The sequence below is a fragment of the Manihot esculenta genome, chromosome 4, assembly GCF_001659605.2.
Source record: "Manihot esculenta cultivar AM560-2 chromosome 4, M.esculenta_v8, whole genome shotgun sequence".
NCBI lineage: Eukaryota > Viridiplantae > Streptophyta > Magnoliopsida > Malpighiales > Euphorbiaceae > Manihot > Manihot esculenta.
In genome coordinates, this window is record NC_035164.2 from 31,000,293 (window position 1) to 31,142,450 (window position 142,158).

General features: G+C 31.4%; 14 protein-coding genes across 17 annotated transcripts in view; 8 read left to right on the forward strand and 6 right to left on the reverse strand.

Annotated features, from left to right (window-relative positions):
• The first annotated feature begins 3,119 nt into the window (after window positions 1-3,119).
• On the forward strand, window positions 3,120-12,873 carry LOC110612832 (protein RAE1). The gene is made up of 12 exons (XM_021753650.2): window positions 3,120-3,335; window positions 3,437-3,498; window positions 3,763-3,849; window positions 4,039-4,116; window positions 4,227-4,420; window positions 5,061-5,202; window positions 5,599-5,679; window positions 6,258-6,386; window positions 8,333-8,410; window positions 11,934-12,005; window positions 12,481-12,561; window positions 12,650-12,873. The coding sequence occupies exons 2-12, from the start codon at window positions 3,442-3,444 to the stop codon at window positions 12,698-12,700; spliced, it is 1,050 nt and encodes a 349-aa protein (XP_021609342.1). The 5' UTR covers window positions 3,120-3,335; window positions 3,437-3,441; the 3' UTR covers window positions 12,701-12,873.
• Window positions 12,874-18,194: 5,321 nt separating this feature from the next.
• LOC110614049 (ethylene-responsive transcription factor ERF003) lies at window positions 18,195-19,180 on the forward strand. Its single transcript, XM_021755496.1, has 2 exons — window positions 18,195-18,355; window positions 18,634-19,180. Exons 1-2 carry the CDS (start codon window positions 18,273-18,275, stop codon window positions 19,088-19,090), a joined length of 540 nt encoding a protein of 179 aa, XP_021611188.1. The 5' UTR covers window positions 18,195-18,272; the 3' UTR covers window positions 19,091-19,180.
• A 6,246-nt stretch (window positions 19,181-25,426) lies between these two features.
• Window positions 25,427-29,873, forward strand: LOC110613169 (ATPase 9, plasma membrane-type). The gene is made up of 14 exons (XM_021754172.2): window positions 25,427-25,664; window positions 25,754-25,873; window positions 25,973-26,071; window positions 26,166-26,303; window positions 26,409-27,050; window positions 27,139-27,258; window positions 27,377-27,499; window positions 27,599-27,703; window positions 27,786-28,095; window positions 28,171-28,685; window positions 28,780-28,953; window positions 29,043-29,225; window positions 29,312-29,490; window positions 29,585-29,873. Exons 1-14 carry the CDS (start codon window positions 25,611-25,613, stop codon window positions 29,679-29,681), a joined length of 2,859 nt encoding a protein of 952 aa, XP_021609864.1. The 5' UTR covers window positions 25,427-25,610; the 3' UTR covers window positions 29,682-29,873.
• A 5,742-nt stretch (window positions 29,874-35,615) lies between these two features.
• Window positions 35,616-40,189, reverse strand: LOC110613065 (ATPase 9, plasma membrane-type). The gene is made up of 14 exons (XM_021753989.2): window positions 39,881-40,189; window positions 39,672-39,791; window positions 39,469-39,567; window positions 39,237-39,374; window positions 38,490-39,131; window positions 38,282-38,401; window positions 38,045-38,167; window positions 37,847-37,951; window positions 37,455-37,764; window positions 36,865-37,379; window positions 36,597-36,770; window positions 36,325-36,507; window positions 36,060-36,238; window positions 35,616-35,965 (listed from the first exon to the last, which is right to left on the reverse strand). Exons 1-14 carry the CDS (start codon window positions 39,932-39,934, stop codon window positions 35,869-35,871), a joined length of 2,859 nt encoding a protein of 952 aa, XP_021609681.1. The 5' UTR covers window positions 39,935-40,189; the 3' UTR covers window positions 35,616-35,868.
• A 1,888-nt stretch (window positions 40,190-42,077) lies between these two features.
• On the reverse strand, window positions 42,078-43,727 carry LOC110613153 (ribonuclease 3-like protein 1). The gene is made up of 4 exons (XM_021754132.2): window positions 43,571-43,727; window positions 43,191-43,488; window positions 42,468-42,582; window positions 42,078-42,296 (listed from the first exon to the last, which is right to left on the reverse strand). The coding sequence occupies exons 1-4, from the start codon at window positions 43,655-43,657 to the stop codon at window positions 42,110-42,112; spliced, it is 687 nt and encodes a 228-aa protein (XP_021609824.1). The 5' UTR covers window positions 43,658-43,727; the 3' UTR covers window positions 42,078-42,109.
• Window positions 43,728-48,866: 5,139 nt separating this feature from the next.
• LOC110613243 (probable receptor-like protein kinase At1g80640) lies at window positions 48,867-52,126 on the reverse strand. The gene is made up of 10 exons (XM_021754280.2): window positions 51,700-52,126; window positions 51,132-51,311; window positions 50,766-51,016; window positions 50,547-50,679; window positions 50,400-50,463; window positions 50,195-50,291; window positions 49,996-50,095; window positions 49,510-49,628; window positions 49,317-49,406; window positions 48,867-49,223 (listed from the first exon to the last, which is right to left on the reverse strand). The coding sequence occupies exons 1-10, from the start codon at window positions 51,869-51,871 to the stop codon at window positions 49,062-49,064; spliced, it is 1,368 nt and encodes a 455-aa protein (XP_021609972.1). The 5' UTR covers window positions 51,872-52,126; the 3' UTR covers window positions 48,867-49,061.
• A 5,335-nt stretch (window positions 52,127-57,461) lies between these two features.
• Window positions 57,462-58,672, reverse strand: LOC110612644 (glycine-rich cell wall structural protein 1.0-like). Its single transcript, XM_021753421.1, has 2 exons — window positions 58,617-58,672; window positions 57,462-58,563 (listed from the first exon to the last, which is right to left on the reverse strand). The coding sequence occupies exons 1-2, from the start codon at window positions 58,670-58,672 to the stop codon at window positions 57,462-57,464; spliced, it is 1,158 nt and encodes a 385-aa protein (XP_021609113.1).
• A 4,794-nt stretch (window positions 58,673-63,466) lies between these two features.
• Window positions 63,467-65,590, forward strand: LOC110613495 (F-box/LRR-repeat protein 2). The gene has a single exon (XM_021754652.2). It carries the CDS (start codon window positions 63,583-63,585, stop codon window positions 65,314-65,316), a length of 1,734 nt encoding a protein of 577 aa, XP_021610344.1. The 5' UTR covers window positions 63,467-63,582; the 3' UTR covers window positions 65,317-65,590.
• Window positions 65,591-69,865: 4,275 nt separating this feature from the next.
• Window positions 69,866-77,435, forward strand: LOC110613493 (pleiotropic drug resistance protein 1). Its single transcript, XM_021754651.2, has 24 exons — window positions 69,866-70,372; window positions 70,620-70,740; window positions 70,824-70,906; window positions 71,007-71,091; window positions 71,200-71,359; window positions 71,479-71,555; window positions 71,781-71,834; window positions 71,938-72,028; window positions 72,131-72,432; window positions 72,525-72,806; window positions 72,898-73,214; window positions 73,303-73,463; window positions 73,550-73,653; window positions 73,741-73,903; window positions 73,990-74,097; window positions 74,189-74,307; window positions 74,401-74,733; window positions 75,053-75,343; window positions 75,441-75,524; window positions 75,631-75,764; window positions 75,923-76,150; window positions 76,259-76,430; window positions 76,516-76,770; window positions 76,882-77,435. Exons 1-24 carry the CDS (start codon window positions 70,047-70,049, stop codon window positions 77,140-77,142), a joined length of 4,311 nt encoding a protein of 1,436 aa, XP_021610343.1. The 5' UTR covers window positions 69,866-70,046; the 3' UTR covers window positions 77,143-77,435.
• Window positions 77,436-80,151: 2,716 nt separating this feature from the next.
• LOC110612645 (RING-H2 finger protein ATL77) lies at window positions 80,152-80,775 on the forward strand. Its single transcript, XM_021753422.1, has one exon. It carries the CDS (start codon window positions 80,152-80,154, stop codon window positions 80,773-80,775), a length of 624 nt encoding a protein of 207 aa, XP_021609114.1.
• Window positions 80,776-87,361: 6,586 nt separating this feature from the next.
• Window positions 87,362-95,303, forward strand: LOC110613496 (pleiotropic drug resistance protein 1). Its single transcript, XM_021754653.2, has 24 exons — window positions 87,362-88,014; window positions 88,305-88,425; window positions 88,511-88,599; window positions 88,694-88,778; window positions 88,890-89,049; window positions 89,168-89,244; window positions 89,604-89,657; window positions 89,738-89,828; window positions 89,923-90,224; window positions 90,328-90,609; window positions 90,704-91,020; window positions 91,124-91,284; window positions 91,373-91,476; window positions 91,563-91,719; window positions 91,799-91,915; window positions 92,003-92,118; window positions 92,219-92,551; window positions 92,846-93,136; window positions 93,215-93,298; window positions 93,409-93,542; window positions 93,783-94,010; window positions 94,111-94,282; window positions 94,356-94,610; window positions 94,783-95,303. Exons 1-24 carry the CDS (start codon window positions 87,686-87,688, stop codon window positions 95,038-95,040), a joined length of 4,317 nt encoding a protein of 1,438 aa, XP_021610345.1. The 5' UTR covers window positions 87,362-87,685; the 3' UTR covers window positions 95,041-95,303.
• Window positions 95,304-113,003: 17,700 nt separating this feature from the next.
• Window positions 113,004-120,154, forward strand: LOC110613013 (pleiotropic drug resistance protein 1). Its single transcript, XM_021753914.2, has 24 exons — window positions 113,004-113,526; window positions 113,674-113,794; window positions 113,880-113,968; window positions 114,082-114,166; window positions 114,250-114,409; window positions 114,502-114,578; window positions 114,680-114,733; window positions 114,825-114,915; window positions 115,023-115,324; window positions 115,410-115,691; window positions 115,783-116,099; window positions 116,211-116,371; window positions 116,468-116,571; window positions 116,659-116,815; window positions 116,893-116,973; window positions 117,060-117,178; window positions 117,293-117,625; window positions 117,954-118,244; window positions 118,336-118,419; window positions 118,503-118,636; window positions 118,771-118,998; window positions 119,098-119,269; window positions 119,357-119,611; window positions 119,709-120,154. The coding sequence occupies exons 1-24, from the start codon at window positions 113,201-113,203 to the stop codon at window positions 119,964-119,966; spliced, it is 4,281 nt and encodes a 1,426-aa protein (XP_021609606.1). The 5' UTR covers window positions 113,004-113,200; the 3' UTR covers window positions 119,967-120,154.
• A 1,419-nt stretch (window positions 120,155-121,573) lies between these two features.
• On the reverse strand, window positions 121,574-129,220 carry LOC110613014 (lupeol synthase). 2 transcript variants are annotated; one of them, XM_021753916.2, is made up of 19 exons: window positions 129,202-129,220; window positions 127,717-127,920; window positions 126,103-126,288; window positions 125,935-126,024; window positions 125,664-125,861; window positions 125,461-125,545; window positions 125,159-125,325; window positions 124,824-125,012; window positions 124,618-124,731; window positions 124,385-124,504; window positions 124,124-124,246; window positions 123,931-124,029; window positions 123,636-123,692; window positions 123,258-123,304; window positions 123,002-123,145; window positions 122,750-122,927; window positions 122,472-122,552; window positions 122,307-122,390; window positions 121,574-122,083 (listed from the first exon to the last, which is right to left on the reverse strand). In XM_021753916.2, exons 2-19 carry the CDS (start codon window positions 127,915-127,917, stop codon window positions 121,961-121,963), a joined length of 2,286 nt encoding a protein of 761 aa, XP_021609608.1. In that variant the 5' UTR covers window positions 127,918-127,920; window positions 129,202-129,220; the 3' UTR covers window positions 121,574-121,960. The 2 variants fall into 2 exon arrangements, with proteins under 2 accessions (XP_021609608.1, XP_021609607.1); XM_021753915.2 differs by lacking the exons at window positions 127,717-127,920; window positions 129,202-129,220 and adding an exon at window positions 128,996-129,196.
• Window positions 129,221-140,389: 11,169 nt separating this feature from the next.
• LOC110613016 (lupeol synthase) overlaps window positions 140,390-142,158 on the reverse strand; it is a 4,995-nt gene continuing 3,226 nt past the window's right edge. For 2 of the 3 annotated variants that reach the window (XM_021753917.2, XM_043956152.1), the window contains exons 14-18: window positions 141,942-142,085; window positions 141,192-141,369; window positions 140,986-141,066; window positions 140,819-140,902; window positions 140,390-140,726 (exon numbers count right to left, since the gene is read on the reverse strand). In XM_021753917.2, the coding sequence (XP_021609609.1) occupies window positions 140,616-140,726; window positions 140,819-140,902; window positions 140,986-141,066; window positions 141,192-141,369; window positions 141,942-142,085 (598 nt within the window). In that variant the 3' untranslated portion in view covers window positions 140,390-140,615. The remainder of the gene's footprint in view (window positions 140,727-140,818; window positions 140,903-140,985; window positions 141,067-141,191; window positions 141,370-141,941; window positions 142,086-142,158) is intronic. The other variant, XR_006350527.1, reaches the window with a different exon arrangement.

Genomic DNA, 142,158 nt, shown 5'->3' on the forward strand with positions numbered 1-142,158 from the left:
ATCATCCTATTGCATAATCATGATGCATGAAACATGATAAAACATTTAATTTAAAAGATTAAGTTTAGTTCCACTCACCTCTGGCTGACTCTGACAACACCGAAGCAGCTGAACTCACTGCTGGGGTCCTCGGTTCCTCGGGTCCAAACCTACACAGGTGGACTCAAATGAGGGACCAAACAAACCTGAACATAACTATAAACTACTCCCCAAAAACCCCCTAAAACATCATGAAACAACCATACAAAATCATGCAAAGGAGGCCTGGACAGGGCACTTTCGGCGGCAGGTTCGGCGGCCGAAAGTCCCTCCAGAGCCGAAAGTCAGGCAGGTTCGGCGGCACCTTCGGCGGCCGAAACTGCCAGACAGAGACGAAAGTCTCCCTTTCGGGGGCAAGCTTCGGCAGCCGAAAGGCTGCCTCCCCAGCCATGTTCGGCGGCCGAAAGTCCTTCGGCTGCCGAACCTGGTTTCTGCCAAAGGGCAGAAACTTGGCTCCCTTTGCATATTTCGCCTCCAAACCTTTTCAACATGCAACAAACCTATTCTACAACACACAACCACAAGCATACATGTTCCTAGGGGCCTCAAACCAACATAAACCCCATCTACAACACATCAAGCATCTACATTGATCAAAAACATACATTTATACCCATAAACATAATCATAACCTAAATATGCATACTACCCCATAGATCTACTTAAAACTTATCTAAAACATACAATGAGCTTAAGATCGGCTCTTACCTCTTGAAGATAGAGAGAGAGGCGACCTAAACTCGAAGTTGGGAGAGATTGGGTTCTTGAACCACCAAGCTCCAAAACTTTGTTCAAATCTTCAAAACAAAGTGAAAACAAGTGAAAATCTTGAGAGATTTAGAGGAAAACATCAAAGATTTTGAGAGGGACGGTGGAGAGCTCACCTTGGCCGAAAATGGGGAAAAGCTCGCCCGTTTTCGGCTAGGGGACCCTTTTATAGTGGCTGGCCAGGCCACGTTCGGGGGCCGAATGTGCCTCCGCATGCATGCCATGTTCGGCGGCCGAACTTGGGGTTCGGCGGCCGAACCTGGACTTTCCTCACTTATGCTTTCGGGGGCCTAAAGCACACCCGCAACGCATGCATGTTCGGCGGCCGAACTTGAGGTTCGGCGGCCGAACCTGAGTTTTCCTCCAAAGCTATTTTCATGCAAAAACTCATCTTCTTTCATGCTTAAAACATAAAACACATTAAAACATTTCATAAAAACATGGTTCTACCCTTCTAGAGGTCTCCGACATCCGAATTTTCACCGGACGGTAGGAATTCCGATACCGGAGTCTAGCCGGGTATTACAGATTCGGACATACGAGAATATCGGATCCCTGCTCCACGCGTAACGGCTTCTGATTCTCCTCAGGCGCTCATGCGGATGGACCCACAAGACGGATGGGTTGGTCTCCTTCCTGGTTTCGAACTGGGCCGGAAGATAAGACTGAGACTAAGCCCAGAAGGGGTCTGTTTGTTAGGCCAAAAGAGCTAGGCCAGCCTAATTGAGAAAACTAACTGGAGCCCGGTCTTAAAGCTGAGTGGACCGGACCTGATTCACATGGGATACTTGAAGGCCTCTAAATAATGGGCTGGTATCGTGAGTCTGGCCCCAGATCAGGGTGGAGAAATCCAGCGGTCATCACCAACCAAAGAAGTCAATATACCCGATAGATTATAGTCAAAGTATAAGCAGTTAGAGTAATATTATGACGTATAATCATTTAAAATTAAATCTCTGTATAAGATAAATCGGCAAAAACACTCCTCAAATGTCTGTCTAAACCCCTGCATAAGATAATTTGATAAAAATACTCCTCATTCTGTCTCATTTCTCGAGTATAAATCATTAAAGTCTCCCGAACAAAGCCATGGAATAGAGCTTCTACGAGATAAAACTCGAATAAGATTTCAAGACTGACGTCGTTGTTGCGATTCCGGACACCCATAATAACTAGTAAACCTGCATTGAACATTACCATCCTAAACAATCGAATCAATAAAATTTGAAAAAAAGTCAATCACGTAAATAGACCCATGACTCTTCCATATTAACGAAATGCCTCCTCCTAATCATTGTCTATTGACTATTGACTGAGATGCAATAATCAAAATGTAAAAAATTATGAAAAAATTTCAAATTAGAACTAAGAGTTTTTGTTTTCATAAAAAATAAAATATCCGACTTATAACTAAAAATCAAATCCTTCAATGTAATAACTGTATGAGAATTATCCTTCAATGCAATAACTGTATAATGCAATAACTGTATGAGAATTATCGCCATAAATATGCCAATCAGGTTTATGTATTATGAAAATTAATAGGATTGTATGTGAGAAATATCCTCACCATACAGAAATTATAAGTGACGATTGAAATATCTCTGGAGTTCTTAATAGAGATAATAACATCTTTTTTTTCATCGATAGTCAATTGATACAGATCGTCTTTTATAGAAAGACGATCGCCCTTCCATGGAAGACAACGTCCTCCATAGAAAGATGATCGTCCTCCATAGAAATTAAGTTTAAGAAAAAGAAAAATGCGATAGTATCGAATTACAAAGGGTGATGAGGAAACTTGTATAGAAAGTAATAGGGGTAAATGGAACTTTAAATTAGAACTTTGAAATTTATATTTTTTTAATGAAAAATTAAATGTATTCAATTGAATATATCCTGTACAAACAAAAGCGAGGAGTCTTTAGGTATTTACTGATAAATTAAAAATCATATATAAATTTTATCAAACACATTATATAATAAACTTACAATTTTTATGATAATGTATACTATTCTTTCTATTATTAAATTCAAACTTAATAACTAATTAAAAAAATAAAATTTATGTTATTTTATCTCATATCCTACGAGTTTATATTTATTTAAAAAGGTATATATTTTACTTAAGACTAAATTCAACACTAAAACAAAAATTTGTTAATACATTTAAAAAAAAATATTGTTTTATTTAAATTGAAATATTTGTCGGTTTAATTTCATTATTTTTTTAAAAAATATCATTATGATTTTATTTGAATTTCAAATTAGAGTATTTACAAATATTAAATAAATAAGCTGTCTCTGCTCTCTAGTTTTCAAGGGTAAAAAAAGAGAGCAGCCGTCTCTTCCTCTCGAAACGACCTGGCGTTCTAACGACGCTACTCGAAGAAGACAGGAAGGAAGAAACACTCCTATATAAACCCCACGCCAGTCTTCTGCGCAGATTGTCTTCGTTCATTTCCCTCGCTACTTTTAAATAGAGTTCTTCTTCGCTTCCTTCGTTACTATTCATTTTGTTTTCACAGGTACATTGTTCCCTTTCGTCATCTCTCAGTTTTTCATTTTTACTGTCCGTTGTATTTGTTCATTTCAGTTTCTAATTGATTTCAATCTTTTATTTTGCCAGCTTCAATGGCCACTTTTGGTGCTGCCACGACAGCGAATCCAAACCCTAACAAATCTATTGAGGTAATTTTCTTGTTTCTTTTTAGTGTTTCTTTTAATTCATAGTTTAATCTGGAATTTAATGGTTCAACTGTTGTGATTTTTTAAAAAGATTTTGTTTAAGGATTGGGAAGAACTTTTGATTGGACATATTGGATTATTTTGAGTTGTTAGCCAAATTAAGTTAATGAAGATGTAGCTCATTGTTATTTGCGGTTGGGTTTACTTGGATTTTGTGATTATTTATTAATTGGAAAATTGGGTTGACGTGAAACCTTGTACTTGTAGGTTGCACAACCTCCTAGTGACTCAGTTTCGAGTCTCTGTTTCAGTCCCAAGGCCAACTTCTTGGTTGCTACTTCCTGGGACAACCAGGTTTGTTCTATTCTTTCTTTCTTCTTCTTCCTGTTCTTCTTTTGCTTGTGAAAGCTTAAATTTAGCTTTATTTTAGTTTTTGAAGTTGTTTTTGTCACTCTAATACATGATATTTAGTTCTTAGTTTCATTATTTGCTTCATGGGTAATATTAGCATTCATTTACATGTTTTTTAAATAATTTTTTTAGGTAAGGTGTTGGGAAATCACGCGGAATGGAGCCACTGCAGGAAGTGTGCCCAAGGCATCAATATCGCATGACCAACCGGTATTGAATTCAAGAAGTGTTTATAAATCTGCTTGTTAGTCATGAATTTGTGACAACAAGAATTCTAACGCTTTCACCTTTTCTGTTCCATCATTTCGTTCACTTTTAAGGTTTTATGCTCCACTTGGAAGGATGATGGGACGACTGTCTTTTCTGGAGGGTGTGACAAACAAGTGAAGATGTGGCCTCTACTATCTGGTGGTCAACCAGTAACTGTTGCAATGCATGATGCACCAATCAAAGAGGTTGCATGGATTCCAGAGATGAATATGTTGGCCACAGGAAGTTGGGACAAGACCTTGAAGTAACTTCTCTCTGTAATTGATGTTTTCATTGTTCTATTCCTTTCTTTTCATTTGACATGTTGGTTAAATGGGTCATCACATGGTCAGTTGTACGTTTCAAATGTTGTTCTCTACGTGTGCCTTGTTGTTGTATTACTACTAGTTATTATTGAATAGCATAAATCTCTTCAAAACTAAAATGCAATGTGTTGGTTGTACAATAGAGTACTCTAGAAGAAACAAAAGGTAAAACAAATTCTTTCAAGATGAAGTAAGAACCTTTGATTTGTGAAGCCCATAAAAGTCAATATTAGTAAGATTAAATGAATATAGATTTTATTTTAATTTTCTTAAATTTATTGTAGTCTAAATGAAGCAGACATTTTAAACATTGGTTTAACTAAGTAAAAAGGTTAAAAGCAATGCAAGTATCTAATTTCAATTTGTTTGCTTATTGCTTGGCATAAGAGTAAGTTTTATATTTGATCCTTAGCAGTCTTAGGATTGGAAACCAGTTGACCTGTCACAGCGTGTTGCAGTTTTTGTTATATCCCTTTTTTTTTTGGTTTCATAAACTCATCAATTACTTGCAATGCCTCTGGTGATATTTTGCACCATCACTTTTTGTCTCAAGTATATATGTTTTTTGTCTATATTTAGGTACTGGGATTTGAGGCAGCCAAATCCAGTGCACACTCAACAGCTCCCTGATCGTTGTTATGCAATGACTGTGCGGCATCCCTTGATGGTTGTTGGCACTGCAGATAGAAATCTCATAGTCTTTAACCTGCAACAGCCTCAGGTAATGTTTGCTAAGGTTACAAGATGATTAAATTATCTTTCTAGTAATTGTAAGTTTGTCTGATAATGCTCTCTGTGTAATCATAATATGAAACAAGAAATCTAATTATTGAGGAAAATTGATAATATAAATTTTAATTGGCATCTATCTATATTCTCTGAAAATGAAAGGGATTGAGAATTGTTTATTGCAAGTTCTCCACTAGACATATTCCTTTTACCTCATAGGCCATAATATAAATTAGGCACATACTTGTAGATTTAAAGGACTGATATGATACTAGTCAAATAAGACTACTCATTATTACAGAACAAATTGAATGTTAAAAATTTCTAATTACTAGTTTTTTCTTCCTTTCTACTGTTCCATTTTATCATTTTTTTTGAATGGTCACAGAATGAGTACAAGAGAATCACTTCGCCCTTGAAGTATCAGACAAGATGTGTTGCAGCCTTTCCTGATCAGCAAGGCTTCTTGGTATGTACTTGATTTCGTTTACATATATTTTCTTGACTGTGTAGTTTAAAAATATATTTTATAGTAACTCAATTTTGATGGGCTTTTTTCACTTGCTGAGTTCCTGGCCTCCATTGTATCTCTTGCTCAGTAAAATAACAGATGTACTATTGCAAGGTACATTTTGTAGAAGCAAGAACAGACAGAGCATAGTGTTTGTTCTGTATAATGGTGATTTTCCCCTTTCTTAGGTGCATATATATTTAAAAAATGATGATTACATATTTTACACACAAGGAAAACAGGATAGGATTTGCACCATGTCCTATTGTATATGCATGCATAAGTTCTTTACTTATTCTTTTACTGAATTATTTCCTACGTTGTGGAGTTGGTAAAACTTCCTCAAGATCGGTGTTCCAACAGAACTTGTGGACAGATATGAAGTTAATGATGTAATCCTTCAACATTATTGATAGAATTTATTTGGTTTTAGCCACTCCTTATTTCTTTTTTTTGGGTTCATAATCATATACTCTGTTCTTTTGTCATTATTTATGAATTTTCTTACAGTAGATTTTGTGTTGTGTTGGGCATAGGTTGGTTCAATCGAGGGAAGGGTTGGTGTACATCATCTAGATGATGCACAACAGAATAAGAACTTCACTTTTAAATGCCATAGGGATGGCAATGAGATATACTCAGTCAACTCCTTGAACTTCCATCCAGTAAGTTCTATTATTTCAGAAGAGCTTAATGTTAGCATTAGTAGCTTTAAAGAACTTAATGCTTGTCATATTTGATTGACCAGATTAGTGAATTGTTAATAGTATAAATTTTGTTTAATTGCTTGAGATATGAACATATATGACGTTCAGAAGAACACAATCAGTTTTGTATTCATAAAATTACTGTTATGATTTTTCGTGTGCAATATCTTATTCATGTCACTTTCCTCGATGTTGGAATACCTGATCAATTTCTGGAGGATTGTCTCACTGCTGGTTTCAGTTCTCCTTGAAGCAAAGCTTATTTAATTCATTCTAGCTTTGGGGTTGAGCAGTCATAAGTTATAACTGCTGAACTGAACCCTTCTAGTTCGATTTTTATTTGGTTGGTTCAGTTGAGAAGGTTCAGTTTTCAGCTCAGTTTGGTTATTTTTGCTTAAAGAAAAAAAAGAACAGACTGATTTCTGAGTAATTTATGGGGCTTTCTAGACTAGCCGTGAGGCCAGGAGCCCACTTTTGCCTTCAAGTCCAGCCCACATTTTCCAGGAACTGCTGCCTGCACCACCCTTTGCCTGCTTCAGCCCTTCTCTTCCTTTCCAGTTTCCTTGAAGACACAAATTTATCCTTTTCACCCCTTTTCTTTCTTTTGTAGCGCTGTTCTCAAAGACAAACACTGAGTCTTGAAGTCTAAGAAACGCTGCTGACCCTTTGTTTCTTTTCCTCTATTTGGTTTTTTGTTGTTTTGTTTCTCTCTTCGACCTTTTCTTTTCACCTATGTAATTTCTCTCACATCTGGATCTTAGCCTCCTCTCCTCCATTTGATCTAACATTGCCTCGCCCTTGAGTTTGGTTCCTCCCTCATGGCCTGGCCCCTCTCTGGTTGACTCCATGTCCTTTTGGTTTTTTCTTGATAAGATTAGATATGATTGTTGCCTCTCTAATATCACTGCTCATGAGCTTATTAGAGCATGTTTGACATTAAGTTTAGAGGCCAAAAAAGTGCCTTTAGAAAAAGTACCATTTTAGATGTTGAGAAAAGTTGTTCTTTTATTTTAGTGTTCTTATGACTAAATTATTTCCAAAATAATTTTAAATAATATTAAATATTTTCTAAATAATATATTTAAGAAAGTTTTTTTCTCAATGACAATTCTAACAACAATGCTAAAAATTTTAGTAGGCCTTTAATGTCATCAATTAGGTTTGCTCTGGCTCTTCCCGTTTCATTCTGCAAACTATTGCTCTAGTGGGCCATGGTGCTGGGTTTTGTTGCTGATCCCTTCTCCTCAATTATTTTTGCTATTGTGGTATTCATTGCATTCCTTATTCTATAATTTTTTCTTTTAATTGTGGATTGGGTTTGTTTGCTCTAAGATAAGGATTGTTGCTTAGGTTTTGATTTTTTTGCACTGATATTTTTGAATTTGTTAGGAAAAAGAAGAGTTTATTTAACTGTTGAAAATTTAAGTTTGGATGTTGGGATTCAATCTGAATAGAGGGCCAAACATTGAGAAGTGAGAAGAAGAATGAGGGGTTGCTGTTGGAAAGAAAATGATTGATAGAACCGATTTATTTTGGTTCGATTTGGTTTCATTTAAAATGCAATTCGGTTTTTCTGAGAAAATTGAAGCGATAAATTACACCCCCCAAAATTTTGGTACTTAATCAAAGGATAGGATTTGTTGCCTATCAATCTAAGAGTTGCATGCTCACTCCTGTAGGGTTCAGTGCCCTGGAAAATTGGAAATTTTCAATAACGTAGTAGATATTCCCTGCCACATATTTCGGAGTACATGGCATTGATATAGAACTTCACTGTTTGGGAATTTCTAGGATTATTTGTATATATATTTTTTTCCTTTTCTGATTTGTTAACTTCTCTATTAGGCTTTTTAACTAGTTTGGTCGTGCCTATATTTTAACTAGTAGCTGCCTTTTTGAATCAGGTGCATCACACATTTGCAACTGCTGGATCTGATGGTGCTTTTAATTTTTGGGACAAGGATAGCAAACAGAGACTCAAGGTTTGTCCAGATCTTTTTTCATATCATCACTTATGCTTATTTTCTGCTGAGATTAGATTAGTTATGTTTTCTGTCTTCTGCTTCTGGAAAAAGTGCGCATATGTATATATATATGTGTGTGTGTGTTGTGTGTGTTGTGTGTGTATGTATTTGTAGTCTACATCCTTTTGTTGCAAGGATATTTTGTTCAGAAAGCAAAAGCATGTCCGATGACTTGTTAAGTGCCCAGGAATAGGATCTCGTCACGGGTCAATGAACTGGAAAATCCTCCTCTCGCCAAACCGATTTTCCTTTATTGACGTTCCTGTTTTTCCTTGAGGAATCTATTGTGAAAATAAATGGGAACTCGTTAGAGAGAGTTCCCAAATCTCATGAGTTACTGATAATATTTTTTCTGAATGCTTTATTCCATGAATCAATGCGTTATATAATGAAGGCTACATTCAGATTTACATCAAGAATTTGAATTTCAAGCACTTACCTAGAAATTTGAAAACTGAAAAAACAACCAATCTCAACAGATTTAGTAGCTAAGTAAATCTTGCTGATAATAACAAATAAATTTAAACAAAGTTTTGCTTATAAGATGCCAATTGCTTGAAATTTAAAATTTGAATTTATCAATCATACTCTGTTTCAGCAGCAACCTGTCCAGTCAGCCTGCTTAGTACGACGTCTATACGCTCTACCCACAAAAGCATCCATAACACTACCCTCGCCTTGGACAAAAAGCTTGTCCTCAAGCTGATAATCTGATAAGCATTCTGAAAAGGGGGACTGGTTCCAGGTGGCATCACTAAGAGGTAAACCTTGTCATTGGACGAGAATTTTTCAAGTGCCACAATTTAATCTAGAGCGAAGGACTGAGTGAGGAATTGGAAGAACCTGGCCATCCAAGATAGGAGGCAGCAAGGGCATTTCAGCAGGGATAGCACCATTAAATTTACGAAGCAAGGAGACATGAAACACATTATGGATTTTACTATCCAATGGTAGCTCTAATTCATAAGCAACATTCCCAACCGACTTTATAATCTTAAAAGGACCACAAAAGTGAGGCCCCAATTTATTGGAATGCTTGCCTAAAATAGAAAGCTGCCGATGAGGATGCAATCAAAGCCACACAAAGTCTCCCGGGACAAAGGACACATCACGATGACTTTGATCATGAAATTGTTTCATACGATGCTGAGTTGTTGGAGCCAAAGACGAATATTACATAAGACCTCATCCCTGAGTTGTTGGAGCCAAAGACGAATATTACATAAGACCTCATCCCTATCAATCAAAGTTTTATCCAGAGCATTCACCCGAGAAGAGCCTGGCACATAAGATAATAGCTGGGAGGTTCCCGCCCATATACCACTTGAAATGGGGTGGTATGTAGAGAAGAATGAAAAGAAGTGTTGTAACAATATTCCGCCCAAGGCACCCAATCCACCCATTTCCTTGGGCGATTTCCAACAAAACATCTGAGATATATTTCAATGGTGCGATTTACGACTTCAATTTGCCCATCTGTTTGTGGATGATAAGCAAAAGATAAAGCAAGTCGAGCATCACATAAACAAAATAGCTCTTTCCAAAAATGACTAGTAAAAACAGGATCACGGTCAGAAACAATAGATGTAGACAGGCCATGTAAATGAAATATTCTATCAAAAAACACATGTGCCACAGTAGTAGCTGTATAAGGATGTGCCATAGGTGTGAAGTGAGCCATTTTGGAGAAACAATCCACCACAACAAATAAAATTGATTTACCCGATGATTTAGGCAGGCCATCAATGAAGCCATGCCTGCCCCTTCTACCCCTATTCTGTTTCTTCTCAAAGGTGTGGGCTAAATTCATTGTAGTGGCCAAATTTTGGAGATTCTGTAACTCTACCTCCAAGCGTACTGACTCAGTCAATCCGAAAGTGAAGAAATCAACTTGCTGGTCATTTCATACCAGCAAAGCCCTTGCTAACATGGCTTGAAACTTTTTCTGGTACTCTTCTACTATTGTCGTCTGTTTGAGGTTGATCAACTCACCCAAAGAATTGTTGCGTAAAGGGGGCCCAAAATGCAAATTGCAAAATTCTTTGAACTGCGTCCATGTCATTCGTGGCTCCTCTTTCTCCGGCCCCAAAATTGGTCCTCTCCTGTCGTGTGAAAGGCTGCTAGGCTAACCTTGTCTTCCTCTGCAGTTTGCTGGTTGAGAAAGAATTGCTCACAACGATTAATCCACCCCAATGGATCTTCAGACCCATCGAAAGACGGCAAATCCAGCTTCGCATATCTGGGCATTGTCTGCCCTTCATTTTGTTGACTACTACTTGTGCCATCCTGGTTTGTTCCTCCGTTGACAATTCGCACAAGCTCAGATATTTGTCAGGCCAATTAACCGAATCGAGCTTCAGTGTTTTGTACGTAAGTGTTCAATTTTTCCACTAAATTGGTTGGTTCTCCCATGATGTCAGGCTCTGATACCAAATTGTTAAGTGCCCAGGAATAGGATCTTGTCACGGGTCTATGAACCGGAAAATTCTCCCTTCGCCAAACTGATTTTCCTTTGTTGACATTTCTGTTCTTTCTTGAGGAACCTATTGTGAAAATAAATGAGAACTCGTTGGAGAGAGTTCTCGAATCTCATGAGTTATTGGTAATATTTTTTCTGAATGATTTATTCCATGAATCAATGCCTTATACAGTGAAGGCTACATTTATATTTACATCAAGAATTTGAATTTCAAGCACTTATCCAGAAATTTGAAAACTGAAAAATAATAACCAATCTCAACAGATTCAGTAATAAACTAAATCTTGCTGATAATAACAAATAAATTTAAACAAACTAAGTCTTGCTGATAAAATGCCAATTGCTTGAAATTTGAATTCATCAATCATACTCTGTTTCAACAGCAACCTGTCCAGTTTCAACACCTGCAGCCACAAAAACATCCATAACATCACTTGTGCCAAGATAATTATAATTATGATGTTTGTTGATGCCTAGCATTTGTCTCTATGAATCTGCACGTTTGTTAAAATGCTATATTTGGTAAATGGGAATCTAAATAGTCTCTGTGTACATGGGCATGCATGTGCACAGAAATGCATTTATTTCATGAGTGCTTGTGCATCACTTAAGGTTGATTCTCTTGCAGCGATAAGTCACTATATTCTTGTTTCAGCTGGCTGCCTACTTTTTCATTCTGATTGAGCCCCAGGGGCTATTCTGGCACAATGCATTAGTATTTTTGAGGTTTAGTTCAGTGCCATAAGGTATTCTAATTGTTGCCATGCAACGTGAATACTTGTTTCATTAAATTCATTCTTTGTATTACACTATCACAGAGTTTTTGGCTTTCTTGGGGGGACTAAGACATCAGATTGATTATTGCTTATTTCATCAATAATGTTTCAATAGTGGTGTATTAAGGAAAAAGTGCCTTAATTTAACTGTGTGGCTTTTTATTTATTTATTGTGATTTTAGGGATCTAATGTTGTGAAGGTAATATTTTCTTAATGTGATTTCAGGCCATGTCACGGTGCTCTCTTCCAATACCCTGCAGTACTTTCAACAATGATGGCTCAATATTTGCGTATTCGGTAATGCATAATTTTCTCTTACACTGGGGTGACTATTGGAATATCCCCCTCCCCTCTCTCCCTTTTCTTCCTCCCCTTTCCTTTCTCTCTCTCTCTCTCTCTCTCTCTCTCTCTCTCTCCCTAGCTCAAAACATGGATCCTGATAGTGAAACCAATGGAGTATTATCCACTAGAAATGAGTGAAAGCATCCTATGCCCATGATAAGCAACACTTAAAAGCACCTAAATCGCAGTGATGGACCTTGTTTCTTTCTGTTGGGGTGTTGTGTTAAAGTGCATGTATAATCTAATCGTAATAGAAAATGAAAATCTTCCAATTTCTTGTCACCACTGTTTTACCTTTGACTTATGTTGAACTCATAATAATTGATAGCAACAATTTGACCATTTAATTGTATATTGATGATGCTTATATTCAGATACCAAGTATTGCTTGACAAAATTGATACTAAATTCTTGAACTGATTTTCTTTAGGTGTGTTATGACTGGAGCAAGGGTGCAGAAAATCACAACCCACAAACAGCAAAGACCTACATCTTTCTTCATTTGCCGCAGGTATTTTTTTATTTTATTTTATTTTATTTTTTGCAGAAGTCTTGCAGGTAGTTTAAATGATTTTTGACAATCCTTTTCTTCTTTGCAGGATTCCGAGGTTAAAGGCAAACCACGAGTTGGAACAAGTGGTAGAAAGTAGAACTGCTATTTTTGTGAATGTAGACGTATCTGTTAGTAGAGTTGGAACAGATCCTCAGAGGAAATATAGCCTTTTTTTTTTTGTCAATGCAAGATTTTGACATAGGTGTTTCTGTGAGTGTAGACGTATCTGTTAGTAAAGTTGGCAATATATAGGTGCATGTTTTTCTCGCCTAGGTTTGGATCCCAATACGATTGGCCTTGCCTTACTGTCGCATAAAGCTTGGCAATTCATTATGACATGTATGGTGAATTTTCGACGGTAGTTGCTGGCTAGTGTTGTTCTGTCCTTTGAAACAAGATTCTGGAGTGAGTTAGGAAAAATTTATGGCAATTCCTTTATCAGAAGAAAATCCATTCGAGGATCTTAAAAATTTCTAGCTCAGAACAGACAGTGAAGCACTCCTAGTATTGATATACGAGAAATGGTGATTTGCATGAACTTTAATCTGTTCTGAGAAGTTGAAAGACGAGCATTTGCTTATCCATCGTGCAGGGTTTTGTCTTTGGCTTGCTAGATTAAAAGATATGAAACGCTTGTACTCCCAATAAAAACAAATTCGTGGGAATGTTTGTATAGTACATGCCATTATAAAAAGAACTACACAGATAAAGGTCGTTTAAAAAAGAATAAAAAAATCGGGTAAAACCTTGAGAACTGATTGGATGAAAAATTCAACGACAAAAAATTCTTTAAATTTTGGAGGGCTGCTGATTAACTGATTACTAGCCATCTTTAGCAGGCAGATAGGGGTTAGCTCCAAGATGATAGTCTAATTGTAACCCCACTGGTGATAGGGTCCACGTCATCCGACAGCTTTTCTCTAAGCTATTGCATGCAATTACATATTACATAATAACTCTCTCTCTCTCTCTCTCTCTCTCTCTCCACTCCATTACTTGATTACTTTGAGTAAATGTCAAGAAAGGAACACAACACAGCAAATAAATGATAAAAATGACATGAAACAGGGAATATATTTCCTCTCATAGAAAAAATATTATTTAGCTCTCAGAAACATTTTTGGACTTATGTATGATTATGATAGCACGCCTTATCTTTCTTTTCTTTTTCCTCTTTTTTTTTTTTTTTTCCCCTCTCAAAGTACCCTTCTGAAATTCCAAATCTTTTGGTAGAAAATTGTTGCTATTCCATGTTGAAAATTGTAATCAAATTCCATCTCATTTTTTGCTTTTAGAGATTTTCATGTTGGATTTTTCTTTGTTTTTTTTTGCAATGCTTCCAACAAAATGAAGACACCTGTTACATCATGCTTATTTACTCATTTCTTTAAGTAGGGCTATTGTCATTACAAAGATGTCTTTTTCTACCAAAACAAAAACCATATATAGTCTTATATGTGTTTCCAGCTTAATTGAGGGAAATTTTGTCTAGTGTTTGCTTCAAAACAGTTGTTGGGTTATGAAAAATGTTACACTTTTTAAGATTATGAAACGTATATCTCATTATAAAACCGAAGAAAACATTATATTAAAACCATCATAAAAGATAAGTAGTTAGAAAATCTAGGAAAACCGACTAAGAAAATCGAAAAAATAAAGAAGCTTTTGGCACTTATTGTTATGATTTTCAATACCTTAAAATACTGTATTAAATTATAAATGTGCTTGCTTCAACCATTCTAACTTGATATAAAGAAGAGTGTGATCTGGTCAATGAAATATTAAATAAGTCAATTATTCACCTTATTAATATAAATCGATAAAAAGTCTATATCAAATATATAATTATTTCACTTAAAGAAATATTTTAAAAATGTGAAATTTTAAATTCGAATCTACTATATCAAAAATAAATAACATAGTTTTATTTATTTTTTAATAAAAATATAAAATATTGAGGAATTGAATTTAAGATCTCCTAAAATGCAAACTGTACTTACAGTGTTAATTATATAAGTATTAAAGAATTACCTTAATTAAGTGATTATAATCAATGTTCTTTGAAAAAGAAGCAATGCTTATGTACTTATTAAAGGAAATGTTAGTTACCACTCATTCTCATCATCCCACACACGTAGACTATGAAATGACCAAATCATATATATTGTTATTTTTAATTAGAATTATCATTTTCTTTTGCTATAGTACTATTAAATGCCTTCTTAATTTTATTACTAATTATTAAAAATTCGTTATTAAAAATATTTTGTAACGGATTTGTAACAGAGCAAATCACGTTGCTAATATATTAGTAATAAATTATAAAATTCGTTACTAATTTTATAATAATTTCTTTAATAATAGATATTTTCGTTACATATATATCGCTTTTTAAAGAAATAACAATTTAATCCATTATTATTTATAAAATTATAAAAAATACTACAAATTATATATTCTAACTACACAATTTAACCTGAAAATACACTCAACTATCACCACTCTTCTCAATAACAAATGTGAAAAAAACTAATCTCATATATATCATGAATGAACTCAAATCCAATATCATATATAATATAAATCAATCTCATATACTTTCAATTATCCATCTTCCAAATTCGTTTATATAAATAATTAATTTAATATAAAAATATATTTTTATAATAATATTTATATTTTATTTATTTATTTATATTTAAAAATTTAAAATTAAATATTTTTTAAAAATATTAAAATGTTAAATGAAAATTATTAATAAAAAATATTTTTTATATAAATTATTGATTAAAATATATGAAACTAAATGATTTCGGATTGTATTCAGATAGTAATAACCATGTTTGGATAGTCTCAAATAATTTTAATCGGGTTTGAAACAAATTTAAATATTAAAAATATATATCGAACTCGAAATTGGGTATATTTATTTTTATAGGTGTTTGTATCCCTACACTTATCTATCTTACTAAACCCTAATAAGATAAATTTATATAATTATAGTCAGATTTGATATAAATTTAAGTTTTATATATAAGATATAATTACTGAACTCATTTATATAAATAATTATTTTAATATAAAAATATATTTTTATAATAATATTTATAAATTTTTTATATGTTTTTATTTAAAAATTAACATTTAAATATTTATTAGAAATAATAATTTTTAAATGAAGAATATTTTTTACATAAATTATTAATTATATATAAAATCAAACTGTTCAGATTTTTTTATTAGTAATTCGGATTTAGGACGGAAATGATTTATAATAGTTTAAATTAATTTTTAATTGAATTTATAATAAATTTAAATATTAATAAAATAATATCCACTTACATCTCTATTTATATAATACAAGTTGTTTAACTAAGAACTCCCTATATGTCTAGGGCAACAATTTCTCATCAATCCAGAGCATGAGCTTCTCAAGTAATAAAATACTCCAAGTTGTTTAACTAAGAACTCCCTAGATGTCTAGGGCAACAATATCTCATCAATCAAGAGCCTGAGCTTAGCTTCTGCAAAATTCCATCATCAATCTTGTGGAGGTTCTGCAAGGGAAAGGCATGATGCAAGGTTACGATCCCATAAATGAATTAAAATTCATTCAAAATATGAATTGGGATACATAGTGCATGTGGGTTGACCTAACCCTAAATTTTGCTGATGTCAATTTCTAGCATTTGCAAGGTTTAGAAGATGTAAATATATGTAACGGTCGCCTAACGCAACAAAAGAAAACTACTCTAGTCAAATATAGCAGCCACTAGCCTACAAGCCAGTGGTGGTAAGAGCCTGAAGAGATAAAAGAAACGGCTGTAGGCTTGAAAATTGCAACAAACAGTGCATTGTTTCTCTCACTTTTCACCTATCAATATGGCTTATGGATAGGCTTCCTATGTTTAGTATATATGATGTGGCTATAGGCTTCCTATGTTTAGTATATATGATGTGAGCCACGTACCAATGTCTTCTAACCGCCCCGATTTCATTTAATTTTGTCGCCCTTAATGTGACCGTCGTTATCTAGATCATTACAGCTAATATATTTAAAGCGAGATAACATATGTGTCTGAACTTAAGGATATATCTATTTATAACCGTCGGATCTTATATGCTCTGAGCGAGTTCGGACCCAAGAAAATAACGCTGACCCAAAATCCATAAAACCTTCCTTCAGTTAATTGGTTTAATGTCTTAAGTTTCGGTCCAGATGCGCGGGGCAGACCGGGTCGGTCGTAAGCTCAAGATTAGAGGGAAATGATTCAGTTCAGTGATGGGACACGAAGGAGAGCAGCTGGCTCAGTCACTTTACAGCCCTGTCCACATACACGCCGAGAGAAATTAAATGACCGCTTGGCGTGGAGAGGGGTCTAACATTTCCGTACATATAGATCTAAATGACAAAGACAGGTAGCACTGTAGTAGAGAGACCGTTAGACGTCACTAACACACAAAAGGAAAAGGGATGGTGGAACGTTTTCATTTCCATCTAAACTTACACTTATACTATAAACCATATTTTCTGAATCTCAGAACATCATCTATTATATATGATATGTATGCATTATCATCCATTTAAGGCGAAAGATTATGTATCTTAACTCATCTACAATATATCTAATGTACGTATATGTATTGCAGTCTATTTAGAGCGATAGAAATAGCCTTAATCATATACAATATAATTGATATATAACATGTATTTACCGTCTCTTCATGGTACGTCTTAACTCATTTCCGATATATTTAGAGTATGATATGTATATATTATAGTTTTTATTTGAATCATGAAAAACAAGGTTCATTATTTCCTAATCAAAGAGCACATATATATCAGAAGCACTCAATAATTCACTTTATATAAGATTTATTCTCATTATTTATGAAATACATACATACATTAGCGATATGCTTTATATAGGTTAGAGATATGAACGGGTAGGATATTCGTGAAAAGTAACCTATTCAAAACCGAACTCGATTCATATCAGCAATATTTGAATCCGTCCAAACCTAATTATTATTATTCAAATAAAATTCTAAATTGTTTAGTCTCATATATTTTAATTAATAATTTATATAAAAAATAATTTTCATTTAAAAATTTTAATATTTTTAAAAATATTTAAAATTTAATTTTATATAAAAATATACAAAAAATTTTATAAATATTATTATAAAATATAAATTTTTATATTAAATTAATTCAGTCGGAATATTTTATAAATAAAAAATTTAAACTCAATTTGAATATGCTATAAATAATTTTTTTTCAAACTCAATTCTCCCATAAACCCGATTATAAATAACGTAATCCAAAGTTTTCAACAATATTATATAATGTCCAATATTTAAAAATTGAATTATATAACAGGCTAGGCACCGCCTATCATCTATAACAGCACATTTACTACTAACCATGTGAAAGAGAATTTAACTATTTATAACCAAAGGTAACAAAACAATAGAAGGACCAAGACCTTATTAGTGGGCCCCTTGTCTTCAATTGACCGCCATAAGGCCGCAAAGGAGGCCTATATAAACCTTTGTGGCTTTCTCATTCCAAAACCCATCCACCCTCTCTCTCCTTTGCTTCTCTGGGGACATTTCACAAACACATTGATATTTAAGGCAATACAGAAACAGTTTCCTTCTCCACCATGACTAGACAGCAACAACGATACCGCGGTGTCCGGCAAAGGCATTGGGGCTCTTGGGTGTCTGAAATTCGCCATCCTGTGCTGTAATTCACTGTCTTATGATATGCTTCTGTGTTGTTCTTGCACTTGGCTTCTTTAAGAACGTTTTTTTGCCATGTTTGTATCAACATGAAGAAACGTTTCTTTGTTTTGTTCATCGATAGAATCACTAGCTCCCTTCCAAGATTTCTCGGCAGGAACAAGGACGTTTTAATAAAATACACCTCACACACTTACTTATAAACACTAAAGAAAAGGTTTTAGTGCAAAAATTATGTGTTTCTTGTACTAAGAAACGTTTCATGTTTTCTTGGGACTACAGGAAGACTAGAATATGGCTAGGCACATTCGAATCGGCGGAGCACGCGGCTAAAGCCTACGACGAGGCAGCTAGACTAATGTGCGGTCCAAAAGCACGCACAAATTTTCCATACAACCCAAACGAGCCACAATCAACTTCTTCAAAGCATTTTTCAGCGACACTGGCAGCTAAATTACATAAATGTCATTTAGCATCTCTACAAGCCACCAACAAAAATGTCATTAAACAAACACATGAACAACCACAACCTAACCCATTTGCCACTAGCAATGGCATTGCCGGAAAAAGTGCAGAATCCGGCAGTACTTGGCAGGAAGGGAAATGGGTTGGTGAGGAAAGTGAAGTTGGGAATAGCCAGCAGCAAGAAAAGGCACTTGAAGATCATCATATAGAGCAAATGATAGAGGAGTTGCTTGACTATGGTTCCATGGAGTTTTGTTCTGTTTCTTCTACATAGATTAATTAGTACTCTTAATTAGAAAGATTTAGAAATTGTAGCAACCTTCATCAATTTGGTAATGCAATTTACAGTTACCTTTTTTCTTTCTTTTTTTTTTTTTGCATTTTCTTAATTAAATCTAGCTAATTCTGCTTAATGTGAACTTGGAATTCTGGATTCAAACACAAAGCAGTGAAGAAATGCAACAGAAAAGGACAGTGATCAAAGAGAGAAAAAGAAGATGAGATAATAGTTGGCATCATATAGATTCCTTCATTTTCTTTCTTTCTTTCTTTTTTTTTTTTTTTTTTTTTTTCTTTTTACTACTTTCATGAGTTTCATTTATGAAATAACCCAAATCCCAAAGAAAGTTGCAAAAGTGAGAAATTAGAAGTTTCATTGTATATTATATACACATTTTTTTTTTTGACTGTTGGGTTGGAGTTTGAAAGTGCATCCATTTTGCTTCACCCAAGACCAGACAAGAAATGGATGGAACCCTGAAAAGAAGTGCTGAGAAGAGACTATTTATGTTCTGAATTTTCAATTTACTATGTCCACAATTAAATTAAAGCTCATTAATTTACATTTACCTCCACATCATTTATAAAATTGTTTGATTCTAAGATATGAATCCTAAATATAAGCTATTACTTACTGTAAATATCTCCAAATAATTAGGGTTTTAATTTTCCTTTTTTATCTCTAAATATTTAGCAATCGCGAGTGGATATGTATTTTAATTTATTTATAATATATTTAAAATATTACGTATATATATTATAGTTTAAAGTGAAAGGATATACTTCTTAATTTATCTACGATATATTTAGTGTAACGACAGTGTATATTATAATTGTATATTATAATTAAAAATGATATGATACATATTTTAATTTATCTATAATATATCTAATATATTACGTACATACGTATTTTAGTTTATCTATAATATATTTAATATATTATGTATATATACTATAGTTTAAAGTGAAAAAATATATTTTTTAATTTATCTATGATATATTTAATGTATCGATAGTGTGTATATTATAATTAAAAGTGAAATGATACATATATTAATTTATCTGTAATATATTTAATACATTACATAGATGCGTATTTTAATTTATCTATAATATATTTAATATATTACGTATATATATTATAGTTTAAGACGAGAAGATATGCATTTTAATCTATTTACTGTATGTATAAAATGTACGGCATTCATGTATTATAGTTTTAGGTGAAAGAATATATATTTTAATTTATTTCAAACGCATCATAATTTAAAATGAGAAAATATACATTTTAATTTATCTATAATATATTTATTATGTATTATAATTTTTACTGTGTTTCAGGATTAATACTATACATAATCCCTAGTGTAAATATTCTCTTTTTTATTTTTGTTTTTATTTATTATTAATATTATTATATGTTGGATAAGAGACTTGACAGGTTTATTATCCTTCCAGCTTAGCTATATCCCTTGATTTCCTCAAAAGGCATTACTTTTGACCAAAACAAGCATTACTTGTTCACACAAAAGCCCTTATCTATGTTAATTCATTTTAAGCTAGAAAAATTAAGAGGAAAAGGAAAATGAGAGAGGAAAACTAAATTATTTTCCATCTATCACTTGTTTGGATAGAAGAAAAATAAGGAGAATGGAAAAATAAATAGAAAAAATAGATTGTGAGACTCATAAATAACTTTATTTCCAAATTAGGAAGTGTGAATAGTAAATAATTTATTTCAATTACACGTAAAGGGTAAATTAGGTATTTTATTATTTAAAATAATATATTTCTATCCTTATTTTTCTTCCTATCTTACAAACAAAGGAGGAAAAAAATTTAATTCTTTTTAATACAAAATTTTTCTTTTAAAAAAAGTATAAATCTTATATCATTTTGTAAAAATTTCATTTAATTTTTTTTTCTTGTTATATAATTGGTTGGAATTTTCTTTTTAATTTTTTTTCTTCTTTAAAATAATCCAATCTCCCAAAATTCTTCAAAAGAATAATTTTTCATCAAGTAAAGCATTTTCTTTATGGAAAATAAACACTGACTATCACATAAATACACTTTGTCTCTAACCTTTGAGGACTAAATCTCACAACTTTATGGTATGCAATGGGAATTTAGACATCAGAGTCTTGTTTTATATACAAACATGAGATGGTGTGCATGTCAATTACTACAAGACATGTTTTCATATTGGTCCACATATATGTGAATTCCTAATGTTATTTTCATTGCATTGGACCCTACATGTCATGTTGTTGGAGAGTCTTACATCATCCACATGGCTGTGGCAAATATCATCACCTACTCATTTTGGACATTTATGTTTTTAACTGTGTTTCATTACATCTCTTTCTGCTGTGATAAATATTTTCTTAAATATTTTTTTTTCCCAAAGATAATGATATGGATATTAAAGGATAAAGCATTACAGCCCACACATAAGCAAGGTCAAGGTCTAAGAGATCTGGATATCATGTATAGAAGGATTTTCAAGGTTAAGGAAAGTAACAACTCAAACAAGAGAAGGCCCTAAAATCCACTCAATTGATCTGCATTCTGATTTGAAAAAAGCTAATATAAGCATCACTCTTCAGCCGAAGAACTTTAGCTATCACCGGACCTCTATCGAAAAAGCTCGCTCCTACAACAGTCAGCCAAATGCTACATCATGTATATTGAGGAACAAGGAAGGAAGTTTAAAACAATCACACGCAACAACCAACACTTCTTTTGCTAGAGAAAAGATGCTGGTTTGACATGGAAGCTCAAGAAATCCAAAGAAGGCATTAAATTCGTCATCACTGCAAAGCCAACAAAAAGCTATCTCCAAAAAAAGAACCCAATGAGAGGAGGGAGGGCACTTGTCGACAGCTTAGAAGTGTAAATCACTACAAGGAAATGGGTCTATTGTGGAAAGATTTTTTTCCACTAAAAAAGAAAATTTCGCCATTGATAATGCGACACAAAAGTTTTTAGTGGCGAATTTCGATTTTGCCACAAAAGAGTATTTTTTTAAAAATTCAAGTTTCCCGCAAAGTATCATACTGTGACGAATATTTTCACCACTAAAGAATTACGGAAAACACTCCCTATTAGAAAGTCAAGTATTAGTGGCAAAATTATTTTCCACAAAAAATGTGACTAAGTGGCAAAAGTATTTCCCACAAGAGGTGAGCATTCGATCGGTTCGGTTCAAAATCGAACCGAACCGAATAAACCGAAAACTGAAATTTTAGTGTTTATGAAAACCGAACTGAACCGATTTTGGTAAAAAACCGAATCGAACCGAACCAGTTTAATTCAGTTCGATTTGGTTCGATTTGATCGGTTTCAATTTTTAATAATTTTTTTATTTTTTACACTTTATTTTTAATATTTTAAAATTTAATTAAAATATTTTAATATTAATATGATTTAATTTCTCTATGTTATTGAAAAAACATATTATTATTACTAATCGGTTCGGTTCGGTTTTTTCAGTTTTTTTCTGATCAAAATCGAACCGAACCAAAATAACCGAAATTTTTGAAAATAAAAACCGAACCGAACCAAAATGTATAAAAAACCGAACTAAATTTTCAAATCGGTTCGGTTCGGTCGGTTTTTCGGTTTGAACCGAATACTGCTCACCCCTATTTCCCGCTAAAAATTGGATTAGTAGCGAAAGTATTCCCCACTAAAAGTATAATTATTAGTAGCGAAAATATTCCCTACTAAAAGGATAATTATTAATGCTGAAATATTCCCACTAAAAACTTACATACTAATTGCAAAATATTTAATTACCATTATTTTGTCAATTTATTGAAAACTACTCCCTGGTAAATTATTATTACATATTTATACTTTAATAATTATTTATTTATTAGTACTCATCTTACAAAAACACCAAAATTGAATTGAGAAATAATATAAAAACTCCAAAGCATATAACTTTATTATGATAAAAAGTATATAATACAAGAATTAAGGAAAAAATTATGGACAAGATGGAAGTGCATATAATCTTACAAACATTAGAATAATATACTGACCTAAAATCATAATCTAATCAAAAAGTATTTTCTATACTTTAAAATAGAAAGTCATAACTAAAGTTAAATAATCGAACACAAAGTTAAAATGATTTATCACAAAAATTTATTTGTCCAGAGTTAATTGGAAAAACATATCTGTTAAACCTGTCAAAATAAAATAATATCAACCATGATGAATTCATTAAAGATGAAAAATAAATGTATATTTTTTCACTCCATGTGTATTAATAATGTTCAATTTACACCGTATTCACCGACTTACCTTGATGCATGTGCAAATGCATGCCATAGAACTAGAGTTGCAAGAAGACAAGATGAGAAAAATAGCTGCAAAAACTGCAAAAGGCAACAATTTCTGCCTTGTTTTTTTTTTTTTCTTTTCTTCCATCATCACTTCATCTATGCTTTAACTAATTTGTAGAAATAGTGGTGGGATCCATTCTTCTAATCTAAGATCCCCATGCTTCATCATTAATCTTCCATTTGGGGATTGATTTTGTCCCCCACAAGCAGCTTTCTTTCCGTTTCTGCAATTCTTTTCTTAAAATCTACAAAAACACACTCTTCATTTGGGATTGTAGTGAGGTAATGATAGATGTAAACTATGCATGGAAATAGGTTTACACAAAAATAAAATGACAAAATCATTACACATATCATGGCATATTTACTTTCCTTAAAAAGGTTAAAAACAAAAAAGCAGTCAAAAATTGGTAGTTGTAGCCTTGTAGGTGGAATCTCATGTCCAAATCATCAAGGCAAACAATCATCATGTGGCATATATGGCCTGATTAAACCTTAATCATACCCTTTTCAATCCCATGTTTCAACTTTCGATCTATTCTATGATTGGATTTTGATACTTGGAATTGAGTCAGCTATGCATTCCAACAAATTAATGGCTTTATATTTGGGTAATTTACTATTTAGTTATTTATTTGATTTTGAAAAATATATTAAAAATAATTAATTATTAATTAATTTTAAATATTAAGTGTGTTTTTATTTATTTTTTATATTATAAAAAAATTTAACTTTAAAGTAGTAAAATAACTTCTTAAATCTTGTATAAGAAATGTATATTATATTAGTAAAATATATTAAATTAAATAGTAAGCATTTTGTGTCATTTTTCTTTATTAAAATGTCCAGAAAATATGTAAATTAATTGAGAAAGTGGCAATTCGTTTTCTAAGAGAAAATCTCCGTGTCTTTAACCATTTAAACTCAACCAGCAGAAATGCAAAGAGAGATTAACACAGCTTAATTAGATTTATGCCCACAGGAAATATTTACACATTTTAATATTTAGAATATATTAATTAACGAAAAATATTTTTTAAATTAAAATATTAATTTTTTTTATATTTTAATAATCTTATTATATATAAATTTATTAATATATTTTATTTTTTAAATTAAAATTAAGAGATGAAAAATGATTAATTCGGTTGAAAAATATTTTTTTAAAAATTTAAATATAATTATTTTCATAAATAAATGAAGGTTTAAATTCATTATAATTACTTTTAAATTAATTTTAACTAAAATCTCCATTAATATTGCATAATTTGTCACTTGTTAAATTTTTTTATTAATAATTTATTTCTATGTGTTGATGATTGATGGCTTTGATTAAAATAAATTTAATGTTATAAAAAAATAAAAAATAAAAAATAATATTAAAATTTATCAATTAAATTAATTATAAAAAAATTAGTTAATAAATGAAATACAATTATTAAATTATGATGGCTTAACAATGGAATGTCGTAATTTGTTTTAATTTGTTATAGTGTAAATATTTAATTAATTATAATAAAATTAAAAAAAAGTTTATTGTCTAAAATTTTAGAAAAAAAGCGTTTTATAAAATTTTAGACTTTTAATCTAATAACTTAATAAGAAAAATTATTCATAGCTTTTTAATTAAAAAAAATTATCTAAAAACGACACAAATCATTATCAACCCTAAAATATCTCTAACCGGTAGAAGAGAACTCTCCTCAGCGAGTCCCTTGTAGGCTTCTAAATAGAAATCACCAATTCCCCACGTGTAAACCATGTTTTTTCCAAAGTTTGTGCTAAAATTCAACTCACCTCCACGTGTCAAAAACACTCCCACCGTTCTACTCGGAAAAATAGTCCTAACATCTATTGAGCTGTAAGAGTGAAACAAAGAAATAAATTAAAAAAAAAAAAAAAAAAAGACCGGGTCAATCGGTTCGAGCTGCAGTTGAAAAAAAAAAAAAAGAACGAAGGTGGCCATGTAAGCAGATCAAAGTGATGGAGACCAAACCACGCAGACCCAGGAAAAAGAAAATCTGTAAGAGTGAGAGTAGGATCATATGGAGAAGTTCAAACCACACAAACACACATGGACATTTAGAAATCTTTTAATATATAAATAAACTCTCTATCTGCTGCTTTTTCCCATCGGAAACTTCACTTTCTCTAAACATGGCTACCAAAGGCATCAGCTTGGAGGAGATTAGAAACGAGAATGTCGACCTTGTCAGTCTTCCCTTTTTAACCATTTCGATTTTAGATCAATACTCTTTATTGATTTATGCGAAGAGGGGTGACAGTGATATATGTAACAGGAGAGGATACCAGTTGAAGAAGTGTTTCAGCAATTACAATGCAGCAGAGAAGGTTTGTCTACGGCGGAAGGAGAAAAGAGGCTGCAGATCTTTGGACCCAACAAGCTCGAAGAGAAAAAGGTCTTCTGCTTTCTGCTTCCGGTTGTTTTTGGCAATGGAAAGCAAGCCAAAAGCTGACCCCTTTTCTTTTTGTTTGTTTTGAAAATGATCCTAATGCAGGAAAGCAAGTTTCTGAAATTCTTGGGTTTTATGTGGAATCCGCTTTCATGGGTCATGGAAATTGCTGCCATCATGGCCATTGCTATGGCCAATGGAGGGGTAACTACAATGTCCTCATATAAACCTATTACGCTCAACAACTTTCACTTACCTTGCAATATTTTTATTAACATGGATGAGCAAAAATTTGCAGGGTCAGCCACCGGATTGGCAGGACTTTGTGGGTATTGTGGTGTTGCTTTTCATCAATTCCACTATTAGTTTCATTGAGGAAAACAATGCAGGGAATGCTGCAGCTGCTCTTATGGCGGGTCTAGCTCCTAAGACCAAGGTATATATATGCTTTTCAAGAAGGACCGGAATTTCCCAGTTCACAATCTCTTATTATCGTATGGGCTAACGTTTGGGTGCATATATTTAATTTTAATGATTCAAGGTCTTAAGAGACGGGAGGTGGACCGAGCAAGAAGCTGCCATATTAGTTCCTGGAGACATGATCAGCATCAAGTTGGGAGATATTGTCCCAGCAGATGCTCGCCTCCTAGAAGGAGATCCTTTAAAGATTGATCAATCTGCTCTCACAGGTGAGTCCTTGCCTGTGACCAAGCACCCAGGTGATGAAGTCTTCTCTGGATCCACCTGCAAGCGAGGTGAGATCGAGGCTGTTGTGATTGCCACTGGGGTACACACATTCTTCGGTAAAGCTGCTCATCTAGTGGACAGTACAAATCAAGAGGGCCACTTCCAGAAGGTGTTGACAGCTATTGGAAACTTCTGCATATGCTCCATTGGATTGGGAATGCTTATTGAGATAGTAGTGATGTACCCGATTCAGCACCGCAAGTATCGGCAAGGAATTGACAATCTCTTGGTGCTTCTCATTGGAGGGATTCCAATTGCCATGCCTACGGTCTTGTCGGTGACTATGGCCATTGGCTCCCATCGGCTCTCAGAACAAGGTGCTATCACCAAGAGAATGACAGCAATTGAAGAAATGGCTGGAATGGATGTATTGTGCAGTGACAAGACTGGAACTCTCACTCTCAACAAGCTTACAGTAGATAAGTCCTTGATTGAGGTTAGTACTTAAATATGTTTTAGCTGCAGTTTCAATTTTGTGATATTGATTGATTGGTTGATCATTGAGGTATTTCAATTAATTTCAGGTATTTGCAAAAGATGTGGACAAAGAAGGTGTGATATTATATGGCGCTATGGCCTCGAGGGTTGAGAATCAGGATGCTATTGATGCATGCATTGTTGGGATGTTAAGTGACCCCAAGGAGGTATGCCAAAATAAAGATATCAAGTCAATCTTCTATCCCTTTTACCTATCTTTGAGGTAGATGCTTAAGAATGAAAGTTGGTGAAGTCATCATCTCTTTGCTTTTATTCCCTTTGCAGGCGAGAGCAGGCATCACTGAGGTACATTTTCTGCCATTTAACCCAGTGGAAAAGCGCACGGCTATAACATACATTGACTCAGAAGGCAATTGGCACAGAATTAGCAAGGGAGCACCAGAGCAGGTCAGAGATCATCTAGTGCATCACTTTTATTATTTTCCGCTGTGAACTGTGTATTTATATATATACATATATTTTAATATTTGCTAAACTCTGTATCAGATCATTGAACTGTGCAACCTTAGGGATGATGCCAAAAAGAAAGCTCATGCCATCATTGACAAGTTTGCTGATCGTGGACTACGCTCCCTGGCAGTTTGCAGACAAGTGAGCTTCGGTTTGTTCTGATCATAATCAAGTTTAACATTAAATTTACAAGTTTTGAAACACAAAACACTTGCAATTACAGACTGTACCAGAGAAAACCAAGGATGGCGCTGGAACCCCATGGCAAATGGTTGGTCTCTTGCCTCTTTTTGATCCACCAAGGCATGACAGTGCAGAAACTATTAGTCGTGCTCTTAATCTTGGTGTAAATGTGAAGATGATCACTGGTGACCAGCTTGCAATTGGCAAGGAAACTGGTCGTAGGCTTGGAATGGGAACCAACATGTATCCTTCTTCCGCCCTCCTTGGACAGACCAAGGATGAGTCTATTGCTGCCCTTCCTGTTGATGAGCTTATTGAAAAGGCTGATGGTTTTGCTGGAGTCTTTCCTGGTAATTGGATTGCCTTTAAACTCTTTATAATTATCCATTCATACTTCTGAAACTAGATGATGGGCATGCATTCAGAGCACAAATATGAGATTGTGAAGAGGCTGCAAGAAAGGAAGCATATCTATGGGATGACTGGAGATGGAGTGAATGATGCTCCAGCATTGAAGAAGGCAGACATTGGAATTGCAGTGGCTGATGCTACTGATGCAGCTCGAAGTGCATCTGACATTGTCTTGACAGAGCCAGGACTGAGTGTGATTGTGAGTGCTGTCTTAACGAGCAGAGCCATTTTCCAGCGAATGAAGAATTACACAATTTATGCAGTTTCTATAACCATCAGAATCGTGGTTGGGTTTTTGCTTCTTGCACTTATTTGGAAGTTTGATTTCTCTCCTTTCATGGTTCTCATCATTGCAATTCTAAATGATGGAACAATCATGACTATTTCTAAAGATAGAGTGAAGCCATCTCCTCTTCCTGATTCATGGAAGCTAAAGGAGATCTTTGCTACTGGTATTGTCCTTGGCACTTACCTTGCAATAATGACTGTAATATTCTTCTGGGCTGCCTACAGCTCTGACTTCTTCTCGGTAAGAAAATGTCACAAACCATAATATTGTCATTCCTTGCTGCTCTGAAGCAAACTTATTCTGCTACTAACGAAAAAATCATTGAATTTTTCAGGAGAAGTTTGGAGTTAGATCCATCAGAAACAGCCATTATGAGCTTACAGCTGCAATCTACCTCCAAGTGAGCATAGTCAGTCAGGCACTAATCTTCGTTACAAGGTCCCGCAGCTGGTCTTTTGTCGAACGCCCTGGCCTCCTGCTTGTCACTGCTTTTCTCATTGCACAATTGGTGAGTTTTATTGATTTTTTTTTTTCTCTTTTCATTTTTTCACATTAGATAACAATTTATTGATTTATGCATTGTCATGTGCGATTCAGATTGCTACTATCCTCGCTGTATATGCCAACTGGGAATTTGCTAAGATAAAGGGTATTGGATGGGGATGGGCTGGTGTTATTTGGCTCTACAGCATTATCTTTTACATCCCTCTGGACATTCTTAAGTTCATCACTCGATATGCTTTGAGTGGAAAGGCCTGGGACAACATTGTCCAAAACAAGGTACATGAAATCTTCCAATTTTTCTCACGTTGTGCCTTGTCTGTAATCCTTCTTCAGAGATGTCCCTAACACTCTTGTTTCTGCAGACTGCATTCACAACAAAGAAGGATTATGGAAGGGGAGAGAGAGAAGCACAATGGGCTGCAGCTCAACGTACACTGCATGGATTGCAGCCTCCTGAAACTGCAGAACTCTTACAAGATAAGAATTACAGGGAGTTGTCGGAGATGGCTGAGCAGGCCAAGAGGCGAGCAGAAGTAGCAAGGTAACTACATCCGACAGCAACATAACCCTGGAAACTTTCCGTATCCTATTTATGAATAGATTAATCTAATTGTTATGCTCTGTCTGGTTACCAGGTTACGTGAACTTCATACACTAAAAGGCCATGTTGAATCAGTAGTGAAACTCAAAGGGCTGGACATTGATACCATTCAGCAACATTACACTGTCTAATGAGAAGCTGCAGAATGATGAAGAGAGTCTGCTGGCTAAGAGTTTTGGGCGAGGAGAGTGCGAACCCTAGATTGTAAAAATTAGGATTCATTCTTTTTGCTTCCAAGAAGAAATCCGTTTTTAAGGATTTCAAAGGATGCAAGGGTTGGGAATAAAATTAATTTGTGAGCTGAAAAAAAAAATTCATCCAGATAACATTTAATTTTCAATGAGATTCCCTATTTTTGCTTTTATCATTTCTTGATTTTGTACTTTCTGCAATTATTTAGTCCCAAAACTCCAATTGTGATCTCTAACAAATTCATGATTTGTCCTGTGCTTCTCGGAAAAAAAAAAAAAAAACTTTGCTTCGGTTATATAATTTTAGTTTTTTTTTTATCTCAAAATTATTATCTATTTTTTTTAAATTATAGTAGTATATAAATTAATTATTATAAATTTATCTAATTTTATCCAACTTTCTAGAAATTTTTCAAAATATCTTTTATTATTTAATAAAATTTAATGTATTAAATATAGATATAATTAAAAAAATTATATTTACGTATTGATTAAAAAATTAATAAAAAAAGGAAAATTTATATTTTAGTCCCTGAATATTGCCATTAGTAATAAGTTAATCCCTGTATTTTCAAAATTTTATTAAAACGTTCTTAACTTTTCTCTTCATCGACGAAATAGTACTTATGTCATATTTTTCATTAAAAATAAATAAAGGATGAGAGAGAAAATTTTTAAATTTCGATTTTGCCCTCAAATAAAACATTTTATTTAGTTTTTGGATATTGCTATTATTAATAAATCGATCCTTATATTTTCAAAGATTTATTAAAACGTTTTGATTTTTTCTTTCCGTCAACGAAATAGTCCATCTTTCTCCTTAATAAAGAAGAAAATAAAACAGAAGAAAAAGATGATGATGACGATGAAAAAGAAGAAGAAAAAAAGAAGAAAGAGAAAAAGAAGACGATGACGATGAAGAAGAAAAAAAAGAAGAATCTCCTTCTCCTCCTTAAAGAAGAAGAATAAAAATAAAAATTAAAGAAGAATCAAAGAAAAAGAAGAATCGAAGAAGAAGAAGAGGAGGAAGAATTGAAGAAGAAGAAAAAGGAGGAGGAAAAGAAGTGGATAATTTGGTCTTTTATTATATTTTTAATGGAAGAAATAGACAAAAGACTATTTTGTTGACGAAAAGAAAATATAAAGACGTTTTAATAGATTTTTGAAAATGTAGGGATTAACTTGTTAATAATTATAATATTAAGAAACTAAATCATAAATTTCTCATAAAAAAATTATATTTATTAATATGTATAAAAAAATAAAGTAATAAAAATTATGGAATGAAACGAGTATAAATTCACTTATTGATCACCCCAAATTTTATATTAATCTCTAATAATTTGTAATTTATCTTTTAGAATCAAAATTGATTGACATAGAAAAATAAAATTTTAATTAAATTAATTATTCAGAACTTTTATATTTACTTATTAAAAATTTAATAAGTATTTTATTTTAAAATTAAATACAAATTAGTACTTTAATTTCTTATCATTCAATTTAAAGTAAATGGAAATTTTGTTATTTTTATTTTTTTCTCTCTCGTTCTATAGATAAATATAAAAACTTTTCAATATTTTTATCTCATTATTTTCTCTCATTTATTTCATTAAAAGTTTAAGAAAATCATTTATATATACATATAATAAAATTAATAATCTAAACTTTTATACAAACTTTGAATATATTTATTTATTTATTATGATATATTATGTTATTATTTTATAAGAAAAGTATAAAAAAAATTTTCCGAAATTTTATTAATTTTTTATTTTAAATATGTGATTCAATTTGTGTCAAAATAATATTTTTATTATCGCACCAATAATAAATAACATCAATTTTTAAATGCTATTAGAAATATTAATATGAAAAAATCGAAAGGTCGGTTATTCCACCATTAGTAAATAATATTTATTTAGTGTGGTTGAATATGTTATATTATTTGATGCTGAGCCGTGGTAAACCGTATAATCACTACAAAATATTTGATTTTTAGTAGAAATAAAAATTATTACTAGACGTATATTTTAGTGATAAAATTAAAATTTGATACTAGATTGCTACTAAAATAGTGACGCTAAAAATTTTAGTGATATTTTTTTATATTTAGTGGCGTGCATCTACTAGACTTTTAGTGGTGATTTTTTTCTTACTAAAACTTCATCACAAAAGGTTCAATTTGTTGGGTTTTAACGCAGAGGTGAGCAGTATTCGGTTCAAACTGAAAAAACTGATCGAACCGAATCGATTTAAAATTTTGATTCGGTTTTTTATATATTTCGATTCGGTTCAATTTTTATTTTTAGAAATTTTGGTTCGGTTCGATTTTAATTAGAAAAAAATCAAAAAAACCGAACCGAACTGATTAGTAATAATAATATGTTTTTTCAATAATATAGAGAAATTAAATCATATTAATATTAAAATATTTTAATTAAATTTTAAAATATTAAAAATAAAGTGTAAAAAATAAAAAAAATTATTAAAAATTAAAACCGATCAAATCGAATCGAATCAAATCGGTTCGGTTCGATTCGATTTTTGATCAAAATCAATTCAATTTGATTTTCATAAACACTAAATATTTAATTTTCGATTTATTCGATTCGATTCAATTTTAAACCGAACTGACCGAATGTTCACCTCTACTTTAGCGTGTAGATTGGCCGTGGGTTAGACTGTTTTTTATTCTCTTATATTTATTTATTTTGTGCAACATTTCTTATTTTGGCAATAATATCCTTTTATGTAAAAACATTTACCGATTTATTTACTAATAATATTGTTTAAATGATATATCAGGCTAAACTCTTTAATTTTTTTTATTAATCAAAAGATGTATAAGAAAATAATATGGATATAAGATATTAAACATTTTAATTTATAATTTTATTATTTATTAATGATAGAAATATAACTAAAAAAATATTAGACTTCTCAGATTCTATAATAAAGAAGATCGAGATGTAATAAATTTTTTATTAATATTTTTTAAATAACTAATTATGATATATTTAAAAATAAAGAGTATAGATTTATTTTTTATAATTTTAATTTTTGATATTTATTTTTATTATTATTTACATGAGATGGAAAAAATATATAGCATTAATTAATAGTGTTTGTTATAAAAAAATATTTTACAGCTTATTTATTAATAAAATATATTAGATATTTTATTTCATTGCTATTAATATGCCATATTAAAGAAGTTATGGGATTTTTTTTAAAATTATTTATTTTAGTAAATTTCTCTCTGTAGTCCCTTTGTGACTCGATACTCTTACATTTTCTTCTTTTTTAAGTCTAACTTCTTTTTTCCTTTTTTCATGAAAGACGATCTGCGTCAATTGATTATCGATGAAGAATGAGATATTATTGTCCCTATTAAGAACTCCAGAGATATTTCGATCGTCACTTATAATTTTTGTATAGTGGGGACGTTCCTCACATACAATCCAATCAATTTTCAGAATATGTAAACCTTTTTGGCAGATTTATAACATCCTTTAGAGGGGTATCTATTATGAAATTAAATGCAAAAAGATATCTATTTCGGTTTTTTAATAATATTGATTTTGAAAATATAGTGAATGGGGCTCTTGGTTATACAATCGATCCTGCTTGTTTGGAAGGAGATACAAGGTCATATGGAGATTTTCTGTGACTTGTAACTTAGGTTGAAGAAAGAAATATCAAGTTTGGTTAGAGTGATTTACTCAGAGCACCTGTTCGTCGGAATCAGGGACCGGCAAGCCTGTGGCTGTGTGATTTTGACAATTCCGCTTCGCTGGATGAGAAGATTGCAACCCTAATAATTGATGATGCTAAAAAAAGGTCAATAAACACTAAACATAACGTTGTTACATATTTTTCTTCCTCTCAACAGGATGCCTCTAACAACACCCCTGCAAATGTTAATTTAACAAGGCAACAGTGAAACGGCTCAACCCGTCAAAGGTAGGATAGCCGAAAGCAATGATCGTCCTGAGTTAGAACTGCCAAGGACTCGGCAATTCTCGGGTAGATAATGCATTGAAGGATTTGGTTACTAGTTACAAGTCGGACATTTTATTTTTTATGGAAACAAAGGTTTTTAGTTATTCTATGGAATTTTTTCGTAATTTTTTACATTTTGATAATTGTTTCTTAGTCAATAGACAAGGATTGGGAGGATGCATTTCGTTAATGCGGAAGAGTCATGTGTCTGTTTTTGTGGTTGGCTTTTCTTCGAATTTTATTGATTCGGTTGTTTCGGAAGGTAATGTTCAATGGAGGTTTATTAGTTATTATGGGTTTCCGGAATCACAACGACAACTCCAGTCTTGGAATCTTATTCAAGTTTTATCTCGTAGAAACTCTATTCCGTAACTTTGTTCGGGAGATTTTAATGATTTATGCTCAAGAGATGAGAAAGAAAGACTATTTTTACCAAATTATCTTACGCAGGGGTTTGATTTTGAATAATTGTAAATTTTTGTTAAACTCTAAAACTGATATTTCTGTTAGATGGGTTCGTCGGAATGTTACTCTAACTACTTATACTTTGATTAGAGAATCTATTAGATATAACCGTCTCTCTGTTTGGAATGATATCCCTCTTATTTGATGAAATTTTATTAATACAATTAGTAATTTTGCTTTCAAAAAAAAGTTATGAAAAATTAAAGAGTCACATATTAATAATAGAAACATTTAAAAATTAAAAAGTTATATACATATAGTAATAATTAAAATAATAAATTGTATTTATTATAAACATATTATTAATATTATTAAATATAAAATTATAATCAAAAATTAAAAAAATATATATATATTAAATTTTAATATACCCTTTGATATAAATATGTAAATTTAGATATATCTAAATACAACTAAACAAATTTAAATATAAAACTTATCAATTTTTCTATAGAATAATTTTATAAAGGTATATAGCTATAGATATTCATATATTTGACTCATGAAAGTTAACACTCAAATGCAGGAAATATATATATATATATATATTAAGTTAAGTTTAAATGGTATATGATGCGGTTGAAAATGAGCGGAAGATTAATTAGTCAATTTATACAATAAAGAAGGTGAGGTGGTTGGCGTCTATAATCAGCCACTCCAATACTCAAATACTCACATCACTAATTTATTACAAAAAATATGTATAAGTAAATAATTTGATTTTAAAAATGAGTGTATAAGTATACGTATTTTGAATTTTGTATATACTTTATTTTTGTATACTTTATTTTTATACTGTAACAAGATGAAATCGGTTAGTGAATTTTCTAGAAATTCGACTAGTACCGACTAGTGAATAGAAAATCCTACAATTATGAAAATCTGCCGGACACTATACTTTAAAGGTAATTTATCATGAAAAGTTTGACTATTTCAGGAGAAGGCGAGTCTTCCATCATTTTGAGTATAAATTATTACGATGTTTAAATCTTTTATTTTACAAGCGAAAACTTTTCGTAATCTAGTGTTATAATTTATTAAGGTCTTATTACTTTGATCAAATATTGTATCATGGAGATTTTTTAGGTAGATATAATATAAATCAAAATAAATAAAACTATATATTGTTGTATGATCTTAAATTTGAAATACATAGAAATGTGTAAAGAAAATTTTAAAAAATATATAAAAAGAATTAAAAAAAAACAAATTGAAAAATGGTTAATCAAACTAATAAATTCTTTTATAAATTGAGATATTTGAATGTTTTGTTGGTATTAAATTTAATTACCATAATCAACAATTATATTATTATAAGGTTAATTATATTATAAAATTCTCGCAGTTTAGCCTTTACTAGTGTGGCGTAGTTTTCTGAAAGAGAAGAAGCATAAAATCAGGAGATGACAAAAGCAAAAATAGGGAATCCATTGAAATCAATGTAACAAGAATACAAAGAGAATCGCATATGTTATCTGGATGAAATTATTTTTCCAACTCAAATCTGAATTTTATTCCCAACCCTTGCATCCGACAGAAATCCCATGAATAAGGATTCCTTGGAAACAAAAAGAACGCATCCTAGTTCTCATAATCTAGGTTTAACACTCCCTTTGCCCAAAACTCTTAGACAACACACATTCTGATCTATTCTCTATCAAACAGTGTAGTGCTGTTGAATTGTCTCAATGTCCAGCCCCTTGAGTTTCACTACTGATTCAACATGGCCTTTTAGTGTGTGAAGTTCACGTAACCTGGAACCCAGAAAGAGCATAACAATTAGATTAATCTATTCATAAATAGGATACAGAAAGTTTCCAGGGCTATGTTGCTGTCGTATGTAGTTACCTTGCTACTTCTGCTCGCCTCTTGGCCTGCTCTGCAATCTCTGACAACTCCCTGTAATTCTTATCTTGGAAAAGTTCTGCAGTTTCAGGAGGCTGCAATCCATGCAGTGTACGTTGAGCTGCAGCCCATTGTGCTTCCCTCTCTCCCCTTCCATAATCCTTCTTTGTTGTGAATGCAGTCTGCAGAAACAAGAGTGTTAGGCACATCTCTGAAGAAGGATTACAGACAAGGCACAACGTGAGAAAAAATGGAAGATGTCATGTACCTTGTTTTGGACAATGTTGTCCCAGGCCTTGCCACTCAAAGCATATCGAGTGATGAACTTAAGAATGTCTAGAGGGATGTAAAAGATAATGCTGTAGAGCCAAATAACACCAGCCCATCCCCATCCAATACCCTTTATCTTAGCAAATTCCCAGTTGGCATATACAGCGAGGATAGTAGCAATCTGAATCGTACATGACATGCAAAAATCAATACATTGTTGTCTAATGTGAAAAAATTAAAAGAAAAGAGAAAAAAATCAATAAAACTCACTAATTGTGCAATGAAAAAAGCAGTGACAAGCAGGAGGCCAGGGCGTTCGACAAAAGACCAGCTGCGGGACCTTGTAACGAAGATTAGTGCCTGACTCACTATGCTCACTTGGAGGTAGATCGCAGCTGTAAGCTCATAATGGCTGTTTCTGATGGATCTAACTCCAAACTTCTCCTGCAAAATTCAATGATTTTTTCGTTAGTAGCAGAATAAGTTTGCTTCAGAGCAGCAAGGAATGACAATGTTATGGTTTGTGACGTTTTCTTACCGAGAAGAAGTCAGAGCTGTAGGCAGCCCAGAAGAATATTACAGTCATTATTGCAAGGTAAGTGCCGAGGACAATACCAGTAGCAAAGATCTCCTTTAGCTTCCATGAATCAGGAAGAGGAGATGGCTTCACTCTATCTTTAGAAATAGTCATGATTGTTCCATCATTTAGAATTGCAATGATGAGAACCATGAAAGGAGAGAAATCAAACTTCCAAATAAGTGCAAGAAGCAAAAACCCAACCACAATTCTGATGGTTATAGAAACTGCATAAATTGTGTAATTCTTCATTCGCTGGAAAATGGCTCTGCTCGTTAAGACAGCACTCACAATCACACTCAGTCCTGGCTCTGTCAAGACAATGTCAGATGCACTTCGAGCTGCATCAGTAGCATCAGCCACTGCAATTCCAATGTCTGCCTTCTTCAATGCTGGAGCATCATTCACTCCATCTCCAGTCATCCCACAGATATGCTTCCTTTCTTGCAGCCTCTTCACAATCTCATATTTGTGCTCTGAATGCATGCCCATCAGCTAGTTTCAGAAGTATGAATGGATAATTATAAAGAGTTTAAAGGCAATCCAATTACCAGGAAAGACTCCAGCAAAACCATCGGCTTTTTCAATAAGCTCATCAACAGGAAGGGCAGCAATAGACTCATCCTTGGTCTGTCCAAGGAGAGCAGAAGAAGGATACATGTTGGTTCCCATTCCAAGCCTACGACCAGTTTCCTTGCCAATTGCAAGCTGGTCACCAGTGATCATCTTCACATTTACACCAAGATTAAGAGCACGACTAATAGTTTCTGCACTGTCATGCCTTGGCGGATCAAAAAGAGGCAAGAGACCAACCATTTGCCATGGGGTTCCAGCGCCATCCTTGGTTTTCTCTGGTACAGTCTGTAATTGCAAGCGATTTTTGTTTCAGAACTCGTAAATTTAACATTAAACTTGATTATGATTAAAACAAAACGAAACTCACTTGTCTGCAAACAGCCAGGGAGCGTAGTCCACGATCAGCAAACTTGTCAATGATGGCATGAGCTTTCTTTTTGGCATCATCCCTAAGGTTGCACAGTTCAATGATCTGAGACAGAGTTTAGCAAATATTAATATATATATATATATACACAGTTCACAGCAGAAAATAATAAATGTGATGCACTAGATTATCTCTGACCTGCTCTGGTGCTCCCTTGCTAACTCTGTGCCAATTGCCTTCTGAGTCAATGTATGTTATAGCCGTGCGCTTTTCCACTGGGTTAAATGGCAGAAAATGTACCTCAGTAATGCCTGCTCTCGCCTGCAAAGGGAATAATAGCAAAGAGATGACTTCACTAAGTTTCATTTCTTAAGCATCTACCTCAAAGATAGGTAAAAGATAGAAGAGTGACTTGATATCTTTATTTTGGCATACCTCCTTGGGGTCACTTAACATCCCAACAATGCATGCATCAATAGCATCCTGATTCTCAACCCTCGAGGCCATAGCGCCATGTAATATCACACCTTCTTTGTCCACATCTTTTGCAAATACCTGAAATTAATTGAAATACCTCAATGATCAACGAATCAATCAATATCACAAAGTTGAAACTGCAGCTAAAACATATTTAAGTACTAACCTCAATCAAGGACTTATCTACTGTAAGCTTGTTGAGAGTGAGAGTTCCAGTCTTGTCACTGCACAACACATCCATTCCAGCCATTTCTTCAATTGCTGTCATTCTCTTGGTGATAGCACCTTGTTCTGAGAGCCGATGGGAACCAATGGCCATAGTCACCGACAAGACCGTCGGCATGGCAATTGGAATCCCTCCAATGAGAAGCACCAAGAGATTGTCAATTCCTTGCCGATACTTGCGGTGCTGAATCGGGTACATTACTACTATCTCAATAAGCATTCCCAATCCAATGGAGCATATGCAGAAGTTTCCAATAGCTGTCAACACCTTCTGGAAGTGGCCCTCTTGATTTGTACTGTCCACTAGATGAGCAGCTTTACCGAAGAATGTGTGTACCCCAGTGGCAATCACAACAGCCTCGATCTCACCTTGCTTGCAGGTGGATCCGGAGAAGACTTCATCACCTGGGTGCTTGGTCACAGGCAAGGACTCCCCTGTGAGAGCAGATTGATCAATCTTTAAAGGATCTCCTTCTAGGAGGCGAGCATCTGCTGGGACAATATCTCCCAACTTGATGCTGATCATGTCACCAGGAACTAATATGGCAGCTTCTTGTTCGGTCCACCTCCCGTCTCTTAATACCTTGAATCATTAAAATTAAATATATGCACCCAAACGTTAGCCCATACGATAATAAGAGATTGTGAACTGGGAAATTCCGGTCTTTCTTGAAAAGTATATATATACCTTGGTCTTAGGAGCTAGACCCGCCATAAGAGCAGCTGCAGCATTCCCTGCATTGTTTTCCTCAATGAAACTAATAGTGGAATTGATGAAAAGCAACACCACAATACCCACAAAATCCTGCCAATCTGGTGGCTGACCCTGCAAATTTTTGTTCATCCGTGTTAATAAAATTATTGCAAGGTAAGTGAAAGTTTTTGAGCGTAATAGGTTTATATGAGGACATTGTAGTTACCCCTCCATTGGCCAAAGCAATGGCCATGATGGCAGCAATTTCCATGACCCATGAAAGCGGATTCCACATAAAACCCAAGAATTTCAGAAACTTGTTTTCCTGCATTAGGATCATTTTCAAATCAAATCAAACAAAAAAAAAAAGGGGTCAGCTTTTGGCTTGCTTTCCAATTCCAAAAACAACAGAAACAGAAAGCAAAAGACCGTTTTCTCTTCGAGCTTGTTGGGTCCAAAGATCTGCAGCCTCTTTTCTCCTTCCTCCGTCGACAAACCTTCTCTGCTGCATTGTAGTTGCTGAAACACTTCTTCAACTGGTATTCTCTCCTGTTACATGTAATGAAGGTCACCCTTTGGCACAAAATTAAATAAAGAATATTGATCAGAAATCAATAAAGTTAAAAGGGAAGACTCACAAGGTCGACGTTTTCTTTTTTAATCTCCTCCAGGCTGATGCCTTTGGCAGCCATGTTTAGAGAAAGTGAAGTTTCCGATTGGAAAAAACAGCAGATACAGAGTCTATTTATACATTAAATAGTTTATGTCCATGTGTATGTGGTGGATTGAGATTCTCGAAATTGATCCTATTCTTACTCTCACACTCTTTTTTCCTGGGTGTGTGAGGTTTGCTCTCCACTTCTTCGATCTGTTTGCATGGCCACCTCTGATTCTTACTTTTTTTTTGGTATCTGCAGCTCGAACCGCGCGAGTGACCCGGTCTTTTTTTTTTTCTCCATTCTCACGGGTACTTGCCTGTTGCTTTCTCACACAGACCAATGAAATTGGTGTTTTTCTCCGAGTAGAAAGGGTGAAAAGTTTTTGTTAAGTTGCTTTGTCTTCGTGACAAGTGAGGGAATAATTGAAGGATGAATTACTATCAGTTCTCTAAATTTTTTAAAAATTTAATAGTTGGTTTTTATTTTAAAATCATTCAATTAGGATATTTTTTATTATATAAAATTAAATTGTTTAATCTTTATATTAAATATATCGTTAATCAATCTATTTTAGTCTTAATTAAATAAATTAAATAATATAAATATTTAAAATTATAAAAACTAAATAATACATATAATTAAAATTATAAAAACTAAATAATATAAATAATTTAAGATAACTAATAAATTTTGTAATATAACTTGTAAAATATAAATATATTTTAATTGAATAATTTTAAAAGAAGACAAACTTATTAATTCTATAAAATTTTATTAAGAGTGTAAATGAATTTATTTATGAGTTATTCGATATTCAACTTGATAAAAATTCGATCAAATTTGACTCATTTTTTAAATAAATAACTAAATTTAACTATTTTTTAAATGAATCAAGTTTGAATTCTCAATAACTAATTTTAGCATAATTTATTAAAATAATGCTAAAAATTAAAGTTATTTTCGTATGTTTATTTAAGTATTAGTTGAATCTCAAAAAATTTCATGTTTAACCTTTTAATTTTTTATTTTCATTTTTTTTAAAAATAAGTAAATTAAGAAACTATATTTTATTCACAATAAAATTATCATTACAATCACTATGAATTAAATAATATAAACATTTTTGTACAAGGAAAAATCATTACACATAAAAGAAAATTAAGTAATTTTTTTTTCTTCAACTTTACATTTGGATAAGTCTAATATAAGTTCAATCTCATGTGAAAACAAGTTTAATAATTATAAAATTAAATAGTTTTACATCGTTAGGTGTGCACACTTATAGTATAGATAATAATATTATAATGGTAGTAAAATTTATTCTCATATAAAATCAAGCTTTCTGTCACCTACCTTGTTTATATTATTTTTAATATATTTATTTTTTATTTATTTCACGTTTTTCAATAAATATAGTAAGGGTAATATATGAGTACTTTAGTTAATTATTAATATTTTTATAAGAAATAATTTTATCTAATTATTTTTTAAATTTTTTTATTAAAAAAAAAAAAAAAACATAAACAACATTGAATGATGGGTGGAGTATATCCTAAAATTGCAATGGTGGAGGGCCAGAGGAAAATTAAAATTGCAAGTTTTATTGAAAAAACAAAATGCTTAGCCAGAAAACATCACAATTTTTCATTTTTCCAATTCAGTTCTTCCATTATTTTTTTTTAAATAAAACCGAGGATTTAAGATAATAAAATTTAAAATTTTTTAAATTTATTTAAATATATTTATTATTAAACTAAGTTTGTGATACTTATCGTTTTTGTGATACTTATCGGGAACTCTATTTAAATTTAAATATTAATATTTTTTAATTATTGCAGAAATTCAAGTACTTTCTTTTAAATTCAGAAAAAATTTTAAAAAATTAACGTGCCCATTGTCTAACGGTTCAGGGCTCTATCATTTACTATACTTACATCATTTGTTTCAAGTTGTTTAATTTCATTCGATAACTAAAAATATATTATTTATTTATTAAAATTATATTTAAATTTGAGTCTTTATATTTTTATAATATTAAAATCTAAATAAATAACCATTTACTTTAAGTTGTATTTTTTTTTTGGGGGGGTGTGGAGATAGTCGTTATAACCATTAGAATGAATTTATAGGTTTTGACGCAGTTAGTTTTAACGTTGCAATTAAAAAAAATCTCATGTAGAAATTAATAAACAAGATTGGAATTATAAATTATTTATTTTTCTTTTCTCCAACGTTTCTTATTGGAAAATAGGAACAAAGATGCTTCAAGTACCATAATGCCCCTTCAGCTGCATGCTCTGCTGCAATCTTCTTTTGCGGCCTAGGGCCACCAAAACCCTCCAAGATAGATCCTGCACCTGCCCTTTCAATCTCCACTGAAACCTTAAATGTGAACCTGTCCAATTCTTCAATCAATCAGGAACAAAATACATTTATTTACTATAAAAGAATACATGGAAAGAAATTAATTCAAATGAATTTTTTGCAAAATTTTTAATTTCAAAGAGGATGTTTTAAAAAATATATAGAAATATAAAGAGAGTATAGGCAAAACAGCACATCTTACAATCTCTGGTGGGAAGGTCCTTCCTCTTTGCAGCATTCAAATAAAGGAGGTTTCCAACTGTTGGCTGCACAAATCTCATACAATTGTGATTTTGCTGATGTTTTATTTGCTTCACCTGATAGAAACAATATTAGAGTTTGAATGAGATACAATAAAATAAAAATTCTTGTTTGTTTAATACAATCTCTTTATCCTATTGGTTGATTCTTTGACTAATGACAATTACTTGAAAAGTGAGGTTCATAGCATTTCTCATCTATAAAAATACTAATCCCTTTGGATATGTGGTTGCCCTTCCCAACAATATTTTTTTCCCTGGAGAGACCTGAATTCTCCCCTTGGAAAGCAGAAACCTTAAACCAATGGTTGTTCTTTTATATTGTATTTTGTTGGGACAATTTTTTCAAAATGGCTAATTTGTTAACCATCACTTGCAAAGTTTTACATCCCAGATCTAATGTATCAACAGAGCCCATTTCAGTCTGTTCTTTCTACACAAAAACTAAGTAAACATCAAATTGTGAGGGACAAACATCTAAAACCAGAATATGTTATTAAACACATTAAGCAAATGCCAACCACAGCATCAGGTTCCAATCACAAATTCACAGCAAGAGAGTACCCCCAAATAAGTGCAGTAATTAGATCCTAAATCAAGAATCTCCAAGTAAATTGATTGGAAATCTAAGGGTAAACAGAGAAACCCATTCCCGTTCTATTTACCTGAGTGATTATGGAAGGCTCTATCATCCCTACTGATCTCAAAATCCTCTTTGGTCTGAGTCTGAGTCTTGAAGTTAATGTAATTAGAGTCTGTTATGTGCTTGACACAGCAATCAGAAGCATCATCTTCATCATCTCTGGGATTATGCTTATTGGGTAATAAATTTTTATCAGCTACCGAATCTGATTCTGTGTTTGCCTGCTGATAAAATAATTTTGCTGACCTGGGTCTCTCTTCCAGGGGTCCTGGCTTGGCACCTCTGGGCACATATCTGGTTGCTGTGGTGATTTTCTTAACCTGCAAAAACAGAGAAGAATCAGCTCAAGATTTCAACACACACAGAGAGAGGGGGGTTCTTGTTTCTTGATTTGGTGAGTACCTGGGATTGGGTCTTGGTGAGTGGATCAATGGGAGGAAGATTCTTGAGATTGATATGGGTTTCGGATTGTTTCCGTGGCTTCTCCATCTATCTCTTCATTTCCTTCTCTTGAATTCTGTTGCTTCTCTGTTCTAGAGAAAGCCCATAGATATGCCAATTAATCATACCATAATGACAAGTGGGGCTTATTGTATGATTGCTCTGGTGTGAAAAACTAATATTAAAATATCTAAAATTTTAGGAGGATAAATTGTAATTTAATGAAATATTTATTTTACTCTTTATTATTTTTAAATTTTGTAATTTAATTTTTTTATATTTAAATAAATTATAAACTAATTTATTTAGAATTAACTCATCATTAATTTTTATTAAAAAAAATTAAAATATTATTTAAATAAAAAAAATTCACCCAAACACTATTTTTCACTTTTAAATCTGTATTTTTTTCTTTTTAATTATTTTCTTTTTCTTTTTTTCTCGTTCTCTCTCTTTTTTCTTTTTCGTAGAATCCAAATACTTTAAAAATCTAAATGTTGCTCTCGATTTTGTTGTAGATGCGGCTCCCAATTTTGCTTTTGCTCTGGATCTCATCGTCATCACTTTTATTGCCATATTGCCGGTGTAGCTCTATTTCATCAGTGCTGCTCTATCTGGCTTTTGCTTTCAATCTTGCTATCATTGCAGTCATTGACAGTGCTCTCTATTTCGCTTTTGTTCTGGATATCGACATCATCGCTATTATAGCCGCTGATGTTCTGTCTTGCCATTATCATCAGTATTATTCTATCGCGCCATTAATATTGTATCATTCACAACTCTCCAGCACGGCGATTTTGTATTTGTAATTATAACGGTAGTTAATTCTTTTATTTTTGAAATTAAAAAATTTATTGACGAAACTATTAGATTTTAATTGATTTTACAATTTATTTAGCTATAGAAATGTGGAAGCAGAGATCAAGCGTGCATATTGTATTTCTAATTTAAATTGCATCGAATCAAGTTGATTTGATTTGATTCAATTCGATTGTTCTCTGATTTTCATTCGATTTCGATTATAATTTTTTATAATTTTAATTTTTCATTTTTTGATTTCAGTTTAAAATTAAATCTACTGAATTCTCACTTCTAATTATATTTTTTCTTAATTTAATTTTATTTTCAATATTCTTAAATTATAAGAATTTAGTATAAATTTTTATAATACTTAAAAAATATTTTATAAAATTATAAGGGTTTTTAATAAATAATTACAATATTAAAAGATCAATTTATATAAAATATGAAACTTATTTTTAAATATCATAATTATTTAAAAATTAATTTATAAAATTAAAATAGCTTATTTCAAAATACATTCAATTACAAAATACAAGAATTATTTATAACTAATTAAATATATAGGGGATGATTTTGAAATTTTACTCTTCAATAATTATGAAATACAGGGATCAATTTGAAAAATTATAAAGACTTTATTATAAATTTAATTAAATTTTAGGGACTATATTATTTTAAATAAAATATATATTAAAGAGTAATTTAGTCATTTTTATTAAAATAAATGGAAAATAAATTAAAAATTTAAAGATAAAAATTAATAATTTTTTTAATTGTAAAGAATTAAATTATTAATTTTTAAAAATGTAATTTTTTCGAGTGTAAAAAATTAAATTATTAAATTTTAAAAATAGAAAAATTAAAATAAAGAATTAAATTATGGTTTATCCATTTTTGAAAGTCAATTAACTAATTTTCTATTAATTTAAAAAATTTAAAAAAAATAATTATTAGATATTTTCAAAACTAAACTATTAATTAATAAGTTTTTTATATACATAAATTAAATAATAAAATATTTATTAATTAAAATTTATAAAATCATTAATTAATAAATTTTTTAAAATTTTAAAAATATTTTATTAATTTTAAATTTTCCAATAAAAAATTTTAGTTAGAAAGTATGGAAGGGATGCCCAACTAACTCCTATTTATTTGTTTATGTTAGGTATATTTTGCTTCATTTAAGGATATTGTAATATTGTAATCGTTACTCAACAGAGATTTTAAATTTTAATTGAAATTAATTATGAAAAGTTTTCAACATAAATATTTAATATCCTAACTTAATATTTTTCAAATGAAAAATAGATAAACTACAGTAAATACTTTATAATAATAATATATCACTTAAAATAAGAATTTCTTGGATTTCTTCAATACTGAAAATGTTGTAGGTAAATATTTCTCTTCTCGTGTTTGTTTGATGATGGCTTTGTTGTACGGTAACTAAATCAAATTGAAATAATTAAAAAAATTTAAAAATAAAAAATAAATAATTATATTAAAATTTTAAATTAATTAATTTAATTAATTTTTTCAATTTAAACTAAATATTACTAACCTTACTTCCCCAATACTCGTGACCGATAACAACTCTTAATTGCATGTTCAAAGAAAACATTAGAAAAGAAACAGATATCTCTTCAGTTTTTTATGTTATTAAAAAAATAAAATTAAAACTACTTTTATTTTCTCACAAAATATTTTTTTATAATTTTTATTCACCTTATATATATATTAAAAAAAGTAAATTTTTATTAATTTTTAATTATATCTCTCTTAAAAAATAATAATTAATAAAAAAATTATTTTAAAAATAAAATAATATTAAATAGAATTATAATAATTAATTTATATGATACTTCCACAATAAAACAAAGAAATTGACAATAATCAGAGAAAAAAAATAAAAGTAATTAGTTTGTTTTTATTATTTAAATTTAATTTAAAAAATAAAATATTTTAATAAATTTATATATAAAGATTTTAATAAAATTTAAATAACTTCCTCCTTTAAAACGGTAAAGTTATTTTTCTTTAAAATAAATTAAATTTTTTCATTCGAAAAAATTAATACTAATAAAATAAATTAGGGTTCAACATTTAGCTGATTCAATTTAAAACTAAATCAAACTGAATAAATTGAAAATTAAAATTTTAGTATTTATAAAAATCAAATCAAATTGATTTTAAATAAAAATTAAATCGAATTGAATCAGTCTAATTTAATTTGATTTGCTTCGGTTTAATCATTTAAATTTTTTAATAGATATTTTATTTTTAAAATTTAATTAAAATATTTCAACTTAATTATAATTTAATTTTTTTATTTTGTATTAAAATCGAATTGAAATAATTAAAATTTTTTAAATTAAAAATTAAATCGAATCAAAATGAATAAAAATCAAATTGAATTTTTAAATTATTTCAATTCGATTAATTTTTCGATTTAAATCGAATATTACTCCCTTAAAATAAATGAATTCTAAATTAAAATATTATCCATGTGCATATATATTTATTTATTTATTTACAAGATAGAGTTTGCATTGATGAAATGCCTGAAGCCCATATACAAGGATACTGGGTATTAAACATCATGATCCAAGCAACTAACCCTGTTCAGATAGACTAAAGCATGACAAATCCCAAACAGATTAAGCTAAGCCCAAGGACCAAGCCCAAAATTCAACCCTAATCTAAGCTCCTTCGACTAGAGAGAGAGCCTCTTTGCCTTCTTTATCATTCTAGTCTTCTTAGCTAGGTAAAGGCCATACATATAGAAACCAATGTTGAAAAAACTCTACAAATCAACAAATTACAGTAGAGACTACGGGATGATAATTCAGATTTCTAAAACATCAACGAAAGAGGAATCCTAAAGAAGAAAAAGTCCAGAGGAAGTGGATAAAAAATCAAGAGAAGTGAGAAATTTGAAGGTAAATCCCTGGTTGGCACATGTCATTGTCTTTAAAACCTTTCACCCCACTCCTCTCCTCTCGTGTGTGTATATTGATTCACGCCTTTCAGTGTCTAGTATTTAAGTTTTACTTGGATTACATTTATTCTGGAAAATTAAATTAAATTTATATGTTTTCAAAATAATTTATTTTATATTACTTGGTTTCAATATTAAAAGATAAATGTTTTTAATTTATTTATTTATAAAAGAGTTATCAGTATTAATTAAACTATTAAAGTCTAAAAAACAACGATATCAAAATATTCTCAACTTTCTAAAATATCATATCTTCCTAAACTGTTATTGCAGATATGTGGAAGTCAGATTGCTTGACATTGCATAAGACACATCCAAGATTCGCATAAGTTTTATCCAAGGTTTACTTAACTCCGTTCACTTTCTGGTATAAATAATCTGCCTGTGGTCCATTTCCAGGACGAGCAGGAGTCTGAAGCCGCCAGCTAAGCGGCTATTCTTCTTATTATTATTATTATTAGTAGGAAAAATAACATTTAATCTCTAAAGTACAAAAAATTTTACTAGTTGATTTTTCGATTTTGAAAAATACATTAGAACGTCTTAACAATTTAAAAAATTTATTAATTAGTCTTCTATTAGTTTTAACTATTGAGTATTAAAAAAAAATCTAAAATATCTCTAATATGAAGGAATTAATTAGTAAACTTTTTAAAAATTTAAGAGATTAACTAATAAATTTTTTAAAATTATAAAAATTGAATAATAAAATATTTAACGGCAAAATTAACAAATAGATTAATTAAATATTTTTTAAAACTAAGAGATTAACTAATAAATTTTTCCATATTTTAGAAATTAAATAGTAATTTTTTCTTATTATTATCATTGTTTAGAATATAGTAATTTTTTCTTATTATTATCATTATTATTATTCTAAACCTTTGCTTTACATACATGCACATTATGATGCATATAAAAGAAGCAATAATATTTTAGAAAAAAAAAAGCAGCAATTCTTGATACCAAACACTTATCCTTTGACTTTACAGCAGATTTGGATTATACCTAATTTGTACCTTACGGTAGATTTGGATTATACTTAATTTGTACCGTCAATATTCAATGAAAATCCACAATAGCTTTTTAAAAAGAAAATTTTGAAACGTACAACTTTCAAAAATGTAACGACGGCCGTAGGCTTATCACTAAATTTGAGGTGAAAACTCTACCATTTAAAAAGTAAATTTTGCATTTTAATTATTTTTAAAATTTTTTTTTTTTAATTTTCATATTATAATTTTCTATTATAAATAAACTGTTCTTTAACTGTTTTGGAATACTTTTCACTTTTTCAAGAGTTCCAATAAGAGTTTTCGACTTCAAACCTGTTGGTTTTATTATTTCGTCCTCGCTAAACGTTATTGGTTAAAATTTCCGACAGAATCAGTCCTATATCAATTATGTTTAGAAGCTCGGATAAATAATGCTGCTAATATGGAATTCAATCTCAGAAAATGGTCTCAGACCCACCGTTACAAGAACCTTAGTATGGACAAATCACATTTGATTCAATTAATTTACAAACTTTATATGACAAGGGAAAAAAAATATCTGTAATCATATTGCAAGCATCCAAGTCTACACAAGTAAATGTTGTATGAAAAAGAATGAACATTAAGAACACAAACACATCTGCATATTCCATCATCTTTGTTGAAAACTCAAGGCAGCAGGCAGAGGTTCTGTAATTTTTAGTGAACCTCCGAGCTCGAGAGGCAAGAGAGGGATGAGTGAATGCAGAACATCAGTTATCAGCGGCCTATAACTCGGTTCTTGCTGTACACAGAGTACTGCCACTGCAGCTACCTGATCAATGAGAACACATAATTTAACTTAACTGCAAGCAAGAACACAGAGTTAAAGCACAACATTGATAGAATTCTAATGCAGTTCATGTACCTGGTATAAGTGCCTTATATCCATAGTATCCTTGATAATTGGGTCGACGATATTCGGAAGTTTTGATCTATCAGTAAGCTGAGGCATGGCCTGCATGTAAGAAATGGGATTATAATTAAGTTCCACAAGCTTGGGATTCTCATGGGAATTATATCAGAGAGTACATCTGCAGTTTGTGTTGAAGGAAAATTACCCATGTTACTAGAGACAGACATTGCTCTTCTGAAATCATTTCCACTGGTTTTCTTCCAATGAGTAGCTCCAGAAGAACAACTCCAAATGCATAGACATCACTTTTATCAGTTAATTTACCTGGACAACTCCAAAAGATTATGATTAGGTCTCACTCTTACCTTTCTTCAAGAAAAAATAATAAATTACATCCATGTTTAGATGTTTAGCTCGGAGTCCTCATTATTGCAGCATCAAAAAGTAGAAAAAAGAATTATAATGTTCTGCTTCCCCTTCCAATCTTTTTATGTATTTATAAAGGAAAATAGACCAATCAAGCCGAATCATGATGATATGTGCCTCATTCAACAGCTCTTATTGGACTCTTGAAGAATATTTTCTTAGTTTCAGAAGCAAAAGTAGCACAACAAATGACAGAGTTCAATTGATTTTACAAGCTTTATTGATAATATGTGCCACATAATTATTGTACAAAAATTGAGCATACCTTGCAAAAGGTACTCAGGGGCAACGTAACCTAGAGTTCCTGAAAGCTTTATGTTTTTGGCTTTGATTCCAGAAGTAACAGCAAGGCCAAAGTCCGAAAGCTGAAGAAAAAGAACATGGCATCATATCATAATAAAGAGTAATAGACATGCACAGCTAAAGATTGTGTTGCTCTTTAATCTGTTACATACAGATTTTACCTTGGCATTGAAGTTGGAATCCAGAAGAATGTTGGATGACTTTATATCTCTATGGACAACAGGAGGATTACAATGCTCGTGAAGATATTGTAGTCCTCTGGTCAGCATCAATCCGGTGGCCACTAGTTAGCACGACATAAAGCAATATTCTTTGGAGAGAAAGAGAGAGTAAAGTACAAAAAGCAAAATTGAGCATTTCACTTGCCTTGCAACATCAACAGCAATTTTCATCCGCAGATGCCAAGTTAATGCCGATCCATGTGTAGGTCCTAAAATGTTCATCATATCATCAATAAGCAAAAGGATTTATAAATTCATACCATTCATTGTTTGTTCTTCTAAGGAATTATACCATGCAACTGACTTTCCAAAGATCCATTTTGCATTATTTCATACACGAGAAACTTCGATTCGTCATGAATGCAGTAACCCAACAGAGAAATTATGTTCTGATGCTGAATTTTTGTCAACCACTTCATCTCATTCTGCACTTGAAATCAGAAGGAAGAAAACTAATGAGAATTCATACACTCAACAATAGATATGCAAACCAATATCAGCATGGCATTACCTCAAATTCTCTTTGCACATCTCGTCCTACACCCTCCAATTTTTTCACAGCTGCAAGGAGTTTTTCACTGACACGAGCTTTGTAGACGCGTCCATGACCACCTTCACCAAGTAAATTACTCTCTTGGAAATTGTTTGTTGCAGCTTCTAACAACTGATATTCCATCAAAGCAATGGAATCCTTCTTACCAACAACCTTCAAGGAATTCAATTTTTGCAGAACTGGACTGAGGGAATGCCTAGTTCTAGCATCTTAACATTGAATTAAACAAAGAAACAGCAAAAATACATAAGCACAACTGTGGTAAACTGTTTCCTAAGAAAAGCTGCAATCAATGTGAAAGAAACTTCTGAATAAAGAAGATACCAAAATTTTGTTTGCCTTTCAAGCTAGGGTTCTTAGAGCTTTTCCTTCTGTGGATCCAGAAACATGACAGAAACAACAAGATTGCTCCAAGGAGAGAAGAAGCAACTATTAGTGCAATGAGGATTCTCTTGTTTAGATCATGATGGTGCACTATTTTAACCACAGGACCCATAGGCACTCCTGGATAAGCAGTAAACGTGCATAAGCATAATTTATTATACATTGTTGGAATGGTTTAGTTTAAAAAAATCAGCATTCAAGGAGGAGGAAGAAAGAAGAAGGAGAAGAGATTAGAGTCTTTGCGCCAAATTAACACAGAAATGAACAATCTTATATTGAAACTTCCTTTCCCACATAGACCCATCAACAACAAACTGCAGAGATCGAGACGAAATCTAAGCGAAATTGAATCACGGCACTCAGGTTTCAGATTATGATTTGAATGGCAAAATCGTTGATCCATGACACCGAAAGGAGAATGTATTTATGACAGAAACAGAGCAATAAATTCAAGAAACAAAAGCCATAATTTGAAAAAAGAAATACAAAATGCGCATAGCTGACATACCTGGAGATTGAGCTTCCATTTTTGCAGAGAATAATGAAATGGGTTCTCTCTTTGCAAGAGAAACAGGCCCAGAATAGGTGGGGAATGTTGACTCTGGTCTGGCATCAAGTAAGAAAAACAAAATTGTGCTAGACAATACACACATGGGCAGAAACAGAGCAAGAAGGTTCATTGTCCTGTTTCTCCAGAAAAGATGTTTTTTTTTTTAAACTTGCAATCAAAACTAAAACAAACTTGGATATTTCTTGGCTTTATTCTGTGTTTGCAGGAAGAGATAGAGGACTTTACAGAGAAAACAGAGAGCAAATTTCTTGTTTTTCCTTGAGAAGTTTGGTAAGTAAAAGTGTTTAATGTGCAGTGAAGTTGTGGGGAGTAGACATTGCAGAGTAAACATGTGTACAGGTATGTGGGGTTTCAGTGCTTTTTGCTTGCACCTCCATTTCTGACTTATGACGGTGTTCTTTTGTTTTGAAAGATATACTTGATTAAAAAAATAATTATTATCAAAGAATTTGTTGAAATATTATTATTAGATTTATTGAAAAAAAATTAAACAAATTAATTATTTTTTATATTTATATTTTAATTTTAAAATTTTAAATAATAAAATTATTTTTTATATTTATTTTAATTTTAATTAAAAAAGTCATATAAAATTATTTCTCAAAATATCTATTAAATAAAAAATTTTAAATATTTACATTAATTTATATTTATATTTTAAATTTTAAATTTTATATAATAAAATTAAACACTTCTCAATTTATCACGATTATAATTAAAATAATTAAATTAAATTTAAAAAAATCAATAATAAATTATAATATAATCCTTAAATTTTTATATTAATAAATATATAATTTTTTAATTTAAATTTTATATTAAAAATAAATTTATTTTATATTTATAATTTATAATATTAAATAAATATTTATTACAAATAAATTTTTATTAAATAAAATATCACATATAAATATTATATATTAAATTATTTTATTAAATATTTATAGTCACTATTATAAATTATGTATATACTTTTAATATATAAAAAATTATATTTTACCTTAATAATATTAAATATACATATTTTACTATATAAAGTAATTCTTTTATGCCATTTCAAAAAAAATAATTCTTTTATGATTTTTATAAAAATTTAAATATATTAATTATATTTCTTATAAATTATTTGAGATATTTAATATTTTTATTTTATTTATCTATATAATAATTATACTTGTAATATATATTAATTTATTAATTAATTTGATAAAAGATTATATTTTATATTAATAATAATAAATAAAATAAAATATTATATATTTTATATTATAATTTTTTATATTTTAAATTTTTATTAAATTACCATATATGCATAAAAATAAGAATATGAAGTAAATAAGGATTAATAAAAAAGAATATTATTGAAATAAAAAATATATATTTTAAAGACTATTTTATTAGTCAAATAACACTTTAGACTATATTATAATTTTTCAATAACTTTTTATATTTAATTTATTTTTTTAGTTATAATTGAAACAAAACGATAATATTTTAATTTTATTATCCAAAATTTAAAATTTTGAATATAAATATAAATTAATAGAAACGTTTTGATTTTTTTTATTCAATAGGCATTTTAAAGTATAATTTTATATGCACGGACAAGTTTAACTCAATAATAAGCGTATCCGAGAGATTTCAGGTTCTACTTTTATAATTCTCAATTTTCATTTTAAAAAAATATAATTTTATATGGTATGACATATTGATTAAAAAAATTTTTAATCAAAATTATTTAAGATAAATACTTAAAATTGAGTTGAATGCGAAAAAAATAATTTTTTTATCTAATAAACTTTAATATTATATTAACTGATTTAATTTGTAAGATTTTATTTAATTAGAATAACTCAGTTAAAAAATTTAAAATTTGTAAAGTGTGAAAATTATTTCCGGTTAATTGATTTTTTTTATGTTTGAGAAATTAAAAATAAAAATTTAGTGGATGGAAATAATTTATTTATTCTAATTTAATTAAATTATTTTTAAACAATTACTTTTCAAAAAATAATATATTTAAAATAAAAAAATCTAAATTAAACTCAATCGGAACCAATTATATCCATATATGGTAAAATGGGGAAGTGGAAATGTAGCATTCATTAAGTGCAGCTAAGCACTTAACTAATCGTTTTCAAGCATTGTCAATCCTGTATTATACACCTATCCCGAAGAGACACTTCATAATTATTATTAATTATTTATTTTTTTGGCCATGTGACAGTTTGATTGTAATAATCTAACATAACCACTCTCATTTTTATATTTATTTTAATAATAATTAATCAAATAATATACAAAATAATTTTTTATAATTTATTCACTTAATATTTAAATATTAGAATTTTAATTAATTCACAAAACTAAATATTATCTTTAAAATTATTATCAAAAAAGAGTTTGCACTCATATTTGAGTAAACTTATTACACAATCAAAGTGAGATTAATGATTTATAAAATTTATTATCTACTGATGAGTTTTCTAAATATATAACGATAATATTATAATTAAAAAAATAGAGCAATAAGAAAAAAAATTAAATATAAGATAAATATATATTTATATATCCATATTTTATTATTTTTATTTATTAAATACTTTAATTTTAATAGTAAAATTTTAAAATTTAAACATTTATTGGATCCATAAATAAAAATATTAAAATATAAATATATAAATGGTGGGTTTGGTCTTCTCATCCACGCATAATTTATAAACACCTAATTAATAAAAAAAAAATATTAGTGTATATTTTGAAGTGAGATTTAATATTAATTTAATAAAAATATTAATTATTAATCGGTTGGTAGTATATACTCTTACAATCATGGACATGATTGGTTGGTTTTCCTAAATTTATTTCTTGGTAGATTCTCATTGGTTTAATACTTAATATATTATAAAGTTTAATTTTATCCATTTACATTTTTAAAATTAGTTTACGCCTTCATTTGTTTTTAAAAAATGATTTATATTTAAAAAATATTTTCCATATTTTTCATGTAAAATATTTTTTAATAATATAGTTTATTTTTTATTATTTAATTTTAATTTAAAAAATTCTAAATAATTTTTTATTTAATCAGAAAAAATATTTTTATTTTTAAAATTTATTTAGTATTTTAAATATAAAAAATATTTTTTAAAAAAATATTTTCTCTTAAATGAATTTAGCTTAAAAGTTTTAATTTTAGTTAAAAAAATTATTAAAATAATGGAATAATTGTGTGTATAGAAAATGATTTAGAGAAGTCAGGTCAATGAGCATACCAAAATCGCATACATAAACAATAATATAGAACAGTTGAACCGTTAGGAGATCGAGACATGCTAACCATTCTTTCGCAAAACAATTATTTATATGAAAATAACTTATTTCTTTTTTATTTGATTTAATTTAAAAATAAGTTTATTAATAATATTTTTACACATTTTAATTTTATTACTTTAATTATTTCATAATTTTTATTCATTTTATTTTTTACGTATATTAAAAAAAAATTATTAATTTTTCAGTTATATTCATCTTAAAAATATCAATTTTTATTAAATTCTAAAATTTTAATTTATTTGTAAAAAATAATTTATATTTATAAATTATTTTTTATAAAATTTTTTTTAATAAATAACTTATTTTTTATTATTTAATTTTGATTTAAAAAATAAATTTTATTAATAAATTTATATATAAAAATTTTAAGTAGTAAAAAATGATGTTCTTTTAAGTTATTTTCTTAAAATAATTTTTTTTTAACTACAAAAATATTTTTCATTCATTAAATTTTTTAAATATTTTAAACACTAAAAAGTATAAAAAATAAATTTTTAAAAAATAAATAAAAATAAAAGTGTTTCAAAAAATTTCTTAAAATTAAGGTAAAATTAAATAATTTTAAAATAATTTATTTATATGTTATTATAGTGCAGAAAATGGATAATAATTCTGAAATAACTAAAAAAAAAATTATGAGACAGATGAAATAATAAATTTTTAAAGTTTAAAAATAATTTATTCTAAAAAATATGAATTTATCTTTTCAATCAAGAAAATTATTTTTATTAATCAATTTTTTGAGTATTTTAAATATAAAACATTTTTATTATGAAGCTATCATTTTTATAATAAAAATGCAAAATATTAATAAAAAATAATTTCCAAGAAGTAGGCAATTTCTGAGATTTTTTAATGGGATTCCAGATCCATGTGATTCTTACATCTAAATTATTATTGACAACTAATGTTCTGTACCTTTGTCTAACTGTGCATTCCCATTCCAACATCCTCTCCATAATAATAATAATAATAATAATAATAATAATGATAAATTTATCATTATGAACTCCTTCAAAATATTTATTTCAATAAATTATTAACTTATAAATTTTCAATTTTCTTTTGGGATAAAATTTTTATATATAAATTATTTTTAAACGGAACATATTTCATAATATTAATATTTTTAATTAATTAATTAATATTTATCCACCAAATATCATAATGATTATCGTAATTATCATTTGATAGCTTGCATTAAAAATAAAATTTTTAATTTTTAATGGAAAAAGCTTTCGTATCAAATTATAGGTACATTAATAAATAGAATTATTAGTTATAAAAAAATATTTTTTCTAATCCAAATTATAGTTACATAAATTTACTATAAAAAAAAAAATTCAAATAGAAGTATTCTACAAAACATAATTTAATTTCTTAAAAATTAATTTGCTAAAGATGATTGATTAGGAAACAGTGAGCCCCAGCCCCAGCCCCAGCCTAGGCCCAAAACCCACCAAAGTTATAAATGGTCAAGTCCGCCAAAGAAACTTAGCTTTGCAAGGAAATAAACAAAGGCGTTGAATGACCAAATTGCTGATAAATTCAATCCTACATGCAAGAAATTATTAAATTTTTTTTTATTAAGTTTTTAATTATATCAATCTTAAAAATATTTTGAAAAATTTTTTAAAAATAAAATAAAATAAAATAGGATTATAATAATTAATTTATATATTATTATAATATTAAAAAAATAATTTTAGAATAATAAAAAGTATAAAAAATATTATTTATATAATACATGAGTATCCCCAAACAAGTGATAGAAGAAAACATAAACATGAGTAGAAATGATGTTTGCAGAAGGAGGAAGCAGCCCTTGATATTGCATTGCATTCACATAAGGTTGTTGTGGTAAAAAAGAAAGGCACATAAAACTAGGCACACTCTTCTCTTGTGTAGATGAAACATTATCCATTTGCTCTTCCATCTTTCAACCATTCCTGAGCTGAGCATACCTAAATTTAACAAGCTAGTATTGAAACTCGTAAATATATTTATATTTATCTCTTCCCTTCCACCGCACAAATTAAATGTACCTCATCCTTAATATTTTCTCCACCATTTCATTTTAACTTAGTTTCAAAATTTTTGACGACAAAGCCTAATGCCCGAGGTATTCTCTGTAGCTTCATTAAATCGTGAGCTGTAAAGATGGGCTTCTCTTTAATTCATTACCAAGAATTGCTTTTCTATATAACACTTGTCTCCTTGCATGAGCTATGAACAAGAGCAGCATGCACTGAGATATTACGTTTTCTTTTTCTAAAAAAGATAATGAAGGTTAACCTAGTGATTCTGATTCTTCTGTCACTGCTTTTGATCGCCCAATCTCTCGCAGAATCCACAGCTTACCATCAACCAGGACAAGAAGATAAGAGAAGACTCAGTAGAAGTGGAAGAAGCAGACGCAGCAGATCATCAAGAAGCAGCCATGGAAGAAGAGCGACAAGGCCATCTCGCTGTGACCCATTTTTTCTATACTTGTTTGATGCTTGTGGCCGATGGCCTTTCCCTACTTCCCCTTCTCCTGATAATCCTTTCAATCCTACACCAACACCTTCCCCTCCCAGGCGGCCTCCCCCTTTGCCACCGCCTCTTGTGCCTTCTCCTCCTCCAATTCCACTCCTCCCATCTCCCCCTCCACCACGGGTACTGGTGCCTTCCCCACCTCCCTTAGTCCCATCACCATCACCACCACCTGTTGTTCCATCCTCGCCACCTTCATCCCCACCTCCCTTAGTCCCATCACCACCCCCTGTAGTTCCCTCTCGGCCACCTTCATCCCCACCTCCTATCATCCCATCACCTCCTCCGCCATCTCCACCCCCACCGTCTCTGCCACCACCACCACCCCTAGTTCCATCTCCACCCCCTCCAGTGTTTCCACCTCCTATCATACCAGTAATATTCCCACCACCACCACTAGTCCCTTCTCCACCCCCACCCGAACTCATACCATCACCAATAATTCCATGGCTATCCCCTCCGAATGACTTCCCTTTTGCACCACCACTAGTCCCAATAGTTGATCCACCAAACCACCCGGCACCACCACTAGTCCCAATATTTGATCCACCAGCACAACCGGATACACCACCAAATTTAACACCAGCGCCACCACTAGTCCCAATATTTTCTCCACCAACTGAGCCAGATTTACCACCATATTTAACGCCGGCACCACCATTAGTTCCAGTATTTGATGCACCTACACAGCCAGACATACCACCATTTTTTACCCCAGCACCACCATTGGTCCCAATATTTGATACACCACCACAGCCAAATATACCACCAGAGTTCACACCAGCACCACCCCTGGTCCCAATATTTGATGCGCCAACACTGCCGGATATGCCAGTACCAGGGTTCACACCAGCACCACCCCTGGTCCCAATATTTGATGCGCCAACACAGCCAGATATACCAGTACCAGATTTCACACCAGCACCACCCCTGGTTCCAATATTTGATGCACCAACACAGCCAGATATACCACCGTTGTTTACGCCAGCACCTCCGCTGGTTCCTGAAATACCTCAGATTCCACAGGGACCTCTACCATTTAATGAGCCAGTGGAGCCATTGACACCATCGCTTCCTCTCTTACCTCCAGTTGATTAGCTTCCACCACCATCGCTGGTGCCGCTCCCTTAAAGAACTGAACGTTTCTTCTTGTCTTCATACTCAAATCTTTGACGCAATAAGCAGAAAATTTTAGTTGGTCATGTGTTTGCTCGTGCGCATTGTCGTGTGATGTCCAAGTATACGATAGAAGAGAGTAGGAAAATTCTTGCCTTGATTTCTAAATTGTTTTTTTTTCCCAATAAATCAATTAATTATTCTCAAAATTAAAATTTTTTCTTCGCCTTCCTGTGATCCTGTCCCTGGTCCATTTAGCTAGGGCTATTTAAAATCTTCTTACTAAGAAAATATGGAAACAATTAAATGTAACGGATAAAATATATTTATTTTGCATATTTATTTTAAAAAGTCTACCGATTAGTTTTACCTGTTAAATATTATTAAAAAATCTTGTTAAATATTATTAAAAAATCTAAAATACCCTTAATATGAAGGAACTAATTAATAAACTTTTTTTAAAAACTTGTGAGATCATAGAAACTAAATAGTTAAATATTTAACAGAAAATTAACAGAGGGAGTAATTAGTAAATTTTTTAAAAAGTCAGAGATATTTTAATATATTTTTTAAAATCAAGAAATTAATTAGTGAGTCTCTCTATATTATAGAGGCTAAATAATAATTTTTCATTTCCTTTTTACTTATATTTAATATATAAATTCATTGTTATAATACTATTTATTTTCATCTTATTTCCGATACAACCTCTTATTAATTATTAAAATATTTCTTAATATTTAACAAAATTTAATATCTTTCAAAGAAATATAATTAAAAAATTAATAAAAATAATAATTTTTTAATACATATAAAAAATAAAATAAACAAAAATTATAGAATAAAATATATATATATATATATATATATATATATTTACATTGGGATATATACATAAAACAATCTCTAGGTAATTTTATCTAAAATTATTGTGAGTCTTATTTAAAATTATATGAGAGGATGCCTAAATTACATATGAAATTTAAATTATTAGGTGTGCTTATATATAAGTACTTATATGAATTTGTTTAGTTATGAGTTTTTATTTTCTTTTAATCCAAACAAACCTTTTAATAACCATTAAAATAGATTAAATAAGTATTACAAATTTCAAAATGAATTATAACCTACTTTTTAGGTAAAATCATGCATGAAACTTTTTTAATTACACAATAATTTTTATCAAATATCTTGAATATCCAATCTGCAATGTTTTGTTAAAATCTGTTGCATTCTATAATAAATTGATGATAAGTTGTTATGATTAAATGATTTTGATAGCTTTATTATGAATTGACTAGATCCTATTTAAATTATCATTTAGTTAAAAAATATTTTATTTTTTTTTATAATTTTTATTTATTATATTTTTCATACATAACAAAAAATATAATTTTTTTATTAACTTTTAATTATAATTAATGACTAGAAAAAAAGTCTTTTATATTATATATATATATATTTTTAATTACACTCTAATCTTTTAAAATTATTTTAATTATATTTAAAAATTAACAAAATTTTTATGTCACTCTTCGTGTTAATATTAGAAAAATTTAAAATTAATCACAGAAAAATTTCATACTTTACTTTTATTATAATTTTATTCTTTATTTTTATTTTTTATCAATTAAACTTTATCCTTATAATATTTGATAAATGCATTTTATCATTATTCATATAGTTGAAAATTTATAAAATTATTAAAAAATTTTATTATTATTAAATGTATTTAAAAACTATTTATATTATTATTCAATTTTTTATATTTTTTTAATAATTTATCTTAATTTTATTTTAACTAAAATCATTACCAATTAATTTTTTTTTAATTTATTTAATATACTTACTATTTAGAATTACTTTTAAAATTATCATTTAGGAAATAATTTTATTAAATATATTAGTTATAAAATGCTCATTTTTTTCATTTTTTCATCCATGCATCAAAGAAAAAATAATTATCAATTCACCTGAAATTTAAAAATATTTTCGGATTTTGTGTGTCAGATGACGCTTGTTCGACATTATGGGTGTCGAACTGCCATTGTTCGATACCAATGATGTTGAACAAGCTATTTCTTGCCACATGAGCAATTTCAAATTACTCCCTGGCTGATATGGCAAGTACTTTGGCTTTTAAAGCCAAGTCTCCCACCATTTCCTTCTTTTTTCTTCTTCTTTTTCCTAATTGTTATTCTTCACCGCTCTTCTTCTCCTTCTCTAGCTATTCACTTCTCCCTCTCCACCGCTTCACTTCACCCTCTCCACACTTTGCCATACACCATCATCTCTACACCTTCACTTTCAACATGATGTAATCTTATTCTTCAACACACCCTTATCTCTATTTGGATATCATCATAGGTTTTTCTATAAACTTTTTTTTTTTATTTTGAAATATATATATATATATTTTTCTTACTTCATATATAAAAATGAAATAATAAATTAAAATATTAAATTTTAATTAAAAAAATATAAGATATTTCAGATTAAGTAATATTGTTAATATAATTTTTTATGTAATTTTTATAAATTTAGAAATGTTATTAAATAAAGTTTAAAATTTTTAAAAAATTAAATAATTAGTATTTTAAGTTAAGAGAATAAATAAATAATTTTTCAAAAAAATTGTTAACCGTCCATCAATGATTTAATTAAAAAAATTCTTTAATTATATTTTTATATTAATTGATCTTAAAATATAATTAAAGATTGTAATAAAGTTAAATAAATATAATCTACATCTTTAAATATTTATAAAGTAATGTCTGAATAAACTTTTTTTGTGATGATATTTTAGATGATATTCTTTTGCAACAGCAGCCGCTGCATTTCTCGAAAAAATATCATCCCAAACGGTAAATTCTTTTGAAGGATTCAAAAGGAACAATCTTCTGACCCAAGATAACACTAAGCAAATCAATATGACTAATGAAATTAAATATTTAATTATTAAAAAAAATTTATATTAAAAATTTATTTTTATTACAAAATTTATAATAAAAATAAAAAAATAATTTTAATTTACAATAAAAAATATCTAAAACTTACCATTGTTTTTTTTTTTCAGTCGAGTTAAAACAAGTAGATACGATAATTTTATGAAATTTATAGAGAAAAAAAACTGAGTTGTATCAAAAATTAAATAAAAATTATGTAAATTTATAGAAGTGAGAGCCAATAAGAGATGAGAGGAAGAAAAAAAAAAGTTTGATAATAGGGGTAAGAAGATAGCAAATTTATAGGTGGGTGGGAGTATAATTCGGCAATTTTGCTGCCGAATTAGCTGTAAATAGAGGCCGTTTGGAATGGGAGCAAATATGGAGGATATGTTCAGCTCTCAAAGTGCCGAACATGTCCATTAGCATGTAAAGGGGTGCAAAAATCTCTACATCCCTGATGTCACATGCATGTAGCCACGGGAAGAATTTGAAATTGCTCCCGTGACAGGAAACAACTTGTTCGACACTATTGGTGTCGAATAAGCTGGTTCGTGTGGCAGTTCAACACCCATAGTATCAAATTTCCTTTTGTTCGACACTATGAATGTCGAACAAGCGTATTCGGCAGTATGACTGTCGAACACGCCGTTGATACACAAGATCTGAAAATATTTTCGAATCCCACATGAATTGATAATTATTTTTTCTTTTATGCATGAATCGGAAAAATGCTCGTTATGAAATATTAAAAAATAATATTCAACATGGTGTCGAATAAGTTGGTCTGCATGGCAGTTCGACACCCATGGTATTGAATTTCCTTTTGTTCGACACCATGGATGTCGAACAAGCGTATTCGGCAGTATGATTGTCGAACACGCCGTTGATACATAAAATCTGAAAATATTTTCGAATCTCAAATATTAAAAAATAATATTCAACATAACTCTATAAAAAACTATTAAAAATAATAAAATATTTTTTTTAAAAAATATTTTTTAAATTACCTTTATAACGAGTATAATGTTAATCCACCATATTTTAAAATTATACTAATATTTATAATAAATTTCAAAAAAATTAATAATATATAAATTAAATATTTAATTGTGCAACACCACTTAATTAAATAGTTAAAACATATGTAAATCATTTGAAATTATAAATTCAGTCTCCATTAATTTATCCCCTAAAAAATTATTAATAAAATAGATAATTATCACCAAAAACCCTATACTTTTAATTTTGTTATAATTTTATTATAAAATTTTAAATTATTATCAATTTTATTTGAATTATGATATTAACGTAGCAATTTTATTAAAAATTAATTTTTAATAGCGAAATATAATTATAATAATTTTAAAAGTTAAAATTTAATTAAAAAATATATATAATTACAATAAAATAAAATAATTTTTTTATCATTAACTCTTTTAATTATACTCATATTAAATTTTATTAAATATTAAAAAATATTTAAAATTTTTTTATAAAATAAAATAAAATAAAATAGAGTTGTAGTAATTAATTTTTATGTTACAATAAGTAAAAAATATATATAATTAAAAAATAAATGAGACTGAAGAAATAAAAATTATGAAATGAAATGGGAGAGAAGGAATATAAAACTTCAGTAAATAAATTTAAATGTAAATTAATTATTAAGAAAAAAATATTGAAGGAAAAAAAATTAAACTAAAAGAAAATTGCCTCGTTCTGATTTGAATTCAAAATAATTAAATCATTATAAAGAAAGAAAAAAGGATCAAAGCCGTTACTATGGGGAGCCTAGCCTACACACTCGCACACTGCAACTTTCTCTTTTTATATCTGAATCCCATCGTCTCTCACCTCTCTTCCATCTCCCAATCCACCCGCCACAATGACTGAGAGATCCATAGATTTGCCCCAAGAATGTTGGGAATTGGTTTTCAATTTCCTCCACCACCACCGTCACTTCGAATTCCTCTCATTAGTCTCCACCCGCTTCCTTTCTATCACCGATCACCTCCGCGGTACTCTAACAATCTCCTCCCAGGCTGTTCCTTTGCTTCCCCGTCTTTTCGAAAGATTTCCCAATGTGAAAGTAATTGACATCCGGGAATTCGATGGTGACCTCAATTCCCTTCTCAATCAAATCTCCAGATCTGGTTTGGATCTTGAAACCCTAGGTTTCTCAAACCAAAATCACTTTCCTTTAAAGGGTTTAAGGGATTTGAGTTCGAGTATGAGGAATCTGAGGAAATTGAATTGCTCAAAGATAGGTTCTCTTGAAGACATTCATCTGTTTGCAATTGGGATGTCTTTTCCATTTCTTGAAGATCTTGATATTAGTTTCCCGCAGTATAATTCTCGCTTTAATCCTATTGGGTCTTTGGATTTGCAAAATTTCTCGGGGGTTGTTACGGATGAAGGGATTGTTGATTTGGCACGAAAGGTCAATAAGCTGCGAAGAATCGACCTTTCCGGTAACCATTTTATTACTGATAAATCCCTTCAGGCTTTATCGTTGAATTGTGTGTTACTATCAGAAGTTGTGGTTCGTGACTGTGATTTTATCACGCAGAATGGTATTAGTTTCGTTATGCGCAATAGTACTAACTTGAATTCTATTTCATTAGATGGTATTGGAATCCCTTCTATAGATTCATCTTTTCTAGAATCTTTTACATATGCCAAAACTTTATGTGAGCTTCATCTCTCAAATTCTTTTATCTCCGATGATTTGCTCTGTTTGGTTGCTGAAGCGTGTCTTCCATTAAAGAAGCTGATTATCGCTCAATGCTATAATTTCTCCTTTGTTGGAGTTTCTTGTTTATTGTATAGGTATCAATTTCTTGAACACTTAGATCTTGAAGGGGCAAATTTTCTCAATGATGCATCCATGGTTGAGATGTCCAACTTCCTTCTCAACTTGTCCTTTATAAATCTTAGCTCATGTTCTAAGCTCACGAGTTTGACCATCTTTGCTCTTATAAGAAACTGTCCATTGATGGAAGATGTGAGAATGGAGAGAACAAACTTGGGCGTGGAAGCGTTTATGGGGGATTTGGTGATCAACCGCCGAGTCAAGTCTCTAAAATTGGGTGGGAATAACAATTTGAGTGATGAATGTCTCAAAAAGGCTGCATTTTGTTGTCCGAGTTTACAAGTACTTGACATTAGCTACTGTCCTACTATTACAGAAGAAGGGATAAAGGAAGTTCTAAGACACAGTGGTGAAATTAGGCATTTGGAGATGAACCGATGCATGGGGATAAAGAATCTTGATTTAAACTTTGAACTCCCTAAATTGGAGGTTTTGCAAGTGCAAGGACCAGGAATGGATGACGAAGCATTGGTCGTCATTGCAAAAAGATGCCAGAAGCTGTTGCATTTGGATTTAGAGGGTTGCTTGAATGTAACAGCAAAAGGGGTGAAAGAAGTGGTGCAGAACTGTACAAGACTGAGAGAGATAAATTTGAGGTGGTGTTATAATATCAATGTTGATATTGTAGCACGCATGGTGTTTGCAAGGCCGTCATTGAGGAGAATTGTCCCACCATGTGGGTTTACTTCTACTGATAATCAAAAGATGTTCTTCTTGCGTCATGGATGTTTAATCTGTAAAGGCTAGTTTGCAGGGACACTTTGGATGGCATTCTCTGATTAGAGTTTTATGTCATTCAACTTTTTTCACTTTCATATGAAATTGTTTGGAAGGATGATGATAGGATGCACGTGTTAACGCTTAAAGTAGCATTTCCATCATCTTCCTCTGTCTTTTACCTTTACTCTGCATCTTACACTTTCTTCAAACTTAGTTTTTGATACAATAAAAATGTATAAAGCTCGCTAAAGTTTGGATATTTCAAGTTCCTAAAAACAATGCTATTGCTTTCTTTTCTCAACTCTGTTGGATGATACTAAGCTTGAGCAGCTAGTTTGATGTGTGTGAATGGTCGATGAACTACCCAGTTAATAAGTATTTAATGTATGAATCATAATTGTTATGTGATGAACTATTTCATTTCCACTAGTTCATGGATCTGGGTAAAAGTGGATTGATTGGGAAGGTGGTAGGCAAATGACTGGTGATGGACTATGAGTATTTCTGTTGGGAGCCTCGAGATCATGGATTTGTGCAGGAAGTGCTACAAGGAGTTGAATCCGCCCAGTGCACTAGGCCCGAGCTCTCACATCCAAATGGTCTTTGATCGAGGATCCCACCAGGCAGGGCTCATTTGAGAGTCTGTTGGACGTATCTTATAATTTTAAATCTTCTCATGGTAGTCCTGTTTTCATGATGAGATAATCGGTTGATCACCGGTACTTATGATTTCTGCAATCTTGCAGCTGTTAAAGAGGGATGAACAGATGAACATAACATGTATTAGTTGGCTATGGACATGGAAATCCCTGTTCTGCTCTTGTGATTGCATTGTTAAAAGTTTTGGCAACAAGGAATCGAAATAGGCTGAGGGCCCTACACTTCAAATATTGTCAAATCTATAGTGTAGACATTGCGGGTCCGAATTCATATAAAATCTTATATATTTCCTCTGTGCACTTGGATAACTATTTTCCAGAAAAAAAGACAAAAAAAACTTAGAAAGTTGGCATGCATAGGATAATTGTTTTAGGTAAGGTGGGCCACGTCATTTTGTTGATGGTTTTTGTCTCCCTCTCCTCTCCTCTCCTCTCCATTTGTTTTGGTTGATGAATCTAGCTGTTTTTAAATTTATGTGGAGTCTCAATCTTAAGATGAAAACCACAAGATAATAGATATGTTTTTTATTTTTTTCTTTTTTATGAAAAATCACTTAATAGCTTAAGTTTCATTTTATTTGATACCTGAGTTTTATATATATAAAAAAAAACTATTTATTTCCTATAATTGATAAACATAGAATCTTGATTTGCACACATTTTGTTATTTCCTGTTATAACTTTTTTAAATTTATTTAGAGTTATAATTTTATAAAATTTATGGGTAAAAGTGAAAATGGCTTTTTTTTTTTAAAAAAAATTAATTAATGTCCTTTCATGTAAGAAAATTTTATGTAATGCCAAAAAGGAAAATCACTTCATGTATGCGTAACATTAAGGGAAGCCATTAAAGAAAAACCCTTGAGAGTGATAGAGATTCATGTGAGATGATTAGCCCAAATAAATTGAATAATTGGGTTGATTTGAAAAAAAAAGGGTTATCCGTTTAAAATCATGCAAAATTGAATTATTTTCATTTTAAATAAAAAATAATTTAAATTAATTCTTACAAAATTTTGTTATTTCAAACCAAAGGGTTAATATCTGTATTAATATTTATTACATTAATTTTTTAAAAGTAAAATTATCAGACAAAATCATAAATTTTTCCAACAAGTGATGGAAAAGTCATATGATCTAATTTTTCCCATCCATTAAGCTTTTTCTAGTGCGTCTAATTTGACTGCCACCATAATATCATAAAACAATTAATTTATTTATTCATAAAATAATGCATTGTTGACGTTGATTTTCTAACAAATTCATACCTTTTCCATTTAAAATTAATTATTTGTTTTTCTACATATATTTTTTATATTAAGGTCACTTCCAAGTGTTAATTATTTCAAATTAAAATAATAAAATTCGTTATGTTAATTATCTATTTAAAATTACTAGAAATTTCAAAAATTAAATAATATATGCAGAAAAAAGCCACCAATAATTGATAAAATATTGGGAATTGATATTATTGATGAGATAATTTATAATATAATAGCTTTTACATATGCACTCTATGAGCCGCCACAACAGTGCCTATCCAAAGACCCACTTCATAATAAAAATCCAAATTACTCAGGATTTTCAAGATTTTTTATTTTTTAATTTTGTTTATTCTATAATAATTTATTAATATAAATTATATTTTAACAAATTTGGTAACGAAAATGAAAATGTATATAAAGACTGTAGAAAATTCATAGGATGAGCTTCCAAAGTTCTTTTTTTTTTCTTTTTTATTATTATAAAGATGTAAAATGTAAAATTTTAATGAATTATCCCAATAAAAAATATTCTTTAAATGAAAAGAAAATAGAGAGTATATAATCATAAAAGAAATTAAATTAAATATTTATATTTATTTCATGTGATAAATTTTACATTTTCTAGTTTATAATCACAAATATGTAATTATAAAATTAAATTTCAAATTAATATTTTTTTGGGTTTTAAGGATTGAATTTATCTAATTAATATTTATTTAAAACACTATTCGGCATGACTTATCTAATTAATATAGACATACATATTCGTATTCTTGCAACCGTAGGATCTGATCTTAATAAAAACAATCAAAGGGTACAAAATCAAAATGGACATTATTGATAAAAATAGCAAAAGAAAGAATGAAAATAGGAGGGACGATGAGGGAGGGAGGGAGGAGAAGCAATAAGCTAACCTGCTGAACCTTTGACGTTTGTTTGGCAATTGAAAGGAAAGGAGAAGAAAGGAAAGGAAAGGAAAGAAAAGGATGGGTTGTGTGTTGAGCAACTATCCTTAATTAATACAAGTATTCAACATCTCGTGATCCTCCCAACTCAATAATTCTGTATCCATATATTTTTAATATTTGTGTTTCTAGAAGCCTACAAGGATCAACGGTCAAACTACCTCCACGTTAATTTCTCACACTTTAATATTAGTTACTATTTCTAATTTAAAAATTTAATAAAAATAAAAAAAATAATTATTAGAGTGTTGAAATAAATAGTTTAATAGTAATTTTTATAAATAAAATAAATATTTATTTCGACATATTGTCCAAGTCTCCAAGAACCTTGGACAACAGAACACTTGCAATACATCTTAATGGAAACAGATTGATAAAGTAATAAAATGAGAAAAATATTAAATTTTTTAAAAATATAAAAAATGAAAATAGATAAAACTTAAATTTGATTTAAGACGTGTACTTGAAGCGGAAGACGGGCATCTAGAGGAAACGGTCATCAGCCGAGAATCTAGAAACCCAAGAAAGAAAAAAAAAGTTTGCCGAGAAAGTTCAAGAGTCGATGCAAGAAAGCGTAAATCTTGGAGAAGAGAGAAAAGCTTCAGCAATGTCCTCTGTTAATTTCCTGGCACCATCATTTTTGCTTAGACACATTTATCCTCTGTGTATAATTTTTTTTAGATTAAAATATATATTTTTTAGTTAGATTTTTTTTCAACGATTTCTAGATGGTTGAATTTAAAATTCCACTACTTGATTTTTTTTATATATAAAAAATAATTTCCAATAAAGTAGGCTTTCATATTTCATAAGATTTCTCGACTGCTACATACCTAAATAATACAACAAATTCTCACTTGATCATAAAAAGTAAATAAAAAAAATAAAAAAAATTTACTAATAATAATAATATATATTCGAAAAAAATCCTTAAATTTTAATTTTAATTTTAATATATTTTTTGAATTTTTTACAAGTTTATCAGCTCGTATGTATTAATTATTGTAGCTGATGGTTGAAAGATGTGAAGAAATTATAGCTGGGCTCATTATTGCTTTTGTAAATATAAATAAAAAATTACGAGCAATTATTGTTAGTATATCAGAATTAAAAATAAAAAAAATAAAAAGGGAAAATACCTTTAAATAAAAGAAGGAAAGAAATTAGGGACTCCATGGCCAATAGGGAGACACAAGAGTGACAGCCATCCTCCTTTCAAACCTAACATAAATAAAATACTACAATTTATTCATTTTTTTTATTATTATATTCTTCGTTGCTTCAAAGGGGCCTCAGCCCTCAAGCATCTTTTAAATGTTATTATAAAATTAATTAATAAATTTTTTAAAATTTTTGATATTGTTTAAAAAATAGTAATTTTTAATTTAAAATGGAAATAATTTTTAATAAAAATATTTTTTTTAACATAAATTCAGATACTAATATCAAACACTACAGGCAGTCTTCCAGCTAGCGTCGAGACCCGGAAATGTTGAACTGACTTTTCCATTTCATTTTCGGTGGATTTTCGGTCAATTTCATCTTAAAAATAAATATGTAGATATATTTTGATTCTAAATTCGTTTTTCTTATTATTATTATTATTATTATTTATTTTTCACAGAAATGTATCAAGTTTGAATGTTCTTAAGCCGCCAGTTGTAGACTTCTTCCCCTATAAAAAGCGTCTGTTCTTCAACTCGTTCTTGCGGAGAAACCCAGTTCATATTTTCGTGTGTACTTTAAGCTCAAGAACTCAAATTTTGGGATTTCTTTGATTCTTATTTGGAAAACAACAAAGTAAACAGATTGACATCACCTGTGTGCTGGTGGGTTTTGATTGTTTTTGAAGTTGTAAACCTCTTTCAATGGAGGGTGATCACTACAGAGCAAGTAATAGTTTACGAAGAGGAAGCTCTTCTGTGTGGAGAAACAATGGATTGGATGTTTTTTCAAGATCTTCACGAGAAGAAGACGATGAGGAGGCTCTAAAATGGGCTGCACTTGAGAAATTACCTACCTATGATCGTCTGAGGAAAGGTATATTGGTTAGTGTATCCAAAGGTGGAGCTAATGAGATCGATGTAGACAACCTTGGATTTCAAGAAAGGAAAACTTTGTTAGAGAGGTTGGTCAAAGTTGCAGAAGAGGATAATGAGAAGTTCTTGTTGAAGCTTAAGAACCGTATTGACAGGTAAATTTTTCTCCACCTTCTCTGTTTTGTGTTTGTGAATATGTCAGAATGGACAGAAGATATATAGCAGAAATTTGTTTTCATCCCAGAAAGTTAGCTTGAAAACATATTATTTCAGAAACAGAAAAGGTTGCAATTTGCCAAGAAGAGGAGCTCTATTTATTTTGGTTGTTTAAGTTTCCATTCTCATGGATATAATATATTTGTTCTTAATATTTTTTATTTATTTTCTTTCTTGGCATTTTAGGGTTGGAATTGAAGTTCCAACAATTGAAGTCCGGTATGAGCATCTAAATGTTGAAGCAGAAGCTTTGGTAGGAAGTAATGCTTTGCCTTCGTTCCTTAACTTCTCGTTTAGTCTTGTAGAGGTAAGAAGACGCAAAAGTTTTAAGTGAGTCTTGATTAACTTGGTTCTGTTCTTATAAGCTAATTTCTACCGTTGATTCTGAAGGGTTTGTTCCGTTATATCCTTCCAAATAGAAAGAGACCATTGACCATCCTGAAGGATGTTAGTGGAGTCATCAAGCCATCAAGGTGAGATGAGCATGATCTGAAAATCTGATTCCTTAGATTTTCCTACTTTGAATTGAAAATTTCATATCCATTTCTAAGCTTTTGGTATTATATACTGCAGAATGACTTTGCTTTTGGGTCCTCCAAGCTCTGGAAAGACCTCTCTCTTGTTGGCACTGGCTGGGAAGCTTGATCCGAGTCTAAAGGTAGTAATGCAAATTCTTTCAGATTTATATCTTTAATGAGAATTTAGATTTAATGTTTTTTATTCCTCTTTGACATTTGTATTAAGTTTGAGATGAATTTATTTTCAGGTTTCTGGTACTGTGACTTACAATGGCCATTCATTGAATGAGTTCATACCCCAGAGAACAGCTGCCTATATCAGTCAACATGATCTCCATATAGGAGAAATGACTGTAAGGGAGACCTTGGCATTTTCAGCCAGATGCCAAGGAGTTGGAACCCAACATGGTTAGATCACAGCACAAGATCTTCTCTTTTCTTTTCTTCTATAACACTGATTTCATGATATATTGAGATGATATCTACATAATATAAAACATGACACGTTGAGATTTTCTGATTTGCAGAAATGTTAGCAGAATTGTCTAGAAGAGAAAAAGCAGCAAACATTAAGCCTGATCCCGATCTTGACGTCTTTATGAAGGTGAGGGAAAGTTATATAGTGATAAAATATCAAGCAAAAAGACTAACGGCTTGAACATATTCCACTTTTTTAACTCTTGACATGTCAGTGGAAATTTTTATCAATTCTTTGTAATCATCTGAATCAAGCCTTGCTTATGTTTTAGGTCAATTAGAAGCTTTTGTGTAACAGAATATGTTGGATTTGGCAAAAATTAATTTCCACTCTTTCATGTTTTAATCATAGGCAGCAGCAACAGAAGGTCAGGAGACCAGTGTCGTCACAGATTATGTTTTAAAGGTAGCCATCAACATGGAGTACTCTAATATCATAAAATCTTTCAAAAACCACTCATTTGGTATCCAATAAGTTGCTTAACGTCTTTCTCTCTTAAAATTTTCAGATATTAGGATTGGATATCTGTGCCGATACTCTGGTAGGAAATGAAATGATAAGGGGTATCTCTGGAGGACAAAGGAAGCGTGTTACAACAGGTAAATAATATAATCTCCATTTGTAGTTCCTGACATCAAAGAACTACTGGTAGTTTTCATTTTTCATCATGTAAATGAAAATCTACAACAATCGAATTGTAGGTGAAATGCTGGTTGGACCAGCTAAGGCATTGTTCATGGATGAGATTTCTACTGGCTTGGACAGCTCAACAACTTTCTCAATTGTTAATTCACTAAAGCAATCCATCCACATTCTAAATGGAACTGCTGTCATATCCCTCCTTCAGCCAGCACCAGAGACTTATAACCTCTTCGATGATATTATTCTGATCTCAGATGGCCAGATTGTGTATCAGGGTCCTCGAGAGAATGTGCTTGAGTTTTTTGAATATATGGGCTTCAAGTGTCCTGAAAGAAAAGGAGTTGCTGACTTCTTGCAAGAGGTAATTAGTCTATGGTTTTTCAGTAACATCTTCTATAGGAAGAAACTTACCTGTGAAGTTGCATAACCTTTGTGCATATGAATTCATTCTAGGTGACATCAAAGAAAGATCAGCAGCAGTACTGGGCACGCAAAGATCAACCTTACAGGTTTGTCACGGTGAACGAATTTGCTGAGGCATTCCAATCATATGAAGTGGGAAGAAAAATTGCAGAAGATCTTTCAGTTCCATTTGATAGGACCAAGAACCACCCAGCTGCTTTGACAACCAAACCCTACGGTGTTGGAAAGATGGAGCTGATTAAAGCAAACTTCTCAAGAGAATACTTGCTTATGAAAAGGAATTCGTTTGTGTATGTCTTCAAACTCACACAAGTAAGTATCATCAGAACATGGAATATAGTATTTTCAGTTTCCAAATTTTTTGTACGAGCTAATGATTTCTCCCTATTTTCTCCTCTACCAGCTTATAGTGATGGCAATCATTGGTATGACACTCTTCTTTAGGACCGAGATGAAACATGATAGTTTTGAAGATGCAGGAGTTTATGCGGGTGCTTTGTTCTTCACCCTGATCACGATCATGTTTAATGGTATGGCAGAGCTATCCATGACCATTGCTAAGCTTCCTGTATTCTACAAGCAAAGGAACCTCCTATTCTTTCCTGCATGGTCATATGCAATTCCTTCATGGATCCTTAAAATTCCTGTCACATTTTTGGAAGTTGGTGTTTGGGTGTTCATCACTTATTACGTCATTGGATTTGATCCTAATGTTGGAAGGTAAGAGAAAAGGAAATCTAACTTGATATTCATAGTATTTTCTCTGCTCTCATTTTGTTGATGTAATAATTTGATGTGTTTTCTACAGGCTATTTAAGCAGTATATGCTGCTTTTACTTGTGAACCAGATGGCCTCTGGTCTTTTCCGGTTTATTGCTTCAGTTGGAAGAAACATGATTGTTGCTAATACATTTGGTTCATTTGCACTCCTTACACTTTTTGCATTGGGTGGCTTTGTCCTCAAACGATGTAAGATTAGTGAACATGTGTGATTTAGAGATTAAAGCTTTCTTATAAAGAGCCTGAAACACTTTCTTTTTTTCCTTATACAACAGCGGACATAAAGAAATGGTGGATCTGGGGTTACTGGGTATCCCCACTGATGTATGGGCAGAATGCAATTGTTGCTAACGAGTTTCTTGGGAACAGTTGGAATCATGTAATTTCCTTGAGCTAGCCGTATCAACTTTTTTGCTTTTGCATCTCCATAACCAACTAATACCTGAACTTATTTTTCCAATTACAGATTCCAGCAAACTCAACCTCAACAGATTCTCTAGGAGTTCAATTTTTGAAAACTAACGGGTTCTTCCCGCATGCATATTGGTATTGGTTAGGAGTAGGGGCATCAGCTGGATATATACTAGTCTTCAATTTACTCTATACTGTGGCTCTTACTTTCTTAGACCGTGAGTATCCGAGTATCCTATCTCAAAATCTCAAGATTTCCAGAAATGTGAGCCTTTGTTAATGTTTTGCGATTAATGAATGGCAGAATTTGAGAAGCCTCAGGCTGTTATATCTGATGAGCCTGAAGAAAGTAACAGAAGTGGAGGAGCCATTCAGTTATCACAAGCTGAAAGCAGTCACAGAACCCAGACAGGTAATAGACTTATTGATGATAATGGGTTCAGCTCAGGTCATTCCTTATGCTCCTATTAATTATCAGTCTAACAAGTTCAATTTGCATGCAGAGAGTGGGACAAGTGGAATTGATGAATCAAACCATAACAAGAAAAAAGGAATGGTTCTTCCATTTGAACCACATTCTATCACTTTTGATAATGTTATATACTCTGTCGATATGCCCCAGGTAATAAAAAAAGTTAAAGAAAAATAGAAAACTATCTTCTTTCTTTGAAATATCATAATGAACAGAACTGATCTCTTCAAACTGAACTTTCAGGAAATGAAAAGTCAGGGAGTTGTTGAGGACAAGTTGGTGCTTTTGAAGGGCGTGAGTGGTGCTTTCAGGCCAGGTGTTCTCACAGCCTTAATGGGTGTTAGTGGTGCTGGTAAAACCACTCTGATGGACGTGCTGGCTGGCAGAAAAACTGGCGGATATATCGAGGGGGATATCAGAATTTCTGGTTATCCCAAGAAGCAAGAAACCTTTGCTAGAATTTCAGGATACTGTGAGCAAAATGACATCCACTCTCCGTATGTTACTGTCTATGAATCCTTAGTCTACTCTGCTTGGCTTCGTCTACCCCCTGATGTCGACTCTGAAACCAGAAGGGTAGGTATCATGTTGAAAATGTGCATTGGAAGTTTTGTCTTTTCGAATTTTATCAAACTATATGCCTATTCCTTTTAGCTTAACAAGTATCTGGGGCAAATTCAATCAAATTAAGTTGCAGTACCTAGTTCAAAAGGCAGCTTTACTTCCAACCTTTTAAGTTTAGATGAACCTGTTCAATCTAGCTTAAAATGCTTGCGATTATTGATAGTACCAGAGAACTTGAGTTCATTTTACCTGTCCACAACTCATTAAATGGGGTTTTCAGTTCAGCCCATTCAATTAACTTGATAGTTCATCTTGAAAAATTTTGTTACAGATGTTCGTTGAAGAAGTCATGGAGCTTGTGGAGCTGAATCCATTGAGGCAAGCACTCGTTGGGTTGCCTGGTGTGAATGGTTTGTCTACTGAGCAGCGAAAGCGGCTAACCATTGCAGTTGAGCTAGTGGCAAACCCCTCTATAATATTCATGGATGAGCCAACTTCAGGGCTAGATGCAAGAGCTGCTGCAATTGTAATGAGAACAGTTAGGAACACTGTGGACACAGGAAGAACTGTTGTGTGCACAATCCATCAGCCAAGCATTGACATATTTGAAGCTTTTGATGAGGTAAAAAAATCTTTATCAGATAATAAGAATAAACATTTATTTTTGATTTTTCTGTCTATAGACATAATGTGTTTAACTGTTTATTATGGCATTGCAGTTATTCTTGATGAAGAGAGGAGGAGAAGAGATATATGTCGGGCCATTGGGTCGCCATTCCTGTCATCTGATTAAATATTTTGAGGTATTTTTTATGTTGTAGACAGTAGAACAGTATATTTGAAGGATATCTTGAGAACCTTCATTCATACTCCATTGATGCTAACTCAGTTACCATTCTTTTTATCTAGGGAATTGGAGGAGTCAGTAAAATTACAGATGGTTACAATCCAGCAACTTGGATGTTGGAAGTTTCCAGCTCTGCACAAGAGTTAACTTTGGGGGTTGATTTTGCAAACGTTTACAGGAATTCAGATCTTTACAGGTATACTTTTATTCTAGGCCAAATGATCCATTGGTTAAACTGAGAATTCTCACTGGCCATTGTGGTCAGGGAGGGGATATATTAATCAATTTTTTTTAAAAATAAATATAGATATTAATCTTCTTAAATTAGTTGCTGATGGATGGCATATGATTCAGGAGAAACAAAGCAATGATTCAGGAATTAAGCAAGCCTGCTCCTGGTACAGAGGATCTCTATTTCCCTACACAATACTCGCAACCCTTTTTGACCCAATGTATGGCTTGCTTATGGAAGCAGTCATGGTCATATTGGAGGAATCCACCATATACAGGCGTAAGATTTTGGTTCACGACCTTTATTGCCTTGATGTTTGGGACGATTTTCTGGGACCTTGGCTCCAAAATGTAAGTCACATGGAAGTACTAAAGCAATCTAAAAGTTCACCTTCCAATTGGATTTTTCTGTTTTGGTTCTACCTTTTTTTTCTCTTATTCCCATGTTTGAAACTGCAGGGAAAAGGAAGGAGATCTTACCAATGCAATGGGTTCAATGTATGCAGCTGTTCTTTTCCTTGGGGTGCAAAATTCATCATCTGTACAGCCGGTAGTTGCTGTTGAAAGAACCGTCTTTTATAGAGAGAAAGCTGCCGGAATGTATTCTGCCATGCCCTATGCATATGCACAGGTAACAACTAATAGAAAATTATGTACCAATTAGTTCATAGAATCATGTGTTTGTTCTGTTGACCCGAATTCATTTTTTCTTGCAGGCCTTGATTGAGCTTCCCTATATTTTTGCTCAAGCTGGAGTCTACAGTCTTATAACATATGCAATGATTGGGTTTGAATGGACTGCTGCCAAGTTCTTCTGGTATCTATTCTTCTTGTACTTCACATTATTATACTTCACCTTCTATGGAATGATGACTGTCGCCGTGACGCCAAACCACCACATTGCATCCATAGTATCATCAGCATTCTACTCAATATGGAATCTATTTTCAGGATTCATTGTTCCAAGGCCTGTAAGTATCTGCTGCAACTTCTTATAGTTCTTGCAATTGCTTGGTTTCTTTTTCCAACAATCATCATCAAAACTAACATTGCCCGTTATTTTTCTCCTTGTGAAACTGCAGAAAATGCCTGTGTGGTGGAGATGGTACTACTGGGGATGTCCAATATCATGGACCTTGTATGGATTATTTGCATCCCAGTTTGCTGATATAACAAAACCACTGGGGACTACTGGTAAAACAGTGGAGGAATATGTAAATGAAACTTATGGTATTAAGCATGATTTTCTAGGAGCATCTGCTGGTGTTATTTTTGGAATCGCCTTGCTCTTTGCAGTCATTTTTGCCGTTTCCATCAAGGCCTTCAATTTCCAGAGGCGGTAGAGAAATTTGCTTTGCCTTGTTCTGCTCTCCTCTGCTTTTCTTTAACTTAGGCTATTTATTACAAAGGTTTTGTTTTGTTTTTTTTTTTTTTCTTTAAAGTGTCAACAAAATGAGGAAGTAGATAAGAATAAACTTGTCCAATTTCCTGTATATTTTTCTTATTTTATTCTTAAAATCTAATGTAATAGTTGCAACTTTGTAAGCTTCAGCTACTTGCACACAACTAGAAGCTGCAGAGTTTCTGTATGTTTGTAAGTGCAATATCTATTAAATTACAAATTCTTTTTTACTTATATATCAGAATTATTCATTATGATATTATAATCTGTTGAACAGAACAGAAAAATAACTCAAAAATAGAGTAGAATAACAGAGCATACTAATATAAAATAGAACTTAAAAAACCTTGATGGAAATAGGTAAGGCATTAGTTAATATTCTATTGTGAGTTATTTTCCAGGAAAATATTCTTATTAATCTGTTATTCATTTACTGTGAGTTATTTTATTTACATAATTCTTTAGATGTATTTATAATTTTCAGCTTAATATTATAGTTTAAGTATTTTATTTACCAATTGAGTTAACAAATAAAATTAATTGAATTAGCTTATCTGTTCATTTCATAAAAAATATTTTTTAAGAAAGTACTTTTTATATTTTGATGTTTAAAATACTCAAATAATTTAATTAATAAAAAATATTTTTCTGATGAAATAAAAATTTAAAATATAAGTTTGATAAATATATTTAAAAAAAAAAAGCGAGTGATATTACCGACTATCATTAAATAGAAATTTTCTAACCCTAGAATGTGTTGCCATGTCGTTATCCTATTGACATGTTAAATGGAAACATTTCTGACTAAAGATATAAAATGAGCTCTGCTACGAATTACACCTCTAATAGATAAGAGATCCAAGGCATCCTTGACCGCATTAATGACCTGTAAGTTGAGTCCGATTCTAAGACTGAGTGAGCTGGATCTGATTTATGTGGGAGACTTAAAAGTTTTCAGATTATGAGTTGTCATTATGGATTTAGTCTTAGATCGAGATAGTGAAATCCGGCGGTTATCAGGCTTGATTCACGTTAAGAAGAAATTTATAGGTTTTGGACTTATCTTTCTTATTAAGATGATTTAATTTTATTCTGGGTATAGAAAGTCCAATGATTATCTGTTTGTTAAATGCAATATTTCCTTGAAATAAATTAGTAATAAAAGCACAAGGCACTAGGGATGAGCATTCGGTCGGTTCGGTTCAAAACCGAACCGAACCGAATAAATCAAAAATCAAAATTTTAGTGTTTATAAAAATCAAACCGAACCGATTTTGATCAAAAACCGAATCGAACCGAACCGGTTTGATTCGGTTTGGTTCGGTTCGGTTTGATCGGTTTCGATTTTTAATAATTTTTTTTTATCTTTTACACTTTATTTTTAGTATTTTAAAATTTAATTAAAATATTTTAATATTAATATAATTTAATTTCTCTATATTATTGAAAAAATATATTATTATTACTAATTGGTTCGGTTCGATTTTTTTAGTTTTTTTCTGATCAAAATCGAACCGAACCGAAATAATCAAAATTTTTTAAAATAAAAATCGAACCGAACCGAAATGTATAAAAAATCGAACCAAATTTTCAAATCGATTCGGTTCGATCGATTTTTTCAATTTGAACCGAATACTGTTACCCTACAAGGCACTGTCAAATTATGTATAGGTAAATATGTAAAAATCAAGGTACTGACCAAATATATAGTCGATAATAACATCCCAAATTTATTAAGCTCAAGCTTCCTTCTAAGAGATTAGCAGCAAAATCAAAATTAAATTAAATTATGATTTAATATTATAAAAAAGCATATTTTTTAAGTCCATGTTTAATTTCATCATAGTATAGAATATCTAATTTACATATAAATACTGTTTTAATTTCATCATAGTAAATGTTTTTTATAGTTAATTGTAATTAGAATTAGAAATATGGTAAATATTTATCACAATATTATCAATTTCTTCTTAAAAATATAGAAGGTAAAATTTATGAATATAAAAAATATTAATACATAAGGTAAATTTTATAAATATATAAAATATTTTTCTTTCATTCTTTTTATTTTTCTTTCTCTCTTTCAAAATAAAATTATTTATTTGATTTTGGTTTGATATTTTATTTTTAAATAAATTATTTTGAAAAAATTATGTCATTTAAAATTGATAAGTTAAATTATTAATAATTTAGTTTAAATTTATTTTTAATTTATAAAAAAATATTATTTAATTTGAATGTAATATTATTTTATTTTTATATTTTATACATATAATTTATTTATTAAATAAAATATATATTCAATAATATTTAAGATTTATATTTATTTTTTTATATTTTATTTAAATTTTTTTAAATTGAAATTGAATTAACAGATTATAATTTATATTTAATTAAAATTAAAATTAAAACCGTAAACAATCAGAATCATAACTACTTTAAAGCCAGATCAGAACTGCTAAAAGATCAAAACAGTCTTTAACTGTTTTAAATAAGGTGGATTCTGATTCAGTTTTAAAATAAATTAAACTATCGGTTTTGAATCGAAATCGGACTAAAACCGGCCATGGCCTCGTCTAGTTGAAACTGATAGTAAATGTCATGCTTACAGAGTTGCCCCTTTCTCTTCCGTCCGATTGGACCTCAACCAATTTTCACCAACATAGGTCGGTAACTAGGAATCCTAAAAAGATCCAGAGACCAGCGGAAATCCTCCGGCGACAAAGAAAACAATGGAAACTATTTGGATTTTCCTTGTAATGGCAAGAACACATAAACACATTCAAATTCAGACTCTAAAAGCTCACCTCTATATGATCCCATAGCCATGAGCAAGAACATTCATCATCTGTTCTCTCAATACTTGGTGGATTTCAATCACCTTTGAAGATGGCTGCCATGAGAGTCGATCGATGTCAAACTGAATTCTACTAGCTTGTCGCCCAAACTCATGTCGCCACCCTTTTTCGTTTTGGAGGTTCGCATCCACCGCTTTTGCAGAAAATTACTCAGAAACCTTCAAGGAGACCTGATCGAGATTGGAACCCGCCCACTTGCTCCAACCTCCGCTTTCCTCTTCCAAATTCATTCCTATGACCTATTTTCTGAGCAACCATGCAAAAGCCGTCTTGATTATCTCTTCTCTTCCTTAAATCTTGACGAGACTCTCCGCGATTTCTTAGCTTGTAGCGTTGCTTGCTTCCTCGTTTTCATAGCAAATAAGCAACCTTTCTTGGGGCGTCATGTGGTGGCCGACACGGACGTTGCCCTTGAGTACTTGATTGCCGGAGATCCCATTGATCGGACAATGATAATAGACGACGAGCCTGGAGAAGTGGTTGCCAGAGGCGCATCGATTTCTGCACTAAACAAGCTGAAGAAGCAGAGGTCTTTTACGAAGAGCAGCAGTGATGGCGATGGAGACGACTGTGTGATTTGCTTGGAGGGATTATCCGGCAGCCGGGAGGCACTCACAAAGATGACATGCAATCATATATTTCATGAAAGGTGCATCTTTGGGTGGTTGAAGATTCGGAATTCATGCCCGACTTGTCGATGGGAGCTTGAGGATTAAATCCTTCCAGTTTCCAGACGCAACTTTTGCTTTCTGCCACAGTTTTCAGTTGTAGCCATGAAACAATTTCATTTATTTCATCAGGATCTGATTCAAAGTAATTGATAGTTTAGGAAATTTTTATAGGATTCAAAGTTCTGTTTTAGGAATTTGACATTTTTAAGGAAACTCTTGTTATTTTCTTATCTACTTTAATTAATGGCATAGATTTGAAGCATCAATTGCCATCTTCCAAGCTAACTCCAGGATCCTGCACTGTTGCTGTTGGGTCATCATTTCTGAATACAGATTTTCAGTTGTGTCTGAGTTGCTTTAGCAAAATTTCATCTGTGGCAAAATAGAATTTGCTATTTAATTTATCGTTCTTTTGTTGCTGTGAAGAAGAAAAAGATGGTCCATGGGCGTAGCCTGAGTAGAAAAATAATTATAATTGAAAGTAAATCAATTATTTTAATTTAAATTTTTAATATATATATATATATATATATTTATATTTATTTGTTATATTATTTTTAAATATAAAATTATATTATAAAAAATATTTTGATATTTATATTTTTATTATAAAGATCATAATATATATTTTATAAAAATTATAATATAATAATATTATATATAAAAATTTTAAATATATAAATAACTCGATTCATCTCTAATTTACTCTTTTGACATATATAAATCAATTTATAATGAAATTCAGAATACATAATAAAATAAAGTAAAGAAAAATATTTTAAATATATTATAAAAAACTTCAGTGGTTATAATATATATTTTATAATTTAATTCTATTGTAAAGTATTAAAATTATAATATTATATAAAAATTTAAATATGTGATTAGCTTAATCAATTCTTAATTTATTTCTTTTACATATATAAATCAATTTATAACAATAAAATTTAAAAAAAAAATAAAATACAAAATAATTAGAGGCGGAATTAAGGGACTAGTGGGGCCATGGCCCCACAAACTCCCCAAAAAATATTTTCATATATATTATTATATGTATAATTTTTAATTATTTTATATTGAACCTATAAAATTAATTAAAAATTAAAATTATTAGAATAATAAAAAAATAGTCTCTTAAATATTTTTTGAAGATATTTTAATAGGTTATTAATTTTATTTTTTTATTATTTAGTAAAATTTTATTAGTATTTCTAAATATTAATAAAAATTTTAAATAGGGTAGTAAATTTTCATATAATTTTTATTTATTATATATTTGTATACTTTATTATATAAATGCATGTCCATGGCTCCTTCAAAAAAAATTTTCCTAGTTCCCCTCTAATAACAACAATCATATTTCTACCCAACTCCCTGAAAAAAAATATAATAAAAATTAATATTATAATTAATATATAAGATATATATAAAAAAGAACAGTTTTCGTAATTTACGTAGTCAATATATAAACCTTTTAATTTTTTTTTTTTTTATATTTTGAATGGTGACCACTACTTTTTTAAATTCATTCTTTCTTAGCGATATTTATAGGGGTGAGCATTCGGTCGGTTCGGTTCAAAATCGAACCGAACCGAATAAACCGAAAACCAAAATTTTAGTTTTTATAAAAATCAAACCGAACCGATTTTGGTCAGAAACCGAACCGAACCGAACCGGTCTGATTCGGTTCGATTCGGTTCGGTTTGATCGGTTTCGATTTTTAATTTTTTTTAATTTTTTACACTTTATTTTTAGTATTTTAAAATTTAATTAAAATATTTTAATTTTAATATAATTTAATTTCTCTATATTATTGAAAAAATATATTATTATCCCTAATCGGTTCGGTTCGGTTTTTTCGGTTTTTTTCTGATCAAAACCGAACCGAACCAAAATAACCAAAAATTTTGAAATTTAAAATCAAACCGAACCGAAATATATAAAAAACTGAACCAAATTTTCAAATCGGTTCGGTTCGATCAATTTTTTCGGTTTGAACCGGATTCTGCTCACCCCTAGATATTTATACAGAAGAATCATATTTGATATTAAGATAATATTGATTTAACTAGAGATTAAAATTGATAAATTTTATTATATTTTATAATTAGTTTTAAATTTTTAAATAATAGTAAATTTATTTATTATTTTTAAATTATCAAAATAAAGATAATTTATAATAAATGTAAATATAAAAATAAATTATATGAAAAAGTAAAAAATAATAAAAAATCATATGAATTTATTATATATAATAATTGATATTTCTAAAACCAAAATAATAACGTGATCGTAATGAAATTGCACTGTGATCGGATAATCTAATACCGTAAGATGGACTTGCGCTGTGATTAGCTAATCTTAAGTTAGTAATTTGAATAAAATGGTGAATGAAGAACTAGAGAGAATTTGTGTAAGAGAATTGCATATCTTTATTACTGTGATCGTTTTCCTTCTATATTGTAAGAATGTGGAGATAAATATAATATTTTCTAATAATCTAATAATAATGTAGCCGGCGCGTGGGTAAAGAATTCGTACTGGCTAATTAGTCGAGAATCCCGTGATTGAAGGCGTAAAGGGAATCTGCTGAATTATAATTGTTAACGGTATCCTTTTTATGAAATTTTGCCTTAAAGTTTAGAGAGCGAGTCTGTCCGACCTGAGACTGATCTATCCTGAAGCGTGGATATTCTTTTCTACGGGTGGGACTATGTACAGATTTGTCATATCCTAGTCACGTGACCATATTTTATAGTGACAGTTCATTGTCTATTTTAAAGCGAGTCTTATATAACATCAAAAATCTCCTCATTGATTTTTAATTTTTCAGATTTAAAGGTGACAATTGTTCTCATAATCTGAATCATGTGGTTTATTTGTTCAGACTGAGCGCACAATATTCTTACTTTCTTCTTATTTGCCCTATCGACCAGTCAGGTCTAAGATCTCATTTGTCAAAAATTGATCCGAGTGATATAATAATACTTTGATAGGTTTTCAGATTCTCTCTAATCGTAGGAATCATCCGGGCATACTCTAACCTTATGAGCCCCTTAGTCTTTTCCAGCATTATCAAGTTTTTAAGCATTTTTCGGTCATGACGTACTTTTAAGTATTTTTTTGCTTTGACTAGCCCTAACGAGATTTCGACATTCTTTATTTTTTGCAAACACCTTATCTTTTTACAACTCTCATGGACTTCTTAACCTTTTACAACTCTAACGGATTTACGTGTAATTTTTCAATCCTGACGAATTTTTAAATATTTTATTAGTCCTGATGAGCTCTTTAAATTTTTATGATCCTAATAAATTTTTGAATATTTTTCTACCCTTAGCGAGTTTTTAAATATTTTTTTAGTCATTATGAATGTTTTGGCTTTTTTAATCTTATCAAACTTTCGAATATTATCCAACCTTATAAGTTTCCGATTATTTTTTTAATTCGACTATCTTCTAAATATTTTCTAGATTTTACAAACTCCTTAATTGTTTTCACCCTATCAAACTTATGGATATTTTTGAGCCTTAATAAACTTTCGATCATGAAATAAATTCTGAAGAGAGGAGACATCATGAAATTTATGGCTAATGCATGGTCTATGGAAGCAGAAGCTAGTAGATGTACGATCTCTGAAATACATAAAAACCCTATAATAAATTCTAAAGACAACCTTCATAAATGCACAATAAAAATATGTAAGAAAAAAAAATAAACGATAAAAATTTTGAAAATAATTAAAATAATAAGTTTAAACATGCATGAAACTGTACATTAAATATTAATTTATTCGTAGCATCTTAATTGGTGGGAACGTAGTAGAGACTTGTCAAAAGGAGAGCAAAAACTAAAAAGTCAAACCAAAATGACTCTTTATTTATCAAGTAACTGCCGTCCCTTTCCTGCCTTCTAGAAGGCCTCAACGTGCTTCTAGATGCTTTTTTGTTTTTTAAATATTCATTTTATCTTATAATTTTCATTCATTTTAATTTTTTTAATTAAATTTTATTAAATATTAAAAATTTTAAGAAATTTTTTTAAAAATAAAATAAAATTATAATAATTAATTTATATATTTTATAATATGCAAAAAATGATAATTTTTAAACAATTAAAAAAATATAGATAAACATTATAAAATAAAAAGCGTAGTAATAATAATCAATAATATTATGAAATTAACATTTAGACTCTATTTATTCCTTCACTATTTATGGTGTTTGAAATACTAAAAAAAATAATAAATAAAAAATATTTTACTACATTAAAAAAAATTAATTATTCTAAAAAAAGAGAAAAGACTTAAAGTGAAAATTAATTTTTATATTTTGATAATTTTATTACAATTTATATAAATAAATTTATAAATATTTATTTCCGAACAATTGACGGTTGAGATCACGTTTTTCCTGGCTAAAAACTAGGCAAGAAACCGACAAGCGCAATAAGAAAAGCAGGACCCACGAATCCAAAATATTAACATGATAAAGATTCTGTATAAATAAATAAAATCTAATATTTAATATAATAATAATAAAATTTATATATAAAAAAATATAATAATGAAAAATTTTAAATATAACTATTAAAATTTACTAATAAATTGAGTAAATTAAACAGATCCCTTTCATTACAGCGTGCAATTAAATAACTCTATTATCGACTGTATTTTATTAATAATAATTTTTATTTAAAATATTTCTCTTTTATCTCTCACTAGTTAGTACTTATTTTTTTTTTAAAAAAATATATAGTTAATAATTATAATTTAATAGTAATATAATTATTTTTTGAAATATAATTTTAATTATAATTAAATAAAAAAATATAAATATACCTTCACATCCCTATACCGATTGAAATATTTAATTTAAAAAATAATAATTAAACTTATAAAATCATAATAATTATAACAATTAAAATAAATTAATAAATCATTGAAAAAATAAATTTTGATCATGTACATTATATTGCACATTATATTTTATTGACCCCAGTCTAAAATTTTATAAATTAATAAAATTATATGAAAATAATTTTATTATTTATGAAAATTATAAAAAAAAATTTAACAAAAATAAAAAATAATAATTTTAAATTAAATGAAGAACTAGTTTTTAGTTTTTAAAACTTAATTAAATTGTTCTTATGATTAGATTTTTTCAAAAGTTTTTTGAAATGCACAACAATATTTTTTTTCTAAATTAAAACTATGGAATAACTAAAAAAATAGTGATTTAAAAAATGTTTATTTACAATAATAAAAAAAATCAAATGGTTATAAAATACATGGTTAATACATATTTTAATAATTTTTAATTATGAAACATATGTTTAATTTTTAAATTATATATTATTATGGCTGTAGTTTTAGGAAGTTCACCTAGAACTTTATTTTTTTGGGAAAAAAAAATAATAAAAAAGGTTAAGGGTTAGGCAACTGGCAGAAAAATAACAGTATAGAAAAAAGTTTTTTTTAAAAGAAATTTAGAAATTTAAAAATTTTTTTATAGTAGTTAATAGCTATAATTAATTAAAGATTAATTAATAAATTTTTTATAATACAGATATCATGTGGTAATTTTTCAAAAAAAAAAAAAAAACAATGAAACGAAGGTGGAACAGCGCACAGGCACATGGTGATCGGAGGCTCCGGATTACGTGGAGAGAGTAAGGATTTTAAATCAGGAATATAAAAAAAGGCGCCACATGGCGATCCAGATTCTGTGGGGATTTAAAACTTAAACACAATCCAAATTCACTAAATTAATTGCATACGCCCTTAATTCCACAATTATTATATTTAATTAAATATTAAGATGTTTTAATTTAATTCTCAATTTTATTTTTATAAAAAAATTAATTATTGTATACTTTGGTCAAACTATGCCACCACATATCACTGCCCATGCCATGCCCCATATTCATTAATATAAAAATCTATCTAATTGGTTGTAATTTTTTTTTTTTTGGAATTCGATGGAGGCACACTCGCCTGCAGATAATTAATGAGCTAGAGATAACTGAAGGTATATTTTTCTTAGTATAGTTTTGAAAATTTATCATTCAAGTGAAATTAAGTTATAATACTCATTTGGATTTGTAATGATAATTAGTTAATGCAACGGAAATCTAGTTGGGACATCGATGAATTATAGTAAATTGAAATCGTATATAATAATTAGTATGAAATTATTAAATAATTTTAATTATTTTAAATTAAGCGTAAAATATTAAATTACTAAATTGTGTAAAATGAAATAGAACGGAATATTAGCGAATAAGTTGTCGCTATCAATTTCTGATTTTTTGTACGGAAAAAAAATCCATATGGCATTCTTGATTGAAATCCAAATTTGGTCAACAACATGGGAACCGCTTCGTCAGCCGACCAAACACTTTCATTATCATCGTGACATGCATGTACAAAAATGATCTGTTTATTAGAGTTGAGAGGTCAAAAAATATATACATTTTTAAAACTTTTGTTTCAATTTTAAATAACCTATTTATAAAATATAAATGCCCTTTAAATATATGACATACTTTAAGGACTTTAAAAGTAATTTTCCCTTAATAATATGCGTATGGCATACTTGTGAGATAATCCAGGGAGCTCCGGGAAGCATCAATGAAGCTTATCATTTCCCTCTAAAATATTATAATTTGTTGTTCAATTTCCTTTCCCAAAGATTCATAGAGAATGCGAACGTTTTGACAGTTCATGACTTCAAAGGGCCACATGTTTTCCTTAAATACTCGTTTGGCTGTTTTCTCCTGCTCATTTTCTTTTCTCCGAGAATAATATTATACACCATTAACACGTTGCTCCTTCAATTTCTTGCTCCTCATCTCAAGAACTCAGCTCATCCATTGTCAAGCAACAAAGATTACTGCAAAACAATTTCTGGGTTTTAGCTTTTCTTGATTTTCAAGCACTATTCCATCATAAATGGAGAGTGCTGACCTCTATAGAGCTAGTAGTAGCTTAAGAAGAGGGAGCTTTTCTACATGGAGAAACAATCCTTCTGATGTTTTTACGAGATCTTCTCGAGAAGAAGACGATGAGGAAGCTCTAAAATGGGCTGCACTTGAGAAACTACCCACATATGATCGTTTGAGGAAAGGTATATTTCTTAGTGCTTCTAAAGGTGCCGTTAATGAGATCGATGTAGACAATCTTGGATTTCAAGAAAGGAAAACTTTGCTTGAGAGGTTGGTTAAAGTTGCTGAAGAGGATAATGAGAAGTTCTTGTTGAAGCTCAAAAATCGTATTGATAGGTAAGGATTTTTATTGGTTTTCATAGTCTTCTTGGTTGCTGTAAAAATGTTAGAAAGAAACAAAATGGAACAAACTGATAACATATAAGCTTTCTTGTCAACTCTCGTTTCTGGGATTTTCTTAATAGCTGTGGATTTGTATCTTCTTTTTGTCAGAGGGAGTAACGAGATCTGTTTTTGGTTTCTGTTCTCATGCATGTTGTATCTGTTCAAGGAAATAAAAATGAAAATAAAAAGAATATAGTCCTTGCATTGTCTGTAACAATTTTTCTTGTTGCCTTGTGTTGCAGAGTTGGTATTGAGATTCCAACAATAGAAGTTCGATTTGAGCATCTAAATATTGAAGCAGATGCTTATGTAGGAAGCAGTGCTTTGCCCTCATTCATTAACTTCTCCGTTCATATGCTTGAGGTAGCCACTTTAGCTTGTTAGCGGTGAAATTTGTTGGTTCTATTTGTAAAGTGCTTCTCTTATAAGTTCTTTTTTATTTTTAAAGGGATTCTTGAATTATCTTCATGTCCTTCCCAGTAGAAAGAGACCATTGACCATCCTTAAGGATGTTAGTGGAGTCATCAAGCCATCAAGGTGAGATGTGCACGATCTGGACAATTGCTTAGGCTTTCTTAATTTAAAATGTTTCATAGGCATTTCTAATCCTTTTAGTGTGCATATTTTGCAGAATGACTTTGCTTTTGGGTCCTCCAAGTTCAGGAAAGACCACACTTTTATTAGCACTGGCTGGAAAGCTTGATCCCAATCTAAAGGTGGTAACCTACTCTTGTTGTTTCATTCCTTTCATGACCATTTTAGTGGTTGTTTTTCATTTTTCTTGTTGATTTTCATCTTTAACTGAAGTCGATAAATTTTTCATGCAGTTTTCTGGTACTGTAACCTACAATGGCCATGGGATGGATGAATTCATACCCCAGAGAACCGCTGCCTATATAAGTCAACATGATGTTCATATAGGAGAAATGACCGTAAGAGAAACTTTGGCATTTTCTGCCAGATGCCAAGGAGTTGGAACTCAACATGGTTAGATTACTGGATTAAACTCTATTCCTATTCTTTCTTAACAAAATTTTGATGAGGTACCGGGGTGACTCAGATAAACTTCGGCATGATTAGCAGTTAAAATTTTTGCAATTTGCAGAGCTGTTAGCAGAGCTGTCTAGAAGAGAGAAAGATGCAAATATTAAGCCTGACCCTGATATTGATGTCTTCATGAAGGTGAGAGGAAAAAATATATATATCAATAGCGACAAAATTAATCTGCAGAGCCACAAAATATACCTTATTCTGATATGAGGACAGAAGATCCTGTTTCAGGAGAATATTTTTCAGACAGATGTTATAATGGCTTAAATACTGCAACCATATTGTACATGTGCTTTCCTCTTCTTTCTTGCTGTATCAATTAAGATTTTTATGGTATTCTTATTGAACATAAACAAAAAAGACCAACTCAAGTTGTTTTTGTTCATGTTGAATAAGAATACCTTATGATTACCCATTTTATTCTCACCAAAGATGATTGAGCTGCATTTATGGAAATTAGTTTTCACTTTCTAACATCTCTTGTTTGACAGGCTGCAGCAACAGAAGGTCAGGAGACTAGTGTGGTCACCGATTACATTTTAAAGGTACTGTCATCACAAAATATGAAACTGCTAATGCAATGTACTTTGATTTTTTTTACTTATATTTTCTCTTAAATTTGCAGATATTAGGATTGGAAATCTGTGCAGATACTTTGGTAGGAAATGAAATGATAAGGGGTATCTCTGGAGGACAAAGGAAGCGTGTCACGACAGGTAAGTCCTTCTCTATTTTATATAGCTGAAACTAAGCAATTTATATTTGCATTTTCAACTATGCATATTAAAACTTTAAATAATCAAATTGAAGGTGAAATGTTGGTTGGACCCGCAAAAGCACTATTTATGGATGAGATATCTACTGGCTTGGACAGCTCAACAACTTATCAAATTGTGAACTCGCTGAAGCAATCCATTCATATTCTTAATGGAACTGCTGTCATATCCCTCCTCCAGCCAGCTCCAGAGACTTATGACCTCTTTGATGATATTATTTTGTTGTCAGACGGCCAGATTGTGTACCAAGGTCCCCGTGAACAAGTTCTTGGTTTTTTTGAATATATGGGCTTCAAGTGTCCTGAAAGAAAAGGCGTGGCTGACTTCTTACAGGAAGTAATGAATTCACGACTATTTTTTCACTCATTTTCACAATATGGTCTTTGGAATGGCCTTGTATGTGAAGTTGCATAATCTGTGAATAATGAATCAATTGCAGGTGACATCAAGGAAAGATCAGAAGCAGTATTGGGCACGTAGAGATCAACCTTATAGTTTTGTCACAGTTCAGGAATTTGCTGAGGCATTCCAATCATATGATGTGGGGCGTAGAATTGGAGATGAGCTTTCAACTCCATTTGATAAAACCAAGAGCCATCCTGCTGCTTTGTCAACCAAAAAGTTTGGAGTTGGAAAAATGGAGCTGCTTAAAGCCTGCATGTCAAGGGAGTACTTGCTAATGAAGAGAAATTCATTTGTCTACATCTTCAAGCTCACCCAAGTGATTATCAACTTCGTTTACATTTACATTATATTTTCTGTTATAAAAAATTGCATGCACTGTAACATTTTATCTTTTTTTTTTCTACCACTAGCTTACATTTATGGCAATCATTATGATGACACTCTTCTTGAGGACTGAGATGCACCGAGACAATATTATGGATGGAGGAGTATATTTGGGTGCTTTGTTCTTCACTGTTATCATGGTCATGTTCAATGGTATGGCAGAGCTATCCATGACCATTGCCAAACTTCCAGTGTTCTACAAGCAAAGAGAACTCCTATTTTATCCTGCATGGGCATATTCTATTCCCACATGGATTCTTAAAATTCCTGTGACATTTGTAGAAGTTGCTGTTTGGGTTTTCTTGACCTACTACGTTGTTGGATTTGATCCGAATGTTACACGGTAAGCAAGAAAAGAGGTGGAAATAAGAAAGACCTTTTTCTGACTAAAATCTTGTGATGCATTTTGCTTTGATTTAGCTGAGACAACATGGTAATATTTGCAGGTTCTTCAAGCATTACTTTGTCCTGTTACTTGTTAACCAGATGGCTTCTGCACTATTTCGATGTATTGCTGCAACTGGAAGGAATGTGATTGTTGCCAACACCTTTGGATCATTTTCACTACTTACACTTTTCGCACTCGGTGGCTTTGTACTATCACGAGGTATATTAGTATTTAGTTATATATTAGAGACTAATATTTTCTCAGAAAAATTGAATGACTTTCTGTTTTTTCTTTGTTAACTTCTCAGATGAGATAAAGAAATGGTGGATATGGGGTTACTGGATGTCACCATTGATGTATGGGCAGAACGCAATAGTAGCTAATGAGTTTCTTGGAAAAAGCTGGAGCCATGTAAATTTCTTGAACTTTGCATTTCTTGTGAACTTATTTGCCTCTCAATCACCAAGAGCATCTAACTTTAGTTTAAAAAATTACAGATTCCACCGAACTCGACAGAATCGTTGGGAGTTCAAGTAATGAAAGGCCGTGGTTTCTTCCCTGATGCATATTGGTATTGGTTAGGGGCAGGTGCATCGGCTGGATTCATAATAGTATTCAACATCTGTTTCGCTCTTGCTCTCACTTTCCTTGACCGTGAGTGTCATTATCTTCTCAAGTTCATGTTTTCTTAAATGAAAGCTTATGCTAATATCTTGCAAATAATGTTTGGCAGCATTTGAGAAACCTCAGGCTGTTATAACTGAAGATTCCCAAAGTAATGATCCAGATGATGAAGATGGAGGAGATATTCTGTTAACAAACAATGGAAGTAGTCACAAATCAAGCACAGGTAACACAACTCAGTGATAATGCACATTTCAGCTTAAGTCCTGTTAAGCACCTAGGAGATAGTAGTTACTTTCAATTCAATATGCAGGTGCTGGTGAAGAAATTAGACAGGTCAACCATAACAAGAAGAAAGGAATGGTTCTTCCATTTGAACCACATTCCGTTGCCTTTGACAATGTTGTCTACTCAGTTGATATGCCACAGGTATTAAAATCTTAGTAACATTAAAGTATCACCGTCCAATGTGACTAATGACTTGGTCACAAGAATGATACTGACAGGACTGATTTTGTTAATGGATCAGGAAATGAAAAGTCAGGGAGTCCTTGAAGACAAATTGGTGCTATTGAAGGGTGTGAGTGGTGCCTTCAGGCCAGGTGTTCTCACAGCTTTAATGGGTGTCAGTGGGGCCGGTAAAACCACTCTGATGGATGTGCTGGCTGGTAGGAAAACTGGTGGATATATTGAGGGGAACATCACAATTTCTGGGTTTCCAAAGAAGCAAGAAACCTTTGCCAGAATATCAGGATACTGTGAGCAAAATGACATCCACTCTCCACATGTTACAGTCTATGAATCCTTGGTCTACTCAGCTTGGCTTCGTCTACCCCCTGAAGTTGACTCTAAGACCAGAAAGGTAGACTCCTGTTTTTCATTTCCAGATAGTGTATTTCTGAATTTTGTTCATACTGTGTTCTTGCTCATTTTTAACTCGTCTGCTGTCTAAGCAAGTTCTTCAATTAATTTGCATTTGCGTAACAGTTCCAATAGCATTTCTATCTACCTTATAGCAAATACTTTTCGTCAAAGCTTGAAGTAACCATTTCAGTCTATCTGAGAATGCTTGTAAATTTGATATTGATCTTAGTTGAACTACAGCAGAAACGTTGAGTTTATCTCATTTCTAAATTATATCTCAATTTTGTTGCAGATGTTTGTTGATGAAGTGATGGAGCTTGTTGAACTAAATCCATTACGACAAGCACTAGTTGGATTACCAGGTGTGAGTGGTCTTTCTACAGAGCAGAGAAAGCGGTTGACAATAGCAGTTGAGCTAGTTGCAAACCCCTCTATAATATTCATGGATGAGCCAACTTCAGGGCTAGATGCAAGAGCTGCTGCAATTGTGATGAGAACAGTTAGAAACACTGTGGATACAGGACGAACTGTTGTGTGCACCATCCATCAGCCAAGCATTGACATATTTGATGCTTTTGATGAGGTAATATTTTAAAAATTATAGCTTTATGGTGAGTTCTATACAAAATGTTAACTTGATGTATTCATCATGGCATTGCAGCTATTCCTGATGAAGAGAGGAGGAGAAGAAATATATGTGGGGCCATTGGGTAGACATTCTTGCCATTTAATCAAATATTTTGAGGTATATTACATGTTGATTGACAGGGGGAGAAAAGGAATATTTAGTCCATTTCTGAAGAACCTCTACTAAGAACACATAGATTTTAATCATTTGTCATTCTCTTTCTCCAGGGAATTGAAGGAGTCAGTAAAATTACAGATGGTTATAATCCAGCAACTTGGATGTTAGACATTACCAGTTATGCACAAGAATTAGCTCTGAATGTTGACTTTGCTGCCATTTACAAGAATTCAGAATTGTACAGGTATCTTTGTGCTGATAATTGATAGCATTTCTGCTCTGAGGAAATTCTTGCCTAGACCAGGTCCATGTAGACCGGCGGTGTAAAATGAGAGTGGGAATCACATGGAACCCATGCACTTACACTATGGATCCATGTAGACCCAGTCTAGTCAAGTTTTTCCTACCTGGGAATATGTTCAAATATGACAGATACAGCTAAAGTTTTCTTAAAATTTCCTCTGGTATCGGTTTCGCTTTTCAGGAGAAACAAAGCAATGATAATGGAATTAAGCACACCTGCTCCTGGTTCAAAGGACCTCTATTTCCCTACACAGTACTCACAGTCATTTTTAACCCAATGTATAGCTTGTATATGGAAGCAGCGTTTGTCATACTGGCGGAATCCACCATATACTGCAGTAAGATTTTTGTTCACAACCTTTATCGCTTTGATGTTCGGGACAATGTTCTGGAAGATTGGCTCTAAGTTGTAAGTGACACACTGGTTCTAGAACCGTTTATCAATTCACAGTAAAATGGTATGATGCTGCTGCTTTAGTATCTGATTATTCCCATTTCATGAACTTCAGGAAAAAGCAGCAAGATCTTTTTAATGCTGCTGGAGCAATGTATGCAGCAGTTCTCTTTCTTGGGGTGCAAAATGCTTCATCTGTCCAGCCAGTTGTGGCAATTGAAAGAACTGTCTTCTATAGAGAGAGAGCTGCTGGAATGTATTCAGCTATGCCCTATGCTTATGCACAGGTAATTAAGAAAAGTAAAGAAAAGAAAATTCTCATCCTGCAGAATGTTTCATATACTTCCTCTTCTGTTGCAGGTCCTTGTTGAGCTTCCATATGTTTTTGCACAAGCCATCTTCTATGGAACTATAACATATGCAATGATGGGATTTGAATGGACTATTGCTAAGTTCTTCTGGTACTTATTCTTCATGTATTTCACATTACTCTACTTCACCTTATACGGTATGATGACTGTCGCCGTTACGCCAAACCACCACATTGCTGCCATAGTTTCCTCTGCATTTTATGGAATGTGGAACATCTTTGCAGGCTTTATACTCCCCCGAACCGTAAGCATTTTCACTTCCCTGAAATCTTAATAATTTAAAACATCATTACTATTAAGCATGAACATCATAATGCAATACATTCTACTAGACCAGACACAGAAACAACTTCTCTTTCTATTGTATGTGTAGCCTGATTCGCTGATATATTTTTTTAATTTTCCTTCATTTACAGAGAATGCCTGTGTGGTGGAGGTGGTACTTCTGGATATGTCCAGTAGCATGGACATTGTATGGATTAATTGCATCCCAATTTGGAGATGTTAAAGATGTTCTTGCCAATGGTCAGACAGTTGAAGATTTCATAAGAGAATATTATGGTTACAAACATGACTTTGTGGGAGTAACTGCTTGTGTCATTGTTGGGATTGTTGTTCTTTTTGCTTTTATTTTTGGTATCTCCATCAGATCCTTCAATTTCCAGAGGCGATGAAGATTGTTCTTCTGAATTATTTTCAAGGAAACCTTCTCAGGCAAGTGACACCAGGACCCAAGAAATTTTTTATTTTTCTATTGTATTTTAAAAAAATTTATATATATTTGAATAGAAGAAGAAAACTTTACAAAAATGTTAATTTGTAAAATCAATTCAAATAAGGTGATTTGATGGATTCTTATTAGATTGAAGTTGTATATGCTCAACTTCTCTCTAAAAAGATTTCAATACCCATATCAATACTATGCTATTTATTTATCTACATTTTCCTATTATACGGCTTTAATTTATTAATATTAAAATTATTTTTTTATTATGAAATTTCAGAGTTTAAATTTAATTAAATCTAATTTATTAAAAAATAATTAATTTGATATAAAAAATATACGTAAATTTTTAATACAACTAGAATCATTATCAGGGGCGGAATCAGGGCCTAAGCGAGCCGTGACGGCCCAAGAATTTTCATTTTTTAATTATGTATAGTAAAAATTTATTTATTTTTATTAATAAAGCGAGTGAATTTGAGAGACTATTTGTATATTTATTAATTTAAGTTAAAAATTTATTAATTTATTATTAATTATGACTTTGGAAATTTAAATTCATTAACTACATTTATATTCATACAAAAATAATAAGCTATATTACGTTTTGTATATTTTCCTTTATAAAAAAAATACTAATATTTTTTTTATTTATTTTTAAATAAAATGTTTTTAATCCTTTAATCATTAAATAAATATATTTTTTAAAAAAATTATTATGTTTATTAATATTCAATTATTAAAAGAAATATTTTTATGTGCTACGTAACTTATAATATTTATACGTATATTTCTTTATTAAAAAATTAGAATTTTATTATCATTCATACATAATATATTTAATTTCGTTTCATATTCATTTTCTCATAACGAGTAATTTGTTAAAATATAAGATAAAATTATTTTATTATTAAAATTAAAACTTTTTTATATTTTATAAAATCAAATTTTTTTATTTTTTATAAAAAAAATTCATTAAACCAACTTGAATATTTATTTTAATTATTTCATATTATTTAATATCCATAAATTTAAATATTATTTAATTTCTCTGATAAGTAAAATAAATAAGTTAATGATTTAGTTGACAAATAACTTAAATAATATAAATTTTCTAAAAATTTAGAAACATAATTTTTCAATTAATAAAATTTTAATTCAATACTATTTTTATAGCTCCTCTATTTTTTTTTCAATCTCAAAAATTTACTTTTAATTGTTAAGACTTCAACTTCTTACATTCTTTTTTTTTTCTTTTTAAAATATTTTTAAGATAAATTATTCACTTACTACTTAATTTATTTGTTTACATTATTTTTTTTATTATTAAGACATAATAATTATGATTGAAATTATATATTAAATTATTTAAATTTAAAAAAAATAAATTAAAAAATATTTTATAAGTAATTATTAAATTATTTAATAGATTATTTAGATTTAGAAAAATAAATAAATATACAATGGGTTAAATTATTTAAAATTTTAAAAATCTTAAACATGAATCAAAACCAAAGAATGGTTTTATGCGTAATAATTTAAACTACTCATTTAAGGAAAAAAAAAACTTAAAAACTCATATATAATATTTTATTATTTTGAGTAAGTGTCCTTTTGTTTGTAAAAATAATTTGTATTTGAAAAATATAAAAAATATTTTTTATAAAAAATAATATTTTTCAACAAGATAATTTATTTTTTATTATTTAATTTTAATTTAAAAATAAAATTTATTAATAAATTTATATATAAAAATTTTAATAAGATCCTTGAAAAATAATTTTTTTTAAAATAAAAGTTATTTTTTTAAACGTGGTTGAATTTTTTTTTTTAATATTTTTTATTTATTAAATTTTTTAGTGTATCAAACATCAAGCGATATGAAAAATATTTTTAAAAAAATATTTTCAAACGTCAAAAAATATAGAAAATTTTTCTTAAAAAATATTTTTTGTGACAAATGGAGTTAAAATTAATTTAACTTGTAATATTTGATGCCCGTAAATTTTCTTCCGACCTTCTACTTAAACTTAGTTCTTGATTCTGAGGGTTTGGGTTTTTTCTTCTATATATGTATATACAGTAATTTTACTTTACTGAAATAATTAGAATTGAAAATTAACATTAATTTTCAATTCGCTACGGTAGGTGGATAAATTTGATTAATGACAAATGAATGCGTGATAAAAAAAAAAAAACTTTAATATAAAAGAAAGTTAATCAATCGCATTTTATAGCATGTTAAGTCAATTTTTACGAAATGAAAAATTACTTTTTTTTTTATCTATTTAATTTTTTATTCTTCAGATCTGCGATAGGGTGTTCTTCGCAATACAGATAAAGTTCTGAAAGAAAAATAAATAAGTTAGATCAATTCCCCGGTAACGGCGCCAATTTTGACAGAACGGTTGTCGAAACCGGTTAAAAATAATCAATTCAGTTATCAACGATATAAATATTGTAGATAGTGGTGAAAAGATCGTATCCACAGGAAATTGATACTTACTTATTTTCTTTATCAAAACCAAATAAATAAATTGAAAATAAAATAAAAATAAAACTAAGTGCAAGTAAAGTAAAATGGGGGGGTTTTGAGAGTAATTCAATTAAACCAAAGATGAAAACAATAAAATAAAGCAAATAATAAAATAAAGAGAAAACAAATATGAGAAAAACTCTAGTTGAAGAATTAGATTCACTTTAGTTGAAGAATTAGATTCACTTTAGTTGATGGGATTGATCATTGACTCTTATATTCCTTTGTTTGATTCAATAAATTGGCCATGGAGTTTGAAGAAGTTTTTCACCACCATTATCTGTCCTTATGATTAAATCAATTAGGGAACGTCCTCCAATTAATTACTAATTAACAAGTTGTCAAAGAACGTCTTTGAGCCTTAAGCCTTTTACAATAGTCAATCGCATTAAGAAATAGAGAGAACCAATTCTAGCTACCCAAATGTATGTTGATAACACTAAATCATGCACTTTCCTTGGTTGTGCACCAAGTGTTCTTGTGTTTGAACAATCTAAGCAATTACGGATTCAAAATTATCCAAACTAACAAATATTAATTACCTTGCAATCAAGAATCAATGTAGATCCAAACAACAAAGCAATATTGAAATCAAGTATGAAATTGCATCAATATTGAACAATCAAAAGATAAACAATGTTTGATCAAGTCTCTCAATCCACAAAACAACTAAAGCTTCACTTCATCTTCAATTAGAAAGAAAGATTTCAGCCTCTCATGGCTGAAACAAAAATAAAAATAAAATAAAAGAAGAAAGGTAGAAGAAGAGATGTGAATCCCGTAGGTGTCTCCCAAGGGGGAGTGTAAAGAGTATGGGGAGACTCCTTATGTGTCATTTTATAGTTGAAAAGTGTTGCCCTAGGTCATACTTACTGTCCAAGAGGTATTTGCTGCCCAAATTGTGTCTGAAAAGGAAAGAATCGCGTTTTTCGGCTTCAGAAGAAAGGCTGTGCGCGAATGCTCTGCGGAAGGAAGTTGGTACTCGCAGTTTGGTCTCAAAAAGGGAAGGAGGCGCAGATTGTGCTTCCTAAATAAGTTTAGATACTGACCTTGCTTCCTAATTAGTGTAGAGGCTGCCCAAGGTGCTGCCCATGCTCAACTTGCTGCCCAAGTTGTTGCAGAAGAGGAAAGAATCGGACTGCAAGGTTTCAGAAGGGAGTTGGCGCGCAGATTGCTTTCAGAATAGGAAAGGAGCGTACCTTGTGCTTGAAAAGGAAGGAAGAGTGATTCAAGGCTGCCAATAGAGGAAGGAGGCGTGCCCAAGTCTTCAGAAGGAAGGTGGAACGTGTGGCACTCTTGAATAGGAAGGATGTGCGCGGATTGAGCTTGCAGAAGAGGTAGGCGTGCGCGGCTTGCTTCTGAATAGGCAATATGTGCTGTCCAAACTTCCTATTTAGATGGAGCCTCTTTTGAATCTTGAATCTGGACTGAATAAAGGCCAAGTGCATTGAGATCTCCTTCTTGAATAGGGAGTGGTGCGCGGATTGTATTGCAGAAGGCAAATAGGTGCGCGCGGCTTGATGTGCATGAATGGAAAGTGAATCTGTCAGTCTTTTCTTTTTAGGTGGAGCCTTCGTTTGAATTTTGAATGCTGAACGCAGAAGTGGCAAGTGTGTCTTCATAAGATCTTGCTGCTTAAATAGGAAGATATGACTGCTGCAGTGTGTGCACATCTTTAAACAAGGAAAGAAAGATCTGCAATTTGAATTTCAAATAATTTTCTGACTGAGCTTTCCTTATTTGCTTTTGCTTCTGCACTTTCCTCATTTGAAGACTTTTTTTTTTCTGAAAACTTGCCTTATTTGAAAACTTTCTTTATTTGGCTTCATGTTCTAAATAAGGCAGGAAAGATTCTGCAGTTCGAATTTCGGACAGTTTGCTGACTGTGCTTTCTGACTCTTTCCTTATTTGACACTTTCCATATATGAAAATTTTTCTTATTTGGACTTTCCATATATGAAAACTTTCATTATTTGTCACTTTCCATATATGAAAACTTTCCTTATTTAGAACTTTCCTTATTTGGAACTTTCCATATATAAAAACTTTCATTTTCTGAAACTTTCCATATTTGGCACTTTTTGGCAGTTTTAAAAGCATTTTCTCCAGAATGTCTCTTTACAGCTAATATTTACAAAATATGATTAAAACCACAAAATTAGGTAGAAAATATGTAAATAAACATCAAGAACAGTATGATAATATGGACTAAATTTTTATTCTTTTTTTTTTGTTTCAGCCATGAGAGGCTGAAACCTTTTTTCTAGTTGAAGATCAAGTGAAGTTTTAGTTGTATTGTGGATTGAGAGACTTGGACTACATTGTTAATCTTTTGTTATTCCGTATTCTTGTGATTTCATGCTTTGAGACATTATTGCTTTGTTATTTAAGATCTGCATTAATTCTTTGTTGCAAAGTAAAAAAAAAAATAAAAAAATAAAAAAAATAAAATAAAAAGTTAAGATATAGTATAATTAATAAATTTATATATCTATTTTTAAAATTCAATATTTCAATCCTTCAATTATAATTCCATTCAAATTTAAAGTTTTCTGATCGAAAAATTATGTTAAGTTAATTATCTAAACCTAATAAAAGAAATAAAATATAATTTTAAAAACACTCTTATCATTATTTTCTCTTCTGCCCTTTCTCTTCTCTTTTTTTTTCCCTCCCATCCCTTAAGTTGATCTCTCTCTTCCCTTATCCCATAGTTGTTGCCGGCTCATCACTGTCCACCTCATCATTGGCACCACCGAAGGAGAAGTCCGTCTCATTGTCGAGAATAAACACTCATCGTCGTCTCTGCTGCCTTCATTGTAGCCGTTGTGAAAAAACCTTTATTATCATTGCTGCCCTTGTCATTGCCTCTTGAAGTACTCCTCATCATCTTGTTGTCTTCGTCGAAGCTGTAAAGTCTCATTGTCGTCGCTTGTTGCTGTCATCAAAGTCTGGAAGAAGCTCTCACCATCATAACGAACGGGAGTAGCAACGTGAATGGGAGGCACAGATAATGACAGGCAACAGGAACAACAAGCGTCAGTCAACAATGGCAGAAGGATATCATCCAACAACAATGGCGTGTCGGGTGAGAATCGGGCAACTATAAATGGATTGATTATTGAGAAAGAAATCTTTGAATTCAATGAAATTAAATTTTAGGAATTAAAATATTGGATTTAAAAAAAAATAATTCGATTATTTCTTCTGTCATTAATAATATTTTTTTTATAAAGAGACACCTAATTCTAATAGAATCAAATTTTAAGGACTAAAATATTAAATTTTAAAAATAATTTTATTAATATAATATATATTTTTTTTCTTTACGCAGAAAAATTATAAAATTTTTACATATTTATTTATATAACTAATGAATTATATATAGAGAGATAATTCACACTATTTTTCACTATTAAGTTGAATAATTTTAAAATAAATAATTAGAAATATTTTTTTTTTACTTTTTATAACTTAAAAATACAGAAATACTTTAACGTTTTATAATTTTTATTTATTTTATTTTTTACACATATTAAAGATAATTTTTTAATTATTTATTTTGAAAAATATTAAATTTTATTAAATATTTTAAAAATAAAATAAAATTATAATAATTAATTTATATGTTAATATAATATAAAAAATATAAAAATTTTAAAATAATTAAAAAAAACATTATGTAAAAATTATGAGAGGATGGCAATTAATTAATTACCAATCCCGATTCTCATTTTCAAAAAAAAAAAAAAAACTCTCCTGCAAGTGGGGGAATTGTTAGTGGTCCTATTTCCCACTTGCATAATAATTAACTCATCCATTATTGCCATAAGTATAGGTGGCTATCATGTACAGGCTTTTAGCATCACCCCTTGTTCAATGTCTGGCTCTATCATCCAACCACCAACGTGGTGGACATCACATTTGGAACAGCCAATTCCTATCCTCTCTCTCTCTCTCTCTACTTTTGCGGCGAGAGTAAATTCTCTCATTTTCTTTCTGTCTTTTCTAAACTAGATCTTTGACCGTCGGTTTTTTTCGGATTTTTTTTGGCAAATCGAACAGGATAGAGCCCTCCTTTTTTGGCAAATCGAACAGGATGGAGCCCTCCTTTTCTTAACTCGACGTAGATTTCTTTTTCATTGATACGATGCATATAATTTTTTTTATTTAAAATTTATTAATAATTTATTAATAAATTATCAACATAATTTAAGAATTCTTGATAATTTTGAGACTAAATTTTGCTCCTTAAATTTAGAGATAAAATTTGAAATTTATTGATAATTTTAGTAATTTACCAAGATAAATTCAATGTGATTTTTTTTTTAATTTGGTAAATTTTTGTTTTTTCACTTGCACGAATTACCGACCAATTCCTAAATTAGTTGGTGATTTGCCGACCGCTTTCAAAACGGTTGATAATTTTTGAAGTGAAACAAGCTTTTTTTTTTTTAATTACTAAATATAATGATAATTCGTGTTTATATATTTATAAATGCCATTTTTTAAATAATTTTATTTATTTTCTTTTTTTCTCTATCATTTTTTATATTTTTATTTTTTACCATATATTTTTTTATTTTTCTATTTTATTTCTCATTTCATCATTTTCTTCACTTTTATCACATTTTATTTTTTCTCATCATTATCATCTTTTATTCTTTCACTTTTTGTTCTTTTCTTCTCACATTTTATTTTTCTCTTTCCTTTTCTATTTTTATTTTCATATTCTTCTATTTTCTCTCTTTTATTTTTTTTTTATTAATGATAGAACCACTTCCAAATAGATAGAAAGTCTATTTACTTTACGAAGAAAAATAATAAAAATATTTTAATAAATTTTTAAAAATATAAAAATTAATTTATTAATAATGATAATATTTAAAAATAAATAATAAATTTTTTATTTTTAATAATATTAAATATAAAATAAAAATATATTTATAATAAATTAATTTTTGGATTAAAACGAAGTTGTCTAATAATTTTAATTTTTTTAATTATTAATGAATTTTGAAATTCACCTGGTAAATTTTTCAACAACAATAATGTTTGATTTTTTATAATCTATTGGTAAAATCGATGGGAAATTCATTAGTAAAATATACAACGGATGTTTATAACAAAATATTAAAATCTATTATTCATCAATGATAATTTTAATTACCAACATATTTTAAAAAAATTATGAATTGATTGATTTTTTTTTGAACTGATTGATTAATTTATAATCAACATTTCAGTTTTTTTTTTGAAAAAGATATTTATTATTTAGTGCTTTAACCACTAATTAGTGTTTTAAAATAAATAAATATTTAACCTTTATTTATTTTACAAAAAATATTTTTTAATATTTAAAATATTAAAAAATTAATTAATAAAAATATTTTTTTTATTTAAATGAAAAATTAAATCATTTTATACACTTTAAAAATTTTATTAGTATTTTTATATATAAATTTATCAATACAATTTATTTTGTAAATTAAAATTAAATAATAAAAATATATTATTGGGGGATTCTATCAATATTGATGATACAGTAATTAAAGAGTTGAAAATCCACGTGATGGAATTATAACGAGTGGCAAGAATTTAAGCCGCAATTAATTCATGAAAGTCAAAAGCTCTCATAATAAAGAGCAAAGAAAAATTGAATAATCTTATTTATGATCATCTAATTTTAATTATTTTTAATAAAATAACTCAATTTAATTGTTAAATTAGAAAAAATAACTACAACCTTTTACAATAGATTTTCAAGTTGTTAAAATTTTATTTTTCTCTTCCATATTTTTATATTTCTCTTTTATTTTTATCCATCTCTTCCATTTTTATATATAAGGAAATTAAAAAAATTAATTCTTAATAAAATGAATTTATCTTAAATAAAATGTTTAATTTAATAAATTTATTAACAGTTCAGTTATCATTTTATATTTATTTTTTTATTGTTATTAATTTTATTTTATTAAAATAATTAATGTAATTACTTTTAAGTTTTATTTTTTTTTTCTCTGGTAAAGATTTTCAATCGGTAATAAATTTAAATATCTTAATATTGAAAACACGAAATATTTTTCACAGCAAGAAACAAATGAGTTAAATAGTACTTATATCGGATGCTATTAAAATTATATTAACGATATGGTTGGAAGGGAGATATGTTGTGATTGGTTAGAACTTGCAAGAAATGAACCGTGAGACGTGATGCGTGCACACGGCAACCACTCCTATACTCAAGTCAATCTCTTAATGGACATAGAATGTAATGGACTATTTAGAGCTTGTGTAGTATTAGAAATAACGTACATTTGTCTCTGTGATTGCTTTTCTTTTATATTGCGAGGAGATGGAGATAAACATAACATTTCCTAAGAATTCGGCGATAATATGGCCAACTACTCGATAAGGGGTATCACCAGCTAATAAGTTGGTAGTCCCACAATTTTAGGTGAGATGGAAGCGTGTCTAACAACAGTAATTTTATGCCAAGACTCAGTCCATCGAAGGAGAGTGAGTCTTGTCGGCAAACCGGATGTTGAAGTGCCCCTGTCTCCCTTTCCTCAAGTGGGACAACATTTTCCATTTGCCAAATCTCTACCATGTGGCCCCTATCTCGTTGAGCAGATGTTATGTAACACCAGAGGTCCTCTCGCTGGTCTTCGACTCTTTAAGTTCGAATGTGGTTGTTTGCCTTTTCATTTACGACACATGGCGTGATCTCAGTTGTGAGCATCGCTTCATTTACTTGAGGTCTCCTTATTTCTGCGCTACATTTAAAGCTTTATCAGCTATCTCGCGGTATAAGAACCATTCTTTCTTATTTTTTCGCTCACAATAGTTTCTCATAGGAGAGAGGAGTGGTGATCCTTCTTTTTCTGTTCTTGAGGGTTCCCAAATCTATATGGAGGATATTATCATGGTCTTCGAAGAGTAATTGAAGGCGAATCTTCACGAAATCATAAGCACACTGCTTATCTCTGTGTATTGGCTGCAGACTGCAATCAGCCCGAATATAATGGCTTTACAGCACTGTGACCCCTAGGGAGAGTTGGCCTATGCAAAATTGATTCCGAGGGTAAAGCTAGGAAGATAGTTGGAGAGACAACTCTTCTTATGGCCTTTCAAGTGGCTCCCTCCATAGGACAGATTTTAGGGATTCCAATGTAATAGAAACTTTTGATGTAGTAGAGACTTTGACGTAATAGTGACTTTTGATGTAATAGAAATTTTGTTCAAGTATTTTTTTATCTTCTTGTAATATTTTATAATGAAAATATATATTTCATATGTCTTGTTGCCACCATTTTTGCCAAAGGGGCTAAGTGTATCTTTTTTTATACTTGTCATAAAATACTTTTTGAAAAATTTTACTGAGAAATAAGGTTGATACTTGGGCATGTTGTAACAGCCCGGTAACCAGACCGCCACCGGCACTAGGATCCAGATCGGCTTAAGGCCGCCGGGACCCGTAGTAAGCCTACTGTGAACTCTGTGTACCTGATAAATCCCATACATGATCATCATAAACATAAAACTGTAAACTTTTGTTTTTTTTTTCTTTCTTTCTCATTCTTATAAGACTTTTAAACTTTCTCATATCCTAAGCTTGGTCTAAACATACGCTGTATGCACTCTGAGAGTGATACCTGCTGTGGTACCATACAGGCTATAACAATAGAAACCCCTCTTACTAGAGCCCTCATCAAATGCTGTAGATGGGTTATACTATCATATACCAAGCTTAGTCTCATCACCATATCTGTAATAAACATAAAACATAAACCTGATCATGTACAAAAGGGATAAACATACACTGGGGTCAAGCATAATACTATTCTCTGTACATAACTTAACTGTTACATCATTTCTATACATTACATTAACTTTGTACTGTACATCATGTCCACTACTCTATACTATTACATAAGCCTTTACCCTTGCTGTCCTTGACTTTTCTCTGAGGCCCTGAAAACATGGGGTTAGGGAGAGGGGTGAGCTACTAGAGCCCAGTGAGCAGAACAATAAAAACATTTAAATCATGCTATCATGAAATGCATCACAGCACAAACATTTCACATCACGGATTGGACATGACCTCAAAACTCCCTCTGTCGGTGCCCGGCCCCAAAAGGAGCTCACACAGGTCTTTCACTAACTACTCATAGTGCCCGGTGTAACAGCCCGAAAATCTGGACCATTACCGGCGCTAGGATCCAGATCGGCGTAAGGCCGCCAGGACCCGTAGCAAGCCTAACATACAACCTGTAGACCTGTTTAATCCCATACATGATCATACATATACATAAACCTGTAAACTTTTTCTTATTATCAACCAAGTTCAAGCTGTACAGCATCATAATCATAACATAAACATAACCTCCAGTGGAGCCCTCATCAAATGCTCCAATGGGGTATCTCATCATTGCATGAGCTTGGTTGAACCATAACACCATAAAACATAAAATAGATCATGTAACAAAAGGGATTTCTATACAGAATTGGTCAAGCACAAACTCTAATCCTCGACATCATTATTATTACATTACACAAATATAAAACTTTACATTTTACAATCCATCATGTCCACAGCTAGCTATTACAAACACTGATAATATTACTCTTCTCGACTCCCTGGTCTAACCCGTACCTGCAAACCTGGGGTTAAGGGAATGGGATGAGCTATACTAGCCCAGTGAGTCGAACCATAAAACATATTACAAACATACTCACATGAAATGCATCATAACTCAGACAATTCACATCAAGGGTTGGGTGAACTTGTCACCAAATAGTCCCAGCATCATTCGTGCCAGGCCGTAGCATGGGGTCCTGGTCTTCTTGTCTTAACATACATTACTTACCATTGCCCCAGGGCCTCATCTGGGCACCTGGTCTTTGAGTTCCATAACCGTGTCAGGCCGTAGAATGGGGTCCTGGTCTTTCCTTTCCGTGCCAGGCCGTAGAATGGGGTCCTGGTCTTTCCTCAGGGACTAAATGGGTCATCCAACATTCACCCACATCAATCAACAAAGTATGCAATGCAGTGCAACATCTTCGTGGAATCTAATGCAATCATCCTATTGCATAATCATGATGCATGAAACACGATAAAATCATTTAATTTCTCAATTTAAAAGAATTAAGTTTAGTTCCACTCACCTCTGGATGAAGCTCTAAAGACTCTGTAGCAGCTATCTCACTGCTGGGGTCCTCGGTTCCTCGGGTCCGAACCTACACAGGTGGACTCAAATGAGGGACCAAACATACATGAACATGACTCTAAAACACTCCCCAAAAATACCTCAAAACAATCATAGAAAAACATGCAAAGGAAGGCTGAACAGGGCACTTTCGGCGGCAGGTTCGGCGGCCGAAAGTCCCTCCAGAGCCGAAAGTCAGGCAGGTTCAGCGGCACCTTCGGCGGCCGAAAGTGCCCTCCAGAGACGAAAGTCCATTTTCGGGGGCAGGCTTCGGCAGCCGAAAGGCTTGCCTCACAGGCAGGTTCGGCGGCCGAAAGTCCCTTCTGCTGCCGAACCTGGTTTCGCCCAAAGTGGCAGAAACTCGGCTCTCAAGCACATTTTGCCTCTCAAACCATTCAATCATGCATACATCTCAACCAAAACATGCATTAACACTTCCATATACATATAGGGGTCTTAAACTAACCTAAACCCCAACACAAACACATAGCAATCAACACATCAACCTACATTGTTCATAAACACAACATAAAACCTAACATAGCTCAACTAACCTAAACATGCATTTCTACCCCATGCATCAACTCAAAACTTGTTTTAAAACATACAATGAGCTCAAGATCGGCTCTTACCTCTTGAAGATCGAGAGAGAGACGACCTAGACTTGGAGATGGGAGAGATTTCACCTCTTTGGTCTCCAAGCTCCAAAACTTGCCCTTTGCTCAAAAATCTTCAAAACAAAGATGAAAACTTGTAAAAATCATGAAGGAAATGAAGGAAAAACTCAAGATTGGCGAGGGGTGGCAGAGAGCTCACCTTGGCCGAAAATGGGGAGAAAAGCTCGCCCGTTTCGGCTAAGGGACCCCTTTATAGGTGGCTGGCCAGGCCACATTCGGGGGCCGAACGTGCCTCCGCAACGCATGCAAGTTCGGCGGCCGAACCTGGGCTTCCCTCACTTATGCCTTCGGGGGCCTAAAGCACTCCCAAAGTGCACGCATATTCGGCGGCCGAACTTGAGGTTCGGCGGCCGAACCTGGGTCTTCCTCCAAGGTTGTTTTCATGCAAAAATTCATTTTATTTCATACTTAAAACCATAAAATACATTAAAACTTTTTATGAAAACATGATTTTATCCTTCTAGAGGTTTCCGACATCTGAGATCCCACCGGACGGTAGGGATTCTGATACCGGAGTCTAGCCGGGTATTACATTTCTCTGAGGCCCTGAAAACATGGGGTTAGGGAGAGGGGTGAGCTACTAGAGCCCAGTGAGCAGAACAATAAAAACATTTAAATCATGCTATCATGAAATGCATCACAGCACAAACATTTCACATCACGGATTGGACATGACCTCAAAACTCCCTCTGTCGGTGCCCGGCCCCAAAAGGAGCTCACACAGGTCTTTCACTAACTACTCATAGTGCCCGGCCCCCAAAGGAGCTCACACAGGACTTATCTAAGCTTAATGCCCGGCTCCCATAGGAGCTCACACTGGTCTTTCAATCATGACAGATCTATGGGCTATTGAAGTCGCCTAGGTCCAATCCACATAGACAAGTAATAATGCAATGCATCATCTCGTGTGTACTAATGCAATGCAATACATCCTACATAAACATGGCATTAATAATGCATGAATCATGCTAAAATATTCATTAACTTAAAAACATGGTTCTGTTCCACTCACCTCTGTCAACTGCTGTAGCAGTCTCTGTAACTCTAACTCTGTGGGCCTCCTTGGTTCCTCGGGTCCGCACCTACACAGATGGACTCAAATGAGGACCAGACATACTTTAACATATCTCTAAACATCTCCCCAAAACCCTCTAAAACATCATAAGCATGCATGAAAAAATGGGCAAAGGAAGGCTGGACAGGGCACTTTCGGCGGCAGGTTCGGCGGCCGAAAGTCCCTCCAGAGACGAAACGCAGGCACTTTCGGCGGCACCTTCGGCTGCCAAAAGTCCTCTCCAGAGACGAAAGTCTCAACCTTCGGCGGCATGTTCGGCTGCCGAAACCCCTCTCCAGAGACGAAAGTCCAAATCTTTCGGGGGCAGCTTAGGCAGCCAAAACAACCTCCACAAGGGGTTCGGCGGCCGAACCTGGATTCTCCATAAAGGCAGAATCCAAACTCAACTCAAGCTTCCAGCCTCCAAAAAATCTAAAAACACCCATATCATGCATACCAACTCTCAACAACTAGCATATAACATATCTCATGCATATAGGGCCTAACACCTAACTTAAACCCCACAATCAACATTAAAAAGCATATGATCAACATATGCTCAACTCATAGCTCCACCAACAACTACACCATAAAACTCTCTAAAACTCTTTAAAACATACTTTAAACATAAGGGGAGGTGAGGATCCATACTTACCTCTTGAAGAACGAGAGGATTGATGGTCCGAACTTGGAGATGTGGTGGAAAACAGCTCAAGTCTCCAAGTTGCTCAACTTTGCCTTCTTTTGCTCAAAACTCTAAAACAAGGTTCAAAACATGTAAAAACATGCAAGATTTGAGGAAATCACATGAAAACATCCAAGGAGAGCAAGAACCCTACCTTTGACCAAAAAGAGAGTGAAAGAACACTCCCTTTCCGGTCAAAGGGGCTTTTATAGGTGGCCAACCGCCTCTCCTTTGGCGGCCAAAACTGCATGCAAAACCATGCAACGTTCAGCGGCCGAACTTCACCTTCGGCGGCCGAACCTGACAATTTCCCCCTTGTCTTTTTCCTTTCAAACACTCATTTTCCTCAATTCCAAAACCATGAAAACATGAAAAACATGTAAAAACATTTTGAAAAACCTTTGCTCTACCCTTCTGAAAGGCTCCGACATCCTCGAATCCCAGATTCCAACGAAGATTTCCGCCGGTACGTAGGAATTCCGATGCCGGGGTCTAGCCGGGTATTACACCTGTGGCCCAACTGACCATGGTCCTTCCATCGTAAAATGTCTTGGAGGAACTTGTTAATAAGGTCTTGGCTAGAAGATCCGTCTCTTCATTGTTGCCTCTGACCACCTGGCAAAGTTCGCAGTTGCCTCGCCCATCTTTGATCCTGCCTATTAAGGATCGAGCATTCTCCTTATATCTAATAAGATTTGATTCTCGAACTCTAAAGTGTCTCTGACATTGATTAACAACCAATTATGAGTCATTAAAAATAATAAATTTTTGTATGCCTAATTTCTTGATGATTCATAAGGCCATTATTACGGTCTCATATTCAATTATATTGTTGGTGGCCTTAAAGGCAAGTTTGGCTGCATATCGGAGCTTTATCCCTGTCTGAGATTGTAATAGGATCCTAAACCGCCGACTCTGCAAGCTCCATCTGCCCATACCTTCCATTCCTCTATGCTCTCCTTTGAGGACCCACAAAGTCATCTCTACAACAAAGTTGGCTAACACCTGGACTTTCATGACCTTCTTGGAAATATACCTGATATCGTAGGCCGACAGTATTACCGCTCAGGTGGATAACCGTCCTGACAATTATGGTCTATGTAGAACCTTTCGCAAAGGTAATTTATTCTGACTTCTATATTATATATCTTGAAATAGGGTTGTAGATTTGTGATCGACATTAAATGTAACACCCCCTACCCGGTTATTTAATTAACCGAGCCGGAGATATTACATTTTGAACCGTTCTCTTATTTTTTTTCCTTTAATTTATATCATGAATTCATGGCCCCTTTTTGTTTTTTCTTTTAAAATAAAATTCGGCAGAGTTTCCCCTGAAATATGGACTTAATTACACCTGTGAATAGTAATATTACACTTCTATAAACTTCAACCTTAACCCCCAAACTTCTTTTAATATCAACACAATTTCAACTCAGATCAAACTCTTCATAAATCATCTCAACACAAAAACTTATACTAATCATCCATATTTACATCAAAATTAAAATATTCAAATATATTTAATTCAAACCATATACAACTTTATCTCTAAAACTTTATGTACATGCCATATTTTCAAAATTAACTTATATAAAATTTACAAAATATACCCCAAGATACTTAATGATGTAACTCTGACTGGGTTGATGCAGATCTTTATTTACTGTTTCTTGGATCTACTGTTTCTTGGATCTACAACCTGCGTGAGGAAAAATACATTCATACGCGCTAAGCAAATTCAAGTTATGAATCAAGTGGAATGTCTCTATTTTATTTGATAGGGATGTAATTTGGCTAATATATAATTATAATAAAAGAAAATGGTCTTCCTCTTAGGTTCACGGTAGGAGAGAAAACGGGAAACTGGAGAGAAAATGGGAAAGGTGTTTCTTTTCCTCTTCTAGTCTTTTCTTCTTATTTTCTTTCTTTTCTCTTTTTTTTTTTCTAAAGAATTATTTGCTTAAGTGGCTAGCTAAGAGCCACTTGCTTTTTAAATTAAAATTTTATTTATCTTCTCTTGTTTTTTTTATTCTTATTCTTTTTATTTATTTATTATTTTATTTTATTTTATTTTATTTTATTTTTGGGATATTACATTAAAAGTGCGAATGCTAACTTTTTGAGAGGAGAGTAGTTCAGGTCCGCCTCCTTTTTTTGGATGGAACCGCATTTTTCATTTATTATATTTTTGCTACGTGACCCTATCTTATGATTATAACTCAAAACTTGCATTAAACACATATTATGTAATATTAATATCTAAAATATTTAATTATTAATGTTGAATATGTAATTTTCTTTATTCAAAGTTATTTATAAAATTTTATTTTTTTTATTACCTTTATTTTTATCAAATACTTGATCATTTATTTTTAAATTAAACTAAGTTTTGTTTTTATATTTTTACAATTTTAAAATTGATATCATTATTATCTAATTAATTAGCTTTCACATACTAAAATTCTTAACAAGCAAGTTAACAAATATCTTAATTTTATCTAATTATGAATTTTTAATATTTATTTTGTAATACTAAGAATTATTTTTTAAAATTCTAAATTTAGCCCGAGTAATATAATTGAATAACAAATATATTATAAATTTAATAATTAAAAACATATAAAAATAAAAGCAATTGTTATCCAGTTTTGAGAATAAATAATGTAAATAAAAAATAATAGATAAAGGAGTTGCTTAAAAATATTTTATTGACTGCTTTAGTAATAGTTTCAAATTTACTCGATTCCTTATTCTTTTTAGACTTGGATTGAAAATAAATTCATTCATCGGCTTTTGATATTAGGTTCGACTTTTTATTTTTTTTTCTTTTTCGATAACTTACTGTATAAGTGTGGTAATTTTTTTTTATGTTCTTATATGATCGAAGATAATATATTTCTGATGAAAAAAAGTGTAAACAAGTACATTATCTGTTTTTGAAAAAAAAAAACAGGTACATTATCTGTTCGTTAAGCCGACGAAATAGACGGGTGGGCGTGTGCTGTCGGAATATCTGGAAATCGATAAAGCTGATGAAGTGCGTCCAAACTTTTGGTTTTTTAAATCAAAGGTGCTTCCACACTTTGGTTTTTTTAATCAAAGGTATGTCTACTTTTTTTTAAAAAAATGCAAATTGCATTCACACTTTTTATTTTTATATAAAAAATCAAAGATGCGTCCACACTTTTCACATGGTGAAATAGTGCATTATTGAGGAGGGAAAGCTAAAGTAACGTGCCAACCCATGGCGCTATGATGCCACTGCTTTGCTTTGCTCACATGACGTCACTGCTAATGTCTGTTATTTCACTTTACAACTTCTCCCCCCCCCCCCCCCCCCGCCCTTACACGCGGTTTGTGCTCCCAGAATACCTCATTTGAACAAAGTTTTTTTATTAATTTAATTATTAAATATTAAGAAAAATTTAAAATGCGAAGAAATTAATTAATTTGTATTTATAAAAAATTAAGCAATTAATTAATAATTTTTTTATATTATAAAAATTAAATAGTAAAATATTTAATATTTTAAATTAATAAAAAATTAATTAATGATTTTTTAATATATTAATGAGATATTTAATATATTTTTTAAAAATTAAAAGATTAATAAGTGAATTTTTATATAAGAATAAGGATTAAATAGTAAATTGTATATTTTTATATGGTGAATGTCCCGCGTCCATGGTTTTTCAATTTTAATTAAAAAAAAAAGTTGCAAAAGGTAACAGCTAATGCTAGAGGACAATCCTTATTAATGCCTCCTCTCTTCTGCCTCTCCATGATATCCATATTTCATTTTTCTGTCTTCTCTAGTTCAACAACTCCAAAAATCTCGCATTATCTTCCAATATCAGCGAAGAACATTGAAAAGAATTCTGGGTTTTGGTGGGTTTACGCTATAATTCTTGTTAGTTAACTAGTGATTGTTGTTCCATCTTCATCCATGGATGGTGCTGACCTCTATAGAGCCAGTAGTAGCATAAGAAGGAGCTCTTCTATATGGAGAAATAATTCTGCAGATGTTTTCTCAAGATCTTCTAGAGAAGAAGATGATGAAGAGGCTCTTAAATGGGCTGTTCTTGAAAAGCTACCTACTTATGATCGTTTGAGGAAAGGTATTTTGATTAGTGGATCCAAAGGTGAAGCTAATGAGGTTGAAATAGATTCTCTTGGATTCCAGGAAAGGAAAAGTTTGCTTGAGAGATTGGTGAGAGTTACTGAAGAGGATAATGAGAAATTCTTGTTGAAGCTCAAAGATCGAATTGATAGGTAAGATTTCTGCTGGCTCATGCTAAGAAAATTTGCAATTACTGGAAATATGGGTCTATCCAAGAAAGAAAAGTTATGTTGGTTGTCAAATTCTTCTTCTCATGCTCATTTTCCTTGATATTTCTCTCTGATTTCTTGGTGATATAGGGTTGGAATTGAGGTCCCAACAATTGAAGTTCGATTTGAGCATCTAAATATTGAAGCAGAAGCTTTGGTAGGAACCAGTGCTTTGCCTACTTTCTTCAACTTCTTAATTAATATACTAGAGGTAATTACTACTTGCAGAAGTTTATTTTTGCCTTTTTATAATTTTATACTAGTCTAATAAACTAACTTTTTCTTCGATTTTGAAGGGTTTCTTGAATAATCTTCATGTCTTTCCAAGTAGAAAGAAACCATTTACCATCCTTAAGGATATTAGTGGAGTCATCAAGCCCTCAAGGTGAGACCATGATCTCAGATATGGTTAATTTCTTAGTATATCCTGAATATTTTGCAGTGAGAGTTGTTTTTTTACATTTGTAATGGTTTATTTTCGGCATGGATATGTTCCAGAATGACTTTACTTTTGGGTCCTCCGAGTTCTGGAAAGACTACACTTTTGCTGGCTTTAGCTGGAAAGCTTGATCCTAATTTGAAGGTGGTGATATATTTTCATACAACTCTTAACTGTTCAAACTTGGGTTTTCATTTTTAACTTGAGATGTTGAATTTCTCTTGCAGTTCTCTGGTAGTGTGACTTACAATGGCCACGGGTTGAATGAATTTATTGCCCAGAGAACAGCTGCCTATATTAGTCAGCATGATCTTCATATAGGGGAAATGACTGTAAGGGAAACTCTGGGATTTTCTGCTAGATGCCAAGGGGTTGGATGTCTACAAGGTTAGATTATTGGATCTTTTCTTTCCTAACATCATTTAGGACTCGCACGTAATCTGAGTTTGACATAATTGAAAAATTTTGGAAATTTGCAGATATGCTTGCAGAGTTATCTAGAAGAGAAAAAGCAGCTAATATTAAACCTGATCCGGATATTGATGTTTTCATGAAGGTAAGGATACGTTTATAAGAATTTTAAAAGAGTTACCATCCCAGAACAAGCTGCATTCATGGAGATTGATTTTCATTTTGTCATACTTGTTTGTGTTATAGGCTGCAGCAACAGAAGGACAAGAAGCTAGTTTGGTCACAGATTATATTTTGAAGGTATTGCAATAACAAAGTGCTATAATATCATAAAATGTTTTCAGAAGCTGCTAATAATTTATTTAACTTATTTTTTCACTTAAATTTGCAGATTTTGGGATTAGATGTCTGTGCAGATACCTTGGTAGGAGATGAAATGTTGAGGGGTATCTCTGGAGGACAAAGGAAGCGTGTTACAACAGGTAAATAGCATCCACCAATTTGTTTTTAATGCCAAATAAGATTTAGTTTTCCATTCAAAATTTCAAATAAAGTGACTTGAATGAAATCTCCAACATTCAAATTGAAGGTGAAATGCTGGTTGGGCCATCAAGGGCACTTTTTATGGACGAGATCTCCACTGGCTTGGACAGTTCAACAACTTACCAAATAGTGAACTCATTAAAGCAATCTATCCACATTCTTAACGGAACTGCTGTCATTTCCCTCCTCCAGCCAGCACCTGAGACTTACGACCTATTCGATGACATTATTCTGCTGGCAGACGGCCAGATTGTGTACCAGGGTCCTCGTGAAGATGTGCTTGGCTTTTTTGAGTATATGGGCTTCAAGTGTCCTGAAAGAAAAGGGGTGGCTGATTTCTTGCAAGAAGTAAGCATAAGTAAAGTTTTGTCTTTTCTTTAAGAAGTTTATATGTGCAGTTCCATGATACTAATGAATAATGAATTCATTGCAGGTGACATCAAGGAAAGATCAGCAGCAGTACTGGGCAAATAGAGATCAACCTTACAGTTTTATATCAGTCCAGGAATTTTCTGAGGCGTTTCAATCATATGACGTGGGTCAAAGACTTGGACAAGAGCTTTCTACACCATTTGATAAGGCCAAGAGCCACCCTGCTGCTTTGCCAACTGTGAAGTATGGTGTTGGAATGGTGGAACTGCTCAAAGCTTGCTTCTCAAGAGAGTACTTACTCATGAAGAGGAACTCATTTGTCTATATTTTCAAGCTCATCCAAGTAATTATCTATATAAGTTTACATTTTCCTAGTTTCCCTTTTCAAATTTTGTATGTGTTTTTAACAATTTTCCTTTTGTTTTTGCCACTAGCTTACAACTATGGCAATCATTGGGATGACACTCTTCCTGCGAACTAATATGCACCGAGACAATCTCATTGATGGAGGAATTTATTTGGGTGCCTTGTTCTTTTCTGTCGTCATGATCATGTTCAATGGAATGTCAGAGCTATCTATGACCATTGCAAAGCTTCCTGTGTTTTACAAGCAAAGGGACCTCCTATTCTATCCTTCATGGGCATATTCTCTTCCCTCATGGATTCTTAAAATTCCTATATCATTTTTGGAAGTTGCTGTTTGGGTGTTCATCACTTATTATGTCATGGGATTTGACCCTAATGTTGGAAGGTGAGAAACAAAAGAAAATGAGAAGAAAGAGAAAAAACAAGGCCTATATTTATTAGAACAAGTAAAGCAATTTGATATGATCCAGCTGAGACAAAATGGTATTGACTGCAGGTTATTCAAGCAGTACATTCTGCTCTTCCTTGTTAACCAGATGGCCTCTGCTCTATTCCGATTTATTGCTGCAGTTGGAAGGAACATGATTGTTGCTAACACATTTGGGTCATTTGCACTACTTATACTTTTTGCATTAGGTGGCGTCGTCCTGTCACGAGGTACATATAATTAATAGATAAGTGTGTTTAACAGACTAAACTTTCTCAAAATAAACATGAATGAGTAAAGCTTTTTTCCTATGTTTGGTGCCACAGAGGAGATCAAGAAATGGTGGATATGGGGTTACTGGTTATCACCAATGATGTATGGGCAGAATGCAATAGTAGTCAATGAGTTTCTTGGAAAAAGCTGGAGCCATGTAATATTCTTGAACTTGCCTTTCTTTATTTGTGTTTTCACCTGTAAATAGCCAAGATATATCTAAATTTAATCTGAAAATTTACAGATTCCACCAAACTCAACAGAATCGTTGGGAGTACTGCTAATGAAAAGTCGAGGATTCTTCCCTCATGCATATTGGTATTGGATAGGAGTAGGTGCATCGGCGGGATTCGTGCTACTATTCAACTTATGTTTCACTCTTGCTCTCACTTTCCTTAACCGTGAGTGTCATTGTCTTCTCATTTCATGCTTTCTGAAAATGAGATTATTCTAATGTCTTGCAAATAATATTTGGCAGCATTTGAGAAGCCTCAGGCTGTTATATCTGATGAGCCTGAAACCAGTGGCAGACTTGAAAGCAGGCACACTACCAACACAGGTAATAGACTCATTGATTTAAGTTCAGCTCAAATCATTTCATATTTTCTTATTAGTTGCCATCTTAATGAATTCAATTACCTGCAGAGAATGAGATGAGTGATATTGATGAGTCGAACCATAAGAAGAAGAAAGGAATGGTCCTTCCATTTGAGCCACATTCTATTACCTTTGATAATGTTATATACTCTGTTGATATGCCGCAGGTATCATAAGTTGAAAAAATAGAAACACACAGTTCTTCCATGGTGACAGTTCTTTCATGGTGACATGTTCAGAAGAAAATAACATAACTTGATCTCGTTAAATTGAACTTACAGGAAATGAGAAATCAGGGAATTGCTGAAGATAAACTGGTGCTATTGAAGGGTGTAAGTGGTGCTTTCAGGCCTGGTGTTCTCACGGCATTAATGGGTGTTAGCGGTGCCGGTAAAACTACTCTGATGGATGTGCTGGCTGGTAGAAAAACTGGTGGATATATCGAGGGGAGCATCAAAATTTCTGGATATCCAAAGAAGCAAGAAACTTTTGCTAGAATTTCAGGATATTGCGAGCAAAATGACATCCACTCTCCACATGTTACTGTTTATGAATCCTTAATCTACTCAGCTTGGCTTCGTCTACCCCCTGAAGTCGACTCTGAAACCAGAAAGGTAAGGATCTCTATCAGAAGGCTGCTTTATGTTCAAGGCAAGTTTGTGTGCTTCGAATATCATTACTCTTGCCCCTTGTTTGCTTTGGCTTGCCTACCATCTTGGGTTAGTTCATTCAAATTGTTTTGCATTGCTTGGTCCAAAAGGCATTTGTATCTAATCATTTGATGAAGTTTAAAGCAACCTGTTCTGTCTTGCTCAGAATGCTGGTCAAAGATGATTTCAATATCTTGAATGAATCCTTTCTGTCTATAAACCGTTAAACAAACGGAAGAAGATATAAGTCAGCTGCATGCAATTAAATCCTTGTTGCAAAATTTTGATGCAGATGTTTGTTGATGAAGTCATGGAGCTTGTGGAACTGAATCCATTGAGGCAAGCACTAGTCGGGTTGCCTGGTGTGAATGGTTTGTCTACTGAGCAGCGGAAGCGGCTAACCATTGCAGTTGAGCTAGTGGCAAACCCCTCTATAATATTCATGGACGAGCCAACTTCCGGGCTTGATGCAAGAGCTGCTGCAATTGTGATGAGAACAGTTAGGAACACCGTGGACACAGGAAGAACTGTTGTGTGCACCATCCATCAACCAAGCATCGACATATTTGAAGCTTTTGACGAGGTAAAAATTTTCTGTGAAATAATAATCTCAAAATATAGTGCTGTATTTTTAAAGCAAGAATGAATGTGATTTATTCATTATGATGTTGCAGCTATTCCTGATGAAGCGAGGAGGAGAAGAGATATATGTAGGGCCATTGGGTCGGCATTCTAGCCGTCTAATTAACTATTTTGAGGTAACAACATGAAAAACTCATCTCTGAACACCTTGTTTTCATGTTAAATTCATGCTAACTCAGTTGTCATTCTTTTAATCTAGGAAATCAACGGAGTCAGTAAAATTACAGATGGTTATAATCCAGCCACCTGGATGTTGGAAGTTACCAGTTCTGCACAAGAGTTGTCTCTGGGGGTTGATTTTGCTGTCATCTACAAGAATTCAGAACTGTACAGGTAATGTTTGTACCAGAAAGCTAAATGGTTAACCAGAGGAAATGATTTTACAACTTTTGATGTTTTCGATAGCTAAAAGAATACAGTGAGATTTGTTCTTACATTTGTTGTTCATATATGTCTCATGTTTTCAGGAGAAACAAAGCAACTATCGAGGCATTAAGCACTCCAGCCCCTGGTTCGAAGGACCTCTATTTCCCTACACAGTATTCGCAGTCATTTTTTACACAATGCCTAGCTTGCTTGTGGAAGCAACGTTTGTCCTACTGGCGAAATCCGCCATATACTGCCGTAAGGTTTTTGTTTACGACGTTCATAAGTTTGATGTTCGGGACAATGTTCTGGGATCTTGGCACCAAAACGTAAGTCATATGCTAATACTGGAATAGTTTGACGGTTCATACTGCAACTTACTGTTTGTTTCCGATTTTCTTCTTATTCCCATTTCTTATGCACTGTAGATCAAAGCAACAAGACATTTTCAATTCTCTCGGTTCGATGTACGCAGCAGTACTATTCATCGGGATTCAAAATGCAGCATCTGTGCAGCCAGTAGTTGCTGTTGAAAGAACTGTCTTCTACAGGGAAAGAGCTGCAGGGATGTATTCAGCTATGCCCTATGCCTATGCACAGGTAATAAGTTATTACGTGTTTAAGAAATTTCTTAGTATGCAGAATGTTCCTGAGTCTTGTTTTAACAAACCTCATCTTTTGTAACAGGTCCTAATTGAGCTTCCATACATTTTTATACAAGCTGCTGTATATGGTCTCATCACATATGCAATGATCGGTTTCGAATGGACTGCTGCTAAGTTCTTTTGGTATCTGTTCTTCATGTACTTCACATTACTGTATTTCACCTACTATGGAATGATGACTGTCGCCGTCACGCCAAATCAACACATTGCCTCTATAATTTCTTCAGCATTTTATGCAATATGGAACCTTTTTTCAGGATTCATCATCCCTAGAACTGTAAGCATCGATCGCCGTTAATTCTTTGAATTTTTCTGTCCTTTTATGATTGAGTTATCCTGTGGACTAAACCATTTGTCTGATCTGGGTGTAACAGAGGATGCCTGTGTGGTGGAGATGGTTCTACTGGGTATGTCCAGTGTCATGGACTTTGTATGGATTAATTGCATCTCAGTTTGCAGACATTAAGGATCCTATTGAAGGTGGTGTAACAGTTGAACAATTTGTAAAAGCTTATTATGGCGTCAAGCATGATTTTCTGGGAGTTGTAGCAGCTATGATTGTTGGGTTCACAGTCCTCTTTGCATTTATCTTTGCTGTTTCTGTTAGGTCCTTTAATTTCCAGAAGAGATAGAGATTTTCCTTTTTTTTTTTTTTTGGTTCTATATTCATTGTTTGTGTTTGTTTTGTCTATAGGCTAGTTTAATGTACTACAATGATGAAAATGAGAAAGGATCAAAGAACAATATGTCAATCTGTTGTACATTTTGTTCATTAATACATGTGTTTGATTATAGATCAAGAAAATATTTATTTGCCCATGTGGATTCATACTTAAATGGAAGTTCTGTCTGTGAAATGATCCACTTTACAGTGCAATGCAGAGGTGAGGGGTCTGAGCCTATATATATATATATATATATATAATAAATTATAAATATGCATAAAGAGTTTCAGAAGCAAATATTTTATTCCATTCAAATTACAGTCCTGTTAAAATTGCCGTTAATTAAATAAAATGACTAAATTACCCTCCTCCTTATTCTCCATTTCCACCGTAATCCTCAATGCCACCATATTCTTTTCCTCCAAATCCAAGAACTTGATATACACCAAAATTGTTCCAAGAACATCAACAGCCCAAATTTCTGGCATCAACTTCACATTATTTTTAAATTACTCTAATATCAACAAACCCATTCTAAAATTCTAGATGTTTGAGATGTTCTTTCATCGATGTTTCCACTTGTTTACAGCGTCGGCCCTCTTCATGATTTGCTTTCTTATAACATTTCAGATGATCACGAACTGAAAACTTTAGGTTCAAATCCATAGAAGGAAGATACTGCAGCAAAAGGTCTTTTCTGTGGATAATGAGACCTGATCTTGTCACCAGCGACTCTGCAATTGTGCCATCGAAAGTTTTGGCTCAAACGAAGGGGAGAGGCATTATAGCATGTTGGTGTCCACATGACAAAAAAAAAGGTCTTGAACCATCCATCAATAGGAGGGTTTTTAAGTCATATGGGATGGAATTCAATGATCGAAAGTGTGGCTACCGGAGTGCCGCTGTTTCGTTGGCCTTTTTTTACAGAGAAATAGACGAAATGTTGGTTTGCTTGCAATGAGTGGGACATTGGTATGGAGATTAACAATGATGCAAAGGGAGAGGAAATTGAAGATCTGGTGAGAAAGTTGATGGAGAAAGAAGAAGGAAAAGAAATGAAAAAGAGAGCAATGGAGTGGAAGGAAAGACACCTCAATTGAAGAGTCTTTGTCTCATTGTTGATTGGCGAAGGGGATTTATGGTTTTCTGTGTAGAAGGAACTGATGGAGAGAGAGAAATCATATGGTGATATATGTTGAATCAGCTTCTGAATCTTATCGATCTCTCTTCGCGGGTCTACTGCGAATAGGAAGGAGAAAGGAGGGAGGTGGAAGGGCATGGGCAAACATGGATTCAGAAGTTGTAAATCCCAAGAGAAAGGATTAGATATTTTGTTAAAGAAATCTCTTTGCAGATTAAGAGATTGAATGGGTTAGAGATAAGAATATTTTTGGAAACAAATAATATTCTCACCTTTGACTATGTACAAATCATTACTTAATAGATTCAATGGATGGAGGGATATTCAATTTGGACGGAAGTAAAAATGAAAAGCACATTCATTAATTATCTTAAATCTTAGGAACTAGAAAATAATTTTTCCTTAAAAAACTATTATTCATACACAGATGACGGACAATAATATAATATAACAAATATTTTCGGTACCTAAAGTTCACACTTGTTCATAATACATATATTCAGGAAGCTCAAACCTTCCTTGCTTATTCATACTGGTGGGTACAGCCTCCATTTAATCACAGGTTTCGTATTTGTTCATACCCTAGTAGCTCTGCCATCCATTATAATCCATTGTGTTCTTGTGCAATAACCATCAAATTTTAAATGCAGAAAGTAGTTGATATCAGAACTGGCATATCTCTATATTCTATCATAACCATTATTCTATCTTCCCTTCATCTATCATCACAAAGTAGTGAATCCATTTGAATTAAATACCCAGTTATTGATTAGCAGGCTTCTTGGTTTCTATTGGTGCTACTAATAGTCCCTGATTGATTTCATATAATTCCTGAAGGTAATGGAACATGCTTCCTATATTCTGCCAAAGCCAACATGGGCAAAGTATTCCTGTACAATGCATAGTGCATCATGCAATTCCTCATGAATACTCCTGTCAATTCCTGCCATAGATGTAAGAAGATCATCAATGGCTTCAAGTACTGGCAGTTGGACAATAGACATAGTAAATTCAAACTCAATACGAGTATTACAAAATCATAAGATTATGCAATTCAGTTACTGGATTAAGAGTTCTGGATTCTTTCTTTCTTTCTTTCTTCCTTCTTTTTCTTTTTTTTTTAATCTTTTTTTTTTCTTTTAAGTTAAGAGAGCAATATGAGATACCTGCTGTGGAAAATCACCGAGTTCTGTTTGAGAATTGATTAACAACTTTGCAGCACGATGAAGAGCCGTGGGGTCTCTCTTGGCCTTGTTTCCAAGAAAATTTTGAACAACTTTGAATGAAAACAATAATCATGTAACCATAGTTCAATTGATTTGTAAACTAACCTGCCCTCCATGAATCAAACCCATCAGAGCGCATGCTGTATGTACCAAATTTGATCGATTACCTTCATAAGGAACATAAACCTGTATTCAAATCATTGAACCAAAGTACATGAGGTTGGAACTTATAGAATCAAAAAGCACCTAGATATTATCATGTAATACCCAGGGGTTGAGTGTATGCCGCCTTGTAGAAGCTGAATTTCTAATACATTCACATCCCTTGCCTTCCAAGATATTGAAAAAAGAAATGTATATATTACGTAAAGCCAAAGATTTACCTTCTTTCTACATGAAAAGTAACTCTCTGCCCATCCACCATCGTCTCTTTGTGATTTGAGTAGAAAATCAACACCTCTACGAATAGCAGCACAGTTTTCATATGTTCTGCCAGAAGCAGCTAACCCTCCAAGGCCAAACCATGTACCATAGGTGAAGCATATTCCCCAATTTCCATACCTTTCATAATTAGATATTTGTTAATTTTTGCATTAACAAGAAGTAAACACCAAAACCAAATCATATAACCATACCATGAACCATCAGGTTTTTGTATGTCTTCAATGAACCCTGCAGCACTTGCAATGGAACTTTCAATCTCTTGCTTTCTGTGCCCTGGGTACAACTTTTTAAACAGCACTAGTGCTTGGATTGATGATGAAGTGCACTCCACATACCTGAATCACTACTTTTACTAGTCTTCTGGGCAAATTAAGGTATCTATAGGCTATAGCTAGGTTTTGAGACTAATATAGCATTCTACAAATGAAAACGATACAAGAATCTTACTCATGCTCAATTACAAGGTCCTCCAAAAACTCCACAGGATTTAGCCACTGGTAGAAACAATTGACAGGTCAATCAATGTACAAGGTTTTTACCTAACAATTATTCAAACAAATTAATACCACTGGACCCTTTGGAAAAACACTTCAAATGATGCCATATTGAAGAATCGTCCATTTGAACTTCTATTTAGGTAATAAGGTTTCAAAAATAGGTTCAAATGAAGCTTTTTTTAGCTAGGGATAGTAATAAGGACAGTTATTCCATATTTTTGGATATAGAAAATAAAGATTTTGAGATTGACAATATATCTCTAATAAAATACAAGCAGCTTTTAAAGAAAGCTTTATTAAGTAGTTTGATTCATTGTTAATTAGCTACCTCCAACCATGATCCTCCTCCTGCTGGCTCCCAAGCTGAGAAACCACCATTTTTACTCTGCAATAGTTTATAAAATTGATCATAATGTTAATTTATGAAATTATGCACTAGCAAGGAGCAAATACAAGCGAATATAGAGGTACTAGAAAGATATTCTCTTTCTCGTTCAAGTGAAGAGGGAAGAGGGAAAAGAATGACAGGATAAATTGAATTTACTTTTGCTACACAATGAGGTAAACATTTTATCACTGTACTATTAATCGAATGAGATTGTTTCAGTGTAACTAATCATTACCTGAAGAGAAAGTATTACATTGACTGAATCATACATCTTCTCAGGTTCCATTTTCTCACCAACAATTTCAGGAGGCATCATGGAGAAAAGTAGGCAACACTATGGAACACATGAGAAATTAGTGAAGAAGATAGAACTTATCACAATGCTTTATTCTCAATCTGCTTAAGCTTTAGGCAAAAGTAATACTTACCTTGAGACTTTCTGCGGTGCAGTCAGAAACTTGCCATCCATGATCTTTATCAGAGAAAGTCCAAGCTCCTTTGGATGTATGACGAAACATTCTTTTGTAGTCGCCAGAAGGATTCTCAGTTAACTTTTGGATTTGAAAGGGATAAAAAAACATATAATAAAACAAATCAAAACAAAATAAAGTTAAAATAACTTTCGTGTTGTACATAATATTTTTTTGTGGTGAAATGAAGAAACCATTTTAGTTCATAAAAATGGAAACCTGAGAATTCTTGAGGAAGTTGTGCCCTTCCTTGAGTGTAGGTCCTAATCCATCACAGAGATTGCTAGCAATCAAAACTTGGAGGGCAAGACTTGTATCCCATGTTTGACTGCCAAAACTCTGCCATTGAATTCAGCACTTACATATTCCATTCTTACTTCTGGTAAGATTCTTCTACTCGGATACTTTCAAAATCAAGCACAGTAATACATATATGTGAGTTGTATACCAACCTGCAACTTCATCCCGTCTTCTCCTATCCAAATATAATCTTCTATCCTAGCAAGATGCTTCTTAAAAGCATCCCCATTGGGATCTTCAACCCAACAAGCAAGCATAAAAAGTGGCTGCTCCATTTGAATATACAGTGTAGACAAAAGTTATTTTATCAGTACTATATCTACAATACATTTCTTCTTTTGATCTTTAATAGAATTACCTTTTCAACACATCCAATGTTAATGTATCGGCTGCTTTCATCTTCATAATGAATGTGTTCCATCGTTATTTTAAGAGCCTTTTTTCTCAATTTGTTTAAGGGCCAATGGGTTAAAAGAGGCTCGCTAAATGTGTAAAGGGCATCCCACATCAATTTTTGTAGCATAGTATGAGGATAGTAGTTGTCTTCCTGCAATAACAGTTCATTTTTGATATATCACACTATTTTTTCTGGACGGTTAGTGGTTTCAAAAGTCGCCTTGTAAAAGAAAAAAATGCTATAAAATCTTGCATATCAATTCTTGAAAAGCAAAAATCTGAACACCAAAATCTCACCTTTGCACATAAATGGCGTACGCTCTTCCAATTGATTTTGTGGTAAGGTTCATTATAGATTTCTGCCCTTATTTGCAAAATGAGAGGCGTGATTGGACCAACAAACTTCTTCGCATATAAGTATGACATAGGCATGTAAGTGAGTCGAGTGTAACAGAACATTTTTGCTGCAGTTTTGCAATAATGTATGGTGATTATGTAAGAAGATGAGAAGACCAATTTCTTCCCTTGTTCAAATTAAACACTTAAAATCATGTAAACCCAAAAGAATGAGAATCATATGTATATATATATATGGAAACCTGGATGAAGGGGAAAAATATTAGGAAAGGCCCAAAACTCTGGGGGCATAGGGTTGGTTCCATCCCACTCATACACACCAAGTATCTACAGTACAGGAAATTTCCACCATTTGGAACTAAAATCAAATATGGTGAAACCATTTACATAGAATTAATATGGAAGACAAATAAATTCATTCTACCAACTATAAATATGATCATACCGAAAGCCATGTCTTCCCCCAAGAGGATGTGGCAATTGCACCACCATGATCAAGAATCCATTTTCTCCCTCTTTCACAAGCATTATCTTTGCCACCATCGCGTTCCTCGCCAAGTATACGCATACAAATATAGTTGAGAACTGTACCAAACATTGTGCTTCCACCGTCAATGTGTATTCCCCATCCACCATCTTCATTCTGAAACGTAGAATTTGTGATTTTAAAATTCAGTACAAGAAAAGGTAATCTCCAAATTATGGAAAATTTATACCTGATGACAGTATATATAACGCAAGGTTTCTTTGCGATGCTCTGCAGAAAACACATTGTTAAGATGTCCTGTAATGTGCAGAGAAAAGACCTGCGAGAAACATTGCAGTTAGATAATAGAGTTACGAGGAAAATTAGTGATCATAATGGAGATTGAGAGAATAATCACCAAAGCAGGCATATAGAACATGAGCCCTCCATTTTCAGCGACCCAGTGGCCATCACTGGCCTGCAAGGCTGAGAGCAGGTGGACGCTCCTCCTTAAAGCAGCTGTAGCGGTTTCGACTGTGATTTCTTCGCCATCTTCAACCTTAACTTGAGGAATTGTTTGTTTAAACTCTTTGTCCCTTAGAAACTGTATTCGATCACAAGAGATGGTCAAATAATTCCAATTAAGACTCCATACTTTTAATAACGTCAAATACGCTGAATTTTTTTATTTTTTTTTTCTAATTTAAACCTCTAATACTTGTCAAATAAGTTTTAATCTGATATAATGTTTTTTAAAATAAAATTTTATTTTATAATTTTAAAAATTATTTACTACATTTTTATATTTTTTAAAATTTTATATTTAAATTAAAAATAATATTTTATTATTAAAAATATTATAATAAATCGAGACTTATTTAGCTATTAAGTAAAATTATAATTTATTTATTAATAGAAAATTTTAAATAAGACTTAGTTAGCTCATAATGAAAATAAAGAAATTTAATTAGACTTACTTTAAAATCTCTTTTACACTGTTTTTTAGTGCATTATTTTTTTAATGTGTCTATTTTTATTTTTAAAAGAATATATAAAAAAATCATATAAATTTTTATTTTTAAAAAATATATAAAAGATTTATATAATTCGAGTTTATATAAATTTATAGTGGAAATAAATAATAGGTCTATATAAATATAAAACTATTTAAATATACATAGATTTATAATATAAAATATTTTTTAATAAAATAAAAATTTTCTATTATTCAATTTTAATTTAAAAATAAAATATATTAATATATATCAATATATTTTATAATAATATTATATTAAATATTTTATTATATAAATTCTTAAAATTTTAAACTCTAAATTTTTTAATTTTTATTTTTATTAAAATATTTATATCAATTTTTTATTAAATATTTTATTTATTATGTAAACTCAAATTCATAACTTTTAAATTTATTAATTTTTAATTTATATCAAATTCACTTATCTTAATAAAATTAAAAAAATATTTAATATAAAATTATAATAAAATATTTTGCTATAAATTAGAGATTTAGAAAAGTTAAAAGATTAAAAAATTATATGAAAAAAATATTTACTATAAAACTTTTATAAAATATTTTAATATGTTAAAATTTAAAAAAAAATTAAAAATTTAGAGTTTATTTATTTTTTATGGCTAACACTAAATTTTAGAAAATGTATATTTTATTAATAACATGAAATTTTAAGGATTGAATTGGTTACTGTCTAAAAAAATAGGGATTAAATTGAAAATAGTATTAAATTTTCAAAGATCGTAATATAATTATTTTTAATATTTAAAAAAATTTAAAAAATTATTACCGCGTTAAGCTTTTAAATTTCTTTTTATTATTTTTTAAATGTTTACCGACCTAAATCATTTTGATTTAGAAATATTTTTTCTCTAAACTTATATATATATATGTATTTAGTTTTCACGTAACAAGAGATTATATAGTAAATTTATATATATATATATATATAAAAGAAATCTCTTCAGACAGTGTGAAGATGTTTTGAGCTATATATAATACCTGGAACTGCCAGAAGAGGTCAGAACCAGGCTGCACCACAAATCGATTTTCCCAGAAATTTTGGCGAGCATCTTCAACCTGAGAGAGCTCTTCAGGAGAGCCAGCTTCAGGATCAAACTCCCATGTTTGTCTTCCGAGAAAATTATTTGTGCTATATATGTAAGGGCTTTTGCTGCCCTTTGCAATCTTAAGCCTCCACATGCTTTCTCTCTCTCTAAAGGTATGTCCTTAAATCTCTCGTGTGTTGCAGAATAATTCGAGTATATATCCTTGAAAGAATTTTAAGCTTCATATGACTATTGACACGTGTTGTTAAGTCATTGTTTATTGTATGCATTTTATTATCAATAATATTTTATTTTTTGTATTATGAAAATTATATTGTTCATATTCTTAAATTCTTTCTTTAAATTTGACATGTAAAATTATTATGTAATTTCTAATTAACAGAATAAAAATATTTGCTAATTAATTATTATATTTTTAAAATTTATTCATTTATTTTTAATATAGTTATTTATTCCCCCACCGCTCATCCTATTTATACTTATCTCTTCTAATCTATTGTCTTGTCTTGTCTCTGCCTCCCAGTTACGTCTCTTTCCTTCTCTTCTGTTTTCTCTGTGTATTGTCTATTGTGTCCTTTATTCGTTACTTCTCTCTCCTCCTTTGTTATTTCTATTTCTCTCCTATCTATCACTCTCCTCTCTTAGCCCCTTATTAAGTTGGAAGAACTATATTTTTCGGAAATATATTTTTTAAAAATAATATATTTTTAACAGATTTATTTTTTAAAAATATATGATATAAATATTTAATATATGAATTTACTTTTTAGATAGTAAATTTATTTTTAAAGTTTCAACAAAAAATAACCTGAAGTTAACAAATTATATGACAAATTGATAAATTTAATTACATTTTAGATAAAAATAACTTATCAAATTTTATCTAACCGAATTACTTCATAAAATACTTTATTTTTAACAATTTAAATTCAGTTCGTTTGCAAAAAAATATTTTTTAATAAAATAATTTATTTTTATTGCTATTTTAATAAAATATGTTAAAAATTATATATAAAAAAGTAATAATATTTTAAAATAATGAAAATAACTTTTTTTAAAAGAGGAAGTAAATAAGAAATAATCTATTATGTGGGTCAAAATAAATAAATCACTCATCAAATTGTTATAGATAGATATTCAAAATAAAAAATATTAAAAGGAAAAGACAGTGCTAAAATGTTGTGAGCTATATATGTATATATACACAATACCTGGAGCTGCCAGAGGAGGTCAGAACCAGGCCTCACCAGAAATCGATTTTCCCAGAAATTTAGACGAGCATCTTCAACCTGAGCTAGCTCTTCAGAAGTGCCAGCTTTAGGATCAAATTCCCATATTTGTCTTCCGAGAAAATTGTTTGTGCTGTATATATAAGGGCTTTTGCCACCGTCTGCAATCTTAAGCCTCCACATTCTCTCTCTCTCTCTCTCTCTCTCTCTCTCTCTCTCTCTCTCTCTATGTGGGTGTCAACACCTTGCAACACACGTTTATTTATAGATGGAAAGTACGATGTCGGTGGAAACTCCATTAAAGAGAAGCATGCGGTAGGTGTTGAGTTTACTGCAGTGTAATAGTTTTTGAAGCTAAAATGTAATTATACTATTGTGTTCTCTTCTTCTATAAAGAGAATTTATAGTTATTTTTCTTTCACTTGTGGTCCTGAGTCACGTGACATGTTAGTGTATATATAAGCATTTTTTCCCTTCGGACATTCATTGTAATGTTACTTTTATTCTTAATAAACAAGAAAAAAATTTTCTTCTCTTTGTTCATGGCATCAGAGTCTAGGGTTTGAGTTTTCGGTGCCGCTTCTCCTCTTGCATGCAATAAGATCCGAGTGAAAATGCCTGAGTAAATGATGGCAGATCGAGGTAACACCAGTGAAGACTAGATATCAATGGCGGTGACCGGAAAAGGACATATCCTTGTTCAAGGAATGGAAGATTCATTAAGCCTACAGTCGTTCGATCATTCAAGTCTTGGTCTCTACTCCTTTTGTAGGAACTAACTTCCTATATTGGAGTAGGGCCATTAGGATAGCTCTCGGAGCCAAGATGAAGTTAGATTTTGTCAAAAGAATAATTTCGATACCTAATAAAGATTATGAGAATTACAAGTAGAGGAAGAGGTGTGATTTCATGGTCACATCTTAGATTCTGAACTCGATCTCCAAAGAATTAGTAGATGACTTTATCTACACTACCTCTGCAAGAGATCTCTGGTTGGAGATTTCTGAAAGGTTTGGTGAATGCAACGATCCTATGATCTATGAGTTGCACTGAAAGATCTCTCTTATCTTTTAAGAGAATATCTCTGTTTCTGTCTACTTTACCAAGTTAAAGAGGTTTTGAGATGACCTAAGGTCTATGGAGAGTCTCCCTCCATATACATGTGGCGCTTCTATGGCCATCACTGAAATAACAAACAAAAACAAGCTGATGCAGTTTTTTATAGGTCTAAACGATGTGTTTGGATTCGTGAGAGATTAAATCCTTGGGATGGATCCTCTGTCAACTGTGAATAAAGCATATTCAATGGTGGTAAAATTTGAATCCCAAAGAGAAATTCTTGGGACCATGAATGAAAGTACTGAGTTGCTTGTGTTGCTTAACAAAGCTCAAACACAAACATAAGTGAGACAAAGAAAGTCAGGCACAAAAAAGGATCATTGTACTTTTTGTAACATGGATGGTCACCTACGAGAGGGTTATTTCAAGTTAATTGGTTATCCTGAATGGTATAAACTAAAGAACAAGGCTAGAAAACAGTCAGTTAGAGGTTATAAGAACACCAAAATGTTGGCTACAGTAGAAGGGGGTAGCACTGAAGAGGACAATCCTCTGGATCACCCTGACATAGCAACTAGAATCAATAAACTAACAACCATGTTAAGTTCATTGAAGCAAGAGGTTACACAACTGGTGAAAGGGAAGAATGCTTTGACTGCAAGTACTTCAATTCACTCTGGATTTTCTCCAGGGAGTGGATCATATTCTCACCCCATGGATTTTGCTGGTAAGTTTGATTTTGTTAAAACTTGTTTTGCAAAACTATATAATGACACTAGCTGGATTTTGGACACCGAAGCCACTAATCACTTGTGTTTAAACAAAACTTTGTTTCTTTTTTTTTTATAACTTTTGCACAAGCATGTCTCTATTTTCTTTCTTGATGGGACTACAAAACAAATATCATATTTTGGCAACTTTAATCTGTTTAATAATCATGCTTGATAATGTGTTGTATGTTCCACAGTTCATTACAACCTCATATCTATTAGCCAACTAGTGAATAGTTGTGCTTATTGTGTTGTGATTTGCCATCAATATTGCATTATATAGGACTCTCTAAATAAAAGAGTGGTGGTTACAGGAAAGAAACAAAGAGGCTTGTACAGACTCAGTCAGATGAGTTTTTCTCATACTAAGATTAGTTACTGTTTGCATCAGATCATGAATACTACTCCTGCTTTAATACTGTTGTAAATATCATGCTTCCTCTCGCTGATTCTAATAAAGGAAGTGTCATATCCTGTGAATAAATATCTAAATATGTTGTGTCTATGATTGACTTGCATGATAGACTAAGTCATACTTATATTGGGAAACTCAAACATATTAAGGTATTACTATTAGTGATACTACAATAATTTGTTATCATGTCTGTCCTTTAGCTAAACAGTCCAGATTGCCCTTTCCTAAAAGTCACACTATTGCTTCACAGGCTTTTGACCTAATCCATATAAACATATGGGGACCCTATAAAACCCCTTCTATCACTAGTGTTAGGTACTTTCTCACAATTGTAGATGACTATACCATAGTTGTATGGACATTTATGATGCACCTTAAAGGTTAATCTTTCAATTTGATTAAGCATTTCATTAATATGGTAGAAATCCAATTCAATACTACCATTAAGCACATTAGGACAGATAATGGTAGTGAGTTCGTAAGCCATATTTGTACGTCTTTACTTATGAGTAAAGGGATTATCCACCAAAGATCTTGTCCATGTACTCCACAACTGTAATACCCGGCTAGACTCCGGAACCGGAATTCCAACTGTCCGGTGGAATCTCGGATGTCGGAGATCTCTAGAAGGGTAAAACCATGTTTTCATAAAATGTTTTAACGTATTTTATGATTTTAAGTAAAAAGAAAATAAGTTTTTTTGCATGAAAATAATCTTAGAGGAAGACCCAGGTTCGGCCGCCGAACATGCATGCGTTTCAGGAGTGCTTTAGGCCCCCGAAGGCACAAGTGAGGGAAGTCCAGGTTCGGCCGCCGAACCTTACCATCGGCCGCCGAACATGGCATGCATTCGGAGGCACGTTAGGCCCCCGAAAGTGGCCTGGCCAGCCACCTATAAAGGGGTCCCCATGTCCGAATGGGCGAGCTTTTCTCCCCATTTTTGGCCAAGGTGAGCCCTCCGCCAACCCTTACCGATCTTGAGTTCTTCCTTCAAATCTTTCATGATTTTTATGAGTTTCCACCCTTGTTTTGAAGATTTTTGAGCAAATAGCAAGTTTTGGAGCTTGGAAGTTCAAGGAACTCGATCTCTCCCATCTCCGAGCTTGGATCGATTATCCTCTCGATCTTCAAGAGGTAAGAGCCGATCTTGAGCTCATTATATGTTTTAAGCAAGTTTTAAGTTGATTCATGGGGTAGAAATGCATGCTTAGGTTAGTTGAGTCTTGTTAGGTTTTGTGTTGTGTTTATGGATAATGTAGGTTGCTGAGTTGCTTTTGATGTGTTTTAGTTGGGGTTTAGGATAGTTTGAGACCCCTATGTGTTGATGAATGTGTGTATGCATGTTTTGGTTAAGTTGGATGCATGTTTGAAAGTTTGGGAGGCATTTGTGCATGAGGAGCTGAGTTTCTGCCCCTTTGGGAGAAACCAGGTTCGGCAGCCGAAGGGACTTTCGGCCGCCGAACCTGCCTGACTTTCGTCTCTGGAGGGCATTTTCGGCCGCCAAAGGTGCCGCCGAACCTGCCTGACTTTCGGCTCTGGAGGGACTTTCGGCCGCCGAAAGTGCCCTGTCCAGCCTTCCTTTGCATGATTTGTATGATTATTTTGAGGTGTTTTAGGGGGTTTTTGGGGAGTATTTTTAGAGTCGTGATCATGTATGTTTGGTCCCTTATTTGAGTCCACCTGTGTAGGTTCAGACCCGAGGAACCGAGGACCCCAGCAGTGAGACAACTGCTTCAGTGTCTTGTCAGAGCTTGCCAGAGGTGAGTAGAATAACTCTCTATGTTTCAAAGCAACTAAATGAAAGTTTTAGCATGATTCACGCATCACGAATGCCATTAGATATATTAGGGTGCTTGCATTAGAATTCACGAATATGTTGCATTGCATATTATGTTGTTGATGTGGATGAATGTTGAATGATCCATTAGCCCTCATATATTAGGCATGGAAGTCCAGGTGTACCTGCTCTACGCCCCTGGTACTATTCTATGGAAGTCCGGGCGTGCCTACTCTACGCCCCCGGCATAATTGGTATGTATGATATGACATGGAAGTCCAGACGTGCCTGCTCTACGCCCCTGGCATAATTAGATTGTAGAGAGGGCTAAATGGTGACAAGTTAATCCTTGATGTGAATTGTTTGTGCGGCGATGCATTCCATGATTATCATATATTTTAAATACAATGTTTTATTATTCTGCTCACTGGGCTCTTTAGCTCACCCTTTTCCCCTAACCCCCAGGTTTGCAGGTACGGGATAGGACAAGAGGTCAGGAAGAGTAATGTATGGTTGTATTGTAATAGTTAGTTGTGGACATGATTAATGTTGTAAAGTGAAAGTATTATGAAGTCATGTATGTAATAATGATATTGAGGATTAGAGATTGTTCTCGACCCTATGTTTTTGGTATCCCCTTTTTGTATACATGATCCTTATGTTATGAGTTGATGTCTATGTTGTACCAAGCTTAATGTATGTTATGTACCCCATTGGAGCATTTGATGAGGGCTCCAGTGTGTGGTTTATGTTTATGTTTATGTGCATGCACAGGTTAAGCTTGGTTAAAGAAAGAAAAAAATTTCACAGGTTTATGAGTATGTATGATCATGTATGGGATTTGATAGGTATAGAGGATGTTTGTCTGGCTTGCTACGAGTCCTGGCGGCCTTATGCCGACCTGGATCCTAGAGCCGATAGCGGTCCGGATTTTCGGGTCGTTACAACAACAATGGAGTAGTGGAAAAAAAGCATAAGCATATTTTAGACACTGCTAGGGCTTTAAAAATGCAATCACATGCGCCTAAACATCCCTAGTCAGAATATATTCTCATAGCTACCTACATTATAAACAGAATGTCAATGGAACAATTTAACTGGACAACTCCTTATAAAAGACTCTATGGGAGTCTACCTCAATACTCACACCTCAGAAAATTTGGTTATCTTTATTTTGCCACTTCAGTGGGCATTAATAAAAATAAATTTCAGGCAGGACCATTAAAGCTGTCTTGGTTGGTTGTGCAGGCATACATAAGGCCCATAAACTTTATAATCTAATTGATAAATCCCTCTTGTTTAGTAGTGATGTTGTTTTTCATGAACATATATTTCCCTTTTAGAATAATACTAATATAGAACATCATGTCCTTCCCATTCCTGTTATTGACATAGATTCCACTGATTCACAATCACACACCTCTAATCCCACTGTACACAGTCTCACTGAACCTTCTTTTCCTAAAAGATCTCAGAGATATAGACAACCTCCAATTTGGATGCAAGACTATGCTAATCTTGTGCCCACATTCTCTCTTTCCTTATGTCCATCCTACTATTCTTATATTTGCAATGTGAACAAAATTCCTGAGTTTTGCACATTTGCACAAGCCTCCAAGGATGTTCAATGGGTTAAGACCATGGAATAAGAGCTCCAAGCCTTAGAAAAAAATAATACATGGACCCTTACTGCTTTACCCAAAAACAAAAAGGTCATAGGCTACAAATGGGTATATAAAGTGAAATTTAAACCCATTAGTGAGGTTGATAGATACAAGACTCGTTTAGTTGCAAAAGATTACAACCAAATAGAGGGTTTGAATTATAAAGATAGATTCTCTCCTATAGCTAAGCTTACCACAATGAGAATCTTTATTGTTTTAGCTACTTCTAGACAATGGCCCATCTTTCAATTAGATGTTAATAATGCTTTCTTACATGGGCATTTAAATAAAGAGCTATATGTGGTACCTCCTCAAGGTTATCACAAGGCTTAACTTGGACAAGTTTGTTTACTTCAAAGATCCCTGTATGGACTCACATATACCTCTAGACAGTGGAATATTGGATCACTACCTTTCTTAAAACTTTAGGCTTTTCATAGTCCTCTCTTGATCATTGCATTTTTTATTCAACACACTACTACTCTATTTCTAGCTTTATTGTTATATGTTGATGATGTAATCCTGACCGGAAACTCTATTGATGTTATTAATGAATGCAAACATGCATTACACTCTAAATTCACTATCAAAGACTTAGGACCACTGAAATATTTCTTGGACCTTGAGGTTGCCAGATCCTCACAGGCCACTATTCTAACTCACATAAAGTTCATTTCAGATGTTCTTAAAGATGTAGGCATGTTATAATGTAAACCAGCATCTTTTCCTTTACATTTGACTCCTAATTCAGGAGAGCTTCTAAGTAAACCTGATATGTACATGAGACTGCTTGGCAGGCTTCTTTACATAAATATAACCAGGGCTGATATATGTTATGCATCATCTCAACCAATTTATGAGCATGTCTAGAAAACCTCACTGAGAGGCTACTTTACATGTGCTTAGATATCTTAAAGGCTCTTTATATCAGGGATTGTATTTTCCTATCACTACTAATTTGCCTCTCATTGCTTATCATGATTTAGATTTGGCATCTTGCTCATATTCTCGTAAGTCATTATCTGGTTATTGCATAATTCTGGAACCTTGTCTTATATCTTGGAAAACAAAGAAATAGACCACAGTTTCTAAATCATCTGCTGAGGCAGAGTATCGGACCATGGCTAACACTGTTTATGAACTTCTTTGGATTAGCTATATTCTTAAATATCTGCAGGTTTCAGTTGCTCTTCCTATTCCTCTTCACTGTAACAACAAGGAAACATTTCACAATGCTGCCAACTTAGTGTTCCATGAGCATACCAAGCTCATCGTGATTGATTGTCATATCATGCGAGAACAATTCCAATAAGAATTCATTTTTCTAGTCATCGTTCCATACAGGAGCAATTGGCAGACCCCTTTACCAAGGGTTTACCTGCTTCTCGTCACAGTTCTTTGTCCAACAAGTTAAATCTGCTTTCTTTACCTGCTTCAACTTGAGGAGGGGGCGTTGAGTTTATTGCTATGTAATAGTTTTTGAAGCTAAAATGTTAAATTGTGCTCTCTTCTTCTATTTAGAGTCTTTATAGTTATTTTTCTCTTACATGTGGTCCTAGAGGCACGTGATATGTTGGTGCATATATAAACACTTTTATTTCAGACATGACATTTATTGTAATGTTACTTTTGTTTTTAATAAATAAAATTTTTTTTTCTACTCTCTGTTCAGTAGGATAGAAATTAAATGAAGATGAAAATGAATACATGTGCTTTTAGTTAAATTACATATTTTTTTGATTTATCAAATTAAAATTAAATTTTATTCGTATCGAATCAATAATAAATAAAAATTACTAAAATAATAATAAAAACTTAAGGATACGTCCTTGATTAAATCAAGTCTATATTCGATAATAATTTTATTATGAAAAATCATTTATTATAATATTTAACTAATCAATATTAAAATAATTATTTATTATTAAAACAGCTAACCACTACTAATTGTCATCATTAGATAAATATTAAATCACTATTTTTTTAGTACTAAATTAGTAGTATTTTAATTTGATTTAACTATTTTAAAAAATTATTTTTTCTAAAAAATATTTAAATTCTAATTTTTAAATAAAAATATAAAAAAATTATAAATATTATTATAAAATACATTTTTTATTTTAAATTAATTATTTATATAAAAAGAATTAGATAATAAATATTTTATGTAACTTACTAATATTAATTTTTAAACTCAAATCTAATTATGTAATAATTAAATTCCTCTTATTAAATTTTGATCAAATTTTCTATCGCATTGCCACCTCTACTCCCACACGTGTCTCTATGTGTTTCATCAGTCTCTATCATTCTCCAGTCTTCCTCTTTATTACCTTTTCCACGTCGCAGAATTCAAACAACCGAAAAGAAATACCAAAAGAAATCTCATCCCTGACTAGGAAAGAATCTCACATTCAATAGGCAGTTGAAAACATCATCCACTCAATATATGACATGTGGCTTCCATAATCAATTTTCATAGAAAAATAGTAATATTAATGTCAGACTTCGTCTCTCAAAATGACACGAAAAGGAAATTTCTCCACCAACTTTCAACGACCTTCTTAATGGAGAAATTTATGTTGCATTCCACAACGCAACGTACAAATATGTAAAGTTATATATATATATATATATATATATATATAGTTTATTCTCGTTTGAATAATTCTCTTAACGAATTGAATTTCGCTTGTAAGGTAGATATTTATGAAAATATTGATATAATATAATAATTATTTAAAATATATTATAAAATGTTAATATCGAATAGAGTTACAAGCTAATATTTTAACACGTCATCGTAAAAATATTATTAAAAAAAATTTAAATATTTTTAATTTGATATTTATAACAATACAGGACTCGTCCTCTCTTAAATCTGTTCAACATCTTATTATATAAATTATTATTAAGTAATAAAATTTTAAAAAAATTTATTCTACCTATAAGTATGAATTTTTTATTTATTGATCAATATTAATTTAATTTTTAAAAATTTTATAATTAATTTTATCTTTTATTAATATAAATACAAAATATATTATTTAAAATATATATTTTTATATATTCATTTTAAATTTAAGATATTTATTATATTTACTGTGAGTTTTGATTCGAGTGTAATCACATTTCAATTTTTCTCTTTTATAAACTCATCAGTGTTATAATTCATTTTTCGACCGCATCAAATACAATAAAAAATTATTTAATAATAAATTAATAACTAATAATTTATATATTATAATAAATATACATTATTAAAATTTAATATAAAGCGAAATTAGATATAAAACTATAAGTTTATTTATTAAATTAAAAATATAATAATCTTATTAAATGTTTTGTTAATTTCTCTTTTTTCGAAATGTTTTAAAAATTATTTAATGATCTTTTTAATTGTACTTATTTTTTTATTTATTATAATTTATTTTATAAATAAAGAATTTAAATAAATTTTTATAAAATTGTAGAAGATGTCAACTTATTTTAAAATGAAAATTACTTGATATTTATAATTATAGTTTTTTGAAATGTATTGATAAGCTAATATTTAATATTTATAATTATATTCTCTGAGTAAATATTTAATATATGTAAACTCATTAGGATATATGATTATTTTATAATATTATTAATAATTATTTAATAGTTAAGAGAGAGTTATAAAAAGATTATATAAATAATTTAATTTATAAAAATAATTAAATAATATTAAATATAAAAATAATTAAAGGGAGTAGATATACACATATCCAATGAATTCAATTTTTATCAAGTTAAATTTTAAATAATCCATCCATTTCAAAAAAAATTTTAAATAATCCATAAATGATAATTTTGTTTATAATTTTTTATTATATATTATTTAATAATTTATAAATTTTAAATTTAAATTTTTTAAATATAATTATATAATTTTGATAATATAATTTATTAAATTATATTAAAATTATATAAAATATAAAACATAAAACATATTATTCAAATTAGAATTATAATATAAATAAAATTATTTAAAAATATACGTATAAAATCAGTTATTATTATAGTTTCGGTTCTATGTGATTTTAGTATGGTTTTAATTTTATTTTGATTTAAGATTTGACAAAGAACTAAATCCAAATAATTAAATAATTTCGATTTGATATGATTTAATTCTTATAACATGATTTTTTTTTTCGATAAGCTTTTTAATACAATTTGAAATAAAAATCATAATCAATCCTAATAATTAGTAGATTATATATAAAAAGATTATGATTGTACTTACTAATTTACTGTTTTTTTTTGCTAAAAATATAACAAAAGATAATAATTATTTTTATTATTATTGTGAAAGTTTTAAACTTTTAGCTAATTTTTTAAATAAAAAAAACTACAAAGAAATTATATTTTAAAATAATATAATTTTAGAAATTTTCATATTAAATAAACACTTTAAAAATATGCTAAATTTACACACACATATATTTATAAAATAATCAATTAATATGTAATTGACCATAATATTTCACATTTTATCATGGATATCGGTTACTTTTGACTTTTGAACAAAGGTTTAAGGTAATTAAATTTAATTTATAACAAAAAAAAGTGATATTTTTTATAAAAATTTTTAAAATTACATACATATTAATTACTAAAGTAAAATTAAAAATATAAGAGAACAAACAAATATTTGAGTGTAATAAATTAAACTATAAATTATAGATGTATTTTACATAAAAATATTTAAAAATAATTATCAAGTGATGTATGATACTATATAATAAACACATAAAATAAGTTATAAGTTGTGATCATAATCGTAGTCGCGTGATAAAAGTTTAATACGTTGATACATTATGCTATCCATAAAAAAGAAGACTCGGATATGATAGCACTCGATTCTTTGCTGAGATTTTAAGCATGCTGAGATTTTATAGAAATTTTTTTACTGAGATTTGCTTTCTCTTAAATAGAATAAGATTTTACGAAAGACTATCATTAGTTGATATAATTTGGCGAATCTCTATCACACTTGTAATCAAGAGATTCCTTATTCATTAATGGTACCAGTTAGATTTTTAGGAGATTTGATAACCAACTCCACTTTTTTACACTATAAAAATTAATAAATATAGAGTATTTTTTATACGAATATTTTGAATTCTAAATAATTTCATACATTCTAATAAAAAATAAAGTGAAGCAGAGAAATGAATAAATAACTCTGATCTCTATCACACTTGTAATCAAGAGATTCCTTATTCATTAATGGTACCAGTCAGATTTTTAGAAGATTTGATAACTAACTCTACGTTCTTACACTATAAAAATTAATAAATATAGAGCATTTTTATACTATTATTTTGAATTCTAAATAATTTTATACATTTTAATAAAAAACAAAGTGAAGCAGAGAAATGAATAAATAACTCTATTAATAAATCTTTTATTAAAAATGAAATTCAAATAAATATAAGCTATCATCAATATTCAAACTTTAAAAAAAATTTCAAAATATCCTAACAAATCCTATAATCTATTTAAATAATAAAAATCTATAATAATAAAAAATAATAATTGAACATAAAAATAAATATTTGAAATTTTGAATTAAAATCCCAACACATTAGTCCATTCTTCCAGCATTATCTTTTTTATGCAAATTGACCGATAGAGGTCAACTCTATTTCAGTCATATATATATTCAACTTGTATTTCAACTGCTTAAAAATAAAAATTTCTTGACAATAATTACAAGAAATATTGCAGGAAAATATTATTAAACAGAAAATGGACAATAATACAACATTTCCCCCACCTAATATTCCCACTGTTCATAATACATAGCTTCAGGCTTACATTATCTATTTGAATCAAATATCCAGTTATTACACCGCAGGCTTCTTGATTCATTTCATATATTTTCTCAAGGTAATGGAACATGTTTCCTATATTCTGCCAAAGCCCAGATGGGGAAGGTATTCCTGAATAATGCATAGTGCAGCATGCAATTTCTCATGAATGATCCTGTGAGTTCCTGCCATAAAAATGTAAGAAAATCATCACTGGCTTCAAGCAGTTTTTACCCAGTAGACATAGCAAATTCAAACACTAGCTTATACGAGATACCTGCTGCGGAAAATCACCAAGTTCTGTTTGAGAATTGATTAACAACTTCGCAGCGCGATGAAGAGGCGTAGGGTCTCTCTTGGCCTTGTTTTCAAGAAAATTTTGAATGAAAACAATAATCATGTAACCATAGTCTAAGAATATGTTTATTGGATTTGTAAACTAACCTGGCCTCCATGAATCAAACCCATCATAGCCCATGCTGTCTGTACCAAATTCGATCGATTTCCTTCAGAAGGAACATAAACCTGTATTCAAATCATTGAACCAAAGTACATGAGGTTGAAGCTGAAATTCTGATAAGTTCGCATCCCTTGTCTTCCAAGAGACCAAAAAGAAAATATGTATATAGTATGTAAAGCTATAGATTTACCTTCTTTGGACATGAAAGGTAACTCTCTGCCCATCCACCATCGTCTCTTTGTGATTTGAGCAGAAAATTAACACCTCTACGAATAGCAGGACAGTTTTCATACGTTCTGCCAGAAGCAGCTAACCCTCCAAGGCCAAACCATGTACCATAGATGAAGCATATTCCCCAATTTCCATACCTTTCATAGTAGATATTTGTTAATTTTTGCGAGAACAAATAGGTGTGAACATTTAGTCGATTTGGTTCAAAATTAAAATTTAAGTTTTTATGAATGAATCCAACTACGAAAAAAAATAAATATAAATGGTGTGAATATTTAGTCAGTTTAGTTCAAAATTAAAAATTAAAATTTAAGTTTTTACGTACGAATTCAACTATGGAAAAAATTGATATATATCGAATCAGTCTGATTCGGTTTAATCAATTCAGTCCGGTCAATTAAGCCTTTTAATGAGTTTTATTTTTTTTTTCACACCTTATTTTCAGTCTTATAAGGTTCAATTGAAATATTTTAATTTTGATTAGGATTCAATCTCCATAAATTGTTATTTAACCAATTTGGTTATATCATATTTTTTCTACTAAAATCGAATCAAATCGAAATATTGAATTTTTTAAAATTTAAAACTGAATCAAAATAAATAATAAACCAAACTAAATTTTAAATTAATTCCGCTTGGTGGGTTATTTCAATTTAAACCGAATGTTACCGGCTCTACAAAAAGTAAAAACCAAATTATATGACCATACCATGAACCGTCCGGTTTTTGTATGTCTTCAATGAACCTTGCAGCATTTGCAATGCAACTTGCAATCTCTTTCTTTCTGTGCCCTGGGTATAACTTTTTAAATACAGATAATGCTTGGATTGATGATGCAGTGCACTCCACATACCTGAATCAGTATTTTTACTAGTCTTCTGGACAAATTAAGGTATCTATAGGCTATAGCTAGAGGAAGAGGAAAG

Excerpts from the sequence above, each read along its gene's own strand:
- LOC110612832 (XM_021753650.2), top strand. The coding sequence starts at position 3,442 with ATGGCCACTTTTGGTGCTGCCACGACAGCGAATCCAAACCCTAACAAA. Across the intron at positions 3,499-3,762 it reads ACCCTAACAAATCTATTGAG|GTTGCACAACCTCCTAGTGA; the intron begins GTAATTTTCTTG and ends TTGTACTTGTAG. Across the intron at positions 4,421-5,060 it reads AGTTGGGACAAGACCTTGAA|GTACTGGGATTTGAGGCAGC; the intron begins GTAACTTCTCTC and ends GTCTATATTTAG.
- LOC110614049 (XM_021755496.1), top strand. The coding sequence starts at position 18,273 with ATGACTAGACAGCAACAACGATACCGCGGTGTCCGGCAAAGGCATTGG. Across the intron at positions 18,356-18,633 it reads GAAATTCGCCATCCTGTGCT|GAAGACTAGAATATGGCTAG; the intron begins GTAATTCACTGT and ends TTGGGACTACAG.
- LOC110613169 (XM_021754172.2), top strand. The coding sequence starts at position 25,611 with ATGGCTACCAAAGGCATCAGCTTGGAGGAGATTAGAAACGAGAATGTC. Across the intron at positions 26,304-26,408 it reads GTCTAGCTCCTAAGACCAAG|GTCTTAAGAGACGGGAGGTG; the intron begins GTATATATATGC and ends TAATGATTCAAG. Across the intron at positions 28,096-28,170 it reads TTTTGCTGGAGTCTTTCCTG|AGCACAAATATGAGATTGTG; the intron begins GTAATTGGATTG and ends GCATGCATTCAG.
- LOC110613065 (XM_021753989.2), bottom strand. The coding sequence starts at position 39,934 with ATGGCTGCCAAAGGCATCAGCCTGGAGGAGATTAAAAAAGAAAACGTC. Across the intron at positions 39,132-39,236 it reads GTCTAGCTCCTAAGACCAAG|GTATTAAGAGACGGGAGGTG; the intron begins GTATATATATAC and ends TAATGATTCAAG. Across the intron at positions 36,771-36,864 it reads ACAGCTCTGACTTCTTCTCG|GAGAAGTTTGGAGTTAGATC; the intron begins GTAAGAAAACGT and ends TGAATTTTGCAG.
- LOC110613153 (XM_021754132.2), bottom strand. The coding sequence starts at position 43,657 with ATGGAGAAGCCACGGAAACAATCCGAAACCCATATCAATCTCAAGAAT. Across the intron at positions 43,489-43,570 it reads TCACCAAGACCCAATCCCAG|GTTAAGAAAATCACCACAGC; the intron begins GTACTCACCAAA and ends CTGTTTTTGCAG. Across the intron at positions 42,583-43,190 it reads AGCCTTCCATAATCACTCAG|GTGAAGCAAATAAAACATCA; the intron begins GTAAATAGAACG and ends TGTTTCTATCAG.
- LOC110613243 (XM_021754280.2), bottom strand. The coding sequence starts at position 51,871 with ATGAACCTTCTTGCTCTGTTTCTGCCCATGTGTGTATTGTCTAGCACA. Across the intron at positions 51,312-51,699 it reads AATGGAAGCTCAATCTCCAG|GAGTGCCTATGGGTCCTGTG; the intron begins GTATGTCAGCTA and ends CTGCTTATCCAG. Across the intron at positions 49,224-49,316 it reads ATATAAGGCACTTATACCAG|GTAGCTGCAGTGGCAGTACT; the intron begins GTACATGAACTG and ends CTCATTGATCAG.
- LOC110612644 (XM_021753421.1), bottom strand. The coding sequence starts at position 58,672 with ATGGTAGAGGTCCCTGTGGAATCTGAGGTATTTCAGGAACCAGCGGAG. Across the intron at positions 58,564-58,616 it reads GAACCAGCGGAGGTGCTGGC|GGGTGGTGCTGGTGTGAAAT; the intron begins GTAAACAACGGT and ends TATTGGAACCAG.
- LOC110613495 (XM_021754652.2), top strand. The coding sequence starts at position 63,583 with ATGACTGAGAGATCCATAGATTTGCCCCAAGAATGTTGGGAATTGGTT.
- LOC110613493 (XM_021754651.2), top strand. The coding sequence starts at position 70,047 with ATGGAGGGTGATCACTACAGAGCAAGTAATAGTTTACGAAGAGGAAGC. Across the intron at positions 71,556-71,780 it reads ATCTTGACGTCTTTATGAAG|GCAGCAGCAACAGAAGGTCA; the intron begins GTGAGGGAAAGT and ends TTTTAATCATAG. Across the intron at positions 76,431-76,515 it reads TGCCCTATGCATATGCACAG|GCCTTGATTGAGCTTCCCTA; the intron begins GTAACAACTAAT and ends TTTTTCTTGCAG.
- LOC110612645 (XM_021753422.1), top strand. The coding sequence starts at position 80,152 with ATGTCGCCACCCTTTTTCGTTTTGGAGGTTCGCATCCACCGCTTTTGC.
- LOC110613496 (XM_021754653.2), top strand. The coding sequence starts at position 87,686 with ATGGAGAGTGCTGACCTCTATAGAGCTAGTAGTAGCTTAAGAAGAGGG. Across the intron at positions 88,779-88,889 it reads AGCTTGATCCCAATCTAAAG|TTTTCTGGTACTGTAACCTA; the intron begins GTGGTAACCTAC and ends TTTTTCATGCAG. Across the intron at positions 94,611-94,782 it reads GCTTTATACTCCCCCGAACC|AGAATGCCTGTGTGGTGGAG; the intron begins GTAAGCATTTTC and ends CTTCATTTACAG.
- LOC110613013 (XM_021753914.2), top strand. The coding sequence starts at position 113,201 with ATGGATGGTGCTGACCTCTATAGAGCCAGTAGTAGCATAAGAAGGAGC. Across the intron at positions 115,325-115,409 it reads TGGCTGATTTCTTGCAAGAA|GTGACATCAAGGAAAGATCA; the intron begins GTAAGCATAAGT and ends AATTCATTGCAG. Across the intron at positions 116,572-116,658 it reads TTGGAAAAAGCTGGAGCCAT|ATTCCACCAAACTCAACAGA; the intron begins GTAATATTCTTG and ends GAAAATTTACAG.
- LOC110613014 (XM_021753916.2), bottom strand. The coding sequence starts at position 127,917 with ATGTGGAGGCTTAAGATTGCAAAGGGCAGCAAAAGCCCTTACATATAT. Across the intron at positions 124,505-124,617 it reads AAGACGGGATGAAGTTGCAG|AGTTTTGGCAGTCAAACATG; the intron begins GTTGGTATACAA and ends ATTCAATGGCAG. Across the intron at positions 122,553-122,749 it reads ACTTTTCATGTAGAAAGAAG|GTTTATGTTCCTTATGAAGG; the intron begins GTAAATCTTTGG and ends ATTTGAATACAG.